We start from the raw sequence: 143,587 nt of genomic DNA, 5'->3' as shown, positions 1-143,587 counted from the left end.
CACAATGTACTTTGTGAAGTACCTTAAGCGCAGATGTTTTGCATTTAGATTTGAATAAATAATATTCTTTCTGACGAGCCCTAAAATGAGCATCACAGTGATAATACAGTTTAAAAATGTCTTTCCTTCTTTTATAGAAGTTAGGATCATTTTTGCATCGGTTTGTGTAATGGTCCTTTTGCCTTTGCCTAAAAATTGGATCTTTTAAATATCTGTCAACAAGACTTTGCTTAAGTTGTTCCTTATACTTAACATTGTCCCTGTAATTCTGAATGACATAATTCTTTTGTCTCTCCCTGAATTGTTCCCGATTCCTGTAATTCTGAATGATATAATTTTTTTGTCTCTCCCTGTATTGTTTATCATTTTTGTAATTTAAGGTTATTTTACACTTTTTATTTTGTCTGTATTTTTCATTATTTTTATAGTTGTTTTTCATTGCTTGTTTGCGTTCTTCTCTATAAGTAATATTATTCCAATAGTTGTTCTTCATGGCTTGGTTATGTCTTTGTCTGTATTCACTACTAGTTTTATAATCATAGACTTCACGTACAGCCTGTTTTTTGTCATAAACACCTTGCCTCTGAACCATTTCTTTATGCCATTTTTTATAGTATGACTTTCTTTTTCGAGTCTTGTTCAGTTTTTCTTTCTGCTTGACTGTGAATTGTGAATTCTGGTGATTTGGAGCTGACAATGCCAATTGATTCTGTGACAGTAGGTTATGAGAGGGTTCACTCAATGGTAAATTTTTAGATTTATCTGGATTCTGAGTGACAGTAATTTTAACTTCCATTTTATCTTGATAAATCAAATGGACTTGTTCATCAGTTGATGTGGCTCTGTTAATAGCAGTCTCAGATAGTTGTTGAACTGAATCTTGGATTTGAACATACTGTTGTGAGACATCAGCAGATGAGCATTGTTCATCATTTGACAGAGCTTTGTTCTCTTTGTTCTCAAATGAGAGGGATGGTTGCACATCATGTTCAAGATCACAGCAGTTCAGGGAGACTTCAGTCAAGGGGGCTTGTTCATCAGTTGATGTGGCTCTGTTAACACCAGTCTCAGAGAGTTGTTGAACTGGATCTTGGACTTGAACATACTGTTGTGGGACATCAGCAGATGTGCATTGTTCATTGTTTGACAGATATTTTTTCTCAAACGAGATGGATGGTTGCACATCATGTTCAAGATCACAGCAGTTCAGGGAGACTACAGTACGTACACAGCTTTCAGTCATCATGCTAATGAATGATACAGGCAGCAGCTCAAACTCTTCCTGGTCTCTCAAATCGAAACACCCTTGATACAATATTAAAAGCCTGTCCACAAGATCCTGTAATTGATGAAACGTCAGGAATATAGCTGTACCTGTGCCTTCTTCAACAGGTATTCCATATATTGATCTGCAGTGAGAATCAAAATAACCAAACCTCCCTGATCGATCTCTGAATACAGCGATACATGAGCCTCCACACAACAGCAAAGCATCACTCACATCAGCTCTGAGACACTGCAGAGTATTCTCAAGATTTTCATAGTTGCCTAGAGCAGGTGTATCTCTCAGAAATCCAAACCTCTGGGGATGTTTCAGGATGTTGTAGCAGCGGGAGTTTGTCTCAACTGTCTTTGGTAGCTCGTCAAAATTTAAAAAATTACCCACAAATTTTCCTTTGCTTTGCAGAGCTCGTTTGACACTAGTGTAAACTGCATCTCCTTTCTGTAAAATGGCATCTAAATCGAAACTCTGTAGCTCATTTCGTTCATTATGGACTGCTAGGAACATTAAGGAATTACAAGTACACTGACGGCCTCTGGAGTACACACTGTACCTCGCATCGGTCTGACAGTGAGATGCTATAACAGACAGCACGTACGGGTTTTCCTCACTCATACCTGATACAGAGTTGGTACTGTTACTGGTGCCCAATGAAGACTGTAGCTTTCTGCGCTGTTTCTGTGATTCACTTCTCTTTCCTTTTCTTGGCATGGCAATGTTTCAGTACTGGAAATCAAGCAAATGTGTCTGAGTAATGGATAAATATATTTATGTCCAATTAAACTTGAAATAGAACACAGATAATGCTTTTATGTAGATGTACAGAAGTTAAATATTTGATATATAACAAGACAACAGTAAATTAATGTGAAGTTAATCAAAAAATGATTGTGTACTTTAAAGAGTTGATATTCCAACGTTGTGAAATCTGGAAATTTCTTCACACTTTCTGAATGTGTAGTTCACTATTCTCACCTGGGTTTGATGTTCAAGTTTTTCACAGTCAGGTTTTTCAAAGAGTTTTTGGTTTTCAAAGAGTTTTTGTGGTTTCAAGTATTTTCGGGTGGCTTTATTTTTCAAGTTGCGTTAGCAAGCTTGCATTTGCGTTTGGGTTCATGCGTTTTGGGTTTTGCATTTTGGGTAAGATTGCGTTTGGGTCGCAAGCAAGCGAAGCAGCAAGCAGTGCAGCAGCGTTTGGGTGTTTAGCAGCCAGCAGGTTGTTTTTTGGTTTGTAAGAGAAAGAATAGAATGGGCGAGAGGTAGAGATTGAAGCAAGATAAAAGTTTGAGTGAAAAATGGATATCAAGGTATGGATAGGACAGGACAGGACAGGACAGTAAAGGACACACACACACAGAGACACACACACGCAGAAAAGAACAAGTTAATAACATTCTTTAAACAGGAATACAAAATTGCACTTTAAAAAAAATAAATTGACTAAGCAGTTAAATAAACTGTAATGAAACAATAATGAAAATTCTAATATAATAATTTCTAAAATGGTTATTTACTGTACAGAGGGGGACAATGTAATAACAAATAAATACAAAATGCATATGACTGAATTACATTTGTATGAAATTAACTGCATTTTTTGTTGATGATGCTATCCCAATAAATTTAAAAATAGTTCTTACATTGATGGAAATAAAGATGCCCAATCTACTGTAGGAAAAAAGACAGCAGTTTTGTTCACATCTCAAGCTGTTCATTTAAGCTATGAAACCTTTTACTCAACACATTTACATGAACTTTCAAATGCCTCTCAAAATAAACTTTTTGACTAATTTTGACTAATAGCTAAATGTGTCATATCTCATTATATTATATACATTAAACGCTAAGACAGCTATGTCTATGTAAAAGCTACAGAACATGTAGAATTGTACATGTCAAAATAAAGATATGTCTGATTAACATGTTGTGCGTATGTTACTTGCATAGACAGCCAATGCAGCCTCAACCCTGTAAATAAATGAAAAGAAATAAAAAGCTACTAGGGCTGGGTATTGTTCAGAAATTTTCGATATCAATACCTTGACTTCGATACTGGTTCCTGAACGATACTTTTTTCGATACCTTTTTAATTAAATCAATTTTTATCATTCATATGTCTTTTTGAAGGTATTTTAATTGAGAATGTGAAAATAAAAATAACTTTTTTTTTTTAAACTTGCTCATTGTGACTCATTGCTCATTTTGACTCATATATATGTGTGTGTATGTGAATTACCTTTAAAAGAAGATTCTGATGACCACTTGGCAGTAGGGAGGAGGAAGGAGGACAACACAACCTAAAAAATAATAAGTAAACATTAAGATCTTCTGCACACAAATGTTATTCTAATGTTAAGTACTTAACCCTTAAATCACTGTTTGGGGTCATTCTGACCCCACTGGACTTTTCCTTCATTTTTTAAAAGTGTTACCTTCATCTCAGGCGCATGAAACTCTGTGACTTTTCCTAAATAATCTATCTTAACATGCACAAAAAAAACTGGGCTTGATTTGGTTGTTCTAAAGGTGTGTAAAAAAAAAAAATTACCATTTAAGGTGTTTGGGGTCAAAATGACCCCACATTGAAAATGAATGAGAAAATGAAAAAAATGACTTTTTAAAATTTTGTAAATCCACTATAAATCTGAAATTTTCTACATATAAACCAAGGCCTGGTCCTAGAGCATAAACACAAAGTGGAACGAGCTTTCTATCTCATACACATACACACACACACACACACACACACTAAACTGGCATAAATCTGAAAAATGTCACATATGCAACAATGGAACAAGCATGTTCCATAATTGCTGATAAATAATTTTCTGAAATAAATAATGTGTGATTACAGTCATGTCATAGTGGTGACTTGTAATGTTTCTGCAAATGTATAATAATTTGCAAAAGCATATAATTCAAAATATATCAGACAACAACAAACTCTAACTTTGACAAAAATACAGATTTTTTTTATCTATTTAAAAATGTTTAAATGTATATTCACAAAATATATATCAAAGTTGTGAGGAGAAGTTGAAGCATCAAGAAAAATGACGTGAAAATGAATGAGTCTCTATGGACCTCTATTGGATACATGTGGTCATTGCACTTTAATTCCTTAACTAGAAGAAAAAAAGTTTTTCGACTAACCTCCAGATGGCAGTATTCTATCCCTAACACATAGAGCAATCTCCAAAAACTATTTAGATTTAATTAAGATCAATATTTAAGTGTTTTTTTCTTAAAAAAAAAAAAAAATCATATTCCATGTGCCAGTTTATGGCCTAGTTATGTAATTGTGCAGTAAATAGGTAAAAAACTTCAAAATTTCCACAAAAACACAGCTTAAATGTATAGTTGAGAAGTAAATAAAAAAAATGATATATGGTTTTCCATATAAAAAAATGTATATTTCCTTCTTATGCAATCGCTCCTTAAAAGTTTGGGGTCAATCTGACCCCAAACATCTTAAGCGTTATCCTTTTTAAAAAATGAAGGGTTAATAAAAGTGAGTATTACATTTTGAGAAATGGATGCAAAACCTAAGTCAGTTAATGCCAGACAGTTAAAAAGATAACTTACCACAGAAGATGCAATGATCTGGCAACCAAAGATGCAGAGACAACAGATTTACAGTCAAGCAAAAGGGAGAAAAAGAAGAAATCACTTATATGATTCATTAATATGAGGATCAAATATTACATAGATTTGTTTGTACTGACATGTATTAGAATAACTTATTAAACGTAAATTGACTGATCAGAATCTTACGAAAATCTAAATTCTAAATATATAAATAAATTATTGATTTACCACAAACTACAAAACAGCAACAAATTACGGTAAATGCAAGCAAAAACACATCACAATATATGTCCATGTTCTTCATCTCTGCAAATCATTCTGTTGTTATACAATTTGAAACTAGTGAGGGTAGGTTTTTGCAATGATAATTAAGTGCAAATACGAAGAATCTGTTAGGCTGTCCATCAAATACTTATACAGCAGGAGCAACAGTTTGTTTGCACATAAGGAAAAGGGAGAAATAGGTCAAATAATACAGGTATGGACGGATGGACATAAGCTTCTATTCATAAGAATAACTAAGTGGCATTAACTTGTGGACTTGCTGCGCGAGGGCGCCCTTCAGGCGTCGAGTATGAATGATACAGACATTGAGAGTGTTTAGCGCTTCATAATGCTCACATCACCTTGCTTTTGGTAAAATTTCAAAATGAATGTTAAGTAAACATATGACAATCCATCAATATTTGTCCAGTTGTGCCCACTTTTGAGCTAAAAGTCCTGAGGGACATCGTTTATTCACGACTGTACGGGAGGTAACTTATTTTTTCCTCAGTGTATACATCTGAGGCTCATTTCATAGTAAAGTTGGCGTTTTGTTCCTGATTATCCATCAAATATCGTACATTGGGCACATCAGTTAATGTTTTTGACAAGAGGAACAAATTAGACGCAAGACAGAAACCGTTACACAATCTCCTTACGAATTATCATAATACTTAACGGAAATTAACATATTATTCGTGTTTTAGCAGTAACAAAACATTTATATTTAAATAAATAAGTTTAACTACTTAAAATTCATTGACCAACACCTATTTTGATAATCTTTAATTAAAAAATTACCTCAGAAATCTTTCAGGACACACCTGAAGGAAAGACCGCGGGACCGGTTGAATCCAGAATGATTGACAGCTCATTAGTTATGCAGATTTCCAGTGTCTCATTGGCCAGCTTTTATATTTGTTTACACTAAAACATAATACCCTCATAATCAAATAATTAATAACAGCATGGAGTAAATAATCACAAATAATTTATTCACAAGTATCTGACCAAATGTAATAATAATAAAAAAAAAACACTTCAGAAGTTTGGCAGCTAATTAGACATTAGAATATCTGTACCACTTTCAGTGCGCTTATTGTTTTAATGTATTATTATGAGCTATACACTGTAGCCATCCAGTACAGTTTATTGACAAAAATAGACATTATAATTGAAATATATTATATCATCTATTTCTATCATCTGACTATTTCTATCTATCTGTCTGTCTGTCTATCTGTCTGTCTGTCTGTCTGTCTGTCTATCTATCTATCTATCTATCTATCTATCTATCTATCTATCTATCTATCTATCTATCTATCTATCAACACTCTAGCAACTATCCAAACCAACCTAGAAACCGCACAACACCCTAGTAACCGCCCAGAGTAAGTTAGGTTTTATTGGGAAAAAGTAAATTTTAATACATACATTATTATAATAAAGTTAATTCATCAAAAACAACTTCATTTAGAAATAAAGTAAATTCATAAACAAGTTCATTATAAAAATGTTCATTTTACAAATTTAAATACATGCATTATTATAATAGAAATATTTCATAAGTAATAAATTAATTTACAAATAAATAAATTCATTAAGTTATTTAAATAATACATTATAATATGTCATAAAAAATAATAAATGCATCAAATTAATAAAAAAAATTAAAAAAAATTCCGGGAGGCATCCAATGTACTGTAGAAAAACAAACAAAGGACAAATTAGCTTTGTTAGCTGCATGACCACATTAATATCAAGTTAAAAGTATGATGTACCTACCCAACATGTGCAAAACACTAGATTTGAATTAAAACATTATATGCCTTTCTAACTAGTGAGGACCAGTACAATGTTCTCACTTGTTGGTTGCCATGATATTTCTCTATATGAGCAAGAACACTTGACCCTCACAAACAATTACAGTGTTATGGTCCCTACAAAGGTCTAGGAGTTTAAAGGATGTGCTCACCTGCCCAATGTGCACCTGGCTCATCACCCCTCTATCACAATCAGAGACCTGTACGATCATGTACATATAAAGAAGGACAAAGTCAATATGTTTGCAAACATTGTCAAATCAGAAACACAGAGATCCAAATAATGCAGAGATCCGCCGTTTTTACTATGAAACACAAACAATACGAACATACACTTAGGACCAAAAACAGCACAATACAACTGACAATAACTGAGAAGTCAGTGAACACAAACCAATTTTGGGATAATTGGAACAATCTGAAAAAAAAAAAAAAAAAAAAAAAAAAAAAAACTGATCATGACCAATTGGCAATCCAAAATGGAGAAATATGGGAAAGTAATTTCCAAACATTGTTTAATAAAGTACAAACAGACACAAATTTTCTTTATTAACTATTTAATGCTCCTGTAACTTTCATTAGATTGGAAAAAAAAAAAACGGAGGACATATATTTACTATTTTTACACACCAGAGGCTTTTAAATTAATTGTGAATCTAAAATATCCATGTTACAGAATGTACAAATGGTTAGCATTGTGTCATATCAGTCAGAAAAGCAGTTCTGGGCTTTTTTTTTTTTTAGCTAACTTAGTTGCTATCAAAAGCCCTTTAAAATAAAATAAGGACACAGTTTGGGTTAAATGAAAGTATAGTCCATTTTTTTTAATTAGCATGTTTTTGTGTTTTACATTGGTACCGAGAACCTTGGATTTTCACTGGTATTGGTACCGAAAACTGAAATTTTGGCACCATGCCAACACTAGTCTGGAGCGATCTGCAGCCCCTGGCCTCACTCTACAAAACTCACAGATCAAATGCCTGCTGTATACTGATGATCTGGTTCTGCTGTCTCCCACTCAACATGGTTTACAGCAGAACCTGGACCTGCTAGAACAATACTGCCAGACCTGGGCCCTGACAGTAGGGGAGAGGGGTGGGGGGGAGGGGAGAGGGGTAGGGGGAGAGGGGTGGGGAGAGGGGTAGGGGGAGAGGGAGGGGTAGGAGAGAGCGGTGGGGGGGAGAGGGAGGGGTAGAGGGAAGGGGGAGGGGTAGGGGTAGGGGAAGGGGAAGGGGAGAGGGAGAAAATTTACCTTCTTGATCATGTGCCTTGGCGACGTCACCTGATTGGACTGCTGCCAAGTTTAAGACCACTCACCCACTTACCCCCTTTCACTTGACCCACTGACTACTCTGCAGCAGCAACAACCTATTTTCTGAGGTAAGTCACTTTTTACTTTCTACAAACAATGTTTAAAAGTTATTATAACTTTACAACTACAAAATAAATTCTTCCAATAAAATTAAAGTGACGGGGGCCTAACTTCATATGACACGATAGGCTGACAACAGAGATTGTAATATAATAAAACCTATTCTGACAGGATTTGGTCTGAGAAAAGGGTTTCTGGCTGGAAAAAGTATTTTCTGAACTAATTTCAAATTGCATTAATGATTTTTAAAAGATTATGAAGACAATCATTTTCTGAGGTAAATCGTCACAAGAAATGTTATCAATAAATTTCAATAAATTTAATTACATGAATGAATAAATAAATTCAAATTACCCAAAACTCAAATTAAAGTTTTTTTTGTTTGTTTTTTTTTTAAAGAGGGGGAAAAAAGGAATCCCTGACAGGAAATCTAATTTTCTCTGAGAGGTAAATCTTGGCTTCACAAGAAATTTCCTGTCAGAAACAGCACTTTTCCCACTCTCTGACAGGTAAGTTTATTTTCTGAGGTAAATCTAAAAAAAAAAAGACTTGTTATTGACTTGTTCATTGAAAGTTCTTGATAAAATTTCCTGTGAAGTAAAGATTTACCTTGAGGGCCGTCTGTAGGGTAAGGGTTAGGTTCATTTGAGGTAAATCTTTACTTCACATGAAATGTTATCAAAAACTTTCAATAAATAACTTAATTACATGAACGAATGAATAAATTAATGTGAAGCATGAAGTAAAAAAAAAAGAGAAAATCCTGTCAAAGTAAAAAAAGTATAAGTTTTAAAAAAAAAAGAGGCGGGAAAAGGAATCTCAGACAGGAAATCTCATTTACTAAGGTAAATCTTTACTTCACAAGAAATATTATCAGTAACTTTCAATAAATACATCAATTACATGAACGAATAAATAACGCTACATATCTGTGAAGTATGAAGTTAAAAAAAAAAGAGAGAAAATCCTGTCAAAGTAAAAAAATAAATAAAAAGACAGCAAGAGACAAGATCCTATGGAGATGAAAAGTGCTATCCTGTCAGGCAGTATGCTATCAACTGTCATTACTGCCATCATATCTTCATAACCTTTTAACAGTCACTGATACAATTTGATGTCCACTGACAACTTATGAAATTAAATAAATGAAATAACATTATCCAGTCAAAATAATCCAAATATCTGGTCACACTATTTTTCATTGTCATGAAACCCTTACAGCCTTTAAATCAGTGGTTTTCAATCCTGTTCCTCGGGACCTACTGCTCTGCACATTTTGCATGTCCCCCTCCCTTTTTATATCACGGTATTTCAGAAGGAAACAGACTGTTTTCAGAACATTTTCGATGTAATTTTCATTTAATCTTGCCTGTAATGCCTGATAAAGCAGCGTTTGTGGATTAGTGCTGCTTTGTATACAGCCATTACCGGAGAAACCTTTATCTCTCCCGCGCTTAAAGCGCCCTCTGCTGGCAGAAATTTAATTCGCATATATACTATTATTTATATATATATGGGGGCGGGGAGTGCCGCCACAAATAGAATGTAAGGCTGTGGGAAACACTGTATATATATATATATATATATATATATATATATATATATATATATATATATATATATATATATATATATATATTATATATATATATATATATATATATATTATTATATATATATATATTTATATATATATATATATATATATATATATATATATATATATATATATATATATATATATAATATATATATATATATGTGTTATATATTATATAGAAATTTAAATAATTCCTTTTTGCTTTTTTTGTATCTTTCTTAGGATGACAACCCCATACAGTCGCCCAGCACCACTTCGTGTAAGGTGTGTTGCCACCTGCAGAAGTCAAAAGGCTTTGACATTTGTGAGGAACAATAATAAAATACATGTCGGCACGTATAAGATCACCACTTTTTGTGCACTCACTGATGGGGAGACAGTTTATCTTTCGGTTAGAAATGGTAGTAACCCAGAGTTCGAAGAGGGGCAGTCATATGTGGTAAAGAACTTCACCCTCTCACACAAATACGGGCGGCCATGCTTGTTTGTCAATCAAACAACAATAAAATTTAAAACTACTCCACTGGCCATAACGGAGGAGGCCAAGAAAGCAGCAAAGGAGGCCCTCTGTCCACCTTCCCCACTAAAGACTGGTGAAGAAGGTGACATTTTTAACAACAGGAGCTACCTGAGTCTCCAGGGGCAAATAGAAAAAGTGAGTGACTTTAAGAGCAGTTATCCTGATTTACTTAATATAAGCAACTATAAGCTATAAGGGGCATTTCCACTGGAGGAACATTTTCATAATTCCTTGAACTACTGTACTGGCGGGCATACTTACTTTTTGGCATGTGCACCCCACAGGAACTGGGAATGATTTCAGGGTCAGAATAGGGTCTAAACTTATTGCATGCCATAAGAAACTACTACACGGTATTTTAAAGTGTTACAAGACATAAACGTACAAAAATGCTAATGTGAATAACATTTAGCTGTCACCTTTGTGTTGTGTTCTTTTCTCAGCCTCAGTTATATGTAGCCCTTCTTTTTCTATTTCAATTTATATGCCTACATTCCATCTCCGAAACCTAGTTCCTATAACTGAGTTCCTATAACTACCCAGTGCAAAAGCCCCTATTGTACTTGTGTTCTTGGAGACCGCCAACATGCTTTTCTGACATACACAATTTAGGTGAATTAAGCTTGATTGGGAATACATTATAAGGAATATACTTAAAATATTCAGTGTTGAAGGACTCCTGGACCAGCACTGAGAAACAAACTTCACCTGTATTGTCCTCGACTGTGTGTCATTTTCCAGGTTGAAGTCGCCAGGATGACCAGAGGACAGGTGCCCATCCTGGATCTGCGGATTAAATGTGGTTCCACAGTACACGATTTTTCACTGTGGAGAGAAGAGGCACTAAGTGAGCTGTATGTTGGGGACATGGTAGAGCTCACTCACCTAAAGGCAACAATAACACCAGATGGAAAGGGCAAATTTGCCTCTTCCAACTACACAACTGTGAAGGTAAACATTATATGCTGCACATGCACAACACTCATCCATAGGCCTGTTGCAATAATCAATATAGCGACTTATTGTGCAAACTACAACTGCTAAAGTGTAGCAGTGTTCTTATAGCACTGGTAAAATCGTTGAGGCGACTACTATTTTCACCAGATAAAAAAAAAGTTATGCTGAGTACACACCACAAGATAATTGGGCTGATTTCTCCCCTTCTGACAATCGTAGGTAATGTCCCGATTATCTTGGTGGCTGTAAAGATTACCTTATCAGATTTTCCTGTGGTGTGAGGTGTGTTAAGAGTGACTGAATTGGTTTGGAAGATCGTCAGAGGTGCCCTGACCACGAATCGTAAATATTCAACATGTTGAATATATACGATCAGAAATCCTGATGTGCGGGGGGAACCCTGAGGACACTATAGGAGTAAAACCTTAAAAATTTTAAAAATCTTTTAGTGTGTACCCAACATTAGTAATCAGCTCATCAGGAGAGAGATCCATGAACTGAATTAATGAGCTGATGATCTCAATCAAGTGTGTTAAATAAGGGAGACATGCAAAATGTGGGTCCCCCAGGACTGGAATTGAAAACCGTTGATGTAGTGTGTCAGTAGGAAATAACAGTTAACATTTCCAAACATTCATTTAGCCATTAAATGTATTAATCTAGTGAGATTTTTGTTTCCTCGACACAAAGATCTGATCATCATCAGTCTGTCTGGAATGACATGAAGAAACAGAACAAACTGAGACACTCAATCCAGAAGAATTGTGTCTCTGAGACGCTTCAAGAAACCTTCCTGCAAAGCTCCTGAGAAACTCTGCTCAAGTGCACAGATGGCAAAAGCTGCTTTAAACACAAAGGATGCTCACATCAAATGTTGATTTAAATTATTTAATAGAAGATAATTAATAAAGAAATTTTATTTATTTATGACAGCATCCTCGTTTTACATCATTTTTACACAAGTGCCTAAAACTTTGAACAGTACTATAGCTTTGCAGCTTGGTTTCTTGAAGCATCTTGAAAACTGTTTCTTCATGTCGTTCCAGAGAGATTTAGAAATGTAAAAAGACATTTACTACTGACACACTAAAGCAAAAGATACAAATAATAACTGATTTTAAACAATTTTTAGATGGTGAAAATACTAGTGGCCAAAGACTACATTATTACCAAAACACTAACCTTTAGCCTACACGTGAATTGTTTTTATTTTTTTCCAGATTACTGACCGGCAGATCCAGGAGGAAGAACTTGAGATAATTGGGGTGTCAGAAAAAAATGACAAGCTCATCCTTCTCGACAGTAGGCTGGACGACTATGCTGTCCCAGCCCATTTTTATGCAGGCGACCCTGATGACCTAGTAAACCAACTACCAATAAAAATGAAAGTCAGGCACATACAAAGACATGTTCTTAACATAGAATGCATGGATTCACCTAAAAGTGAGGGATCGCTGAATCTACTGCAGAATGGGGCATCCCTAGATCCTGGCCAGAGTGGGGAATCACTTGATCCAATTCAAGCTGCAGCATCCCTAGATCCTGGCCAGAGTGGGGAATCACCTGATGGAGACATGGCATCCCTGGACCCAGCTGAGAGCATGGAATCACTTGATCCATTCGACTGTTGATCCAACTGAATGTTGAAGACATTGGTTAAAGTGATAGTTCACCCAAAAATGAAAATTTGATGTTTATCTGCTTTCACCAAAGGTATCCAAGACGTAGGTGACTTTGTTTCTTCAGCAGAACACAAACTGAGATGTTTAACTACTGAAGAAACAAAGTGACCTACATCTTGGATTTCCTGGGGGTAAGCATCAAATTTTCATTTTTGGGTGAACTATCCCTTTAAGGTTTTTTTTTACTCTTTTCTTTTCTTTTTTTTTTTTTTTTACTTTTCTGTAATTTAATCTAAATAATTTAAATTCACTAAATAATTAAATTTAATCTGTAAGTAATGTTCAACCTAATATTGTGTAATGTTCAATCATTTTGTTTATAGTTTTTAAATGTTTAATTTCTTATTTGTTCTTCTTAGTAACACTTTAATAATTTGAATGATTGCAGATGATTTATTTGTGTAATTCCTAGTTCTAAATGATAAATTCCTAATTGCATTGCACAATAACGGAGTCTGATCATTTCATACCTCCCAACCACTCATACATTTATAGATAAACCCTTAATGCTGTAGAAACTTAAAGTATTATGAGTTAAAGTATTAAAGCTAACAGACAAAAATAACAATGAATGCTATGGTCGATGTGATTTACCTTGGAAACCAGATGTCCAGGCTGGGAATAACATCACATCCAAGTGGGCCGCGTTCCACTAGAGAAATCAGAAAAATGGCAATACGTTGTAATTGATACAAACTATTTGAAGCTTTAAAACTTTAAAAAGGTGTAATCTATTTTGATCAGTTCTGTAGTGTTTATATCCGAACTACTTTGGTTTTATTTCAGTACTTCTGTGTTTATTTGAATGTCTGTAACAGAAATAACAATACAATTCTTCAAATACTTCGTAAAGATGTTTCATGTACGTAAACTGCTCTCTCTGGTCAGCAGCAGCAGAACTGAATGTTACAGTGTGATCAGGGCTTTAATAGACATATGAATCCTGTCATTTATGAACAACATTACGTGGCTGATTTTATCTGTTCGCGGTCTGGTTAATTATTTAAATATCCAACAGTATAGAACAGTAAACATACGACGTGACAATATACGGTTTATATTTGTTCTTCAAGCCATCTCTGGTATTTTCCAAATAATAACGCTTATTTATATTCTAATGCTAATCAACATAGCCTTTATTACTGTATAAAATATATTATCTCTGCCTCGTTCTGTGATGACAACCAATTCCAAGGTAAATCCGTTCTACTTGCTCCTCTTCTCCATCAACATCCTCTGGCTTTAAACTGCAATAAAATTGATTACATATTGACGTAATATTTACTCTGGTGCATGCTATGATTATCACTTGCAGAGTCGCGGGCGGCTATGGTAAGTGCGTGTGCCACGTGTGCTAGCGGTAGCACGTTTAACCGAAAAAGGACACGAAAGACCTCATTAACTTTCCATTGTAATGTAATATGCAATTGAAAAAACTTACTAACTTAATAAAACAAACTGTTTTTGAAACATACTTAATTACTTACCTCTCTCAAAATATAGCCAGGAGTCAACGTTGCGTTGCATCTGCCATGCTTCTTTTTCTTCTTTCGTGTTTAATGGCGGTTGGCAAACTAGCTTATGGTACATTTCCGCCACCTACTGGAATGGAGTGTGGACACTATGTCATATATAGGTCAGTGAGCGTGGAGCACTGACCATAAGGGAAAACTAATTACATATGCATCTCAAAAAAATTGAATATCATGGAAAAGACTCTTCCCTTCTATGTACTATTTCTAACTCATTCAAACTCAATTTAATATTTCTTATCTATCTATCTATCACAGATCACAGTAATAGAATGGAATATTATAACATTTTAGAAGTATTAAACTAACAAATTATAACATGTGAATGTTTGATACCACAGTCTTTAACTTACATAGAAACACACAAACATACTAAGGATCACTGTGGTGGACAGTAGGGTAACACACTGAGGTCAGACACAACACACACATTCACCTGCTGTCTCACTCACACACACACACACACACACACACACACACACACACACACACACACACACACACACACACACACACACACACACACACACTCACCTGCTGCCTCTCAGGCTATCTTTATTTGTTCTGTTTCACTAATGTCTGTAAAGTTCTTTATTAAGTTGGTGAATCTATCTATCTATCTATCTATCTATCTATCTATCATCTATCTATCTATCTATCTATCTATCTATCTATCTATCTATCTATCTATCTATCATCTATCTATCTATAATCTATCTATCTATCTATCTATCTATAATCTATCTATCTATCTATAATCTATCTATCTATCTATCTATCTATCTATCTATCTATCTATAATCTGACTATCTATCTATCTATCTATCTATCTATCTATCTATCTATCTATCTATCTATAGCCTGTATTGCCTTCAAAACATTCAAATTTGAAGCTTTCAAAACTCATTTAAACTTCAAACTATTTGATACTGAAAACCATCAGAACTTAAAACTTTTTAAACTTTTTAAACTTTTTTAAACTTTTCAAACTTTTTTAAACTTTCTGGTCCGGCTTTCTCAAGCCAACTTAAAGTTTGTCTTGACGAACTTTTTTATCTAGTTATTGTTTGAGCTTTAACTAGGTTGTTACATGGGTGACTGTAGGGGGCTAAACAGAACCACTATTTAAAGAATGATAAGCATGAGGTCGGTCTGTTAAATAGTTAGTCATAACCTCTGAGTAATGATCAGACTGGAGAGTTTGTGATCGTGGGGTCCATGTAAAACGGCTGGCGCGATACACCCTGAGCAATATAGATTCCTAATGAACGAGTAAATATAAAGTAAAGTTTTACAGAAAACTATGTGTTAGCATGTCATGGATATTTAAGACGTAAGGTACACTGTTAGTTCTTTCTTCATCAATGTGTCTTTCTTTTTTCTAATTAATGCAATAAATTATTTTAAAAGTAATTTTGTGATGTGTTCATCTTTATTGTATGCTGTGTAGTGGGACAAAAGGTCTGATGTGGGTCATCATGCATCTCACTGTTCTGATCTGCTGTGATGTCCCGGGTCCAATCTCAACAGCCATTTATGAGCATTATGTTTTTATCGTACATTAGTCTAATTTAAATTTTAACAATTAGTCTAAGCTTTTAAAAACTACAGTCTCAGGCCTCACAGTGTCCTGTACACCATTATTTTTACTATTCAGTACTAAGTTGAATGCTGGAACTTGTTTAGCTTCTTCTCTTTCCTTCCACTAATATAGCTAATGTAACACTGGTGCAACTCGGATGTACACTTTTAACCACCATTGGCTTATATATTTTTCTTTTTACACTTTTACAGAAATAAATATAAATTGTACATTTTTCCCAGATAACTCTAAAATCACCAGTTACATACAGTAACAAATCACAAAAAAGGGAGAATGGAATAACAGAATAAATTGACCACTTCTCAAAAATTAATTAAATAATATGAAAAGTTCAGAGATTCCCTATATATTCCCTAATATATATATATATATATATATATATATATATATATAAACTCACCGGCCACTTTATTAGGTATGCCTGTTCAATTGCTTGGTAACACAGATTGTTAATCAGCCAATCACATGGCAGCAACTCAATGCATTTAGGCATTCAAACCGAGCATCAGAATGAGGAAGAAAGGGGATTTAAGTGACTTTGAACGTGGAATGGTTGCTGGTCTCAGTATTTCAAAAACTGCTGATGTACTGGGATTTTCACACACATCCATCTCTAGGGTTTACACAGAATGGTCCGAAAAAAAGAAAATATCCAGTGAGTGGCAGTTGTGTGGATGAAAATGCCTTGTTGATGTCAGAGGTGAGAGGAGAATGGGCAGACTGGTTAGAGATGATAGAAAGGCAACAGTAACTCAAATAAGCATTCATTACAACCAAGGTATGCAGAATAACATCTCTCAACACACAACACGCCGAACCCTGAAGCAGCAGAAGACCACATCGGGTGCCGCTCCTGTCAGCTAAGAACAGGAGACGGAGGCTGCGATTCACACAGGCTCACCAAAATTGGACAATAGAAGATTGGAAAAACGTTGCCTGCTCTGATGAGTCTCGAGTCACATGACACTGGGAAGAGAAAAAGGCTAATTGGGCCCAATTTGGACATTTTCACTTAGGGGTGTACTCACTTTTGTGGCCAGCGGTTTAGACATTAATGGCTGTGTGTTGAGTTATTTTGAGGGGACAGTAAATTTACACTGTTATACAAGCTGTACACTCACTACTTTACATTGTAGCAAAGTGTCATTACTTCAGTGCTGTCACATGAAAAGATATAAGTGAAAGTGTTTTATTTGTTTATTAGTATTCAATTAGACAAACTGCCTAACTAGTGAAAAGGTGCTCTGCATTTAACCCATCCAAGTGCACACACACAGCAGTGAACACGAACACACCGTGAACACACACCCGGAGCAGTGGGCAGCTATATCCAGCGCCCGGGGAGCAACTGGGGGTTCAGTGCCTTGCTCAAGGGCACTTCAGTCGTGAGTATTGAGGGTGGAAGAGAGCACTGTTCATTAACTCCCTCCCACCTACAACTCCTGCCAGCACCGAGACTCGAACCTGAGACCTTCTGGTTACAAGTCCAACTCTCTAACCATTAGGCCACAATATATGTAAATAATATATTATTTACAAAAATGTGAGGGGTGTACTCACTTCTGTGAGATACTGTATATATTAGATTCAACTTTATTGTCATTGTACATGTAAGGTACAAGGCAACAAAATGCAGTGTGTGTGTATACACACATATATACACACACACACACACAAACAAGTAGCTAAAATAGAAAGCTATTTGTGGTGTATTTAATATTAAGAAACATATCAAAAGTATGTTTTTGGGATTATTGAGTTGTATAAGTGCCATATGGCATAGATTATTGTTCAGGAAGCTTGTATGACAATCTGTTACGCATGTGTTAATCAAAGTAGAGCATTAGTGCCCCCTGCTGGTTGAGTTTTACTTTTGAGCTGGCTACCTTGATGTTTGGGTGCATATCCACAAAGACGGCTATTAAACTTTGGCTTTTAGTCGTGGATATTTGCATCTTACTATGTGAACAGTAGACTGAGGCCATCAATCAGAGGCGACCTGGTCATTGTCATTTGCTGAAGTCACCAGTGGTTTCTTTCTTTTTCAAGACATTCCAAACTGTTGATTTAACTATACGTTTGTTCTATAGCTCTAACTGAGATCCTCTTTTCTTTTAGCATCCAAATTGCTTGCTTTTCTCTAACAGCCAGCATATTTTTCCTCATATTCATCTAGAGATGTCTTGACTCCACAGCAAACAGACCAGTTTTGATTTTACGGCTCCTCAGTTTGATGTTCCTTTGGCATGTTCCCACCAGACATGAATAATACACTACTTCCATGATCTAGTCGTGAAATATGTACAGTTGTGATCAGAATTATTATTTTGTGAATTAAAATTCATAAAAACTCCAACCATTTATTGCAGTAAAACAATTGAAAATGGGGTAAAAATCACATTATGCTATAAATGTTTTCTTCAATACGCATTGACCACAATTATTGGCTCCTTTTTATCCGGTACCTTTTGCAACCTTCATTTGCCAAAATAACAGCTCAGAATCTTCTGCTGTAATGACTGATGAGGTTGGAGAACACATGGTAGGAGATCAGAGACCTTTCTTCCATACAGATCTCTCCAGAGAAGGTTGATTTTGATGTTTGTCCTGATGGAAGATCCAACCACAGCCCATAATGTGATTTTTTTGAAGTGCAGACTTTAAGCTTTAATTCAAGTGATTGAATAAAAATATAACATTAAAAAACTTAGGAATTACCACCATTTTTATACACACTCCTCCCATTTTCAGGGGCTCAAATGTAATTGGACAAATAAATATGATCATCAATAAAATGTTGATTTTTAATATTTTGTTGAGAATCCTTTGCAGGCGATGACTGTGTTAAGTCTGGATCTCATGGACATCAGCAGAGACTGGGTTTCTTCTTTGTGATGTTTGCAGGTCTTTACTGCAGCTGTCTTCAGTTGTTGTGTGTTTGTTTTCCCAAATGTTATCTCTTTTGTACTGCTCTCTCTCTCTCTGATGGATCTGTTTAGTTTCTGAAGCCTGACAATCATCTGTTTCACTCGTTTGTGTTGATGTTTTATCTCTTGTTGTTTTTTTTTGTTTTGTTGTTTGGAGTGATATTTTTAGAGTCAACTCCAGACCTTCAACCTGCTTAACTGATGTAGAAATAATGAAGGAATAATCCCACATCTGTCCAAGAAACAGCTTTTGAGTCAACTGTCCAATAAATTATGGTCCCTTGAAAAAGGGGGGAGGTACATATTAAAGAGCTGTAATTCCTAAAGGATGAGTCCACTTCCAGAATAAAAAAATCCTGATCACTTACTCACCCCCATGTCATCCAAGATGTTCATGTCTTTCTTTCTTCAGTTGCAAAGAAATTAAGTTTTTTGAGGAAAACATCCCAGAATCTTTCTCCATATATTGGACTTCAGTGGTGGCCAATGATATAAAGGTCCAAAATGCAGCTTTAAAGAGCTCTACACGACCCCAGCCGGGAAATAAGGACCTTATCTGGTGAAACGATCGGACCAACTCACTGTTTACAATGCCCTTTCCTGATGTCGGATGATTTTAAAGTTGGAGGAAAAAATAAGATGGAGTTTTTAAATGAAGTACAGAGATGAAGAACTAACCACACATGACTTTTCCAACAGGATTATGTGACGTGTGAAAACATCACAGAGCAGAGCTAGAGCAAGCCCAGCATTTGTGGTTAAAACGTGGATAAATATTATTTTTTTTAATAACCAATAGTTTGGCTAGAAACTGCATTTTTGACCTTGGAATCGTTGGCCACCACTGAAGTCCAATATATGGACAAAAATCCTGGAATGTTTTCCTCCAAAAAATTTAATTTCTTTGCAACTTAAGAAAGAAAGACATGTTCAGCAAGCTAATTTTTACAGCCAAGGTATTCCACATCTTCAAGCTTGGATGTAAAGAGGTCCATAACCCACGAATCATTGGATAATGCACCAACATCCACAAAGCGGGACTTTAATTCCTCTTTAAGTGAAGTCATATGATGGCAAACTATGATGGCGCACAGGTGCACTCATGGTGCCCCCCGAATACTGAAACAGCAGTGGAAAGTAGGGATGTCCCAATAAGTTTTTTTTTTTTTTTTTCTGCAATCCGATCCAAGTCATTGAATATTATGTATCTGCTGATACAGAGTCCTGGTCCAATACTTGTAATGTCCTAGTGCTTGATGCACAATTCAAGTACATTACAGTTATTAAAATCAATCCATTGTATAGAGAGTTGTGCAGAGAGTAAAATAAATAGGTATATATAATGTATGTGTATCTATTTACAGTATCTCACAGAAATGAGTACACCCCTTTTTGTAAATATTTTATTATATCTTTTCATGTGACAGCACTGAAGAAATGACACTTTGCTACAGTGTAAAGTAGTGAGTGTACAGCTTGTATAACAGTGTAAATTTACTGCCCCCTCAAAATAACTCAACACACAGCCATTAATGTCTAAACCGCTGGCCGCAGCACTCATGCAGCCCCAGACCATGACTCTCCCACCACCAGGCTTGACTGTAGGCAAGACACACTTGTCTTTGTACTCCTCACTTGGTTGCTGCCACACACGCTTAACACCATCTGAACCAGATAAGTTTATCTTGGTCTCATCAGACCACAGGACATATGTGGTCTGATGAAACCAAGATAAGTGGCAACCTGTGAAGCTCTGGTGAACTACAGTATTATAAAACACACTCACTCTCTCTACTGTATGTGTTTATATGCCAATCTGTCAGTCAAGTCCAAACAAGATGCAACCCTTAACAATGTGTTATAGCAACAACGTCTCAGACGGCAGATTAAAGTAAACGATAAATGAATGAGTGATCGTTACAAGCGTGTGCATCAAATACACTGAACACAGAAGCTCAGATGTGTGTGACACGCTAAAACAGACCTCACCTCACTGTTTCTCAAGCGTCTTTTTCTCCTTTTAATGGTGGTTGGCAAACCCTCTTAAAGGTGCATACCGCCAGTATCTGCACGACCCTGACACAACAGAAGATGTAAAACAAGGCTCGGCTTACGAGAGCCAATACGGAGCGGTTAAAAAATGCTTGATCGGCCATAGAACAAAGATTATTGGAGTACGTTTTACAAAAAATATATTAGTCTAGGTACTTTAAAATGTTATGTTTAATTCACTGTTTATTATTTTTGCCCATTCCTTTGTAAATTTACTAGCAATTTCTGAGCAAAATTTGTTCCACTTCCGAACTGCAACTGGATTCTGAAAAATTTGTTCACTACAGGCCGATTCCAAATCTCTCTTTTCTATTAAAAATACTAGAAAAACTGGTATCTCCACAACTTTGTTCCTTCTTGGAAAGATATCTGCGAGGGATTCCAGTCAGGGTTCAGTCCACTTCATTCTGATCATGGGTTAGTGTTACTGGACCTTAGAGCTGCCTCTGATGCAGCATTCAAACGAGTGATGTCCATCCACTCACAGATCTGATTCATTCTGCAGCCTGTAATCATAAATCACTGTGTTTGTTCATTTGATCAGAAGACAACTGGTGCCCGACTGAATCTGGTTTCTTCCAAAGATGAATCTGTTTTTTGTTTTGTTTTCTGTCATCCGATGGAGTTTATCTTTCTTCTTAACGTTGCCTTTGGATAGCTTAGTTGTGGCACAGAACACAATTAATATTCGGTAATATTATTAATTTGACAGCACTGGCTTTGTATGAGAACAAAACTTGAACAGATTTGAATAAATGTTTGCAACAGAAACAGTTACTTTCCTGTTTATTACTGAAGCTGCTTTGAAAGATTCTGTATTGTATAAAGTGCTTTATAAATAAATGTGACATTCTAAAAGTATTGATTAATGAAAATATCTAATTCTAAAAAGATGCATACATCTAATAAGGTTAAAAAATGTGTCCATATAAAGTTAAATTGCAGCTGGAAATCAGTCTATGGGGCAAATATCAGCTCTTATTTATATTCTGCTGCTTTCGGCAAGAGCCACACAGAATATGAAGAATGTGAAAGCTTCAGAAGTCAGCGCATACAAACCTCACTCCAGAGTCCTGGGGGTCTGCTTCCGGACGGCACGCAGCGGAAGTGGAGCAGAGATCCGCCCTGTAACAGTAACTGCAAGCTTGTTATAGTGTTCGTGCGCGCTGCGAGTCTGCAGCAGCACACACCATCAGCTCTGCGAATATCGAGCGAAACATGCAGGTACTGACGCGTGTCATGTGTTTCTAGATTCTGCTGAATCAAGAGCGTAATATGGTTTACACACTGAACGCTTCGCAGTTTATGTCAAATATAGCATTTTGTCTTCCATTGTGGTTATACCAGATGGGTTTATTAAACACCGTTTCTTTTATATTTTGCATTCGGAAAAAGAGCTTGTGATCATTATGTTGTAAGTGTGTGTGATACGTCTGAGGAGGAGGAAGAGTGATAAACGTGACTAAACGATTTAAGAAGCGATAAGCTGCATCCTGCATGCATGCGCTTTTCTTACAAAAACTATTTTGGTGTTAATGTTACTTGGGCAAACACCTTGTAGACTGCTAAAGATTATATTACTGTGTCATGCTATTTAATTCTATATTTGTTGTTATTATAGTATGCATTCAAAACATGGTAATGCAGTAGTATTTTTTTTTTTTACTTTTCTATCAATTAAAGGGCAGTGTTGGGGAGTAACTAGTTACATGTAACGGCGTTACGTAATTTAATTACAAAATCAATATTACTCTAATCAATTACAATTACTAAGAAGAAGTGTAATTAAATTACAGTTACTTATGAAAATGTTAACGATTACAAAGGGGATTACATTTGAATATTTACACACATCCACATATAGATTTAATTGATTTCTTTCCCAAATTGACTACTCTGAGACATACGCTCTGTAATTTGGTTCAGAATCCTGTCATAAAAGCGGACTTCCTGTACACTGTTAAAAATCGCTGTAAAAAAACAGCCAAATTTTGACAGTAACACACTGTTTTTCATTAAAACAATGCATTCTGGGTATTCATCTTTTTCGAGAAGGTACTTGAATTTTGAACTTTAAGTTCTGTTTGATTGCTGTATTTGTGTCTCAGTGATACATCTGTTATAGCTGTGTTTATTTGGATGGTCAAGTGATTACGGCTGTTTCTGTCAGCAATGATCAACTAGACTGACTTAAAATGTTGCTAGAAAAATTTGGTGTTGGAACATATGTGTGAATTTTTTATTTTTATTTTTTTACTTTATAAAATTGAACAATAATATAACAACCAGAACATATGGATATGACAACAGCTCAGATTTTAAATATTTTGAGCTTCGTTGTCAGAAAAAGACATCAACAATCAGCATATGAATCTCAACAATGGTGACAATCAAAAGGTTCATGATGCAATGCATGCTGGGTACCAGCACAGGATAAAACTCATCCATGACTCCCAGCATGCATTGCGGCATGAATAAATTATGCCCCTATATCAGGGATAGGCAACTCCGGTCCTGGAGGGCCACTATCCTGCAGAGTTTAGCTTCAGCCCTCATAAAAACTCACCTGCCTGTATCTATCTAGTAATCCCGAAAACACTGATTGCCTTGTTCAGGTGTGTTTAATTAGGGCTGGAGCTAAACTCTGCAGGACAGTGGCCCTCCAGGACCGAAGTTGCCTATCCCTGTTCTATATTGTCCACTTATTTTCTTGAATTCTCATGTGCTTATATTTTTGCTTTTGTCTTAAGTTTTAGTATCATGTTTTGTGATGTTCAGAACTTATCTGTTTATTTATTTTGTGGATTGTCACCATTGCTGTGATTCATACGCTGATTCTTGATGTGTCCGTCTTAATTACAACAAAGACTCTTTTTTTAAATGAGTGATATTTTCTTAGTAGTCTTTCATAACTTAGAGCTCAGCAGTGTTCTTCTTTTGTTGTAGTATCAATATTCGATGAGAGAACAGACACGGGATTGGATGAGAAATAAGAGAATGTTTAATTTACAGGAAACAAACTGTAGAAAAACACTTTTTTGCTGGCAACCATTAATTTACGGCAACAAACTGTAGAAAAACAGTTATTTACTGGCAACCGTGCTGCACCCCTGCTGCCAGTAAATAACTGTTTTTCTACAGTTTGTTGCCGTAAATTAATGGTTGCCAGCAAAAAAGTGTTTTTCTACAGTTTGTTGCCGTTAAGTCAAGGAAAAAACGACAATATACTCTAAAACGTAAAAGTCAGATTTACCAAATGAAAAAAAAGTTAATTTGACTAAAATATTTGTGAACATCCATAGAAAAAAAGTTAAGCAAAGTCATACACTGATGATGAGAGTAAATACTGAACTCAGTCGTATTAATGTGTGATTGCACAAGAGAGATCTGTTAGTTTAATGTAGTTTTGTGGTTCACCATTGTGCTGGAGAGTAGAGCCTGTGCTTCACTCAATGATGAGCCGCAAACACTGATGTTCTGCTGTTTTATATAGAGACAGTAAATGTGGAGTTGTTGATACAGTGATGATCTCTGTGTTAAGTACTTCAGCACATACATGTGTGCTATAGCTGACAATGAACTGCAGTGATTTGAGTAAAAGTCATGCATTTAGTTACTTTATTACTACACATTAAGTGTTTGCAGTTTTATATTAAGAAATCTTCCTTCTCACTGGACTCAAATGAAATAAATTCATAGTACTAACATTGTAGGAATGATAGTTTTTAATCTCGAACTGTTTGAAGCAGTGGGAGTAGAGTTAGTTTCCATGGTAGAATTTACGGTAAAATACTGTAAAAAAATGAAGAGTTGTAAATTAATGGTTGAGAGCTGTAAATTAACAGTACTTTACTGACACCCCTGCTGCCAGTAAATTACTGTTATTTAACGGCAAAAAATTTTACAGTGTTGACTAACGCAGACAGAATACGCCACATTATGGACGAATAAATCAAATGTAGGTCAGAACACTTGAATCAAAATGCGATATGGACTAGTGTCTGTGAATATTAAGGCGCAAAAAAGACAATATATGAATCCTGCACTTTCTGCGTGTCTGTGGAAATCAGGTGTGGACTGACCATCAGGAGAACTGGGACAATCCCCGCTGGACTGGAAGCCGATTTGGCCCGCTATTTTAATATCACTGTTGTAAAAAAAAAACCTGGTTACTGTACTTTTACTATAATAAAACTCATGTTCAGTATTAGGATTTTTCTGTAAAGATTTTGTAGTGATGTCCTAATTTGGCAACCTGTGCCAAACACCTGTAGGCGATTTAGAAAGTATAGTTTTGTTAAATCTAGAGTATTAAAGTCATGAGAGAGATGGATATCAGGGCAAAATAAAGAGACTGAAAAGAAATATGGAAGTGAAGGTACAATTCAGGAGAAACTTTTCATTATTTTAAATCTCCCCAACCTAAGGATTAAACCTTTTTTATGTCAGGTCCATGTTTCAGAATTTGTATGTGTGAGTGTGAGATTTTCCGGTCTGAAATTATTTCCCAGTGTGCCCCTCGTGGAAATGAATGGCGCAGACATGCGGTTTCATTTACTACACATAGGCCTACTGATGCTAGCAGTGTTTTCAGCCTCTGCCGCCTCAATATATGAGTACATGAACACACAAACATAATCTCTAGAACTGCTCTGAGTCACTTCATGAGCATTTGACTTATTCTGAGAAACTATCTTCATATCATATACAAAGAGACAGCAATGTTTCAGGAGTCTAGAACACAGAATAGGACGCATGCTTATCAGATAACCATATTTGAGTTGATGTATATGCTTTTATTTATTATTATTTTTTAATTAAATCCAAACCATTGTTAGATGCAGTGTTTCTTGTAGTTATGCAAAGATTTGGTTTCAAAAACAGTATCAGTAAACTATTTCTTCTGATTTCGAATCTGCATTGAACTTCAGATCAATCTCAAAGTAAAAGACAGTACTAAAGTCTGATTTTGTGGCGGATGTGTTCAGATTTGATCATTTTAATTCAAGTGAGGAAGGATTGTGAAAGTCTGACCGTGCTGAACACTACTGTAAGGTTAACCCTGCGTGGTGTAAATGTGTGAAAATGATTAGCGGTTGAAAATAAACATTCATTAGAAATTTTGAAAAGTAATCAAAAAGTAATCAGTTGCATTAATAAAGTAATTGAAAATGTTAGACTGCTATTACATTTTAAATAGGGTAACTTGTACATTTCCAAAGTAACCTTCCCAAATCTGTTAAAGGGTCTATATACAGTACTTGTAATGTGAGGAATTAGGAGCATCTCCTGCTTAAATTTTTGTATTTGTTCACACTGTGGTGTGTGAATGGATGCCAGCATTGATAAAGCAGAACTCCTCTTCTCACACCTTCATCACCGATACATGCCTATAGAAGAGCTTTAATACCACTGAAGCTCACTGTGGGAACCAGACACTTCTCACGGTAGCCTTCTCCTCCTCTAGAAATGCCAGAAGTCTAAATTTTGTTAAAAATGGACCTTGGAAAAAGTCTCAGTTCAAAGTGCTTTGGCTGCAGTAGGTGGTTTTTGTGAGAAGACTTGTGTGTGAAAGTCTCACTAATGACACTGATTTACGACGTGGATGGATAAGAGCGCTCTCATCCCGGTTGCGGGGACTCTTATTTTGACGGAACGCAGCTCATACGGTGGGGGGTGCTTCAGAGTGTCGCGCGCGCGCACCGCGATCCAGTCTTGCATCAGCCGTCATCTTCAGAGAGAACGAGCCATGAAATTCCCTGACTAAATTCAGTTTTGATCTTCGTTATGTTCCTATGAGTGTTTAAAGTTGTGTGCGTCCAGAGAGAAAGTGAGTACTATAGATTCCACTGTTACTCAAGCCGAGTTGATTGCAGTTTGCTGAGATAGAGATGTGGAGAGAGTTATGACACAAAGTGGATGCTAATGTGAAGTATAGAAGTATTTGAGTTTCATCCAGTACAGTGTAATTATGTGTAATTATGTATAATTTATTATACATGTAAGCTGTGGATTATGTTTCATGTTCTGCTGTATTCAACGGCAACATTGTGTTGATGTTTGGGGAAGCCAATAGTTGTAATGCCATTTATGTTGTTATGAGTGTGATTGTGATAAGAAAGAAGCATTGTTTGTTAGAGCATATCTTTTATTTGTTTGTTACAGACCACACACTCATATGCTGACACTCCTCAGGACATACAGCAAAGACGATACCACTTAGTACCCATATACATGCTTATCTTCGATCTGTGCACAGAGAGCACTGTTTAATACAGCTCATTAGGATCTGGCTCCCCCTCTTCATATGCTTGTATAAATAAATCTGTTAAACTGGATTCCTTCTTCGACTTTGGTGTTCTTACCGACACACCCGGACCAGCTTCACCTCATTAGCAACAGCTAGCACCTTACAGTCCTTAGCCCCTCAGCTACATTTTGGTCCTTCGAGCCGGATACAAGCTGCTCCGGGAACATGCAACTAAATGGTGAAGCATCCTGGGTTCTATCGACTCGACCTAAGAGGCAGCGGAGACCGCCACAGTATCTTGAGGACTATGAGGTTGGTCCAGTGAGACAACAGACAGTCTCATCTCGTACAAGTTTGTTACAGCATATGCATGGTCTAGAGGGGTGGAGCTCTCACCATGAGGGAGCGGCTATGATGATGCCCGCTGAAAGAACACATGTCACAAGGTCCCCTCGTCAGGTTCAGTGGGAGTCCGATATTAGTGAGCATGATGAAGACTACTCTCCCAGCTATGATACACGTTCAACTGGCCGACGTGCAGAGTAGACAGACACTCCGACACCCTTTGCAAGACACGAAAATGAGCTGTATGAGATGCGTAGAGAGAACACATCATTATCCCGATCAGAAGAGAAAAGGCAGAGCGGCCATGCACATCTTTGGAGTATTCAGAGGGAAATGCATTCTCCGGTAGCCTCAGTTAGGACAGAGCAGGGGGCATGACAAGAATCGTGGCCAGTACCACCCCCTCCTATAAAGGATCACTTTCCGACCCGAAGGGAAGAAGAGGAGTATGACGACTGGCTGGCCCCCGCCTCCACCATGGCCCTTTGCTGAACCACCATCAATGCCTCCAGAGGGTGAGGAGACCCAGATGGTCACAATGATAGATAGAATGATGAAGGAACTCCAGCTAATCAGAGATAGTGCTGTATCTAACTCAGCAACTAAAAGTTATCTGTCTTCAACCCCTAAGAGACCACCAGCTAGGAAGTTTCATGATACTCAGCCTCTGACTCACGGGTCGCATTTTTACTCACCAGGCATCAGCTCTCCTCCTGTTATGGACTCGGCTAAATCTGGGCCTTTACCTAAACCCGTACCAGGACCTCACATAACTCATCGTACCCCCTCTCAAGACATACCATACCAGGCTTTATCAGCTATGGTGAAGGAAAAAGAATACCATGGGCCAACGCCGAAAATTCCCCTCTTCATCCATAGGGACCCCATGGAATTCTCCCGCCTGAAGCTTGCCCTAATGAATCTGTTGCCAAGGGATGCCACTGAGCTCTTCAAATATCAGGTACTCGTGGACCATCTGAGGTTGGAGGAGGCTTGCCTTATAGCTGACTCATACATCAATTCGCATATGCCGTACTCAGACACAATGGCCGCATTGAATGAGAAGTTCGGGCAGCCACATCAAGTCGCCTTAAAGAGGATTGCTGCTGTCATGGACTCACCAGAGATAAGGCGGGGTGATACAGCAGCCTTTGAGAAGTTTGCTTTGCATGTTCAGTCATTAGTGGGCATGTTAAAGACCCTGGGCTCTGATGGAGAAGTTGAGCTGAGATGCGGCTCACACGTTGCACGGCTGCTCACGAAACTTCCGCCTGAGTTGAGGGCAAATTTCAGACATCAGATGTTCCATCGACCTGGCTCTACTCATACCCTGCTTGACTTAGCAGAGTGGCTCCAGTATGAGTCGTGGTGTCAAAGTTATGACACCCTATCTGACACCTGAGTCCAAGGGTCACTGAGCCACAAAGCTGAGAAGCGACACAGTAGATCAGCGGCTACCGTGCTACATGGGGCAGAGAGCTCTGGAGGTAGTAAGGCCACAAAGCAAGATGGTCAGAGTTCCTCAGATTTCAAAAGGAGAGGCAAAATAAAGCCGTACTGCCCATATTGTGAGAGTTCAGAACATTTTCTGAATAAGTGCCCAGCCATTCAGAAGTTCACAAGGGAGGAAGTCATAGAGTGGATCAAGGTGAATAAAAGATGCTGGAGATGTGGGAGGGCCCACCTAGCTGCACAGTGCGACCTCAAAAGACTCTGTGACCTGTGCCAAGGAAAGCACTTGAGAGTTCTCCACAGTGTGAACACCCGTCCCACTGCAGAGCCACCCAAAGTAGAGAGTTGTCTAGTGAACAACGGTACCGAGGTTCTTTACCTGGATCGGCCATCAACTTCCACTCATGTCCTATTAAAGGTTGTGAGAGTGCTTCTTCGGAACAAGGACCGAACTCTTGACACCTATGCGGTATTGGATGATGGATCGGAACACACAATGCTCCTTCCAGAAGCTGTTGACCGACTTGGTTTGCAAGGTAGACAAGAGGATCTTGTCCTTCGCATAATATGACAGGATGTCCAAACCTTGAAGGGATCATCCATCTCATTCTGCATATCACCCCTTGCACATCCCAGAAGAAGTTTTCAGGTAGCCGAGGCGTTCACTTCACAGCGCCTCAGTCTTGCTGATCACTCATATTCCATCTCCATGTTGAAGAGGAAATATAAGCATCTGGCAGACCTCCCTATTGAACCATTCGAGCATGTCAAGCCACTTGTATTGATAGGTGCGGATCACCCCCATCTGCTCACTCCAGTCGAGCCAGTGAGGTTAGGCCCTCCAGGGGGACCGCCAGCTATCTGTACAAGACTGGGTTGGATGCTTCAGGGACCGACTCACCTCATCCAGTCGATAGCATGCGCAGAACAGTGCCTCCTTACCAGTGTTTCACCGCAGACAACAGAGTTTATGAGAAATGTTGAGAAACTCTGGCAGATGGATGTGCTGCCTTTTCAGAGGGACAAGATGGCAGTGAGATCGAAGCAAGACAAGGAGGCAATAGAGCACCTGGAGGCAAAGACAAGGAGGGTTGAAGTTGCTGGCATCTTTCGGTATGCTACTCCGTTGCTACGGAAACAAGATATGCCCCTGTTCCGTGCATCCAAAGAGGCGGTTCTACCGAGCTTGAGGAGTACAGAGAAAAGATTGGCTAAGGATCCTCAACGTGCCAAAGCTTACTGTGAGGCAGTCAATCAGCTGGTACAATCAGGAGCTGTTAAGAAGTTGGGCCCAGATGAGATCTCAATGACTGGCCAATCATGGTACATACCTCATCACCTAGTTAGCCATAATGGGAAGAATCGGCTTGTTTTCAACTGTTCCTACCAGTTTCGTGGACTGAATCTGAATGATGCCCTTCTTCCAGGACCGACCTTGGGCACATCTCTTCTTGGGGTCCTGCTGCGCTTTAGGCAACAAGCAGTAGCAATTAGTGGAGATATCAGGGGTATGTTCCACCAAGTCCAGCTTCTGCCAGAAGACCGGCCACTTCTCAGGTTTGTGTGGAGAGATATGAAGCGTGAGGATCCCCCTGATACCTTCGAATGGCAAGTTCTGCCTTTTGGCACCACCTGCTCACCTTGTTGTGCCACCTTTGCTCTTCAACGGCATGCTAGAGATCACAGTGTTCCAGGGGATGGTGTCAGAGACTCTGTAGAGCGCTGTTTCTACGTTGATAATTGCCTTCAGAGCGTGCCAACTGCAGCTGAAGCCAGAGGATTGGTCGACAAACTCAGGGAGACTCTGGCATCGGGTGGATTTGAGATCCGTCAGTGGGCATGTAACATCCTGAGTGCCATCGGACATCTGCCAAAGAAAGCAAGGTCGGACAGTATGGAGCGCTGGCTCTCACATGATGACACAGGTCTGTCTGAATCAACTCTTGGACTTAGTTGGCATTGGGAATCAGACATCTTGGGGTATAAGAGCCGCCCACTGGACTATGGCATACTGACTATGCGCAATGTGTATAAAATTCTAGCTCGGCAGTATGACCCTCTGGTATGACCCTCAGTATGACCCTCAAGGCCAAGTCTACCTGTCCTTCCTGGCAGCGAGATCAAGAGTCGCTCCCCGGCGACGACACTCCATTCCACGTCTTGAGCTCTGCGGTGCTCTAACAGCAGCCCAACTGGCAAAGATGTTGGAAGGGGAGCTGACCTTGAAGATTGATAAGACTATACTTTGGAGTGATTCAACTACGGTGCTTACCTGGCTGCAGTCGGAGTCGTGCCGTTTCAAGGTATTTGTGGGCACACGTGTAGCTGAAATACAGGAGCTCACGGAACCCAGTGCCTGGCGGTATGTGGACTCCTCACTGAATCCAGCCGATGATGTCACGCGGGGTAAGACTCTTGGGGAGCTCGCCGTGCCTAATCACTGGAGTCAAGGGCCCCCTTTCCTCCTCAAGGGACCCCACGAATGGCCATCTCAATTACCTAGGCTGCCTGATTCAGATTTGTCAGAGTACAGGAAGTCAGTTTCCTGTGGTATTGTGACTAACGGTGACTGGCCATGTTCTCTACAGGGTGGCCAACACACTTGGAAGGATCTGGTTGAGGCTACGGTGTGTGAGCTTCACGGGGCGGCAGGACTGGGTAGTGCGGTTACTGCTTCAGACTATCATCAAGCAGAAATTATCATCTACCAGAGAATCCAGCAGGACTGCTTCCCAGAAGAACTGTTCCACCTCAAGAAGGGCAAGTCAGTACCAAATAGTAGTCGACTACTTACCTTGTCCCCAGAGTTAGACCCTGAGGATGCGATCATACGTGTTGGTGGTAGATTGCGGCGGGCTGAAGCTCTCGATTCTGCTTTTAAACACCCGATCGTCTTGGATCCCAGTCATCCAGCCACCAAGCTCCTTATACAGGACTATGACACTCGTCTCTGTCACCCTGGATCTGAATGGGTTTACGCAGAAATGCGTCGCACTTTCTGGATACTGCGCGGGAGTGAGGCAATTCGTCATATACAACATCTCTGTAAGGAGTGTAGAAGATGGAAGGCCAAGCCATCGGTGCCCAAGATGTCAGACTTACCAGTGGCCCGTCTGCGTTTATATAAGCCAGCCTTCTATTCCACGGGTGTGGACTGTTTTGGGCCTTTCCAGGTGAAGTTGGGACGCCGCTCTGAAAAGAGATGGGGCATTATTTACAAATGTCTCACCACACGAGCGGGGCACCTGGACCTCTTACACAGCTTGGATTCAGAATCGTTTCTAATGAGCCTCAGGAGATTCATTGCCCGTAGGGGTACGCCAGCTGAACTCTACTCGGATCAGGGCACAAATTTCAAGGCAGGAGAGAAAGAGCTTCGTGAGACATTTGATGGTCTATCCTCAGAGCTTCAGCAACTTCTAGCGAAGCAGAAGATTACTTTCCACCTCAACCCCCCAGCAGCACCCCATTTTGGTGGGGCATGGGAGCGAGAGATAAGATCAGTCAAATCTGCTTTGTATACCGTTATAGGAGCTCAGCCAGTCTTTGAAGAAGTACTCCGTACTGTCTTGTTGGAAGTCGAGGCGATACTGAACACAAAGCCACTGGGATATACCTCAGCCAATATAGCAGATCTGGATGCAATCACTCCGAACGTCCTCTTGATGGGGCGGCTAGATGGTGCTTTGCCCCAGGTGGTATACAACAAGAGTGAAGGCTTGAGTAGGAGAAGATGGAGGCACTGTCAGGTCTTGGCAGACCACTTCTGGTCTAGGTTTATCAGGTACTACTTACACACCCTGCAGCCTCGACAGAAGTGGCATACCCCCAATGTGGATCTTGCAGTCAACTCTGTTGTTCTGATGATGGACCCACAGCTTCCCAGGGCTCTTTGGCCAGTCGGCAGAGTGACTAAGGTACATCAGAGTGTTGATGGTTGTGTAAGGTCAGCCGATGTCCGGATCAAGGACAAAGTCTACACCAGACCAGTTGCCCGTCTCATTGCCCTTCCAGCTATCCCAGATTCATAATGGATTCCATCGTAGTGCCTATGGAAGCGACTGAGCAGTGAGCCTTTCTCAGGAGCAAACTGCATGCAATTTGGGGGCGGCTGTGTGAAAGTCTCACTAATGACACTGATTTACGACGTGGATGGATAAGAGCGCTCTCGTCCCGGTTGCGGGGACTCTTATTTTGACGGAATGCAGCTCATACGGTGGGGTGCTTCAGAGTGCGCGCGCACCGCGATCCAGTCTTGCATCAGCCGTCATCTTCAGAGAGAACGAGCCGTGAAATTCCCTGACTAAATTCAGTTTTGATCTTCGTTATGTTCCTATGAGTGTTTAAAGTTGTGTGCGTCCAGAGAGAAAGTGAGTACTATAGATTCCACTGTTACTCAAGCCGAGTTGATTGCAGTTTGCTGAGATAGAGATGTGGAGAGAGTTATGACACAAAGTGGATGCTAATGTGAAGTATAGAAGTATTTGAGTTTCATCCAGTACAGTGTAATTATGTGTAATTATGTATAATTATTATACATGTAAGCTGTGGATTATGTTTCATGTTCTGCTGTATTCAACGGCAACATTGTGTTGATGTTTGGGGAAGCCAATAGTTGTAATGCCATTTATGTTGTTATGAGTGTGATTGTGATAAGAAAGAAGCATTGTTTGTTAGAGCATATCTTTTATTTGTTTGTTACAGACCACACACTCATATGCTGACACTCCTCAGGACATACAGCAAAGACGATACCACTTAGTACCCATATACATGCTCATCTTCGATCTGTGCACAGAGAGCACTGTTTAATACAGCTCATTAGGATCTGGCTCCCCCTCTTCATATGCTTGTATAAATAAATCTGTTAAACTGGATTCCTTCTTCGACTTTGGTGTTCTTACCGACACACCCGGACCAGCTTCACCTCATTAGCAACAGCTAGCACCTTACAGTCCTTAGCCCCTCAGCTACAACTGTGGACACAAATCGCGTGTGTTGCCAATAAAGACACGACGCTGTGGTGGTGATTAAACGATTAAAACTAATTAAAACTCTGATGTCACTAGTGGAAGCGCAAGTGTCTGAGAGTGCAAGTGCAAGTCTGCAGTCAGACCCTTGGGGTTTGCGGTAGATAAATAACCGTGCATGTGACTTCTTTATTTATAGAGGCCTTCTAACAATGCAGACAGTGTCAAAGCAGCTTTACAGTATTAAATAGGAAAATAGATTTGCTTCTTATTCTGTGAGATAAACCGTCACTCTTTCCACAGCTTTTGCCGGTTCTGCTTGGTATTTCTCCTTGGTGTTCTTTCTGTACCTGCATAAGCTCACAAACCGTACAGAATGGTGTATGACTGCAATAAAGGTATGAGAATTATTCCTTTATGAATAATTCTTTCATTGAGTAAAATTGGTCATGTAAATGACCAATAGATTGTGCAACATTTAAATTATTTTTAAAATGTGTATATTATATTATATTATATTATATTATATTATATTATATTATATTATATTATATTATATTATATTATATTATAATTTTCCTGGTTCAGTAACATACTCTTGTAAGAAAATAGCAGTGGCTGGGACAGAATAATTTCAGTATCACTTAAAATGATACCATCTAATCTTGTTTGTATAAAATAAACTGCTGCTCAACAGTTTTGAGCTAACGGACCTGTTGCTATGAAAGCAGCTCCAGGATGAGCTTCAAAGATCCTAACAGTCCTGGATCGTGTCAAATCAATGGCAACACTGAAATCCAGCTAACTGAGTGTTCCACGTTATTTCAGAGACCTTGCTTTTTGACACTGGATCATATCACAACTCTGTTGTTTTTGTATTTCTGTGCTGTATATTTTCACACTTTTCAACAGTGATCCAGTATTCGGCTGTCCTGTTGTATGCAAAGAAGTAAGACTCTTGATGATTCTCTATCAAGTGGTTGTCAGCATCAAGTCTAAACATGATTCAGTGGGCTCTATAACACTTCTAGCCCTCGGCTAATTTTCAAGAAATCACTTCGCTTTAAATGTTTTAACATGCTTACCTGTTGATCAAAAATGCCCTTAAACTTGCACCAGAAAATTTGTTTAGTTTTATTTCATAACTTTCAGGAGAGTGTTCTCATTTTTGCAACCCAGTATACTTATCACGTTGATCACCTTGATTTTCCTGAATATTTTTGAAATGCTTCTTTGGCAACTGATCAAGCAGACTTGCTCTAAAGAACCCTAACATGTTTTCTGAGTAAAGAGGAATTGCTGAATTGAACAGATTTGCAAACAGGACTGAGAGAATGCATCCTTGGTGGTTTCAGTACTGCATTGTGTGCTATTTTAAGTAAACGGCATTGGGTTTTTTTCTGTTTTACAGTGCAGTCGAGCACATACGGAAGTGCACACCTCTTGTTGAAGTCAGCAGCAGTGAAGAGAGGATTCAGCGTTTAGCTATCATGAGGAGAGCCATCAGACAGTGGCAGTGTGAACCCAGGTAAACTGAGGACAGGATAATACTGGGATGCTTCCTTACCTGGAGGAATCCCCCCGAGAGTGTCATGCACTGATGCTGTAAGTTTGAGCACATTTAGGTAACGGACCCTTTTTTACTCCAGCAGAAGGCTGTTTATTCCTCTTGTGGGCTTGGTGTTGATTTTGCTGGCTCTTTTGAAACTGCCTGCCTGTCACTTGGACCCGAAGCCTGTGGAGGTGCCAGTGGACCCCGTCTATAGAAAGGTGCGTCTGTCTGTCTGTCTTTTACATCATCTTTACATCAGATTCAGGAAGTATCTGCACCATGTCCGTGATCAACTCAAATGAACTTAGCTTCTATTGACTTCTGTGTGGCATTGATTCACAAACATAGGTCTGGTGATGTGGATGGTATTCGTGGGGCCAAATTCTGATTCTGTTTGCTGGCACATAAAAGCAGAACACTATGGTTTCAGGTTCTGTTGTTGCTAAGAGAGTTCAGCAGAACTTGTGACCATACTCGTCTAACGATGCTTCTGAGAAACGCAGATCTGATCCGTCTGTACCTCTGATGTGATACGAGTCATGAACACTGTCCTAAAACTGTGTTTCCTCTCGACTGTTGGAGTTCAGATAGCTTCCATAGATTGTAGTTGTGCCTGTACGTGAGTTTGATTATGAATTGATAGGAGGGATATTTTATAGTTTTTATGACTTTATTCTTCAATGTGGAAAATGACGACGTCACATTGAGTAACATAACGCAATCTACCAAAAATCTACCAAAATCTAAAAATCCCTAAATTAACTGCTTTTTCCTGTTGACTTCTTTTGTCCTTTTTATTGTCTTGATAAACGTTGATGGTGAGGTTGAGTGAACTGAAGGATGTGACCAGGAGCTCATCGTCATGAATGTAGGCTGTCAGTTCCTGTTTGAAGGGTGTGAGAACGAGTGCTCTCTGAGCCTGTTCCTCTGCTAACAGCATTGTGTTATTCTTGAGCTCACATAGTGAAAGTTGTGAACAGTGCTGGCTTTGGTGACGAGGTCAGAAATTCAGCGTTAGAAGTGCACACTACTGTATGAAAAATTATAGAAATAAGAAAACGGAGTGTGGAAAAAAAATTTGATTCCTGGCTATTTCCCTTTGCTGTTTTCAAAAATATAACACTGAGAATTTCTGAAAATGATTTTTTTGTGATGTTTTATTTCCCAGTTCTAATTTATTTATTTTTTGTTCTAAAAACATTCTAAGAACATTTCCATGCATTGTCCTAGCAATGTTTTTTTTCTTTCTATGACGGATTTCCGTCAACTTCCGGGAAAAGAAACATTTATAATCAATCATCATCCCTGCCACGGCTGCAGCTTCTCAGTGACAGTGATGCCGCTCGGGATTGGGCTATTAATAACAGTTCTGCTCATTCACGCAGGTTCTGTGTTTATAACGCGATGACAGATGAAGGAATGTATCATTTGCACGTGCTTTTGAGTCATGAGAACTCACTCGCGCGCTCTCATTTTCTGTCTGCCCACAGATCATGATAAGGAGAGTGACATCTTTTAATAGTTAAAAGTGTTTGCAAATTAATGCAACAGTTCAATAAACAAGTACTGCCTGATTTTGCTCTGTTTCTTTAAGGAAAATAGTTCCAAATCTAGTAACAGCTCAGCCTCTTCGCATCTATAAAAGCAAACACAGCCGAGTTTCATTCATTCAATGAAAGAGCATTTTTGAACGAATCTAGTGAGTCAGTGATTCATGATCACCCATTCATAAAGACAGTCACTTGCTTCACTCCTGAATGAATCACCCGGTCAAATGATTCAGTTGAATGAATGATTCGGTGATAAAATCAGTGAACTTGCCGCCACCTGCTTGTGGATTTAGTTTAATTTATGGCGTATAATTTCAGTGATTTAAATCATTTAATATTTCTGTATTCAAAATTTTATATTAAAAAAATTAATCTCCACATGAATGTATGAATTTAATTGCACTCTGCCGCCTCTGAGCATCATTAAACGTCTGAAAATGTACCTACAAACCACTTTTGTGTTCTTCTGTGCACCCTCTGTTGTACTAATTATTTTTTTTATTAATACTAATTTCATATGATTGGTAACGTATTTGTCTTATTCTACTTCTTATTCTACTTAACATTTTTTAATTTGACAGATGAAAATGATGCCATTACAAAGGTAAAAAGAAAATACCTCTGTAAATCACTTTAGTCACAAGTCACCTCGTATTACTAATTTTTTATCAGAATATTTGATCATTGATCAGAAGGTGATCCGAAATTTTTTTTTAATTAGGAGGACAAGTGCTTCTAAAAACAGTAAGTGTAGAGCCATGTGTAACAGTATATTGATCCGTGCATTAGGTCTTAAAGAGACAGCAGCCTAAATAAACCTCCTGCTGTCTGTCATTACACAGTGAAGACTGCCCAGTGTTATTTTACAGCTGAATAGATTATAGTTAGACCTAACTGGAAAAAAAAAGTTCATTTAATTTATATCTTGTTATTGTTTTTGTTTGTGCTATTGATTGTCATTAATTTATTTGTTCTTTATATATTATGTACTATTTACTTGTCTTTTTTAGTTAAAATAAATTCAGTTCTGAGTGCACGTGATGCTTGGGTGGCGTGGTCCATGGGAAATAATCCTGCCACCACAGCTGGAAAAAATCCTAGGAAACACTGCATACATTTAATAAAATAATAAAAATGCTATTACAGATGTACAAAGAAAATTCCCCTGTAAATCACTTTGAGCCGAATTAGGAAGGATAATTGTTGCTCCAATTTTATTTTTTATTTTTTTGTTAAATTACGAAGACAAGCGCTTCTAATTACATTAAGAAAGAACTGTTCTTAAACTGGGTTTGTGACAGGCATGGCTGTGGAATAGGGTTTGGCCAAGGAAACTTTGCTTTAATCCATCTGTTTTAAGCGGGTAGTTTTATTTTTGTTCCCGGGATGTTCTCCTAAGATAGGATAACATCCTCTTCAAACATTCTAAAAATGTTTAGTGATGTTTCTTTAAAGTGTAGCTTTGTAAACACAAGAACATTCCAAAATGTTTTATAAAAAATCATTACACCACCTCAGGCCTCAGTGATGTCTCATAGCGTTTTCCTAATGTGGCTGTGAGAGTGTTCTTCCTTTGTTATCTTGAAACATTGAGCCAGTGTTTTATTGACAATACTGTATAAACTGTTACCTCAACAACATACTCAAAATATCCTCAAAATGTTGCAGAAAAAGTGTTCTAGCTTTGTTAATGCATCACATTATAAAAACATTTTATAAAAAACAATCCATCACCTCCGGCCTCAATGACATCCTTACAGTGCATCTGAAACGTTTCCACAGCTCTTCAGTTTATCAAGATTTTATATTACAGCCTTATTCCAAAATGGATTAAATTCATAATTTTCCTCAACATTCTACAAACATACCCCATAATGACAACGTGAAAGAAGTTTGTTTGAAATCTTTGCAAATTAAAAAAAAAAAAAAAAAAAAAAAAAAAAAAAAAAAAAAACAAAGAACAAAAATCACATGTACATAAGTAACACATTGTACAAATGTACAATATTTGTGTAAGGTGCATCATTTTTGCTCTGGTGATTCTTGTTTAGTTTGTTCATCTTGGATGGAGTCTTCCTGTGGCAAATTCAGTTGATTGGTCATGATTTGGAAAGGCACACACCGGTCTATATAAGGTCTCACAGTTAACTGTATGTCAGAGCACAAATCATGCCATGAAGTCCAGGGGATTGTCTGTAGGCCTCCGAGACAGGATTGCTAGAGCGGGCCACTCGCCCAAACTGAAAGATCAGGGGAGAAGGGACATAGTCAGAGAGGTGGTCAGCTCCAGCGTTTCTCTGTGAAGAGATGAGAACCTTCCAGAAGAACAACCATCTCTACAGTACTCCACCAATCAGGCCTGTATGGTAGATGGAAGCGTCTTCTCAGTGAAGGGCACATGACCCTGTATCAGAGTAAAATATTACACAGGCCTATAATAATAATAATAAATGCTCATGATGTCACATAACAAAATAGTTGTTTCAAACACTGAATGTTATTGAGTGAATCCGAGTAAAACACGTCATTAAATAATCTCTTTTGCTGGAAAACAGGTATTTAAATACTTCTCATTAAAGTAAAATATACTGAAAATGTATTAGGGTCGTGTTTCTATTAAATGCACATTAAAGGTGGCAACTGAGCTTGCAACAATAGACCGTGCAGCATTACGCGTCATGCACCTGATCTCAGTAAACCTGCTGTATTTTACAAATAATATGAGCAAATAATTACTTAATTTTAATTTTATTTTATTTTTTTAATTGCGCCATCCCAGATCTCAGCATATGTTCAAATTGGTTTAAACATGCAGCGCTAGTCTGCTAGATTATCGTAAACCAAGCGCTTTGTATTAAATGTGTGTGAATAACCTTGCAAAAAGATAAATTCTACGCCCAACTGCCACGAGAGCATAAAACATTATGAATACTTATCATGGTGTAAGCTGATGTAGTGATGAAGACGGAATACTGGAGGAGACTAGCAGCTGTAGTTTTGATAGTGGGCCCGGAGTCTTAATGAAAGTTTACGTGAGCGTTCAGGTGAAAATATTACGGTGGCCTTGAAGTGCAAAACAGATTACAATTAAGAAAACAAAATAACAAATTACAAACGCAAATGCAAATCTAAAAAACAAAATAACAATTCAGAAAACACAACAACAATCCAGAAAACAAAATAACAAGTCATAAAACACAACGTCAAATCAGACAAACCGGAAGAGGTAGGTATAGTTTGAGACAGCGCCATTGGTTTGGGATTACTCACCGCTGACTGGACAAGACATCTGTCAACAAAAGTATACAGAAATTTGAAAAGGGAGAAAAAAACTTCAGCAAAAGATGGGATCAAACCCGGGTCGATCGTGTCAAAAAGCCAAGAGCACACACTTAACCACCTGCACAAAATAGGTGACAAAATACCAATGCCAAAATATTAATAAGACAGGTTATTTGCAGAAAGTGTAAATAGACGCTCCGTATGTTTTATTCCATAGTTAGCACAATTCATACAATACATTTAAACCAAGCTACTTTAAGACCATCTCTGAACTTTCTACCACGACTCTGCTGTTTTTCGGCTTGTTACAGGTGCTGGTCATATAATTAGAATATCATCAAAAAGTTGATTTATTTTATTAATTCCATTCAAAAAGTGAAACTTGTATATTATATTCATTCATTACACACAGACTGATATATCTCAAATGTTTATTTCTTTTAATTTTGATGATTATAACTGACAACTAAGGAAAATCCCAAATTCAGTATCTCAGAAAATTTGAATATAACTTAATACCAATACAAAGAAAGGATTTTTAGAAATCTTGGCCAACTAAAAAGTATAAAAATGAAAAGTATGAGCATGTACAGCACTCAATACTTTTGCCTGAATTACTGCAGCAATGCTCTAAAACTTCCTGGTATACGGCTGTGTTGACCTTGGACCTCAGAAAACACAGTGGACCAACACCAGCAGATGACATGGCACCGCAAACCATCACTGACTGTGGAAACTTTACACTGGACCTCAAGCAACGTGGATTGTGTGCCTCTCCTCTCTTCCTCCAGACTCTGGGACCCTTATATCCAAAGGAAATGCAAAATTTACTTTCATCAGAGAACATAACTTTGGACCACTCAGCAGCAGTCCAGTCCTTTTTGAAGCGAGACGCTTCTGACGCTGTCTGTTGTTCAAGAGTGGCTTGACACAAGGAATGCTCAGCTGAAACCATGTCTTGCATACGTCTGTGTGTAGTGGTTCTTGAAGCACTGACTCCAGCTGCAGTCCACTCTTTGTGAATCTCCCCCACATTTTTGAATGGGTTTTGTTTCACAATCCTCTCCAGGGTGCGGTTATCTCTATTGCTTGTACACTTTTTTCTACCACATCTTTTCCTTCCCTTCGCTTCTCTATTAATGTGCTTGGACACAGAGCTCTGTGAACAGCCAGCCTCTTTTGCAATGACCTTTTGTGTCTTGCCCTCCTTGTGCAAGGTGTCAAGGTGTTTAAGGACCATGTATCCCTGTTCTTAATTGGCCAGCAAACTCACCTGACCTTAACCCCACAGAAAATCTATGGGGTATTGTGAAGAGGAAGATGCGATATGCCAGACCCAAGAATGCAGAAGAGCTGAAGGCCACTATCAGAGCAACCTGGGCTCTCATGACACCTGAGCAGTGCCAGACTGATCGACTCCATGCCACGCCGCATTGCTGCAGTAATTCAGACAAAAGGAGCCCCAACTAAGTATTGAGTGCTGTACATGCTCATACTTTTCATGTTCATACTTTTCAGTTGGCCAAGATTTCTAAAAATCCTTTGGTCTTAAGTTATATTCTAATATTCTGAGATACTGAATTTGGGATTTTCCTTTAGTTGTCAGTTATAATCATCAAAATTAAAAGAAATAAACATTTGAGATATATCAGTCTGTGTGTAATAAATAAATATAATATACAAGTTTCACGTTTTGAATGGAATTAATAAAATAAATCAACTTTTTGATGATATTCTAATTATATGACCAGCACCTGTATTTCTGTATATGTTGATTGACTGATGTCTCGTCCAGTCAGCGGTGAGTAATCCCAAACCAATGGAGTTGTCTCAAACTATACCTACCTCTTCCGGTTTGTCTGATTTGTCGTTGTGTTTTCTGACTTGTTATAATGTTTCCTCAATTGTTGTTGTGTTTTCAGGTAACGTCGGCGACATGAACTGCGAAAATGAAACACAGTTCAGTTCTTATATACTCCAGGTGTCAAGCAGTGATTGGTCAGACCTGTTAGTGTGAATGAATGATGTGGCATTGGAGTCTTCCTGAAAGAATTTCCACTGACGCTTTCATGTCCATGCATTACCTCCAACATCATTCAATCTCACGTGTCAGGACTTAAAGTTTTTAAAAACTTCCCGAAAGCACAAGGCCAGGCTGAATAACTTTTGTAACATTAATAATGATTAATCTATATTTAATTTATACAGTTAAAACTATGCAGTGTCCTTTTACATTTGATTATTACATTTCTCTACCTGAAAATGTATTTTAGGCCTACCGGAAAAACCTGAAAAGCACTGTTTATCTAATTTGTCCTTGTTCTATTGTATTTTCTGCTATTGCTTGTAATTTGGTTATCTTCAGAAAAGATTTTTAGCACTGAGCCCATAGTAGCAGCCAAATAAAGGTCTCAAAGTTTTAACAGCTTAATTTTTGTATTTTTATATATAATTAGACCAATATATGTTTAGACACAGGCACAATTTTTATTATTTTATCTGTTGACCAAAACCTATTCTATCTAAAGTTATATAATCAATATGGGCTTAAAGTCCTCACTCTGAGCTTAAAAAAAACATTAGTGTCAAATGATACCTACCTTTTGACTCTCCTTGCTATGGTCCTGGAGTTATGAGTCATTATTTTTGTGTATGGCACTCAGAAAACAACAGTTTTTAAAATTCCTTCAGGGAGTCAAGAGCTAAACAAAAAGGCCTATTTTGTTACAAAATACTGTAACTTTTGGATACTTAATGCTATCACCACAAACAGAGATGGCTAACATGCTGGGGAACATCATCAAAAAAGAATTTTCCTCCAACCTTATTTCTGTCCTGAGATATAGTATGTCAAATAAGACAGATATGTAAAATTTCTTTGCACGGCCATTATTTTCTGAACTGACAAACAGCTGTTCTGTCTTCCTTAAAGTCTTATCTCTGAAATGTTTTATATGTTCTGGTGTTTGTCCTATGTTTTTTACAAAGCAAAACATAAAAGTTTTAGTGGTTTACAAGTCTTGGAGAACATTCCAATTGTAGTTGAATAAATAATCTTCCTATATGTATCTTTTTGGAAAGATCTTTTAATTGCATCAAGAATGCTTATCTGAAAGTACTAAAAGCAAAAATTACTTCTGCCTAGGACTGCACGATAAATTGCAATAAAATCACAATTGCGATAAGGCAAAAGTTGCGATTGTCATGCATTTCTTTCAGTGAAGCACGCTTCTGTTAAATAAACAAATATAAATGTAAATTTAAATTCACGCTCTGACAGTCGCTGTCGCTTAGAGAAAAGCAGAAGTGCCCTGAGAGCAGTGCTATGCAACTTTTGTTTCTGACACTTGTTTGTTGCAGAGAACTGAAAAGAAGTCAAGTGATGTGGTGGGGGAATAATAATAATAAAAAAATAACAGTCCAAAGGCAATTCTGGCAAGGAATGAAAACATCCATTAATAGAGCTGTGTTGTCTGCATATTTGTGAATGCAAATGCTATGCTTCCTAATATCAGCTAATGCAGTTCTTCTCAGCTCCTGTCCTGGGCACAGAACTGCATTCTACATTTCTTCTTTATTTACACGACTGATTCATACATAGAAATCCCGTGGGTCCCCACAACCAGAGTTATGAACCACTGTCCTAAAATGAGCATGTTAAAATATCAAAGGGCCTAGGACTGAGCCCTGTGGCACAACATACTTCACTTTTTTGGGAGGTCAGATATTTAAGCAATGTCAGGTAGGATCTAAACCAGACTAGTGCCTGTCCATGATTGCCAAAGCATGAAATTAATTTTCTATGTTTGGTGATGCCCTTTTTACCAGGAGGTAAATTGCACAAAATAAATGTTTTCAGTTGGGTTAACGTGTGTATGCATTAAGCAGTGTATTTTCACTTACAGCATGTCCAGTCCTATGTCCGAGACATACTGGCCCAAGAATGCAAACCTTCTTTTGCCCGACAGAGGATGGAGGCTGGACACTACAGCTCCACACCAGTGCTAGAGCCCTTCTTGGACAAGAACACTCATCTGAATGAACAAATATTCCAATATCCCTCACCGTTTGGTTTCCTGGATATGAAGAACAAGCTTCAGGAGATCCTGGACATCCTACCAGCCTCCTCTGAGGAGAGACGTGGAGGGAGGGACTGTCGTCGATGTCTAGTGATTGGAAATGGAGGAATACTGAAAGGACTAGGACTCGGACCTCTTTTTAACCAGTTTGATACCATCATCAGGTGAGAGTCTGCTCTGCTTAATTTGTCTGATTTTACCTAAAGGATGTGCATGTGGGTTTGCGCGTATATATACAGGACTGTTGTTTGTATGCAGATTGAACAGTGGTCCTGTGCGAGGTTTCAGTGCAGATGTTGGGAACCGCACCTCCATCAGGATGAGTTATCCTGAGGGCTCCCCGAAGGTCTGGGAAGACATGGATTCAGATCTTAGATTTGTGGCTGTGATCTATAAGCCTGTCGACTTCCACTGGCTTCGTGCGATGATAACCAAGACGTCCGTTGTGAGTGACTGTGTGTGCATCGGGCAGATGATTGTCTTTATCAGTGCAGTATGTCTGAATGTCACATTTAACATGTCACCTTTCAGTCGCTGTGGGACTGGCTGTATTTCTGGCAGAATGTGCCGGTGAGTCTCCCGCTCAAGGCCTCCCAGTTCCGTCTGCTGAATCCAGAGATTATTAGAGAGACTGCTTTGGATCTGCTTCACTATCCCAGTGTTAAGGACTGGGACAAGGTGGGCTGCTTTTCATTGCTTTTATAGGGGGAAATGTTTAGGTTTTATGTGTTCAAATCATCATCTTACAGTGTCTGATGAACATGATGCAGGACGACTGACTGCATGATGGAATCTGTTAGAATGCAGTTATAGGAGTCTAGCATTCTAGAAATGAAGACAAAAAAAATCACCCTCTTATATTAATCATATAATATAAGTTAGCAATATCACACCAGCAAGAGTGCTGTTATATTGATTTTATACAACAGTCTGATAAACAGTTCAGTGATATTGTTCAGTTTTAGACACATTGTTGTCAGTATTGTCTATTTTTGCTCAATTTTACAACTGAAAATAGTTCCAGTCATAGGATGACCATACGTCCTCTTTTCCCCGGATATTTCCTCTTTTTGGACCTACGTTCAGCTGGTATTTCTTAATTGCCCAAAATGTCTGGGATTCGGCTGTTTTCTTAATCCCCCTCCCGCTGAATCTCTGACCACTGACCACTCCTTTAAACATTCTAATATTGTATTTAATTTTGGCAAATCAGGGAGCCACTTTCAGGATGCGGTGTATTTAAATATTTTTTAATGACTGTTTGCGCTGTTTACTTTCACTTTCAATTTCACTGATCACACATACTCTGTGCACTGTAAAAAATGATTCACTTTATTTACTCAATAAAATTGTTTAAAATTGTATATCCTATATTATTAAGTAAATTTAACACACTAGAATTAATTAGAAATAATCAAATTAGATGCTTACAAGCAACCATTCAAAATGATTAGAAGAACATGAAAAAATTAAGTAAACTTTACACAAAAATATTGATTTCATTGAGAAAGAAAAAACGGAAAAAACACTATGCTAAAGAATACTATGTTATACATGCCAGGCCAGTAGTTGGCGATCATGAAACACCCTGTGAAAACATTATATGTATGCACATGACGTCAACTTTTTTACAAATTCACATTTTTGTTGCTTACATAGATATGATACAGGCATAATGTTCAGAAGTTTGTGTCTTCAGTCCCTCAAAACATAGTTATTGAAGACACCTAAAGTTCAAAAACAGAATCACTGAAGGAGAAAAGGGTAAATTTATAGAGTTACCATTATAGTGGTCAGTGTTTGCTTTAGTTGTTCTCTTGACCCTTGACTTTTTAATATTACATTTTGTATGGTTGTTGTAACTGAATTATAACAGCTAGATATGCCAAGAGTAAAGCTGTTCAGGTGGTGTTGGTTATGATTTTGCATAATCATTGTTTGGCCTGAGTGTTATAAATACAGCCTGTTCTCTGAGTTAAATTAACGTTCAATATAGCAGCCCCTGTAATTCAACAATAGAAAACCTGAAATATCCTGTTCAATCCAGAGTTTAAGAATTCTGATTAAGAAAAAAAAATTGTAGTGGGGAAGGGAAGCCTTCTTTTAGACACACAGTGACATCAAGAACCAGCGTATGAATCTCAAGAATGGTGACGAACAGCATATTCAGATAAACAGATGAACTGTAAGCATCACAAAACAAGCTACTAAAAATTGCATAAAAAAGTAAAAATAAGAGAAAATATTAAGAATAAATCTTAATACAATTAATCTCATAATTTATTCATGCCGCAAAGCATGATGGGAGCCATAAATGAGTTTTGATTGGTGGCACCCAGAATGCAGTGCAACATGCTTTTTGATATTCACCATTGTTGAGGTTCTCAGCCTGATTCTTGATCTCTGTTGCCTAAATGAAATAAATTTTCTCTTTTTTTTAAATGTTTTGAAACATTTGCTTCTTAGAATCTCTCTGATTATGCTGAAAATACCAGACCTTATACTGTACAGACAAAGGACGTCTGTTGTTGATAAGACACAACCAACTCAGAAATCCAGATCAAACAATGTCAAAACAAACAACACCAGATGATCTTATTCCTTATTGGCTTGTCTAACTGCTGTATCACAATTACAGCAATCAAAAAAAATTGTTTAAAAGTTTAAGGGTCAAGAGCCCAACTAAAGCAAACACTTACCACTGTAATGGTAACCAAAATGTAGATTATGCTCCTTCAGTGATTCTGTTTGTTAACATCAGGTGTCTTCAATAACTCTGTTTTGGGGGCTTGAAAACACAAGCTTTTGAACACTATGCCTGTATCATCTCCATGTAAGCAACAAAAACATGAATTTGTGAATTACATTTTTGCGCTGTGTTTGTTTCTTAATCGCTAACTACTGGCCTGGTATGCATAACATAGTATTCCTTAGCATAGTGATTTGTTTTTCTTTCTCAAAGAAATGTTTTTTGTTTTGTTTTGTTTTGTTTAAACTTTACTTATTTTTTTTTGTGCTATTTGACTCATTTTGAATGGTTAATTTCTAAGCATCTCATTTGATTAATTCTAATGAATTCTTATGTGTTAAATTTAATTAATAATATTGCTTGTAATCTGTTGCAACAATTTTATTAAGTAAATATAGTGTATTATTTTTTAACAGTGTACACCAACTACGCACACATTTCCTATCATGTATGCCTATGAAAGACGATCGAACCAATCAGAGTAGGTATGGGGCGGGTTAACATGTGCAACCCCGCCTCTATATGCAGGCTGCAGCCAGGTGCTTCTTGTTTTTTGTCCAACAAAACCAATATTTTTGTATACTTTTTACTTATTTTTTTCATGTTATTTTACTCATTTTGAATGATTGCTTGTAAGCATCTCATTTGATTAATTCTAATTAATTCTAATGTGTTAAATATAATTAATAATATTGCTTGTAATCTGTTGCCACAATTTTATTGAGTAAATATAGAGTATCACTTTTTACAGTGTGTAAAGAGAGCACATCTTACAAGATCAGATATTAGTTTATGAGTTCAGGATCTTTTGAGCAGCAAATACTCCAGCATGGTCTTGTCAGTTATCTCTCCTTATTCTCAACCTGAGATCAGTCAAATCTGAGTCCGGCAGCTCTTGTTACATGCCAAGTCCGCGTTTTTTTCTACAAAATTGGGCTACTTTTCAACTGTTACCATTGGTTGATTTTCTCAAGTGGGTTAAAGGTTTGAAATATTGCATAAATTACATTTGACTGAAATGCTTGTATTGAATCTTTTGCATTCTACCTATGATAAAACTTTCATGGATTTCTACTTGAACTGTTCCCTCCTGCTGGAATGACCTGCCCAACTCAATCCAAGCAGCTAAGTCCTTAATATTTTCAAGAAACGGCTGAAAATACATCTCTTTCATCTTCATTTGACCCTTTGACTCTAGCACTCTCTATTCTAATGCTACTTTTAATTTTATCTCCTTGTTGTTGTTTTTTTAATGAAAGAACCTGACGCTCTACCAATAGCACTCTCTATTCTATTTCTATTCTAACTACTTTTTTTATAAAGAAAGAAGAGCCTCTAACACCAGCATCCCCTATTCTTTTTTCTATTCTTTCTAATTGTTTTCTTTTCATTTATTATAAAAAGAAAATAAGCAAACAAACAAAACAACAACAACAACAACAAATTCTATGTATACTGTTAGGTGAAGCCCCACCCTTGTCCCCGCCTTTTTGAAAAACTAAAATATGGCCACCCTATCCAATCAGAGCCACAGCAGAACTGTTAAGCAGGGCTCTGAACCGGTTCAAGGAACGAAAACGAAAACCGGAAACGAACAAAATTTTGTCAGGAACAGAACCAGAAACTAAATCAAATTTTATAGTTCTGAACAGAACCAAAAAATTTAAATAGCCATTAACCGACAAATAACATTATTTAATCATTCCATTTAATATTTGAAATTTGCTGTCAGCCAAGCACAAATTCCAGTATGCAAATGTGAGCTGATGCATCCAGCGAGTGAAATGTCTGCTCAGCTGTGAACTCATCATAGGTAAGATGAATTCAACAGATCACACGCACCTGCAGCGCTTGTGAAAGGAGAAAAAAGAATAAAACTATAGGCTTACATAAAAAGGAATATACACGAAAAAATATATTTTACTGAAATCATTGACAGGTTAACCAAATGAAAGAAAAAAAAATGTTGAGTTTCAGTTTATTGTGATTCGATCCAAAGTTCACGGAATGGAAAATGAGACTGCAGAAAATTGTTTCATTTATTTTGCAAAAGCTTTACAGTTTTGTTTATTTTTCAAAATCTTGACAGTTTTGAATGATGTTTTGCTTCTATCTGTTAAACCATTCAGTGTTTGTATGACCATATCACGCCGGCGCCTCACGCGCCGCACAGACACAACAGATTTTGTGACATTGCAGCCTGTTCATTATCAAAATAAAATACAGTTAAAGAAACATAAAAGTTACACTGCTCCGTTGTTCAGTCTGTTGTGTTCAGCGTGACCAGTGCCTCGCTGTGCTGATATCGACCGTTTCAATGGCAACAACATAAACAAACGTTACTGCACATGCATGCTTTTGTGGCCCTAACTTAACTTCCGGTCGACTTCCAAATAGAATCAATAACAACAGCTAAGTAGTGCCTCTAGAGCAGATTATATTTTGATAAAAAGCTAAATATGTTTGCTGTGTAAATCAGATGGACTTATTGAAAATGCAAATTGATTCTCTGCCAGCAGGGGGTGCTTTAAAGCGGGAGAAGCAGAGGTTTCCCCAGTAACTGCTGTACACAGAGCTGCGCTGAGCTCACAAACACTGCTTTATCAGACATATAACGTGCAAGATGAAATGAAAATGACATCGGAAATTTAGACTTAGTCTGAAGATAGTCTTTCTTAAGAAATACAGTGATATAAAAACACCCGCACTTCGTTTTGATTTTTAAACGTGCCGTACGTGCTCATGTTTATTTAACGAAGCCTTTTAGAAAATCGGTCAGTTTTGATATTGTGTAGAGTGCCACAAATAAATAAATGTATGGGAAACACATCCCACACCTGAGCCCAACTTCAGTCTACACATCACCTTAACTTAAACTCTTGCGTTTGTAGCCGGCGCCATAGCAGACTGATAAACAAACACAGACCGGAAGTTAACGTCGGGCCAGGAGCCAGTTTTGGCCCGCGGGCCGCCTGTTGCCGACCACTGTCCTACACTACTTCTGAATGTAATAATAAAATGTGACGTGAGCCTACTTCACTTGTTTTTTTTGTTTGTTTGTTTTTTCTCTTTCAAAACAAAATCTTATACAAGTAGCATTTTTTTTTATTTAACAATGCAACAAACATTTTTAAATATCTTAAAAAATATTTTAATGTCTTTAAAGTGTTAATAGATTTTTTCTTTTGTTTAGTAGCCTACATTTGGCCAAAATCTAGAAAAGATGATGCTGTATTGGCTGTGAGTGACTATGCAGCGGGTTAACATACAAGATCTCTTGCTGTTTTTTCTTCTTTTTGAGTAAAGAAAATGCTGCTGTTCTTTATTATTATTATTATTATTATAGGCAAAGAAAATTGTTTAAAAAAAATAATGTTATTAACCGGTATTTCTTCTACTCAAACTGGTTTCGGAACGGTAATAATACAGAGGAACGCAGGAACAGAATAGTAAAAATTTCAATTCTGCTCGGAGTGAACCGATTAAAAAAAAAAATGTGTTTGTTTTTCGTTTTCAAGCCCTGCTGTTAAGCATCTCTGATCAACAAACAGCGATCATTCATTACTGAATAAATCCACAGTTTTGAACAAATCAAGTGATTCAGTGACTCGTTCATAAAGAGAGTCACTTGCTTCATTTCTGAATGAATCAGCTGTTAAATAATGAATCTAGTAAATCAGTGATTTGGAGATTAATTCGTAAACTATGTTTCCAAATGAATCAGCTGTTAGTTTAATGAATTACTGAAAAGTTGTCGCCATCTAGTGGTTTTAGTTTTGACAGAGTTTAAATTCTTTATTCTTTTCTTTTTTATATATATATATATATTTCAATGTTCAATTATTAAGTTTTTTTCCATATGAAATATTTCATAGCATCTAGTGTGTGTGTGTGTGTGTGTGTGTTTAAAATCAATTCTTAAAATGCGTTTCCTCTCCAGAATGTCCCTACGTTAGGGGTGTCTGCGCTCAATCTGGCAACGTACCTGTGTGACGAGGTGAGCTTAGCAGGCTTTGGCTACAACCTCAGCCAGAAGGACGCTCCTCTGCATTACTACGACCACAAACTCATGACATCCATGCTAAAGGAAGCCACGCATGACGTCCAGACTGAGACAGCTTTCCTCAAGCGTCTGGTAACGTCTGGCAGTATAACTGACCTCACGGGAGGAATCCACTGCCGCTTCTGTTCAAGATGACCGTCTTCTGTTGAGGGACAGACTCTCACAGTGGCACGTGTGAGGAAGACTTCAGGAAAGTGAGGGAATAACTGAAAACAGTCACTGACGCACTGTGAATGAAGTACTGCTGAGCATTTTTGTTTAAAGCTATGATACTGATGCTCTGGCTGTTCTGTTTTTATCATATCAAAACAAATATCACAAAAAGAATAAGGTTTTAGATTCAACTTTTCATTTTCATTTTTACTGTCTTTTGTTTTAAAAAGCTATTTTGCCAAAGTAAAATATTTTATTTAAAGCAGTTTAGTGGGAAATCAATTTTTGTTTGTGAATGTTTATATTAATAATTATAAGATTTTAGTTGTCTGAACATGCAAAATAATTTAATTTGTAATTTTCATTATGCATATTTTTTTGTTGATGTTATCTGTATTATCTTTATTTTGTGCAATAACTGTACTTTTCAAATAGACGGAGCCGTTGTTGTAGAAACCACACTGAACAGTCTGAAGAGAAACAACATTCATGTTTGCTGTATACTTCACATGAAGTCACAAAATTGCAGCAAACTGTCTTCAAGACAAATGTGTTTGGGTCATTTTCAGTTTTTCTTGTCTTAAGTAATGAAGAAATATTACTCCCTGATACAACTGTAAGACGGTATTGAGATTTTCACACTTCATTCTGCAGTACAACCATTTTCACAAGCAGCTCTACAGAAAACCATGTGTTGCCATGTCTTTTATATTTAAGATGATGCGAGGCACATTGTTAGCTTGTGCTTCATCAGTTTTTTAATGCTGTACATACTAATTAATAAAATATTTTTTAAAGTCATTTTGTGATGTTTATAAAGCATTTAATATTTGGCAGAGAGCATGGATATCAGTTGTTAATGATATCTATATCGATAATATTTCTCATAGCTTTTCTCAGTCAACACAAAAAATCTCCTTTTCTAGTGTTCTTTTTTTTCAGGTGGATGTGATTTTCCTGATATTGTGGAACACTGCTGATGGTGAGGTTCTCAGCATTTTTGTCAATCACATGGTTTCATTTATACCTTGAAGCCCTGTGCTGGAACTGAGCCACATATATGAATGGGGTCACATGTTTACATTTCTGTGTTTTTTAATGCTTTACTTTCCTTTAGCTGATAAGACAAATCGTTAAAAAAAAAAAATGTCCTTTGGTTTATTTCATCTCTGTCCTGTTTCTCAGAAAACATCTTTTGGAATAAGACTGATCCAGTAGCTTGTGAATGTGTGTGAGATCTTCATGTTATACAGAGGTGCCAGCTGGATGATATTCAGTTTTTCTGTTTAAATCTGTTTTAGATCTTGAGGCAGGTCTCCTCAAATGTTGGAGACAGAGATGGACATTCACCACCTTTTAGAAAGTCTGTGGTAACAGTATGAAGACCTGTTTGTGTAAAAGAGTTGGCCTTTATATGAAAATTATTAATTATTGGTAAAGAAAATTACAATATAAACTGCATAATGAAACAAAAACAGAGTTGTTATTGTTGTGGTGTAATTGTACACCAACTGGAGGTTTAGAGAAGCAAACCTCTTGTTAAAGGAGACCTATTATGCACCTTTTTACGAGATGTTATATGTCTCAGGTGTCCCCAGAATGTTTCTGTGAAGTTTCAGCTCAAAATACCCCACAGATCATTCATTCTATCATTCTGAAAATGCCTATTTTGAGTGGAAGCAGAAACAGCTGTTTTAGTGCATGTCTCTTTAAATGCAAATGAGCTGCTGCTCCCCGCCCCCTTTTCCAGAACAGAGCTGTGCCTTTAAAGCTCCTACCTCAGATACTCCACTAAAAACACATCTGTTTATGGCTCATGTTTTCACCAACTTGCAGAAAAAGGCTTACCAAAAATTTACTGGGTTCTGTTTCACACTTTCTGGGTTGGTAGATGCACCAAGATCGATGATAGCACTTTAACATGGAAAAAGTCAGATTTTCATGATATGTCACCTTTAAAGGAAATCTGCACAGCACAGGACATGTAAAAAGACATTAGCAAATTGTGCTCTTTAGGAAAAATTCTCAAAAAGTCACTTTAGGAAATGTGCAGGTTTTTCAGACTTATACTCCCGTGAGATGTAAGCAGACTATCTGTGGTGAGTTCAGACAGAAGGAATGACGTATTCAGAAACTGCAATGTGAGATCTTGACGTGGTGGACAGATGGTCTGAGAAGGGAATTCAAGTATGTGAATTTTGAACAGCCAACTCTGAACAGGGAAAGCATGTTTACAGCACCGCTTAAAACAGTCTCTCTCTCTCTCTCTCTCTCTCTCTCTCTCTCTCTCTCTCTCTCTCTTCCTGGCAGAATCAGCTGACCATGGTAAGACAGTATGATCACAGAAGATGATTTATGAGGCATACAGCATCATGTGAGATTAACTGCTAGAATTCTGGACACATTCAGAGAGGAACACAGTTTACCTTGTACATAAAATGTTTTATTTTAATATATAATATATGTTAATATTTAATATATATATATATATATATATATATATATATATATATATATATATATATATATATTATTACAGATGGCTCATCTTCACATAAACTAAATAAATTGTAGCTTTTTCTATGGACTAATTCTTTGTTATATCATGTGATAATAGACACTCAAATAGAAGTAGCTGTCTGATTTCATGACTAATAATCTGACTCCACTGCTCCATGCTATTACAGATCATTGTAATGGACATTTTTGATGTTTTCACTAAAAGGAGTTGAATTTATTACAGCCTAACAACAAAATGAAAGTGTCTAGTAGGTTTGGCCTTGATGAGCAAATACAAAGACTTGTCACTGCGCACAGACGTGTGTGAGCTCACACACACTCACAGCACCAAACAACTGATGAGCTGACAGCCTCAAAAATCATCACGTACCCTGTCCAAAAATATGATCTTCTGCCACTTACAACCTTAAAATATGAACTAAATCATAATCCAAACTAAATGCTTCTAAACACATTTATAAAGCAGTAATCACTCAATGATTGAAGTTGTTTATTTACTATTTGTACTACATGCATATACAGGTCCTTCTCAAAAAATTAGCATATTGTGAAAAAGTTCATTATTTTCCATAATGTAATGATAAAAATTAAACTTTCATATATTTTAGATTCATTGCACACCAACTGAAATATTTCAGGTCTTTTATTGTTTTAATACTGATGATTTTGGCATACAGCTCATGAAAACCCAAAATTCCTATCTCAAAAAATTAGCATATCATGAAAAGGTTCTCTAAACGAGCTATTAACCTAATCATCTGAATCAACTAATTAACTCTAAACACCTGCAAAAGATTCCCGAGGCTTTTAAAAACTCCCAGCCTGGTTCATTACTCAAAACCGCAATCATGGGTAAGACTGCCGACCTGACTGCTGTCCAGAAGGCCATCACTGACACCCTCAAGCGAGAGGGTAAGACACAGAAAGAAATTTCTGAACGAATAGGCTGTTCCCAGAGTGCTGTATCAAGGCACCTCAGTGGGAAGTCTGTGGGAAGGAAAAGGTGTGGTAAAAAACGCTGCACAACGAGAAGAGGTGACCGGACCCTGAGGAAGATTGTGGAGAAGGACCGATTCCAGACCTTGGGGGACCTGCGGAAGCAGTGGACTGAGTCTGGAGTAGAAACATCCAGAGCCACCGTGCACAGGCGTGTGCTTTTGAACCAGAAACAGCGGCAGAAGCGCCTGACCTGGGCTACAGAGAAGCAGCACTGGACTGTTGCTCAGTGGTACAAAGTACTTTTTTAGGATGAAAGACAAATTTTGCATGTCATTCGGAAATCAAGGTGCCAGAGTCTGGAGGAAGACTGGGGAGAAGGAAATGCCAAAATGCCTGAAGTCCAGTGTCAAGTACCCACAGTCAGTGATGGTCTGGGGTGCCATGTCAGCTGCTGGTGTTGGTCCACTGTGTTTTATCAAGGGCAGGGTCAATGCAGCTAGCTATCAGGAGATTTTGGAGCACTTCATGCTTCCATCTGCTGAAAAGCTTTATGGAGATGAAGATTTCGTTTTTCAGCACGACCTGGCACCTGCTCACAGTGCCAAAACCACTGGTAAATGGTTTACTGACCATTGTATTACTGTGCTCTCCTGACCTGAACCCCATAGAGAATCTGTGGGATATTGTGAAGAGAAAGTTGAGAGACGCAAGACCCAACACTCTGGATGAGCTTAAGGCCGCTATCGAAGCATCCTGGGCCTCCATAACACCTCAGCAGTGCCACAGGCTGATTGCCTCCATGCCACGCCGCATTGAAGCAGTCATTTCTGCAAAAGGATTCCCGACCAAGTATTGAGTGCATAACTGAACATAATTATTTGAAGGTTGACTTTTTTTTTGTATTAAAAACACTTTTCTTTTATTGGTCGGATGAAATATGCTAATTTTTTGAGATAGGAATTTTGGGTTTTCATGAGCTGTATGCCAAAATCATCAGTATTAAAACAATAAAAGACCTGAAATATTTCAGTTGGTGTGCAATGAATCTAAAATATATGAAAGTTTAATTTTTATCATTACATTATGGAAAATAATGAACTTTTTCACAATATGCTAATTTTTTGAGAAGGACCTGTATAAATGAGTGTATGTGTGTGTGTGTGTGTGTGTGTGTGTGTGTGTGTGTGTGTGTGTGTGTGTGTGTGTGTGTGTGTGTGTGTGTGTGTGTGCGTGTTTTGTGTGTGTGTGTGTGTGTGTGTGTGTGTGTGTGTGTGTGTGTGTGCGTGTTTTAGGTCTCTTCGGCCCCAACTGTGTATAATGTCATGGGTATGACACAGGTATTACAAGGAGAGGGTGACTTATGTGGACATAACCCATGTCCCCATTTTTCAAAACGCTTATAAACCATACAGTATTAGTTTTTTTGAGGAAGTAAAATTGCACAAAGTTTCCTGTAAGGGGTAGGGTTAGGTGTAGGGTGATAGAATATACAGTTCGTACAGTATAAAAACCATTACGCCTATGGGATGTCCCCACTTTTCACAAAAACAAACGTGTGTGTGTGTGTGTGTGTGTGTGTGTGTGTGTGTGTGTGTGTGTGTGTGTGTGTGTGTGTGTGTGCGTGCGTGAAGATCAACAGATAATATTGGCTTTAACACAAATGAATGAATGACTTGTGTCAATGATAGAGGCTTGTTTGTGAATGCCACGTGGGTCAGAATGTTGAGATCTGCTTCCTCCTAGCGTCTGATGTTTTGGCAGGTCACCAACAACTGCCTAATGCCTTAGAAAAATCAGTTCTTCAGTCATGAAGATACATTCTTGGACTACGTTTAATTACAACAAAGTATTTTAACAGTAAATACAGTTATAAAATACAGTCAGCTACTGGCTGACAGAGCCACACAGACTCCTGTGTAAGAACGAGAGCGACTGTTAATACAAACCCAATGGAAGACGAGAGATGAGTGGTGAATTTATTACATGCATTTTCATTTATATGATCTTTTATGATGTATTTCATGAAATAAGGAATAACATTTATATGGATTACAAAAAAAGTGCACTTTCTTGCACATGGCAGGACATTTTTGGCAGAATTTGTACGTGAACTTGTAGTTGCGTTTGATTTTTTAAACTGTATAAGAACACTGCAAAACAAACTAAAATAAATAACCAGTCTGCTGCAACAATGGAAAGTGAACTGATTTCACTTCATCTGTGTTTCTGCTGTGCAAAAAGTTGCAGAACAGCATATAATTCAGAGCCTGGAGTGGTTTAGTTTTCGACTGGGTTCGCTGTGGTAAAGTCAATAGTGCAGTGTAAAATCACTTTACACTTTCATCAAGGCTTTTCCCCCACGGGGAGAGTGTCTTCATGTTGGTGGACTGAGGTCCTTCTTTCTCCACCTTCACTTTCTTCATTTTATTCCTGTTGTGAAAAACAACAACAGAATCAATGTTAGCTGTCAAAAACAAACAACAAAAGCATGCTATTCTGACTATGAAGTGGTCTATTAGTTTTGAAAGGGACATTCATGCACATTTCCGTGTTCTCTCAGTGCTCTGCTGTGCCAAAACATTTTTCCCCTCAGACTCACTGGCTCTACTTGACAAAGGGATTTCTTTCTTGGCCGGCGCCCCCCTCCTCCTCCCGTTTCCCCTCGCCTCTGTAACAGCTGCTCCGTGAGAGAGTGATGAGCGCTGCGTTTTTATTTCAAAGTGTTTTTTGGAACAGATGGCCAAGAGAGAGCTGGGGAATGTTGCAGTTCCTGCAGGAGTGTGTTCTCTGGGCTGGGCTCGCGTGCCTTCCCCCTGCCCTCTGCCCCGAGTGGCGCCAGCAGGACTTCCCAAGCAGCGCTGAGAACATCTGGTGTCTGGCTCTGACGGGACGGGACGGGGGGAGTGCATGAGCTCACATGCCTGCTGGCTTCTCATGTGTGCAGCTCTGTCACAGCTGCTCCACTACTGCTAATAATCTCATTACAAACGTTCTGAGCTCTCCTATCAGAAGAAAAACGCAGCACGTGAGAGTCATGAGCGACAGCGCTGCAGCAAAGCAGGACTACATAGATGACCGTGTCATAAAACCCCTCCAAAAACACATCAATCACTCCATTTATTGGGCTGCGGAGGAAAAAGCTGGCGGAACACCCAGGCAGCCCTGCCTCTGACCAAAGCTGATGATCACTTCATTTAATGGGATGGTTATCAGCCGAGGGGAAATTCCCTCTAATTGGCACAAATACGCACCAATGGCTTGGTTACTGTTATCACTTGCAGAAAATATAACTAGAGGATGGCAGAATTATGTCTAAGAATGCAGATCGAATACTTACACTTTATACTGATCGCTCAGGATTTCTGTGAGCCGTCAGTAACTCTGTCTGCTTAATATCTGCTCACACTTTAATTTAATTGACGTTCTATTGACTGACAGTTCAGTGCTGGGAAGTGATTGATCACATGTAAGCAGATTCCAAACATTTAGTATATGTGCTACTTAATTAGAGTATATTATACATAATTATAATTTGTACTGAGCAGAGTATATTACATATTTTTTAAATGCTTGAAATCAGATTATAGTTACTTTTTATGGATTACATGATTACATGTTATTTACACAACGGCAGTGAATTATTGATATATTGTATTGATTCTGGAAGTCTGGACAAAAATCTTTGAAACCTGGAAGACTCTGGGTGTGTTGTCATTGTTTTCATGTTTATTAATGTGAGTTTAATGCAGGGATGACCAAACATTTTCGTCACCCCTTAAAACTAAATATTTGTTGAAATATCGCAGAGGAAGTTAATATTTCAATAATTTAACAACACAGTTGCACGTTTACAGTTCTGATTTCAGTTAATGGTCACACTGACAAAAACATGTATTTATATTTTTAGTGTTCAAGTCTTTAAACTGATTTTATTTAACATTTTAATGATTTAAATAATTTTTTGGTTTTTATGAACTCACTATTCACTATCAGCTCATGCATTTTATGTTTACATCAAAACATGGGATACATTTTCTTTCTCTTTGCTTTTTTGTATCAATATGGTACGTTTAAAACAAGTTTGATAAAAAAGTCATCTAAAAAAGTAGTCAGATTACATTACCCAGGTCACCTAAATTAGTAAATGAGTAATTACCTACAATTTGTAAGTAATCTACCCAGCTTTGCAAGTAACATGTCATCTTATTCTACTAACCAAACCCTAACCTAACAGTTTACTAATACTCTAACCAGAGTTAGCTGACGTGTGCAGTCGTTGCAAATTTATAGTCAGCTGAATGTCTGTTGGGGGAATCAAAATAAGGTGTTAACAGATATTAAACTACTAATTCTAATACCAACTCTAATGACTGCTAGACGACATGTAGTCGCGAAGTTACTTACAGTAAACAGAAGACTAACGTGGACTATCACAATGAAGTGTGACTGAATGCAGTTGAGTCTTGAGCTTCTAGTCAGCGGTCTATAATTATTCACAGTATGTGGGTCAGTGTTGTGGTTCACATTGTATTTCTAGAGGCACAGACAGAAATGCACACATTGTTTTCTTGTCTACAATCATACAGTAACACAGACTGGTTACCTTCCTCTTCTTGGAGCATCCCTCGGCCTGCAGCGTCCGGGTGCACTGCTCCACACACTCCCTGAAGCTCAGCTGGTGCTGGTCCGGAGAGTAGTCCAGGTCTGCCAGCTGGGCCAGCGACAGAATGTAGTTGCAAGCGATTCTTAATATAGCCAGCTTGGAGAGCTTCTGGCCGTACGAGTAGCAGGGCACCTGTGAAAGCAGACGAGGGTCAGCGTGTGAGGAAATGCAGGCCATCAATGTAATTATCAGCGTGATGATTAAGAGGTCTAGAGAAACAAACAATCAGAATGTATTAATGATTCATCAGAAGTCTTCCTCACAGACAGGTTAGTCTGTCAAAGGGATAGTTCATCCAAAAATGAAAATTACCCCATGGTTTACTCACCCTCAGTGAATCCTAGGTGTATAAGACTTTCTTCTTCCAGACGAATATAATCAGAGTTATATTTAAAAACGTATGAATGGGTGTTATTTTTTCAATATCAATGTTACAATATACTTCTGCCTCATCATTCGACCAAAACCCACTCTGGATTTCAGTCAGTTATGATTACATGGTTATATTTCATGATGTATTTGATCAAAATAAGGCACATAAGTTTGTAAGAAAAGGTTTTTAATTCTAGTAATAGAGTTTATATCGGGATCAGAGGGACGAGGGCAAGCCGTGTAACAGCAGAGTAAAGTTATGCCACTTACACATCAGTGTTCAGATCATCTTTTCTCCTCACTAAATCAACGTAATTATTGGATTGTTGGGCTTCAAGTAAGAAGGGGTTGATGCATCGAAAGTAACGAGCTGTTTTATGGATGGTGACTGTAATATCATTACTGAAATCTTATTAGTAATGAATTACACTACTAGTTACTGCACAAAGTAGCCTAAGATTATTACTGTAACTAGATTATAAGGTAACACTTTATTTTTAGGTGTCCTTGTTGCATGTACTAACTATTATAATAACAATAAATTATGCATAACTACATGCAAGTAACCCCAAGCCAAACCCTAACCATATAGTAAGTGCATGTAGTTAATTAATACTCAGTACTTAAGTGTATAATTACATTGTAAGGACATCTTAATAAAGTGTAACCACTAGTTTCTACCCGCCCAACACTGATTAAGTGTTTAAAATGACTTTTTGATAAGCCTTCATGGTAACACTTTATTTTGATGATCACTTTTGAATATTCTGTTGACACTAAGTAACTTTGCACCTACAAGACATCTAACTCTCATTAGAGTTTTAGTAGACTGTCTGATTGATATTTACTAGCTCTTTACTGTGACAGCATCTCAGCAGACATGCTACTGACTATAAGTCTCTGTTCTAACCCTAACCGGTCCGTGTATCTTTTGGTCATTTGATTTTTTGTTTAATTTTGTAAGTAGAAAAATGAAAAACGGCTCCTTTTTCGTTTTTTAATTTTTTGCAAAAAACGAAAAACAAGAATTCGGCTTAATTTGTAGTTTTTCTTTCAGGGGTAGAAAAATGAATAAACAGCTTGAATATTCGATTTCTACACGTGGGTGGGAATTAAACGCCCCTTTCTGCTGATTGGTCAGACAAAAAAAAAAAAAAAAAAAAGATCAAACTGTCATCAGTTCTTCTGCAGTTGCTCGCGGCAGAATACTAGTCCTCTGCTGCTGCTGGGGGGGATTTCATAGCCTACCATATTTTCCAAACTGTAAAGTCACTTTTTATCATGATATATACTGTGATTTATTCTAAAATGACTTAAATCATGCATTTAACGTCAAATAACCTTAATGTAGACTTTTAAAAATAGGCGCATCAAGCAGCCTACTAGCTGTGTATTGGTTCATGTTTTGCGCTAAAGCAGTGCATTCTGTTGTTTTATTTATTTTTCAACGGGACGACATTTTGTAGTCATTTTGAATGTACACAAATAAAAATATGCATTTTACCATATGACTATAAATGACAACTTATTAAATTATTTCCCCTCTTCAGGAACAAATCCAGGTGAACATCAACTAATTCTCAATATTAATTAAATAAACTGTTTAGATTGCTGCATATTTCCTGTGCACTTCAATACTGGTCTGTGCTTGACAGTAGTCGCGTTTTTCTGTTTTATTTAACTAGGGTAACTAGTCAGATGTTGTTCTAAAGGCTTATTAGGTCTACCTTCTTTTTTTCCGAAACAGACACACAAAAATGTCCTGCTCGCACTTACCCATTTAATGGCAGAGAACGTTGACTTTCACTTTTCATTCTTTAAGCGGATGCAAATCTGTCATAAAATAATATGCATCTCGTGGCGTATGCTATATTCCAAACGTTCTGAAGGTATACAGTAAGGTTTGGTGAGAAACAAACCAAATGGCAATTAATTACATTTATGTAAATCTTGTGTTACTTTCCTGTGTGCGAGTGCACAAGTGTCAGACTAAATCAGACTACAGTTACTTTTTTTATAGATTACATATTATTCACACAATAGGAATAAATGATTCATCGTTTATTGATTCTCTCTAATTCCTCTTTTTTTTTTTTTTTAAATGTTCCTTTCTAAAATAGTCTACCGCTTATATACACTCAGAAAGTATTCCAGTTTGTGGACATTCACACAGTTATCAGTCATTAATCCGGTGGCTATACAGCATTTAACCAATGGGTTTACAATTACAATTTGTAAGTAATCTACCCAGCTCTGAATATACCCAAGTCAAAGCATTATTCTGCCGCGCGGAACTGCAGAAGGACTGATGACAGCATGGTTTGATCTTTTTTTTTGTCTGACCAATCAGCAGAAAGGGGTGTTTAATTCCCGCCCACGTGTAGAAATCGAATATTCAAGCTGTTTATTTATTTTTCTAACCCTGAAAGAAAAACTAAAAATTAAGCCGAATTCTTGTTTTTCGTTTTTTGCAAAAAATTTAAAAACGAAAAAGGAGCTGTTTTTAATTTTTCTACTCACAAAATTAAACAAAAAATCGAATGACCAAAAGATACACGGACCCTAACCCCACCAGTCTACTGATACTCTACTAATACTCTACTAATACTCTAATGAGAGTCAGTAGACATGTAGACCAGACCAGTCAGAATAAAGTGAGACCGCTTTCACAATAGCACAACAGTCATTTGCTGAAACATCTTCTTGTGAAGAAAAAATAAAAGGTTTCTTTGCAGCTTAGGGTTCTTAGTTTCACTCTAACTTTGTACCTGTTTTCGCAGCGCCTCGAAGGCTGCGCTGATGGTGTGCACGCGCGTCCTCTCGCGCGCGTTCGCGAGCAGTCGGCGCGTCTGCTGGATGGCTTTGATAGTAGGCTCCCCGGCGCGTTCCCGAGGCCATTCCGATTCCGCGCTCTCGCCAGGCGCCTGAGAGGCGGCGCGCTGAGGCGACGCTCGCTCCTGCGCCGGGGCGCTTCTGCGGCTGACAGGCTTCTCTCTGAGTCTGGAGTCAGGCACGGTGTTGATCCTCAGGTCCACCGCGGCACTCGAGCCGCGCGTCTCTGTCTCTGCCGCGAGGCGCGCGTGTTTGCACAGTGTAAAGTAAGGCAGGCGCTCGTCGCTGCCGCGCATCACCGGCTCCCTCGCTCTGCGCCTGAGTCTCTTGTCTCCCGAGGACAGGATCTCGTGCAGATGAGGGTTCTTCATCGCTGAAGGTCCAGCGTCAGCTCTGTTCTGAGCATGCCTTCTTCTTCTGCTCAGAGCTCATGTCAGCGTGCGTTTGCGAGGGACGCGCCGCTCCTGCGCTGTCCAGACTCTTGTGCAGTCAGGCGGACACTGCCAGGACATTTCTGTGAATGTGCTCGACAGTTCATCTGTGTTTATTTAGCCTCAGTTAACACAGAATCCCCTGCTGCTGAGAGAGAGAGGGACCGCCCAGAATAAACCCTTCAGCGGGGTCCACACTTCTCCAGACAGCGCTTCTAGCATTTATGACGCTGTTGTCACCTAATATAATGAGCCTCTGTCAGAAAGTCATGGAGAGGTTTGAGGTAGTAGTTAATAACCAGAAGGTTGCACTAATCCTTCTAATAAACTCGAAATATTTCTATAATATAATAACAGTCGGGAGCTGGATGAGGTTGTACACCTACTGTTTACAATATAAACCCTGTATTAAATATAAACACAATACAGCTGTCTCAAAATAATAAAAAGAGAGTCTATGTTTATAGTTTATTGTTCACTACAAATTATTACTAAAATAATCAAGTGGTCATATTTAAGCATTGCATGAATTGTCATGAAATCAAATACCGTTAAACTTCTGTAATTTCTACAGTATACACATAAATTGAAGATTGTAAATCTACTTGTTTTAGGTGAGTGATCGCACACAGTAAAATCATCTGGATTTAGATATTTATTTTTAGTTTAAGCTGCTGTTTGTTTTTTCTTAAATATATTCCTTGAAAGTTATTCATACTTGTAGACATAGAGTCTTACACTCAGCTTGGGTTCAGGAGGACACTGGACGAGTCGCTGGAGACGCTGACAGAAGCAGCACACGTTCATCTGAACTCAGCTCTTTGCTGTTTTAGAATAAGAATAGTGTTGTGTAGTTGCTTTAAAGAAGGAGATGGAATCAAAATAATTTAGAACAAGATTTAACCAACAAAATGAAATTTACACTGATGTCTGTTTTCTACATAGTACACAGTGTTTCTACACTACACTTCCTGTTACAACAAACATATACATCAGGACAAGAGTATTTTTCATAAAGCTACATAAGAAATTATTAGTGTATTTCCCAGAAATGTTGAGCCTCATTTCTCCCAAGTGCTCCTGGTGGAGTTTTTTTATGTCATGCTCAGTGGGGCTTAGTGATAATTAATATTGATCAAAAGGCACTGATTTATTTGTACAGGAAACTACAGCATGAGGTCACTGAATAATTGAATTGAATAATGCCACTATATTCTCTTCTGGACCATTTATAGCTGAAACTGAATGTGATTTTAACTGAAATGACTGATTTCTGACTGAAACTATTTGCATCGCTGATGCTTTCCTCGTTTATTACATAAAGCTGCTTTGAAGCAAACTTCCGTGGAAGTCTGAGTCAGTAGACTGTGGAGTATATGTAAACATCTGTGAAATAACTATAAAAACACTTAGCGAGGTTCATGTAAACTTATGAACACAGCTCTGTGTGTGTCTTTGAAATCTACAATAAATTTAGCTCATTTATCCAGTTGTTGATCTGGCTGGAGCTGAATCCTTCTGTAGTCTGTTACTCATCTGTTTATTACTGCTTTGAAACAATCTTTGTTGTATGACATGCCATGAAAATAAAGGTGACTATAGACTAGAGAGTCTGTCTCTGAATGTGATCAAGTCTGTTTCTAGACACAAGCAGACTTTAGTCCATTTAGCTGTCCATTCATACTCTAGTAGCGTGTCTGTTTCTGTGTCAGATGCAGATACAGATGAGATGGATTTATCAGAATGCATTAGTCAAGTTGTCAGTTTATTTGTATCACAATACATTGTTTAAAGCAGCTCAACAGAAATGCATGATGTTAGTGTTTATGAAAGTGAAAGTGACGTGACATACAGCCAAGTATGGTGACCATACTCAGAATTGGTGCTCTGCATTTAACCCATCCAAAGTGCACACACACACCGTGAACACACCTTGCTCAAGGGCACTTCAGTCGTGGTATTGCCGGCCCGAGACTCAAACCCACAACCTTAGGGTTAGGAGTCAAACTCTCTAACCACTATATTATTTATTTAGGTGAGATAAAGCAGCCATATTTCACTATTATGCCAAATGATAGGGCTTATAATATTTTTAGTAAACAGTTAAATTGTTAGATTTTTAGTAAATTATAAATGTCTTACCAGAACGAGGAAATGTACATGCAATACGTTTCTATTTCTGAATTTCAAAATACACAATTATGATGATCTTTATTAAATCTATGCCTGAGAAACTCGAGGGCTCACGATATATAAGCCGATCACTGAAAATCTTACATTGATTTTCCTTGGTTTTCGGTGGTGTATAAACATATGATCAATTTTCTAATTGTCCTTTAGACCATTAGAACAACAGACTTTGGAACACATTTAAGAACTTTGTCAGATTGTTTATAATCACACTGAAAGTTATAACCTCTCCATAAAATAAATAAATATGTGTTGACACAGTCGTTAGTAAATAACTGTGCAGGAGGAAAAAACAAAAAACAAATAAAAAAAGTGAAGATTTAGGTGGAAATTTAAATAATCATCCTAAAAAAAATATGTAAATAATATAATTATTTTACATTGAAGTCTTTACAGTGATTTGCTGTTAGATACATTTACAATATCAGTCTCATCAGCTGTCAGACTCTTGATTCTCAAACTAAAACTTGTAAAAACGTTTAAAGAAAACTTTATATTCAAGGTTAACAAAGGTTATATTGATAAATGAATCTCATTCTCCCGTTATAATCAAAGCTGTCCGTATTACACAATAAATCTCTTATTTACACCATGTTTATGTTGATTAAAATGGGAGGTTTTAGTTTGGTCACTCAGCATTACTTGTCTGCAGTGTGTATTGAGTGTTACAGCATCTACATTGTAGTCAATATCTAGTGAATCACTCAGTTTCAGAGTCATTACCTATAAACCAAGAGAGTGAAAGACGTCACACATGACAGTGTGATGCTGTGTGTCTCTGTGTCTTCAGTCTCTGCTGATTGTGTGACTGTGACGTCTCTTATTCACCATCAGCTGATCCTGAGGAAACTGGACTGACGTCTCAATACTGAGCGTCCTACAATAAAACACACAGACAGACACATATGAGTATGAGACATTACTGCTGTCACATCACATCAGCAGATCCAGTTCAGAAAATACACAGTATATTCATATTACAGCCGGAGATATGAATGAACACCTGATCATAGATTAATAACAGTGAATGATCAACAACTCTCTCTTCATCACTTACACACAGACACACTGGAAGAGATGAAGATATGCATATATTCATAGATCAGTTACATTACAGAATTTTAAACTCTTATTAAACAGTTTAACAGAAACTAAAGTGGAGCTGAATTATTATCTTATATTCTCCAATTACACACATATGAGGCCTGTTACTGAACTTTAAAGATTCAAGTAAAAATACACTCACAATAGTCGAATGTCTCCAGTTTATAATGTGGATCATTCTTCAGATCAGAGAGTAACTTCACTCCAGAGTCTCCTAGTTTATTCCCAGACAGATCCAGATCTCTCAGGTGTGAGGGGTTTGATCTCAGAGCTGAAGACAGCAGCACAACCTTCATCTGTGACGCCACAATCATACAACCTGTAGAGAACAATAACACACTCTTCACTCTCTCAGATCAGATCAGATCAGATCAGTTTAACAGTGAATCCATTACTACAGTATTAAATTGCTTACACACAATAATCACTTTACACACTAAACCAGAGGAGGAGCTGGGGAGGAGGAGGGATGCTGGAAGAATTGTTGCAGGGACGGTGCACTGACTGCTGCTTATATAGGCTCGTAATGATGATTGACAGAACTGGATGATTAGCCTCCTCCTGAACCAACGTTTGGACCTTCGTTAATATTTATCGTTCCTTCCCTTTCCTGCACTGCATAATAATGTGTTCAGCTGTTTCCATCACTCCACACTAACAGCATTGAGCTTATGATGAGTTGTGTTTACCCATCAGAAACAATAATGCATCATTAAGAGCTGAATGTCTCAATCTGGATATCAACACCTCCTCTTTCCTAAATCTCCAGATTATCAGCACTTCATTCACAGATGGTTGAATAAAATGTACACTGATGCACTAAAAACACTCTTATGACTGAAATATTGATTGTTGGTTCGTAATGAAAGGGTGGGAGTGTTTCGTTCTAGGATGACATTTATTCTTGTTTTTGACTTTGTGAAGTTGTTGCCAAGTCTGATCTTTTCTTGTTTGCTTTGTGAATATTGTTGTGTGTGCCTATACTTAACCATATTTTGAGAGATTTTTGAGAGATTTATTTAAACCTAGAAAGGAGATAAACTTAACAAAACCTAATATCAAAATATGGAAACTGAAGCATTTTTTAGTAAAAAAAAAAAAAAAAAATAGAAGAAGAAGAAGAAAATTAAAAATGTAATAAGTTTTCTTTGGGGGTTTAGGTTTGGTTATAGTATTTATAACTCGCTGTTTATAAGAATAGACATCTATAGAATGTCCCAGTTTAAACAGAGAAGTCACTACAGAAAAAAAAAGTGACATGACATACAGCCAAGTATGGTGACCCATACTCAAAATTGGTGCTCTGCATTTAACCCATCCAAAGTGCACACACACAGCAGTGAACACACACACACACACACACACACACACACACACACACACACACACACACACACACCCGGAGCAGTGGGTATCATTTATGCTGCAGCACAGTTGGGGGTTCAGCGTCTTGCTCAAGGACACCTCAGTCGTGGTACTGCTGGCCGGAGACTCGAACCCACAACCTTAGGGTTAGGAATCAAACTCTCTAACCACTAGGCCACGACTTCCCCAAAATGAATGTGATGAACAGTAAGAATGAATCCAGCATCTTCATTTCTCAGTTCTGATTGTGTTGAGCTTGAGTCTGTTTAAAGTCAAGAGATTGAAGTGTTGATGGTGTGTGAAAGTGTGTATTTCAGTCTGACTCTCAGTCCTGCAGCATCATGTTACTGAAGAGCAGATCATGTGTTCAATCATTTACAGCTCAATCAGCTGAACTCACAGCAGCAGAAAGAGACTCAACACTTCAAACATACTGTACTTTACACTGTGTTTCATCTGTGAGAGTCAAATATGATCTTACCACAGTTCCTCCAGTTTACAGTGAGGATCCTCCAGTACAGCAGACAGCAGTGTGACTCCAGGATCTTCTAGTTTATTCAGAGACAGACTCAGTTCTCTCAGGTGAGAGGGGTTTGATCTCAGAGCTGAAGACAGAGCAGCACAACCTTCATCTGTGATGCCACAATCTCTCAACCTGTAGAGAACAATAACACACTCTTCACTCTCTCAGATCAGATCAGATTAACAGTGAATCCATTACTACAGTATTAAATTGCTTACACACAATAATCACTTTACACACAAAACCAGAGGAGGAGCTGGGGAGGAGGAGGGATGCTGGAAGAATTGTTGCAGGGACGGTGCACTGACTGCTGCTTATATAGGCTCGTAATGATGATTGACAGAACTGGATGATTAGCCTCCTCCTGAACCAACGTTTGGACCTTCATTAACCCTCTGGAGTCTAAGGGTATTTTTGGGGCCTGGAGAAGTTTTGTCATGCCCTGACATTTGTGCTTTTTTTCAGTTTCTTATAAATATCTAAATGGCTAAAGTCAAATCTCACTGTAATCAGCACAAACTGGGCTATAATAATATGTGAGCAGCATGTATGTACATGATTGTGTTTTTGAGAAAAAAAATGTTATGCGTGGTTAGTGAAAAACTAAAAATGTTAAATCACTTGAATATCCCATGAGATTTCTGTTTGTTGCTGTCGTATGCCTCTAGTTTGAGCTCCGTCACGTTATTTCTCTATCGTCTATTTTTTATTGTTGAAATCTATTTTATACACAATCAATTTCGTTTCTATAACGTGTGAATATATCATCTTTTGTGTTTGGTTGTGTGGGCAGTGAGTTGAAATTGTTTTGGATAGTTTTATTTTGATTTCCAGAGTCCGCTAGTAGCTTATAGCCCATTAGCATTACCAGCGTGGGTTTCGCTAAACCCGCGTGCATCGCTAATACTCTATTCACACACATTACAATTGCTGTACTCACTGTAACTTGCTTTAATGACGAATGTTTGTCTACCTTTGAGTGCAGGTGACGACACGTTGCAGCTCGAGCTGGAGGCCGTGGAGAAGCAGATTCGGGTCCTGGAGCAGAGGCAGGCCCAGCTAAGAGAGCGGAGAGCCGCGCTGGAAACCTCCCGGGCTGACGCTCACAAGTCCAGGGTAAGTATACAGCGCGCTGCTAACAGTCCCACCACCTCCCCCCGTGTGTTTCTCTGCACAGGCCCGGTGCACCCAGGACGCGATCTGCCCAGATGTCCTTCACGCCGGTGCCGGGACACCACGGACCCTGGGTGCATCCGCAGCGGAGGACGCGAGCCAGGCCCCGGGCGACGACTTCTCCCCCTCCGGTCTTCGTGATCTCCCTACACGGAACCGCTTCTCTCCCCTCCGCGAGACGGAACGCGACGCTGTGATCGTCGGAGACTCCATCGTCCGACACGTCCGTGCTACGTTAGCCGAAGGTAAAGTGCACACTCACTGTCTCCCTGGTGCTCGTGTTCTCGATGTTTCTGCGCAGATACCCGCGATCCTGAAGGCCGACGAGAGCCCCAGAGCGGGTCGTGCTTCACGCCGGGGTTTAACGACACCACGCAGCGGGCAGACGGAGACGCTGAAGATGGACTTCAGGAGCCTGATCGAGACGGTTCGCAGCACGACGCCCGCGGCGACGATCATCGTGTCAGGACCGCTGCCCACGTATCGACGAGGACACGAAAGGTTCAGTAGACTATTTGCTCCTAAATGAATGGTTATTGTCATGGTGTAAAGAACAGAAACTGCTCTTTGTTAATAATTGGAATCTTTTCTGGGAGCGACCTAGGCTTTTTCGCGCTGATGGCCTGCACCCCAGCAGAGTCGGAGCGGAGCTGCTCTCGGACAACATCTCCAGGACTCTACGCTCCATTTTGACTAGTAAGCCAATTCTCAAATAACTGCTATGATGGCTTTTGTTCTACCCGCTTAAATGTTAGAAGTGCTTGCGCTGTCCAATCTATTAAGACTGTGTCTGTTCCCCGAATAGTGAGGTCAAAAAAATATAAATTTAATGTAGGATCTAGAAAAAAATCTTATCGTGATTAAACCAGAAAAAAAATAAAATAAATGAACAAAAACAATTTCTAAAGTTTGGGCTCATAAACATTAGATCACTAACAGCCAAAGCAGTTATTGTAAATGAAATGATCACAGATAATAGTTTTGATGTACTCTGCTTGACTGAAACCTGGCTAAAACCAAATGATTATATTGGTCTAAATTAGTCTACTCCACCAAACTACTGTTATAAACATGAGCCCCGTCAGACTGGTCGAGGTGGAGGTGTTGCAACAATATATAGTGATATTCTCAGTGTTACCCAGAAAACAGGTTTAAATCATTTGAAATACTTATGCTTAATGTTACACTGTCAGATATGCAAAAGAAATCTATCGTATCTCTTTCTCTGGCTACTGTGTATAGACCACCAGGGCCATATACAGAATTCCTAAAAGAATTTGGAGATTTCCTCTGAGACCTGTTGGTTACCGCTGATAAAGTGCTAATTTTCGGAGATTTTAACATTCATGTTGATAATACAAATGATGCATTAGGACTTGCGTTTACTAACTTATTAAACTGTTTTGGAGTAAAGCAAAAATGTCACCTGGCCCACTCATCGTTTTAATCATACGCTAGATTTAATTATATCGCATGGAATCGATCTTACTGACATAGATATCGTACCTCAAAGTGATGATGTTACTGACCATTTCCTTGTATCGTGCATTTTGCGTATTGATGACAGTAACTATATAGCTTCACGTTATCGTCCGGGCAGAACTATTGTTCCAGCCACCAAAGACAGATTCACAAATAACCTGCCTGATTTATCTCAACTGCTCTGTGTTCCCATAAATATACATGAACTAGACGAAATGACTGGAAATATGGGCACTATCTTCTCTAATACATTAGAAGCTGTTGCCCCCATCAAATTGAAAAAAGGTTAGAGAAAAAACGTACTGTGCCATGGTACAACAGTAATACCCACGCTCTCAAGAAAGAAACTCGTAGTCTTGAGCGCAAATGGAGAAAACTAACTTGGAAGTTTTTAGAATTGCGTGGAAAAACAGTATGTCCAGCTATAGACAGGCTCTAAAAACTGCCAGGGCCAAGCATATCCACAAACTCATAGAAAACAACCAAAAACAATCCAAGGTTTTATTTTAGCACAGTGGCTAGATTAACAAATAACCAGACGCCACCCGATCTAAATATTCCCTCACAGTTAAATAGTAATGACTTTATGAATTTCTTCACTGATAAAATAGATAACATCAGAAATACAATAACAAATGTAGATTCCACAGGATCTGATACTTTAGTTTTATCCATCGCACTCAAAGATAAACTGCAGTGCTTTACAACTATAGGACAGGAAGAGCTAAATAAACTTATCACTGCATCTAAACCAACACATGTTTATTACATCCTGTACCCACTAAATTACTGAAAGAGTTGTTACCTGTAGCAGAAAAACCGCTTCTCAATATTATTAACTCGTCGTTATCTTTAGGTCACGTCCCAAAACCATTCAAGCTGGCGGTTATTAAGCCTCTTATTAAGAAACCACAACTAGATCCTAGTGAACTGGCAAATTACAGACCCATTTCAAATCTTCCATTTATGTCTAAAATTTTTAGAAAAAGTTGTGTCTGCTCAATTGTGCTCCTACCTGCAAAAAAATGATCTCTATGAAGAATTTCAGTCGGGTTTCAGGGCCCATCATAGCACAGAAACTGCACTTGTTAAAATTACAAATGACTTGCTTCTTGCTTCAGATCAAGGCTGCATCTCATTGCTAGTTTTACTTGATCTTAGTGCTGCGTTTGACACCATAGATCACGATATACTCATAGATAGATTACAAAACTATACAGGTATCCAAGGGCAGGCTTTAAGATGGTTTAGATCCTACCTGTCTGATCGCTACCACTTTGTTTATCTAAATTGGGGAGTCATCTCATTTATCACCAGTAAAATATGGAGTGCCACAAGGATCTGTCCTAGGTCCTCTGCTATTTTCAATATACATGTTGCCCCTTGGTAATATCATTAGAAAATACGGGATTAGTTTCCACTGTTATGCTGATGATACTCAACTATATATCTCAACAAGACCAGGTGAAACTTCAAAACTATCTAAGCTAACAGAGTGTGTTAAAAATGTAAAAGATTGGATGACCAATAATTTTCTCCTATTAAATTCAGATAAGACAGAGATATTACTTATTGGACCAGAAAACATTACACAGAATATTCGTAGATTACAATTTGCAATTAGACGGATGTACTGTTACTTCCTCTACTGTCAAAAATCTGGGTGTTATATTAGACAGTAACTTGTCTTTTGAAAATCATATTTCCCATGTTACAAAAACAGCATTCTTCCATCTTAGAAACATTGCCAAGCTACGAAACATGTTACTTGTTTCTGATGCAGAAAAGCTAGTTCATGCATTCATGACCTCTAGACTGGACTATTGTAATGCACTGCTAGCTGGTTGTCCTGCATCCTCAATAAACAAGCTACAGGTAGTCCAAAATGCAGCGGCTAGAGTCATTACCAGGTCAAGAAAATATGATCATATTACCCCAATACTACAGTCTCTGCACTGGCTACCTATTAATTTCCGTATCAGTTACAAAAATATTATTACTTACTTATAAGGCCCTTAATGGCTTAGCTCCTGTGTACCTAACTAGTCTTCTACCACGCTACAATCCATCACGCTCCCTAAGGTCACAAAACGCTGGACTTTTGATAGTACCTATGATAGCAAAGTCCACTAAAGGAGGTAGAGCTTTTTCACATTTGGCTCCCAAACTCTGGAACTGCCTTCCTGATAAAATTCGGGGTTCAGACACACTTTCTCTGTTTAAATCTAGATTAAAAACACACCTCTTTGGCCAAGCATTCAAATAATGCATCTCATAATTTTGGACTGAAGTTACATCTGATCAAATGCGCATTATTATTCTTTAGCTTGGGTTAAACTAATTAATTTTACTTGGCTGGAACAGCAGCTACGCTAATTATGTCTCTATTTGTTTCTCTGTTTTGCCACAAGCTCCAGTCTGGATCCAGAACACCTGAGAAGAGATGATGCCAGCCCCTCAAAGGACCTCAGATGATGCTAACCCAGAGACAACATACAGAACTACCACATTTTGCTATAAGTTTAATTGCATAATTGCTGTTAATAGTGTTAATCGTCTGTTTGTTTACGTCTTTTATTGATTTTTCTGAACATTTCTGCCGTATACACATAAACTGACTGTCATGAGTCCGGACCCGGTGTTCCTCCCTGTCACCACCCAGAGGGCGCCACTTCCATTCTCCCGGACTCATTAACTTCACTCCGCTCAGCTGTGTCACCCACTCACACACTTACACTCACACCTGGACACTAGTTCGACACACCTGTCACATACTCATACACAGCTGTCCCCCATTTGTTCACTAGTATATATTCTCCACACTCCCACCTCTCGGCCTTCCTGAATTAATGTTATTTGCTATGTTTGTTGTCTTGACGTGTCTCTAGTGTTTGCATTTCCGGCTTGTTCCTGTGATTCGTTTCTGTTTTGTTTTTGCCGTGTTGGCCTTTTGTTTATTAAAAAGTAAGTTTTCCCCTGCGTTTGGACCCAGACCCGGTTTCTTCCACGGCGCCCTTTACCGCGCCGTGACAGAATTCAGGCAGCCCGATATGGGTCCAGCAGGGATGTTCCTCGATGTCCGCCAGGGAGATCGGAGCATAGAGGATTATGCCTGGGACTTCGTCGGGGCGGCTCGGTTTTCGGCGACAGAGAAGACCTGTCTTATGGTCTTCTTTTGGGGAGGACTGGCCGAGCCCTTTAAAACTTTAATGCCATACTGGCACCCCCCGACGAGACGCTGGAGGACTACGTTAACCTGGCTCTGCAGCTGAGTGGCTCAGCCGTCAGGGTGGGGGGGGCCAACCCAGGAAGTTCCCGGTGAGGCGGCGGGGCTCGCTTCCGGCTTTCACGAAGCGGCCGAGCCCGCAGATGTTCCCTGCGAGGCAGTGGGGCTCGCCTCCGGCTTTCATGAAGCGGCTGAACCCGTGGATGTTCCCTGCGAGGCGGCGGGTGCCGCTCACAATTCTCCCGAGTTCCCCGAGGCGGCGGCGGTGGCCGCTCTCGACTCTCCTGAGTCTCCCGAGTTCCCCGAGGCGGCGGCGGTGGCCGCTCACGACTCTCCCGAGTCTCCCGAGTTCCCCGAGGCGGCGGCGGTGGCCGCTCACGACTCTCCCGAGTCTCCCGAGTTCCCAGAGGCGGCGGCGGTGGCCGCTCACGACTCTCCCGAGTTCCCCGAGGCGGCGGTGGCCGCTCACGACTCTCCCGAGTTCCCCGAGGCGGCGGTGGCCGCTCACGACTCTCCCGAGTTCCCCGAGGTGGCGGCGGGTGCCGCTCACGACTCTCCCGAGTCTCCCGAAGTCTCCGAGGCGGCGGCGGGTGCCGCTCACGACTCTCCCGAAGTCTCCGAGGCGGCGGCGGGTGCCGCTCACGACTCTCCCGAGTCTCCCGAAGTCCCCGGCGCGGCGGCGGGTGCCGCTCACGAGTCTCCCGAGTCTCCCGAAGTGCCCGAGGCGGCGGCGGTGGCCGCTCACGACTCTCCCGAGTCTCCCGAGTTCCCCGAGGCGGCGGCGGTGGCCGCTCACGACTCTCCCGACTCTCCCGAGTTCCCCGAGGCAGCGGCGGCCGCTCACGACTCTCTCGAGTTCCCCGAGGCGGCGGTGGCCGCTCACGAGTCCCCCGAGGCGGCGGCGGGTGCCGCTCACGAGTCCCCCGAGGAGCAGGCGGGTGCCACTCATGATTCACCGAGGCGGCGGTGTCTGCTCACGATCCTGGTACTGCCCTGGGTTCCCAGAATATATTTAATTATCCCACAGCATAATTTAATATTCACTTGTGAGTGCAGTTAAACAGTTTATTAGGAACAATCAAAGCTGACTTTCAAACTGAATTTTTTGCATCATTACTCCAGTCACACAATCCTTCAGAAATCCTTTTAACAATCTTATTTTCTACAAAAAAAAATTGTATTGTATTGTTATTATTATCATTATTATTATTATTATTATTAATGTTGAAAAGAGCTGAGAATATTTTTTTAGGTTTTTTAGGGGGGATAAATTGAAAGAACCGCATTGTTTTATACATTTATTACAGTTACATTTATTTGTTACATTTATATTATTTACATCAAGCTTTTGAATGGTATAGTAGTGTATATTGTTATTGAAACTTCATAATATTTCACTTGATTATACATTTAGTCAGGAATTATAGTTTGGAAAAAGTCTTTGGAAAAAAGTCTAACTAGTAATATGTTTACACGTTATGTAAAAAACTAGTACAAGTATATAAATAAATAAAAAGAGACTTACTCATGTTTATGATCTCTGCTGAATAAAGTGCTTCATTCTTTTTTCTGAGGAAATCCAAATCTCAAATCCTCAACCACATCACATCTTTTTGGGGTGAATTATGTCTTATTCCTCTCATCGCGAAGCAAACAGTAAAAATAAAAAAACTTGAAGAACAATCTCGTTGCGTTGTCTTCTGGTGTGTGGGCGTATTCAAAAGTCGCGCGCTTCAGTGAAACATTTGAATCTCAAAAGCGCGCTCGGCGCGGGGGCGTGGTCGCATTAGAAGATAATGAAGGGAGACGTGAAAAACGGACATCGCGTTGTTTTGATATGGATTACTTTATCACAGAATATTTGTTTTCGGCAGCACTTGTTTAAAAGTAGACATGTCAGGCTTTCTATAGATATCTCTCTCATGTCTCTGTGTTGAGTATTCACGGAGTTACAGTTCATTTTAATGACGCATTTGTAACTGAAGATCAGCGCAGACAAAGGCTGCAGACAGCACTCCTTGTTTTGTTATCTTTATTTTATAAGTGCACAAAGTTTTGTTGTTATTATGTCTGTATACAAAAAAAAAGTAGACCCTTTACAGATTCGATTGATGTATTGCTCCTTATCTGTACGATCAAAACTGAAAGTGTAATTTAAGTTCTTTTCGGGGTTATCAGGAGAAAATACCCCAAAACGCGTATACACGTTAATCGACTTCAGAGGGTTAATATTTATCATTCCTTCCCTTTCCTGCACTGCATAATAATGTGTTCAGCTGTTTCCATCACTCCACACTAACAGCATTGAGCTTATGATGAGTTGTGCACTTCATTCACAGATGGTTGAATAAAATGCACACTGATGCACTAAAAACACTCTTATGACTGAAATATTGATTGTTGGTTCGTAATGAAAGGGTGGGAGTGTTTCGTTCTAGGATGACATTTATTCTTGTTTTTGACTTTGTGAAGTTGTTGCCCAAGTCTGATCTTTTCTTGTTTGCTTTGTGAATATTGTTGTGTGTGCCTATACTTAACCATATTTTGAGAGATTTTTGAGAGATTTATTTAAACCTAGAAAGGAGATAAACTTAACAAAACCTAATATCAAAATATGGAAACTGAAGCTTTTTTTAGTAAAAAAAAAAAAAAAGAAGAAGAAGAAAATTAAAAATGTAATAAGTTTTCTTTGGGGGTTTAGGTTTGATTATAGTATTATAACTCGCTGTATATAAGAATAGACATCTATAGAATGTCCCAGTTTAAACAGAGAAGTCACTACAGAAAAATGAATGTGATGAACAGTAAGAATGAATCCAGCATCTTCATTTCTCAGTTCTGATTGTGTTGAGCTTGAGTCTGTTTAAAGTCAAGAGATTGAAGTGTTGATGGTGTGTGAAAGTGTGTATTTCAGTCTGACTCTCAGTCCTGCAGCATCATGTTACTGAAGAGCAGATCATGTGTTCAATCATTTACAGCTCAATCAGCTGAACTCACAGCAGCAGAAAGAGACTCAACACTTCAAACATACTGTACTTTACACTGTGTTTCATCTGTGAGAGTCAAATATGATCTTACCTCAGTGTCTCCAGTTTACAGTGAGGATCCTCCAGTACAGCAGACAGCAGTGTGACTCCAGGATCTTCTAGTTTATTCAGAGACAGACTCAGTTCTCTCAGGTGTGAGGGGTTTGATCTCAGAGCTGAAGACAGAGCAGAACAACCTTCATCTGTGACGCCACAATCTCTCAACCTGTAGAGAACAATAACACACTCTTCACCCTCTCAGATCAGATCAGATTAACAGTGAATCCATTACTACAGTATTAAATTGCTTACACACAATAATCACTTTACACACAAAACCAGAGGAGGAGCTGGGGAGGTGGAGGGGTGCTGGAAGAATTGTTGCAGGGACGGTGCACTGACTGCTGCTTATATAGGCTCGTAATGATGATTGACAGAACTGGATGATTAGCCTCCTCCTGAACCAACGTTTGGACCTTCGTTAATATTTATCATTCCTTCCCTTTCCTGCACTGCATAATAATGTGTTCAGCTGTTTCCATCACTCCACACTAACAGCACTGAGCTTATGATGAGTTGTGTTTACCCATCAGAAACAATTATGCATCATTAAGAGCTGAATGTCTCAATCTGGATATTAACACCTCCTCTTTCCTAAATCTCCAGATTATCAGCACTTCATTCACAGATGGTTGAATAAAATGCAGACTGATGGACTAAAAACACTCTTATGACTGAAATATTGATTGCTGGTTCGTAATGAAAGGGTGGGAGTATATTTCGTTCTAGGATGACATTTATTCTTGTTTTTGACTTTGTGAAGTTGTTGCCAAGTCTGATCTTTTTCTTGTTTGCTTTGTGAATATTGTTGTGTGTGCCTATACTTAACCATATTTTGAGAGATTTTTTGAGAGATTTATTTAAACCCTAGAAAGGAGATAAACTTAACAAAACCTAATATCAAAATATGGAAACTGAAGCTTTTTTTAGTAAAAAAAAAAAAAAAATTAGAAGAAGAAGAAGAAAATTAAAAATGTAATAAGTTTTCTTTGGGGGTTTAGGTTTGGTTATAGTATTTATAACTCGCTGTTTATAAGAATAGACATCTATAGAATGTCCCGATTTAAATAGAGAAGTCACTACAGAAAAAAAAAGTGACATGACATACAGCCAAGTATGGTGACCCATACTCAAAATTGGTGCTCTGCATTTAACCCATCCAAAGTGCACACGCACACGCTGTGAACACACACACACACACACACACACACACACACCTGGAGCAGTGGGTATCATTTATGCTGCAGCACAGTTGGGGGTTCAGCGTCTTGCTCAAGGACACCTCAGTCGTGGTACTGCTGGCTGGAGACTCGAACCCACAACCTTAGGGTTAGGAATCAAACTCTCTAACCACTAGGCCACGACTTCCCCAAAATGAATGTGATGAACAGTAAGAATGAATCCAGCATCTTCATTTCTCAGTTCTGATTGTGTTGAGCTTGAGTCTGTTTAAAGTCAAGAGATTGAAGTGTTGATGGTGTGTGAAAGTGTGTATTTCAGTCTGACTCTCAGTCCTGCAGCATCATGTTACTGAAGAGCAGATCATGTGTTCAATCATTTACAGCTCAATCAGCTGAACTCACAGCAGCAGAAAGAGACTCAACACTTCAAACATACTGTACTTTACACTGTGTTTCATCTGTGAGAGTCAAATATGATCTTACCTCAGTGTCTCCAGTTTACAGTGAGGATCCTCCAGTACAGCAGACAGCAGTGTGACTCCAGGATCTTCTAGTTTATTCAGAGACAGACTCAGTTCTCTCAGGTGTGAGGGGTTTGATCTCAGAGCTGAAGACAGAGCAGAACAACCTTCATCTGTGACGCCACAATCTCTTGTGATGTAGAGATTTTTGTGAAATTATTCTTTTTCTAAGTTCAGAGAACAATAACACACTCTTCACTCTCTCAGTTTAGTTCACATTCAAATGGCAATGCACTTTACACACTAAACCAGAGGAGGAGCTGGGGAGGAGGAGGGGATGCTGGAAGAATTGTTGCAGGGACGGTGCACTGACTGCTGCTTATATAGGCTCGTAATGATGATTGACAGAACTGGATGATTAGCCTCCTCCTGAACCAACGTTTGGACCTTCGTTAATATTTATCATTCCTTCCCTTTCCTGCACTGCATAATAATGTGTTCAGCTGTTTCCATCACTCCACACTAACAGCATTGAGCTTATGAGGAGTTGTGTTTACCCATCAGAAACAATAATGCATCATTAAGAGCTGAATGTCTCAATCTGGATATCAACACCTCCTCTTTCCTAAATCTCCAGATTATCAGCACTTCATTCACAGATGGTTGAATAAAATGCACACAGAGGCACTAAAAATGATGAAATATGACTGAAATATTGATTTCTGGTTTGTAATGTAAGGGTGGGAGTGTTTCGTTCTGGGATGTAGGGCTGCCCTCTAATAGTCGACTAACTGTTATTTGATGAGAAGAGGCTTGGTCGACCAAAATTTTATTAGTCACAGAAAATAAATTCCACAGGTGATGTCATGCAGTCCATGACAGACAGATCGTTAACGGCTGGTCTTTGTGGTAATACAGTACATCAGGCAGGACATCCAAACACTCCTTTATCATTCATCAACCTCAAATATGGCTTATCATCTGAAATATGTAAGTATTATCAACTTTACATGGCCGCTCAATCTAATGTTAACTCAGAAATAGTCTGTGTGGAGTAATCTGAACAGTAGCTCACTGCTGGACAGATGGAGACGCTGGAGCACTCGCTCTTAAAATAATCAGTCATTTCATTTCATTTCTGGTCATACAGATAAGAGTAATACGTCAAATCTGTAAAGACCCTATGTTTATTTGTGTGCACTCAAAATAACAACGAAAACTTTTGTAAAATAATGAAAACAAAATGTTTTCTGTCGTCTCGGTCTTTGTGAACTTGAGCAAGAAACTCTGAAACTCAGTGTATAGTTGACTTATATGAAAAAAAAAATCCATAGAGAGCGAAATGTCTTCTTTCAAATGAACCAATTCAAAAGAAAAACAAATATTCTCAGATTATCTAATCCAAACATCCTCTACTGCAGAGATGACGAGTCAGTGTCACAGACTTCATCTCTTGAACTGAAAACAAAGAAAGCACTAGTTTTTTTAAAAAAATATAAATTATTAAAGTTAGGGTTAGGGTTTTTTATGTTGTTTATTTTTCTATGGGATGTTTTTAATTTGCTTTTAGACAAACCATGTGCCAAACCATTAATCAACACCATTGCTGAGTATTTTCTTCTTAGAACTGTAGTTTCCCAAAGGCAGTCACAGAAACATGGTGTGGTGTGAAACAGCCCTCGGTTTGCTACAATACAAAATTGAATAACCAATCATGTCAAGGGATAGATTCCTATCATTAGCATATTGTTCTCTTCATTTATACAAACAAGCGGACGCTCTTCACACGCATTGCTCACGCAAACTGAGAATCACAAACTTGACTGCATTCGAGTCTTCAGAGCATTTTAGGACACAACATCGTCAAGTAAGTAACTCTAATGAATGTTACAGTGTCCACTATAGATGTGCGCTAGTAAAAACATAGTTTTATCAGTCATTATCCGTGAATCAGGAGGCGCTGGCTGCTATGACTGAAGCAAGGGTGCAGATTTTCATTCAAGCTGTTATAAGGCATGAGAAAAAAATTCTCACAAGAAAGAAACATTTAAATGTGTAATTTTGATGATCAAAGATGAGTTTTAAGGGATACAACTTTTGACTACGGGGGATTTTAAAATGTTAATGCAGTCTCCTTACTGTCTTTCCCAACACATTCATAATCTTTACTTCTGCTGCGGTGTGTTGTGGCAAGATTTATGCTTGTGCACTTATTAGGCCATGTAGGCAATTAAAGACTCATTATAAAGATTTAAATGGTTTATTAATAAATGTGCAATTAGTCGTCTAATGCTTAAAATAAAGGAATACTAGTCTACCAGAAAAATCTTTAGTCGAGGGCAGCCCTATTAGGATGTCATTAGGGGCCAAGCACCTATTGAAATCGTTGGCGTTATTCTTCTTCTTCTTCTTTTTCTTCTTCTTCTTCTTCTTCGTCAGTTATTCTTCTTCAGTTATAAGTTATTTATGCTAATAACTTTTGAACCGTAAGCCACAGAAGGAAAATTATTTTGAATGGACCCCAAAATTAAAAAATCGCAAGGTTTAGTTTTTTGATACTGACACCAAACTTTGTGTCTGCCATTGTCACCTCACACAGAACACACCAAAATGATTTGATTACAGCGCCACCTGTTGGTCAAAAGTGATAAGCCTTTTAATCATAATACTAGTGCTTGTATTTATGATTTTCCTGCCATTTCAATTACAATCATCCTAAAATTAATGCTCCATGCCATGCTTAGCTCCTCAATTTGCCGGTGGAGTGCTTGGCCCCATAATTGCTGCTTGCAGCTATATTTTATTCTTGTTTTTGACTTTGTGAAGTTGTTGTCAACGCTTATATATAGTATAATTTGGGAGTTTTAGGGAGTGTGTGTGTGTGTGTGTGTGTGTGTGTGTGTGTGTGTGTGTGTGTGTGTGTGTGCCTACTTAACCATATTTTGAGAGATTTTTTTCAACCTAGAAGGGAGATAAACCTGACAAAACCTGATATCAAAATAAGGAAATTGAAGCTTTTTTGTTGTTGTTGTTGTTTTAGTAAAAAAGGGGTTTAGTATTATAACTCGCTGTATATAAGAATAGACATCTATAGAATGTTATTATACTCAGCTATTTTCAACATAATAATAATAATAATAATAATAATAATAATAATAAATGTTTTTTGACCAGCAAATCAGAATATTTGAATGATTTCTGAAGGATCATGTGACTAATGTAATGATGTTAAGAATTCAGCTTTGAAATCGCAGGAATAAATTACATTTTAAAATATATTCAAATATTTATTTTAAATAGAAAAAATGTTTCACAATATTACTGGATCAAATATTATTAATATTATTTTGGATCAAATAAATGCAGGCTTGGTGAGCAGAAGAGAATTCTTTAAAAAACATTAAAATCTTACTGTTCAAAAACTTTTGACTGGTATAGTGTGTACGTGTGTGTGTGTGTATAAATATATATATATATATATATATATATATATATATATATATATATATATATATATATATATATACAGTATATATACATACAGTAGTCAACATTTGAAGTGGATCAAAACCTTTCATCAAAGTTGTCCTAAAACATTCTTTTAAGGATAACTTAGTTCTTAGAACAACTTTGTCAAACTTTTTTGATCCACTTCAAATGTTGACTACTATATATATATATCCAAATGGTGGTGGGCTGCCCGGACCAATAGATGCCAGGGCCGATTTTTTGTCCCAGTCCAGCCCTGGATATAGCACATTAAGTCAGGACAGTATGAAGGTCTTCTGCCTGTTGTCTTCAAGGAGACCATGTTGTTATTGTTAAAATCACATGATCAGGGACTAGTTATATGAATATGTTTAATGCATTTTAGTTTTGCCATCTTTGGATGAACTGTATTACTGATCATTATGAAATTAAATCTTTTGCATTTGTTCAGAGGGACTTTATTAATTTATGCTGAGTACTCTAAACGCTATCATGTCTAAAACATCAGCCAAGAGGGAAGAAGACTTCCAGCAGCTGGACATGACATTTTTATGATTTATATATTCATCATCATTAGTCAGAGTCAAACAAACTAAAATTACTGAATATGTATGAACTGAAATACTGTTATATTAAAGGATATTAAAAACTGTAATAATGAACACTGGTACCAGACCATATTTTTATATATACCAGTCATTGTGTATTTATAAAATTTTATTTTACAAGCTGATTTTAAACAATTTTACATCCAACTATACAACTTACTGAGAATAAAGACACGTGACATGCGCCCTCTAGCGGTGGAACATTTGAAATTGTGCCTTTAAAGCCCTCATTATCTTTTGGGTTTTTATTGGTTTTTGTTATTAAATTAAATTGTATTATGTAATATTGTCACATGCCTTATTCATGCTTCATCTTCAGTTATCAGAATCATTTTTTGTGTGTGTGTGCGTGCTGAGATATAGTCAATAACGCGTGACTATCTGAGAGATGATCTTACCACAGTTTCTCCAGTTTACAGTGAGGATCCTCCAGTACAGCAGACAGCAGTGTGACTCCAGAGTCTTCTAGTTTATTCTCAGACAGATTCAGTTCTCTCAGGTGTGAGGGGTTTGATCTCAGAGCTGAAGACAGAGCAGCACAACCTTCATCTGTGACGCCACAATCACTCAACCTGTAGAGAACAATAACACACTCTTCACTCTCTCAGATCAGATCAGATCAACAGGTACAGATCACAATCCTAAACAGACTAGTAAATATGTCTACATTTCCACTGGAGTTTTATCACATTAGTGAAAATGATAAAAAAAAATATATATATATATTAAAAAAGCTTTCAACACCCATGCTTCACAAATCTCTATTTATATTGGAAGTTTAATAATAACAGAGGCACAGAGGAAAGATTATCTTCATTAGTCATGTTTGTTAATCACTGTATAAACTGATAGTGTGTTACAGGAGGAAACTAAATCACCTTTAATAATAGTAGTAGTAATAATAATAATAATAATGATAAAAACATGCTGATTTTGATTTTAGAACAAAAATAAGTAAAAAGAATAGCCAGAAAATGAATATTAATCCTAAAATCCTACAAAATTAAGTACCAGAAGTAACTAAACTTCCACTAAATGGCTGTTGGGTCAAAAACAGGAGAAACAGGTCAGATTTTATATTATAATTAGGTAATAATTGTGTAAATGTAATTAGTTACACAATGTGCTAATTAATTAATCACAAATTAATCACACATCAAATTTGGCTAAGAAATTACTCCAAAAGATCCTTTAAAGTCATTATTGTGTCAAATAAGTCTCCTACAAACACAGAACGGCTCGAACATTTAGCTCACTGCAGTTTAAAGCCCTCATTATCTGTTTGGTTTTTTTTTATCAGTTTTTATCATTAAATTAAATTGTATGATGTAAATTATCACATGCCTTATTCAAGCTTCATCTTCAGTTATCAGAAACATTTTTTATGCTGAGATATAGTAAAAAGCTGATTTTCTAAATTGTAGTTCTAAAATTTACATTAAGGGATTAGGACTTAAAGAAGTCAATAATGCGTGACTGTGAGAGAGATGATCTTACCACAGTGTCTCTAGTTTACATCGAGGATCCTCCAGTACAACAGAGAGAAGCTTCACTCCTGAATCTCTGATTGCTTTATTATTCAGATCCAGATCTCTCAGCTGTGAGGGGTTTGATCTCAGAACTGAAGTCAGAGCAGCACAACCTTTATCTGTGACGCCACAATCACTCAAACTGAAGAGAGATGAAAACACTTATTAAACAAAAACTTAAATAAAAAGAGGTGAAAAAAGACAAGTGGGACATGATACAGATTCAGGATAGCAAACTCTCAGTGTGCAACAGAGAAAACATTAATTTTATTAATAATAAAAAAGGTAATAAACAAATTTGCATTAAAGAGCTTTACCGTGGATCAAATCCACATAATTTAAGTACTAACTCATTTATAATATTAAACTTGTTGGTTTCAAACTAATCCACATTAAAGATATTGACTGGCAGGTGCTTTAGAGTCCAGCGTGTCTCTAAAAATCTGCTAAATACTAGTAATGAATTAATTTCAGAAATTAAAAATAATAATATTAATCAGGGAAGATTTATAATGTTGTCATTAAAGTCTGTGTTTCAAGTATGCTTGCATATTGCTCCATTAACTGATACTATTATTATGAGATTGTGCTTTTCTTTTCTTTAACAGTAAAGTGATACAGAGATACTCTCAGAGATACTTACTGAACTTTAATCACAGGCAGCAGATACTGAAGAACATTCAGTTTTTCAGCTTTATTATTTACTCCAACAAATTCATTAATATCAAACGTGTCCAGTTTGTTCTCTGATGTCAACAACACAAAACCTACAGCTGACCACTGAGATGAAGAGAGTTTGGCTTCCTTTATTGTTCCAGATTTCAGATACTGTTGTATTTCCTCCACTAGTGAATGATCACCCAGTTCATTCAGACAGTGGAACAGATTGATGGATTTCTCTGGAGAGTTGATGAACCTGATCCTTGTCTTGATGTACTCAACTGTTTTCTCATTGCTGTCAGATCTGCTTCTTTTCTGTTTCATTATTTGTTGTAGAAGAATATGATGAGACTCCACTGACAAACCCAGAAGGAACCGCAGGAAAAGATCCAAATGTCCATTTTTACTCTGTAGAGCCTCATCCACAGCTCTCTGATGCAGCTCAGATAATGAAACAAGTTGAAACCAGTCTTTAACTTTAGACCACAAACTCTGGTCAAACACATTTCTGTTGTTGTTTGTACAGGAGAGGTGCACATATAGAGCTGCTAGATGTTCCTGAACGCTTAGATGAACAAAGCAGAAGACTTTCCCCTTATACAAGCCCAACTCCTCTCTGAAGATCTGAGTGCACAATCCTGAGTACACTGATGCTTCTGTCACATCAATGCCACACTCTCTCAGGTCTTCCTCATAGAAGATCAGGTTTCCTTTCACAAGCTGCTGGAAAGCCACTTTCCCCAGTTTGAGGATCATGTCTTCATCTGTCACCTTCTTCTCATAGTCCTTCTCATGTTTGATGTTGGTCTGAAGGATCAGGAAGTGTGTGTACATCTGAGTGAGAGTCTTGGGAATCTCTCCACTCTCTGCTGGACTCAACATCTTCTCCAGAACAGCGGCTGAGATCCATCAGAACACTGGGATGTGGCACATTATGTAGAGGCTCCTTGATGACTTCAGGTGTGAGATGATCCTGTCGGCTAGACTCTGATCACTGATTCTCTTCCTGAAGTATTCCTCCTTCTGTGGCTCATTGAAGCCTCGTACCTCTGTCACTCGATGGACACACTCAGAGGGGACGAGATCAGCTGCTGCTGGTCTGGAGGTGATCCAGATGAGAGCAGAGGGAAGCAGATTCCCCACAATGAGGTTCACCAGCAGCACATCCACTGAGGCTGATTCAGATATATTACACAGTTTCACTTTGCTCTTAAAGTCCAGAAACAGACGACACTCATCCAGACCATCAAAGATAAACAACACTTTATATTCATCACTGGATATTTCCATTTCTTTAGTTTCAGGGAAGAAGACATGAAGAAGATCTGAAAGACTGAGTGTTTTGTCCTTCATCAGGTTGATTTCTCTGAAAGGAAGTGGAAATATGAGCTGGACGTCCTGATTCTCTTTCCCTTCAGCCCAGTCCAGGATCAACTTCTGCACAGAGACTGTTTTTCCAATGCCAGCGACTCCCTTTGTCAGCACAGTTCTGATGGCTTTATCTTGTCCAGGTAAAGGTCTAAAGATGTCACTGCATTTGATGGCTGTGTCCTCTGTTGCTGCTCTCCTGGATTGTGTCTCAATCTGTCTCACCTCATGCTCATTACTGATCTCTCCACTCTCACTCTCTGTGATGTAGAGCTCTGTGTAGATCTCATTCAGGAGTGTTGGGTTTCTCTGCGTCACTGTGCCCTCATACAGACGCTCAAACTTCTTCAGCAGATTTGATCTAAACGTCTTGAGGACTTCATGGCTGGAAAATTTAAATACTGCATTATTAAATAAGCTAATGATAACAACGTCTTTTCTGTATTCTGTATCATATTCAAATAATCTTTTACAGAAATATTAGACCTGGGATCAGTCTTTGTTTCTTCACTCTTATAATCTAATGACTGATTCATAGATGTGTCACTCCTCATAGACACACAGCTGGACTCTGATCTCTTCTGATGAACTGAACTATAACAGAGAGATTAAAGTGAATCATCTGAATTACTATATTTAACAAAGTACATACATTATTCAAACAATCAAGAGCACTTCATGATCATTTCATTTATTCCAAAAATGTTTAATTGAACTGAGTGTTTTCACAAATATGCGTGACCAACATTACATACTGTATCTTAACATTTCAGATAAAGATGAAGAAATGCCAATAAACACTATACAAAAAGAATTTTCTCAAACTTTAGAAAATACTATGAACACTGTTCTGATACTATAAAATGCCATAATATTTGTATAGAAATATCATACCTGAGATCAGTCTGTGTATCTTCACTCTTAAAATGCATTGGATGACCCATAGACGCATCACTCCTCAGAGACACACAGCTGGACTCTGCTTCTGATCTCTTCTTATCAACTAAACTATAACAGATGGAGATTAAAGTAAATAATTTGAATTACCATATTTAAGTACACACACATACATACATACACACACTAGGGATGTGCATCTCATGACTCAGGCTGATACGATATGCATCTCGATGCATAGCCAACGATACTTTACATCAAAGATGCATATGAAGCAGCTACAGATGCGATGCGGTATGATTTCAGTTCGATTTGATTCAACACAATGCAATATGATGCAATGGAGAAAATATGATCACTTTTAATGCCTCAAGGCCTGTTACATAAAACAAGTTTACCAAACAAGCCAGGCTTATTGCAGTTACTCTGACTTATTTATATTGACAATAAGTCAGGCTAACTGAAATAAACCTGACTTATCTGGTAAACTTGTTTTATGAAACAGGTCCCAGGTCTAAAGCAAGTTAACTGTCAGACTAAGCTGAGTTCCTCTAACACTGACCAATAGGATCAAAATGATATTACCACTCTCTCACATACTATTATTTGACCCTTTTTTTTTTATTTTTTATTTATTTATTTTTTTACAGTTTCTAGCCATGCAGCCTTTCTCTCTATTTTATGACAGCTGTACCTCTTATAGTTTGCAGAACAGGTAGCAGATCATTACAATCTAAAATTGCTCTTTAAAGCATTAAAATAACTAAATTAAAAGTTCAAATCACTGAATTAAAAATGAAAATAAATAATAAAGAAAATGACTATTTTAACTGCTATATGAAACACACTCATATTACTATTAGAACTATTACACAACATAGAACTATTACACAACTATCACAAAAATACACTTATATGTAGGTTTAAAATTCTACAAAAGACACATTTAATGTCCAACAAAAAATACTTCATCAAAATGTACATTTTACTCTGAATTATTGCGCTATTTGATTGCGCTCCGTCTGTTTAGTGCGCATGCGTGCAGCAGCGCTCGTTCGCTCGCGTGAGCCTCGCCCACTCCTGACAATGTAATGAATATGTTTGCATGACTTTCTAACATTTACAGATGAAAAATATACCTGTGACATGTCAGTTATGCACTGAGGAAAACACAACACCTCAGATGCCTTAAACGGCACAAATATATTCGCTGTTTGCCATGGTAGATCGATTTGATCCATGATCGACATTAAGGTCTGCTTAAGAATAAGTGTACACAAATGAGTGAGATTGTGTGAACTTAATTTTTCGTTTATGGAATCGTTTTAGCCCCGACTGATTTGTTAGGTTATTTCAAGTCATGTTTTGGACTTTAATCCCCATTTTTCCGTGGGTCTCCATAGTGTTGTGATTCATCATATTCACGCAGCAGCAGCGGTGATGAGAGAACACGCTTGAGAAACAGTTTAGAGAGGGGAAATCAATCTACATATAAAATATTGGTCACGGATGATTGGTCACTTTCTATATAATAAAAGTATAGCGCATCCACTAGTAATTATATATAAATTAATCGGTTTTTACCGATGCAAATATGTTAGAAACGATGCATTGCGATATAAATGACAACTTGCCAACACACACACATACACACATACACACACACACACACACACACACACACACACATATATATATATATATATATATATATATATATTAGTGGTGGGCATAGATTAATTTTTTTAATCTAGATTAATCTCACTGTAATCTTGGATTTAGATTAATCTAGATTAAAATGGCTCATTTGAATTCTGCCGAAGGCATTCAAATTATGTTCAATAAGATGTACTTGTTAGTACTGATAAAGCTGTGCTGCACTCAAACATAGTAGTTTGACGACGACTCTTCCCCTGCGCTACATTGCTTGGCCCAGCATCTTCCGCATTAGCTAAAGGATGCTTTGCGTTTAGGTGGTACTTGAGACTGGAAGAACTCCTACAGTAAACTAATTCCGCATTGCACAAGTTGCAAACAACCTTACACCTGTTTCACACATACTCCGTCTGCAATGCGTATGCATTGCATTTTTTTTTTTTACGCACCCATGTTAACGGATTCCAGCGTTCACGTGGTTGTGGTCCGTCAGTGCGTTCCAGGAGCGGTGCGTCTGCAGCAGTGCAGCGATCGTTTACGTACCGAGTCTATTTTTGCTGAATTAAAATGACAGCGCATTGTTCGCGGTAAAAATTTACATGGATTGACACGGAAATGCAGTAATTTCACAATAAATGTATACTAATTAAAGCCTACTGTGTTTCACATGCAACACATGGGTTTTTAGCTAGGTTTAAAACAAGAAAAAGAGCACCTTTAGATAAACGATGCAACATGATATAGGCCTATGCACTTTTATGGAAGCAGAAAGACAAAGTTCATTAAGAACCGTGCGATTGCTTGTAATAAAGATTTAAATGCAAAAGGCACGAGAGTCGACTGTTTCTGTCAGTGGTGCTTTAATTTTAAATATTTACGATATCCCAACAAGAAATGTAGGCTAATTGTTGTGTTTAAATGTTTTGTCGCTTGCTTGAGCAGCTTATTATACAAACCTAGAAGTCAAATGCATGAATAATATGTTGTTTATATTTATTAAGTTTAAACTAATGTCTATGATTAGGAAAGATTGTTACTGGCCTGTGATAAGTGTCACATTTTTTTATTTATTTTTTTATTTTTTTATACATGGTTTGAAATATAGAATAATGAACAAATGTTGTGTTTGTGGACTAAACAGCCGCGGATCAGTAGCGGACTGCAAACGCGTCCTGAGTGAAAGCACAATGAGTCCGTGCTGCTTCTGCACCACACACGTAACACACACGGACTGCATACGCACTGCAGACGGAGTATGTGTGAAACAGGCGTTAGTCTTGTCGAGGTTTTTTTTGGGAAGCTTGGTAATTTCACAGTAGGCATACACACAGGTTCGAAGACTCGTTCTCGCCCCCTACAGTGCAATTCGTCTAGGTATACATCCGCGCTAAACTATCACGGTGAAAGTCATCAAAGCTTGCGTAGTATAGACCCAGCTCCCAACCCAACCTTGAGAATAGATTAACGGCGATATTTTTTTTATCGCCCGATAAGAGTCTCACGTTAACGCAGCACATTAACGCCAATAACGGCCCACCACTAATCTATATATATATATATATATATATATATATATATATATATATATATATATATACATATAATAGGGCTTTCAATCAAATAAAAATTTTAATCTAATTAATTACACCCTTTTTCTGTGATTAATCACGATTAATCGTGCACTTCATGAAATTAAGCATAGACCATTTATTTGGATTCAAATGTTTCTTTTTTTTTTTTATTATTGTCGTTGTTAAAGATTGTCTGAACGAATTCGCTTACTGGATCATTGGACTGAAAACTTTCCCGGAGAAGCAAAATTGTGTTAAAGGGTTAGAATTTAAATTGTGCTTCAGTAATTGTGCATTAACTGCGTTAAATTATTTTAATGTGTTAAGGATTGTAAAATTAATCACATGCGTTAACGCATTTATATATATATATATATATATATATATATATATATATATATATATATATATATATATAAGGGGAAAGTGGGGCAAGATGAGCCACTTTTTACTTATGTGGTCCTCAAGATAAGGGAAGATGACACAGAAGTACAGTCAAAGTATCCAATGTTACTTCAGGATGTTTCCTATCATTTTAAATGATCAGAATGTATGTCTTCTTATAAAAAAAAAAAAAAGTGTTCCTGTGGTAGGGCTTGCATGGACTAGTCGAGTAGTCAAGTGATTGACTACTTCAACCACTAGTCGGCGCTGTCGGAAACAATCGACTACTCGAGCATGCATTAACCATAATGCATGCACAGAGTTTGCAAGTACGACGTGAATTTTAGGATTACAATATTGCGTGTAGCTGTTACTTTCTATGACTTTATCTAGGCCTATGTTGCATTTAAAATTAAAATATATAATGTAGTAATTAGGGGTGTGCCCGAAGCCAAATACCTTAGGCTTCAAAAATGAATAACGGATCACCAATCAAACAGCCGCGTTGTGCGTCTCAGTCTCTCAAAAACCAAATATATTATATTCTGAACTAGATGCTGATGAACACAGATGAGCAGTGAGCTGCTAAAGCTGCTAAGCGTATATATCTCTCAGAGGTAATTTTAAGTAACACTACTAGGCCTAAAGCCTTATTCACAATTATTGCTTCTGCTCTCAATCCCACTATTAATCATTTTCCTGTGACATCTGTTTCTCTTTGTGACGATTTTGCAAGATATTTTAATGATAAAATCTCACGGATAAAATCTCTATTGCCTTTGTCAGCCTATACACCACTTGATGTTCCTCTCTGCTCTTCTACATGGTCTGTCTTTGAGCCTATCACCTTGGACTCTCTTAATGAGATTGTTGCTGGTTTAAAACCTGCTAGCTGCCCTCAGGATGTGATTCCCACACATTTTCTTAAGCAAGTTTTTCAAGCTATTGGCCCTGATTTGTTGTTTGTCATCAACAAATGTCTTTCTACTGGGACTGTACCTGACTGCCTTAAACATGCCTCTGTTCTGCCTCATCTTAAAAAAAAAAACAAATTTGAATCCTACTCTTTTTAGTAATTTTCACCCAATCTCAAATTTACCTTTCCTCTCAAAAATTTTAGAAAAAGTGGTCCTGAGCCAATTTTTGCCTTTTTTGAATGATAACAATATACAGGTGCTGGTCATATAATTAGAATATCATCAAAAAGTTGATTTATTTCACTAATTCCATTCAAAAAGTGAAACTTGTATATTATATTCATTCATTACACACAGACCGATATATTTCAAATGTTTATTTCTTTTAATTTTGTTGATTATAACTGACAACTAAGGAAAATCACCCAAATTCATTATCTCAGAAAATTAGAATATTGTGAAAAGGTTCAATATTGAAGACACCTGGTGCCACATTCTAATCAGCTAATTAACTCAAAACACCTGCAAAGGCCTTTAAATGGTCTCTCAGTCTAGTTCTGTAGGCTACACAATCATGGGGAAGACTGCTGACTTGACAGTTGTCCAAAAGACGACCATTGACACCTTGCACAAGGAGGGCAAGACACAAAAGATCATTGCAAAAGAGGCTGGCTGTTCACAGAGCTCTGTGTCCAAGCACATTAATAGAGAGGCGAAGGGAAGGAAAAGATGTGGTAGAAAAAGAAGTGTACAAGCAATAGTGATAACTGCACCCTGGAGAGGATTGTGAAACAAAACCCATTCAAAAATGTGGGGGAGATTCACAAAGAGTGGACTGCAGCTGGAGTCAGTGCTTCAAGAACCACTACACACAGACGTATGCAAGACATGGGTTTCAGCTGTCGCATTCCTTGTGTCAAGACACTCTTGAACAACAGACAGCGTAAGAGGCGTCTAAAGACAAAAAGGACTGGACTGCTGCTGAGTGGTCCAAAGTTATGTTCTCTGATGAAAGTAAATTTTGCGTTTCCTTTGGAAATCAGGGTCCCAGAGTCTGGAGGAAGAGAGGAGAGGCACACAATCCACGTTGCTTGAGGTCCAGTGTAAAGTTTCCACAGTCAGTGATGGTTTGGGGTGCCATGTCATCTGCTGGTGTTGGTCCACTGTGTTTTCTGAGGTCCAAGGTCAATGCAGCCGTATACCAGGAAGTTTTAGAGCACTTCATGCTTCTTGCTGCTGACCAACTTTATGGAGATGCAGATTTCATTTTCCAACAGGACTTGGCACCTGCACACAGTGTCAAAGCTACCAGTACCTGGTTTAAGGACCACGGTATCCCTGTTCTTAATTGGCCAGCAAACTTGCCTGCCCTTAACCCCATAGAAAATCTATGGGGTATTGTGAAGAGGAAGATGCGATATGCCAGACCCAAGAATGCAGAAGAGCTGAAGGCCACTATAAGAGCAACTTGGGCTCTCATAACACCTGAGCAGTGCCACAGACTGATCGACTCCATGCCATGCCAAATTGCTGCAGTAATTCAGGCAAAAGGAGCCCCAACCAAGTATTGAGTGCTGTACATGCTCATACTTTTCATGTTCATACTCTTCAGTTGGCCAAGATTTCTAAAAATCCTTTCTTTGTATTGCTCTTAATTAATATTCTAATTTTCTGAGATACTGAATTTGGGATTTTCCTTAGTTGTCAGTTATAATCATCAAAATTAAAAGAAATAAACATTTGAAATATATCAGGCTGTGTGTAATGAATGAATATAATATATAAGTTTCACTTTTTGAATGGAATTAGTGAAATAAATCAACTTTTTGATGATATTCTAATTATATGACCAGCACCTGTACACAAGAAATTTCAATCTGGTTTTAAAGCCCGTCACAGCACTGAATCGGCCCTCTTAAGAGTTATGAATGATGTAATGCTTACAACTGATACTGGGCAGTCTGCTGCTTTGGTCTTGCTAGACCGTAGCTCTGCATTTGACCTGGTCGATCACAACATTCTCTTATCACGTCTAGAAAAATGTGTGGGTCTTTGGGGTACGGTGCTCCAATGGTTTCGCTCATATTTAACAAATAGGAGTTACTCTGTCTGCCTTGGGCACCATTCTTCCTCTAATAAACAGCTACGTTCTGGTGTCCCTCAGGGCTCTATTCTTGGCCCGGTACTGTTTAATCTCTACATGTTACCTTTGGGTTCTATTTTATCTAAATATGGTGTATCTTTTCATCTGTACGCTGACGACACACAAATTTATCTGCCTATAAAGTGTGATGATAAGCTTGCCTTTAAGCCTATATTTGACTGCTTAGACAAACTGAAACTCTGGCTTGCTAGTAATTTCTTAAGTCTTAATGAGAGCAAGACTGAAATTATCTTGTTTGGTTCAAATGATTGTTGCTCTGATTGAGTTGGGCAGGTCATTCCACCAGGAGGGAACATTTAATTTAAAAGTCTGTAAAAGTGATTAATCTTGCTACCACATTCTGGGTTAATTGTAAAGGTTTGATAGAACTGGCTAGAAGACCTGCCAAGAGAGCGTTGCAATAGTCCAGCCTGGACAGAACAAGAGCTTGAACAAGGAGTTGTGCAGCATGTTCTGAAAGAAAGGGCCTGATCTTCTTGATGTTGAATAAAGCAAATCTGCAGGACCGGACAGTTTTAGCAATGTGGTCTGAGAAAGTTAGCATCAATAATAACTCCTAGGTTTCTGGCTGTTTTTGAAGGAGTTATGGTTGATGTGCCTAACTGGATGGTGAACTTGTGATGAAACGATGGGTTTGCTGCAACCACAAGTAGTTCTCTATTGGCAAGGTTGAGTTGAATGTGATGGTCCTTCATCCAGCAAGAAATGTCTGTTAGACAAGCTGAGATGTGAGCAGCTACCGTCGGATCATCAGGATGGAATGAGAGGTAGAGTTGAGTGTCATTAGCACAGCAGTGATGACATTTATATGCATCATAAATATTTTTAGACCTGGATAAATTTACTACATTTACTACATATGTTATGCTAAAATTTTACTTTGACAAGCCAAAAACTGTTTGTAAAGTAATTGGGTGCCTTCCACTCCCCCCATGTATTTCTTCTTTTCACAGTCTGGCAGAAACTATGGGTGGTTCCAAAGTATGTGGTCATATGACAATAAAAGTGTACAGTTGGCAAGATACAGGGCATGGATCATCTTACCCCTCTCTCCCCACTTTAAAGAGCACTTCATGATCATTTCATTTGTAAACACTGTTATAACAACAACAACAAAAAAAAATTGAACTGAGTGTTTTCACAATATAAAATGCCATACTATAATCATATTTTATAGAAATATCATACCTGAGATCAGTCTGTGTATCTCCACTCTTAAAATGCATTGGTTTATCCATAGACCAGTCACTCCTCAGAGACACACAGCTGGACTCTGCTTCTGATCTCTTCTGATCAACTGAACTATAACAAACACATTTAATCCTTCATGATGATAATCATAAATTAGGTATTTTCATCAAAGAGCACTTCATGATGAGGCTTTACGGTCTTTTTGTTTAAATAACTTTTTATCTAAAAAATATAGAGACATAAAAACACAATGGAGACTCCCATTTACTATCATTAAAATAGTGATTTAATTCAGTGTTTATTCAAAGTACCTGCATCCTGGAGAAAACTCTTCATCTCTGGATGTTTGTGCGTCCTCCATGATGGACCAGAATCTGATGTCCAGCACTGACTCTGAATGAAATGATGAACAAACACAATAATTCAGCTGAACTGATCCTGAGAGAAACAGGTTCATGAGACGCAGAGTTCACTCAGATACACAATAGTGTTAGTCGTGTTAACAACTGATAAAATAAACCACAGACAGCACCAAACACCAATGAAGCCACGTTCATTTGCTTAAATTAAAATATCAAACACATATCACAGAACTACTTCGTCCTTCAGAGAAAATATGAAAGCGCAAGTCACATTTAAAGCAGAGACCTGCACTTTCATTAATGTTCACAAACTCCACCGGCTTCTACGCGTACATTCTTGGCTTATCTTTTTATAAAGCTTCCTATGAAAGACTTTTAGAATCTGTATAAAATTCCGTATAGAATCGATTCTGGATGTTTAAAATGGCGAAACTTCAAATGTACTTTTACTTTCGTTTTTTATTTGTGTCACGAGCGCTGACGCAAGGAAGCGTCTTTAAACTCCACAGAGTGAAAAACGTTAACAATGTCAAATTATTTATTCAACAGAACGAAGTTGTAGAAAAAATAAATCATTTAAAAATGTTATGTCTTCATGTAGACAAGATGCACAAGACTGTGTATTTATCTTAGTAAACTTTAATTACTATCATGAACAAGCAGGATAACATGCATGCACATGCTCAGCATTCTTTCTTACTCTTCTCACTTACTTCCCATGCATATATCTAAATCAAGAAGCTTGAGTGCCATCTAGTGGTGCATTAATGTAAGGACATCACATATTCCCCTCTCAGTTAAATGAATTCTTTCTGTAACTAACAATTGGCATGAAACAAAAAATAAAGAACATCAGATCTGTAATGTATCAACAATTTCACATGTATACGAATTATTAAAACACATTAACTGAATGCAAACAAGCATTAACAATAATGAGCAACATGAACCAAACTACTCAACTACTATTCAGTACTTTCCATGTGAGTGTGTGTAATGTATGTTGCAAAAGTCCATGTCAGTTTCTGTGACTAACATACATAGTCCTTTAGCCAACCTGGCTCACGTCTTTGACGTTTCTCCCGTGGACAAGCATCAGAAGACACTGAATTTCCAGACAATGGAACATGAGAGGGAATTCAAGTTTTTCAGCATTGTTGGTCAGTCCATTATCCAGCGCATTAGTCGGCACGGGTGCGAGACACGATGCATGCCACTTCCTTCCATCATCCAAGAGGTAGGTGTAAGGGCCAACTTTTTTCCTAACCTCAACTGGAGGAGTGAATTTTGGATGGGCTTTTGGTACATGTGCAGACTTTTTAACGGGCACTTTATCCCCTTTTTCGGAAAGAAAAGTGATGCACACGATGCTTGTGGTCAAAGCGAGATTTCATGACATCCTGATGTGATGAAACACGCTTCTGCAATTGTTTAGGCTCATGACCAGAAGGTGAGGGTTTCAGGACATTGAGGCGGGTATGCATTTTCCTTCCATGAAGTAATTCGAAGGGGGAAAACACCTGTCACAGCATGAGGTGTAGCACGATAGATCTGCAGGAAGTCAGTCACTGTTGTTTTCCATGGTGCTGATTGTAGGATTGCTGATTGAATTGTACTTTTAAGAACTCTATGGAAGCGTTCAATAGCTCCATTTGCAGCCGGATGATACACTGATGTGCGAATGTGCTTAATGTTTCTTTCTTTCAGGAACGCAGCAAACTCTGGGGAAGTGAACTGAGGCCCATTATCACTGACCAGAGTGGTCGGGTTGCCGTGTCTACTGAAGACAGAGGTAAGAAATGCAGTCACCTGTTTTGTTGCAACAGACGCAGTAAAGGCTACCTCGGGCCATTTACTATAATAATCAGTGAGTGTCAGAGCATATCGACAGTCCCAAACGGCAGTCTCGAAAGGGCCCACGATGTCTATCGCCAGTTTTTCCCAAGGTGCAGAAGGTAAAGGAACAGGCTGGAGTGGAACAGCAGAGGCTTTCGCAGTTTTATCCAGAGAAAGGCATAACTGACAGGCAGTAATTTTCTCTGCCACGAGTGTGTCCATTTTGGGCCACCAATACATTTCACGCAGGCGTTGCTTTGTTCTTACAATCCCCTGATGGCCCTCATGTGCAATGCGTACCAATGGCTCACGCAGTTCCCCAGGTACCACTAATCGAGACCCTCTAAACACAAAATCAGCTTGCACACTGAGCTCATGTCTGAGTTTGTAGTACGGACGAAGAACAGGATCCAAAGCAGCAGCAGATGGAGGCCATCCAATCGCAATTTGTGTGCGCTGTGCAGAGAGTTCAGAACAGTGAGCAGAGGCAGCAGCAAACTCATCCTGAGATATAGCAGTCGGACCAGTGGACAGTAAAGCAACAAACTCAGGCTCTGTATCCGACTCAGTATCCGAAGTAAGAGGCAGGGGCAAGCGGGACAAACAATCTGCAGTGTGGTTTTCAGATCCAGCACGATACTCAACCGTATAGTTGAAACAGAGCAACCGAGCAGCCCACCGGGCTATGCGCATACCAGCTCTATCAGTCCCTTTTGTGGTCAGCAGCGTTGTTAAGGCTTGATGGTCAGTACGCAGAGTAAATCTGCGGCCCCACAAGTATGTCCTCCATCTTTCCACTGCCCAAACGCATGCCAGAGCCTCCTTTTCAACAGTGGAATATTTCTGTTCAGCTGAGGTGAGTGTTCTGGATGCGAAAGCGACAGTACGTTCTTGACCATCTGTGCATATTTGTGCGAAGACAGCACCTAGTCCGTAAGCAGATGCGTCAGTAGAAATGACCACTGGCAGCCCCGGGTCAAATAGTGCAAGTGCAGGACTGTGTACCAGTAGCTTTTTTACATCAGCTAAGCTTTGTTGAGCTTCATCAGACCAGCGAAATCCACTCTCATCTCTCAGGCATGCACGCAGAGGCATCAGTACGGAAGCAGAATTGGGAATAAATTTGTTGTACCATGAGAGGAGGCCTAGCAGAGAACGCAACTGAACAGCATCCGATGGTGCAGGTGCATCGATTATTGCAGAGAGATGTTCCTGATCCAGCTGAATACCCTGTGACGTCACCATGTGTCCTAAAAACTTCAAGCTCTGCTTTCTGAATTGACATTTAGACTCATTCAGCACCAACCCAGCATCTTTGAGACGTTGCAGCACATTCTGTAGTGCTTGATCATGCTCTTGTAGCGTGCGTCCCCACACAATGATGTCGTCCAGATAATTTGCTACATTCTGGAGTCCTTTTAGAATGACAACCATCATCTTTTGGAATGCAGATGGAGCAGATGCCAAGCCATAAGGTACCCTGCAAAACCTGAAGAGGCCTTCGTGTATAATGAATGCAGTTAGGTCTTCATGAAGAGGTACCTGATGGTATGCACTTTCCAAGTCAATAGTTTGAAAATACAGTTGCACCTTTCAATAATGTCATCATCTCCTCCATGTGTGGCAATGGGTAGCTATCTACTATAACTGCCTTGTTGGGCCCTCGCAGATCCAAACACATGCGGATCCCCCCTGTTTTCTTTTGGACCACAACAATTGGAGAAACCCATGGAGAGGAGTCAATCCTTTCAATTACACCTGCATGCAAGAGTCGTTCCAGTTCTGCGGAAACAGCATCTCTCACAGAGAAAGGTAAGCGACGCAGTTTGTGTCTGACAGGAGGTACAGAGTCAGAAATGTTAACCTTGTGTGTAAAATTTTTCACACAGCCCAATGTAGTACGCTGTGATGGAGGAGTGGAGAGTTCACAGACTGAAGCAGATTGTGGTGGCGGCAGCAAAGTGTTTCCATCAAATCGAAGCTGGAGTCCCTTAATCAGGTCCATGCCTAGCAAAGCTGTGCCATTGTCAACGATGAAGAAGTGTGCAGGACAGGTAAGGCCATATTTAGATACCGTTGCAGGTAAACATCCTAGTACTGAAATTGGCTCTTGTAAGTAAGTAACTAAACGAGCAGTAGGAGCATGTAACGGCACAGTGTGAAAATGCTGCTCATATAATTGTTTTGGCAGGATGGACACTGATGAACCAGAGTCCACTGTGAGTTGAAGAGACACAGGGATGGCAGCAGGTGTGGCATTTATGATCACATCACACATCAAACGGTCCGTTGCTCCAGGTAGATAGAGAATGCAGACCTCTGGTAATTCAACTGAATGCACTGAATGAGTAGGAGCAGAACGACAGACTCGTGCAAAATGTCCAGTCTTATTGCAATTCTTACATTTAGCAGATGCTGCGGGGCAGTTCTGTGCGTTTGCAAGATGTCCAGCAGAGCCACAGCGAAAGCATGTCCGAGCTGACAGAGCAGAAGCAGAGGGTTTTGATGAGGTACGTGCTTTGAATTTGGCTTTAGGACGCTGTCGTCCAGAAGTAGGAGTGGAATGTACAGCATGTACTGGAGCAGGGTTGCTTGTAGCCATTGATTTTGCCTGAGCATCAGCGGCCTCTAGCTGTGTGGCAATTGTAATTGCAATCTCCAGTGTCAATTTAGATTCCACTAATAATCTTTCACGAATGCGAGGGTTAGCAATGTTTTCTACAAGCTGGTCACGCAGCATATCATCAAGATTGTCAGCAAATTCACAAGTAGTCGCCAAATCTCTTAATGCAGCAATATATTGCACTACCGTTTCATCTGTCCTCTGCACTCGTTTCCTGAAGGCATGTCTTTCCACGACCACATTTCTTTTTGGAGTGAAGTGCTCTTCCAAAGCTTTAATAGCATCTGCCAGATTGTCACCGGTATTGGGCAATGTATAAAACAGTCTCTGACCTTCAGTTCCGAGGCAGTGAAGAAGCAAAGCCCGTTTTCTGGCTTCTGGCCAGGAATCTCCAGTAGCATTGATGACGAGCATGTAGTTCTGAAACATCTTCAGCCATGTTACTAGTGGTATAGCAGGCTCACCGGGACAAGGCAAAAAAGGACTGGGAAATGGTGCACTTACTGATGCCATCCTCAGGAAATCTTGTTAAAAAAATCGCCAATTCGTCGCCAATTTTGTTATGTCTTCATGTAGACAAGATGCACAAGACTGTGTATTTATCTTAGTAAACTTTAATTACTATCATGAACAAGCAGGATAACATGCATGCACATGCTCAGCATTCTTTCTTACTCTTCTCACTTACTTCCCATGCATATATCTAAATCAAGAAGCTTGAGTGCCATCTAGTGGTGCATTAATGTAAGGACATCACAAAAAACACTTCTGCATTTTTAACATTTCTACATTCTAAATGTTTAGGCTCACAGTGAGATCCTAGATTTATTACAGAATCAGAATCAGAAAGAGCTTTATTGCCAAGTATAAGTTTGAAAGTATTAAAGTTTGGTGGAGTGTGTCACTGCCACAGGTGATTAAATGACAAAGTTTAAGACTGTGTTTATATGGTCCACGTGTAAGCAGTTTACCTGAAAGGTTCATAGAAAACATTCATGGTGTAATGTTTGTAGAATTTTGAGGAAAATAATCAAGTTAATCCATTTTGGAATAAGACCGTAACATAACAAAATGTGTTGAAAGTGAAGCGCTGTGAATACTTTCCAGATGCACTGTAAGATCAGGTTGTGGGAATCTTGGAGGTCCATCCAGTGTTGAAGAGTGGAATCCTGGTAGATGAAGAGCTGTCTCAGATTTTCTAAGAGGTAATGCTTTCAAACACGTGCACAACTCCATTGCTCTCCCGGAGATACAAACTGCATCCACTGTTCCCTTAACGCTAGACACGCAGCTTTTTGCGGAATTATCTTGAATCTAATGTTTTGAGGTGAATGTGTGTGTGTGTGTGTGTGTGGATATTTACTGTGCTTAGCAATCACAGATTCTAGTCTATGTCTTGGAATTTATTACCCAAATAAGATTTTTCACCGTATATTGTCATCTGAACGAGTAAGTAACCAGTCTGCCACGTTTGTTCTGACCAACTGAGGAAAAAACATCACAATGAATCACGCCACAATGGTGATTTAATCGAATGATTGATTAGCTCCTATCACATCAAACCGTGCAAATGATTATTATTGTCAAGTCAAGTCAAGTCTGCTTTATTGTCAATTCTTCCACATGTACAGTACATACATACAGAGAATTGAAATTGTGTTACTCTCAGACCCTTGGTGCGTACAGATAACACTAACAGTAGAACATTAAATACAGATAATAAAATATAAAGTACAACTACACAAATATACAAATAGGTCATGTAAAAAGAAAGATAAGTAAAGCAGCACAAGGCACATGGCACATAGAGAGCAAACCAGTGAAGTAAACAGTGCAGATATAATGATTGTAGTGCAAAAGAGCTTATTCAGTCTGATTAAAGTGACAAAAAGCTCAGAGAGCAGTTGTTATGCTTTATTCTCAAATGATTAATGTTAACAACACCAGCATTGCATTGTGAGTATAAGTGTGTAGATTTCAATTTCTGTACAGTCTAATCTCTAATTGTCATACCATTCAAATTTCATATTAATAAATTCTTTTAACCCCAAAAGCAAACTATGCTCCCTTTGAACAGGTTTTCTTTCAAATATCAAATCACAAATCTTGTGTAATCCCAGGCTATCTGTAATCAGATGCACATTTAAAACTGGAATGTAATTTAATTTCATTAACATGTGTTTCATAAACACATAATCCTTTCTGGATTACAATCCTTCATCAAAATGATGTTTAATTATTCAGCTGCTGTGAGAAAAGGCTATAACCGATCCTCCTCCTGCAGGATCCTCACTTCTTCATGTTTACAGTCGTGATGTAATGATGCTGAGGTATGCTCGAATCTCCCTCCAGTTCCTACCAGAACACTCAAACTACAAAACATTATTATAAGATAACTGTTGTGAATCAGGCTAAAGGTAGCACATAGTTTTGAACACTGGCTGGTTATGTACTTGTTCACATATTGATTGTCTAGTGTGTGTGTTTTCCCCATCTGTTCCCGGACAGTAGGGCTGGGAATCGATTCCGAGGCGTTGGGAATCAAGAATCAAGAGGAATCGACTCCTCATTCAGAGCCTTTTTCAGTTCAAAGCATATCTATGCGAGTCTCTCAAACGTACTGATCATCTGAATGTTAGGATGCAGCCTTCCGTTTGAGATGCTCACTAAAAGCCGTAATTACGAGAGTTGTGAGATAAAAGATTATTTTCATTTTAAAATTTGTATTACCATTCACCTCCCTCATGCTCGCTAAAAGTGATTAGAAGCCTGATTAGTTTCCTGATTCGGATAGATAGTTTTAACAAACCAGTTAAAAAAATAATTCAGAGGTTATTTTACAGTGAAACTGGTCTACAATTTTGAGATCTGCACGACAGAATTGATCATGACGTCATCGAGGGGTTCGATCTTATTACCATCTAAAATGCTATTTTTTTAAAAACATTTCTATCAGCCAATGACAATTATAAAAGAAAAAGTCATGAGCATTGATCAGTGGCCCAGAGTCCATCTATCAGTTATTAATGATCTGCTTATTTTGTTTCAGTTTGTTAATAAAGCACACAGTCAGAGTAAACTTCATAATTCAGCTAAACTGTGCACATTTATTTTAGACACTTCATGTCATGTTTAATTCATGTGATAAATGCATGTCCCTGCTGAGCTGTGGGCTTTGACTAATTTCATGGGCAAACCAGACAAAATTACAATTCATGTATCGTCAATTTATTATTTTTTTTTTTTACAAATAAAGCTTCATATTATGAGAAGAATACATTCTACGACCGATCCTGCAGTCATCATGGTGAGATTAGGTTCCTTCAATCGAAAACAACAGAGATAAATCGATTCTTGGATATATGTATATATCAATATTTTCACAAATACGTAATATAATTAGACTTATAAATAGAATTTACAGGTCAAGAACAGATTTTATGGTAAATTGTAACAACACTCTTGGTGTGCAAGTACAAGTTCGTACTTGGCACTAATTAACATCATTTATGCATAAATTGTTTTTTTTTAAACAGCTAATTTCTTACAGACACACAGGTAAACATTTGAGACACTGAAATGGTAGATGTTACAACTGACATCTTGTTCTTCCCTATGTATATGTATAATGTATATGAAAGGCTTGGTAGTTCTTCAGTTTTCAGCTGTTTTTAGGCTGAACTCTATAGTGTTCCACACAGCGCTCTACAGACATCTAGTGGTGAAGATGAATACCACATGAATATGATGTTAATTCAATTATCAGAGCCTGATAAACGATCAATATCAGTAATTATGTCAGAATTTAACATAGTCTTGCTTTTTTTGAGCTGTTAAGTTTTTCAAGATGTTGTTAAAAGCAATAAATTTACTGCATCATAAATCAAAATTGTTACTATTTTTATTATTTAAAACAGCTGTTTTCTCTGTGAATGTGTTAAATTGCTATTTATTTCTGTGATTCACAGCTGTATTTTCAGCATCATTACTCCAGTCTTCAGTGTCACATGATCTTCAGAAATCATTCTAATATGATGATTTGCTGCTCAAGAAACATTTCTGATTATTATCAATGTTGAAAACAGTTGAGTATATACACTGAACAAAATTATAAACGCAGCACTTTTGTTTTTGCCCCCATTTTTCATGAGCTGATCTCAAAGATCTAAGACATTTTCTATGTACACAAAAGGCCTATTTCTCTCAAATATTGTTCACAAATCTGTCTAAATCTGTGTTAGTAATCACTTCTCCTTTGCTGAGATAATCCATCCACCTCACAGGTGTGGCATATCAAGATGCTGATTAGACAGCATGATTATTGCACAGGTGTGCTTTAGGCTGGCCACAATAAAAGGCCACTCTAAAACGTGCAGTTTTACTGTATTGGGGGTCCGGGTGGGTGGGGGGGGGGGGGTGCTGGGGGGTCCGAAAACCAGTCAGTACCTGGTGTGACCACCATTTGCCTCACGCAGTGCAACACATCTTCTTCACATAGAATTGATCAGGTTGTTAATTGTGGCCTGTGGGATGTTGGTCCACTCCTCTTCAATCTTCAACTAAGTTTCACTTAAAGTGGGAACTAAATGTCTTTTCCAACTTTACAGTCACAAAGAATTGTTCATTATCTGTACCAGTATCATGGAGCATAAGCATCACTTGGCCACTGAGTGTAGTTTGGGCTCCTCCTCAGTGCATCCTATAAATGTTGTCATACACTCTTAAAAATAAAGGTGCTTCACGATGCCATAGAAGAACATTTTTTTGTCTAAATGGTTTCATAAAGAACCTTTAACATCTGAAGAACCTTTACATTTCACAAAATGTTCTTTGTGGTAAAAGAAGGTTCTTCAGATTATAAAAAGTTGAGAAAGGGATGGTTATTTAAAGAACCTTTGACTGAATGGTTCTTTGTGGAACCAAAAATGGCTCTGTGAAGAACCTTTTAAGCACCTTTATTTTTAAGAGTGTATGTCTTTCACACTTTAGTCTGTATTTCGTAATTAGTAAAATGCAATTTTATAGGAGGAGTTGAATAATGACAACAGGTTAAGTAAAAAATATAAAATTCAATAGCACATTAATATATCAAAATGCTCCTCTTTATAGTTATTTTTCTAGCTGACTGATGAGCTTATGGACACCGAAGGGTTATTCTGAGGTAAATGTATATTACGTTGCAATGTTTACAAGCTTTACACATATTCGGCAGTTTGAAACACTAAATGAGCGTTAACATGAGACATTTCAGTATAACATAGGCTACCATTTAGTGTTAATTCATGTTCATTATGTATTATTGTAGTAAAGAGAAAGATTAAATGGGTTACTTGCCGCTTGAACTGAGGTGCTAAAGCGATCGCGCCTGCCGATCGCTTGTAAACTGTAAACTGCGACAGAGTGGCAAATGTAAACTGTGACAGAGTGCCAAAAACAAAACTGTATTTCCCTTTCAGTCGGTCACGTTCTACGTTACGTCAGAAAGAGACTGACGAATGGGGTCTTGCCCGAGAGCCCAATCACCTTCGAGTGGTAACAAAACGAGCCAATGGTACACAATGTACCTTGGTCTGCGGGATTTGCTTCGCGAGCTCCGCCCTGCTGTGTGGGTATATAAGGAGCAGCGCAAGCAACTCGCATTCAAGCTTTCGCTTCGGAGCCGAGCACATCACTTGCTGCTTTCACCGGAGTGTTTACAAGCGAGTCAGCTGGTGTTGGTGTGGTGGCGCGATTCAGCAGTTCGTCTGAGCTTCCTGCATTCAGCTCCCGCGTTCCCCTGTGCGCTTCAGCATCACTGAAAGAGCTATTACCTATTTCTTAAAGAGTAAACGGGTTGAGTTTGCATCTTTTTAAAGATGTTATTCCGCCCGTGTGTTTCTGGGTGCAGTCAATATATGGCTCCTCATGATGGCCACGATCGCTGTGTCACGTGTTTGGGCTTTCAGCACGCTGAGACTGCGTTCATGGATGACTCATGTTCTCATTGCGGGGACATGACCATCTCGGCGTTAAGATCGAGACTCGATTACCTTAAAAGGTATAGAGTCCCCTCTGCCACACCCCGTTCTAGCTCCTCTTCTCGTAAGAGGGCTACTTCGACTGGTGGCCAGGGTGATCTGAGGGTTACCGTGTGGGCTTCCCCGACGAGCCAGCCTCCCCGGGCCACACACCCTCATAAACGCCACAGCCAGTTGAGTTTCCAGATGAATTTGCTGGACCCTCTCAGGATCCTGACATCTCATTTGGGGCTCAGGAGGAAGACCAAATGTCAATCGCCGCATCACAAGGCGGGTCAGAGCACCTCCGCATGGCGTGGTGGTCCCAAGCCTTCCTCCAAGGCCTGTAAGTTCTCATCCACGCTTGTGGCCAAGGCTTACAAAGCTGCGGGTCAGGCCGCTTCTGCCCTGCACGCCATGGCCACCCTTCAGGTCTACCAGGCCAAGGTGCTCAAAGAGCTGCACGGGGGCAGTGCTGACCCAGGGGTTTTGCAGGAGGCGCGCACTGCTACCGACCTTGCTCTCCGGGCGACGAAGATTACTGCGCGCTCCTTGGGTCAGGTGATGTCCACCTTGGTGGTCCAGGAGCACCACCTATGGCTAAACCTGGCAGACATGAGGGAGTCTGATCGGACTCAGCTCCTCAACTACCTGACCTTCCAGGTTGGCGTCTTCGTCGACGCGGTGGAGAATTTTGCCCAGCAGTTTTCTGCCACCCAGAAGCAGTCTGAGGCCATTAAACATATCCCGGCCCGGCAGCCCGCTGCTGCCTCCCCACTGCTGCTGGCGCAGCCTGCTCATCGTCGAGGGTGCCCCCCTGTGGTCTCCTCCACTCCCGCTCGGCCACAGCAGCTCGACCACAGCAGCAGCCTTCACCCTGGCGAGGAGATGGCTGCAGAAGGGCAGCGTGTTCCTGAGATGGGCGACCTGGAGTTGGGGATGTCAGCTCATCAGGAGATGGTAGCAGGACCACTCCTTCCCCCGGAGGAGGGCCGGGGGAGAATCCTTTGTTCTCGTTTTCTTTTTGTACCCAAACCTTCATTAAAAGAGCGGTTTTCTCTACCTCCGGTTCCCAAGAGGCCGCGGACGACAGTTGGCGACGTGCTTCCTTGCCGCTCTCGTTCCCCTCTCCCCTTGCCAGTTTCCACGCAGAGCCGGCTCGAGAACGCATTGCCTTCTCATGCCCTCTTTGCCACTTGGAATCAGACGAGTGCTCGCACTCTGCCCCCGCTAAGGGACGCTATGCCTCCCATGCCGGGGCTGTCTGTTCTGACTCGCTGCCCCACTGTGGGTACGCCTGTAGTTCCCTTGACCCCGCTGGATCGGTTTCTGGGAGCCTGGCTAGAACTCCCCAGCCTGTCCCGCTGGCTCATCCGAACGATCAGGCTCTGCTACGCGATTCAGTTCGCCCCGCATCCCCCCAGGTTCCGGGGTGTTCGCGCGATGATGGTGGGCAAGGAGGCTCTTGTCATCTGACTTCAGTGGCATGTCAATTGCCTCAAGTTGCTAGAAGTATGGCTTGCTCTGCACTGCTTCAGGGCCCTGCTGAAGGATAAGCACGTTCTGGTCCGTACGGACAACACTGCGACCGTAGCGTACATCAACCATCAGGGTGATCTATGCTCCCGCTGCATGTCGCAACTCGCTCGCCATCTCCTCTTGTGGAGTCAGAAGCATCTGAGGTTGCTTCGTGCCATTCACATTCCAGGCAGGCTCAATCGTGCAGCCGACAAGCTTTCACATCAGCAGTCTCACCCCGGGGAATGGAGACTTCACCCCCAGTCAGTTCAGCTGATTTGGGAACGCTTCGGAGACGCTCAGGTAGACCTGTTTGCCTCTCCAGAAAATTCCCACTGCCAGTTGTTTTACTCCCTGACCGAGGGCACCCTTGGCACGGATACTCTGGCGCACAGCTGGCCGCTGGGCCTGCGCAAGTATGTGTTTCCCCCAGTGAGCCTTCTTGCACAGACGTTGTGCAAGATCAGGGAGGACGAGGAGCAGGTCCTCATGGTTGCGCCTTTTTGGCCCGGCCGGACCTGGCTCCCCGAACTTGTACTCCTCGCTACAGCCCCTCCCTGGCCAATTCCTCTGAGGAAAGACCTGCTTTCTCAGAGACGGGGCACCCTCTGGCACCCGCGTCCTGATCTTTGGAACCTACATGTGTGGGTTCTGGATGGGTCACGGAAGGTTTAGGTACCTTGCCACCTCAGGTGGTAGCTACCATCACCTCGGCTAGAGCCTTGTCTACCAGACATGCCTATAATTTGAAGTGGAACCTCTTCGTCACCTGGTGTTCTTCACGTTGTGAAGTCCCCTGGAGATGCCCGATCAGGTCAGTGCTTTCCTTTCTTCAGGAAGGGTTGGAACGAAGGCTGTCTCCTTCCACCCTGAAGGTCTATGTGGCCACCATTTCGGCTCACCATGACCCTGTTGATGGTAAGTCTCTTGGGAAGCATGATCTGGACATCAGGTTCCTGAGAGGGGCCAGGAGGCTCAATCCGCCTCGCCCTCATCAAGTTCCCTCTTGGGACCTCGTTGTTGTTTTATCAGCACTGCAGAGGGCTCCCTCCGAACCCTTGCTCTCAGTAGAGCTAAAGTTTCTTTCACTGAAAACTGCATTCCTGATGGCTTTGGCTTTGGTTAAGAGGGTCGGGGACCTGTAGGCATTTTCAGTTGACGAAGCGTGCCTGGAATTCGGGCCGGGCAACTCTCATGTTGAGATCCCAGCCTGGATACATGCCCAAAGTTCCCACCACTCCTTTTAGAGATCAGGTGGTGAACTTGCAAGCGCTGCCCCCGGAGGAGGCAGACCCAGCCCTGGCGTTGCTCTGTCCAGTACATGCGCTTTGCACTTAAGTAGACAGAACTCAGTGCTTCAGGACCTCAGACCAGCTCTTTGTTTGTTACGGAGGTCAGCAGAAGGGAAAGGCTGTCTCCAAGCAGAGGTTATCCCACTGGATAGTGGATGCTATTGTCCTGGCTTATCAGGCTCAAGACCTGCCATGCTCCCTAGGGGTGAGAGCTCACTCAACTAGGAGTGTAGCCTCCTCCTGGGCGCTGGCGCATGGCGCCTCGCTAAAAGACATTTGTAGAGCTGCGGGCTGGGCGACACCTAACACGTTTGCTATTTTACAATCTCCGTGTAGAGCCCGTGTCCTCCTGGGTTCTCGCCACTTCGGGCCAGTAAGGACCTGCTCGGTGTCAATCCGCTTGCTGCGCCATTTCACTCCATGGACTGGATGCGTGCGCTATTCGTTTCAGGTGAGTTTCTCAGTTCAGAACCCTGGGTTCCTCCAGCACTGTTGATGTCCAGCACTTGCGTACATGCCCCTTCGGTCAGCCCTGTGTGGGACTAGGTGCCTCCATGTGTTGTGATTCCCCTTTTCTGGGCAATCCCACGTGTGTATTTCCACAGTAAGTCTCTTCGTAGCATGTGTCTTTCCCTTGGCAAGCACCTTGCCAGCTCTGTCGTTGAAACTTCCACCCTGCAGACTGGGTACCTCAGAATTAATGTGTATCACCACCTCTCGGTTGATACCTGCCTTTGTAAGTCCTCCTATGAGCAGGCAGCCTGCTAGCATACGTCCAGTTGGAATATGCTACCCAGTGTATTCTGTGTCAGGTATAGGCCCTCACTTGTGCTGGCCTTATGACAGGGTGCTATCACTCACACGGGTCACTGGAAGACAGCCATGTGGCGTTTTGTAAGGGACCCCATTCATCAGTCTCTTTCTGACGTAACGTAGAACGTGACCGACTGAAAGGGAACATCTAGGTTACGTATGTAACCCTCGTTCCCTGAAGGAGGAAACGGAGACGATATGTCCCTTTGCTACATCGCTGTTCCGCTGAACGGCAGGGTCACTGGGCTCAGCTCCTCAGCAAAGACTTGAACGTGAGTTGCTTGTGCTGCTCCTTATATACCCACACAGCGGGGCGGAGCTCGCGATGCAAATACATACGTAACCTAGACGTTATTGCTTGTATTTCGTTATGAATTTTGAATAATTTTAAAGCTGATACTTTGTTTATTAAGAAGTAACAAAGCTTTTTGCGATTATTTGACGACAAGTGCCGTTAATTAACAGAACACAGCATAGACTAAGATCTTGTTAAGAAGAAGCCATATTATTAATGATTATAAACGAGAATTGTTAAAGATATTGCCAATATCCACACAACTGACAGCTTTACCTGTTGTAGTTTGTTCAAGTTGTGCATGAAACAGACACTGCTTTTCCTCACTTTCACTTCACAGGTCTTCGTCATTACGATCTCTCTCGCGGTGCACAACTGAGCTGCGTTTATCAGGCGTGTGTCAGAGATGAGGACTGTTTGAAATGCTTTTTTGTGCTAAAACTTTGATGTGCATCGTCTCAGTTTAATACGTGAACATAGCAAATAATGCGATCCCAAAACAATCAGGAAAAAAGTCATTACATGGAATTTTTTTAAGTTATAACATGTAAATACATAGGCCTAATCTCTGCAAAACTTCACTTGCAATTTAACATTTTTGGTCACAAATGCAACCGTTTTAGTCACAGTTTGGAGCCCTGAAAAGGAAGACCCTATCTAGGATTAACCCACGCAAGGCTGCAGGACCTGACAACATACCTGGCTGTGTACTGAGAGACTGTGCTGCACAGCTGACAGATGTCCTAACAGATATCTTCAACACCTCATCCCTACATGTCTCAAATCCACATCCATCATACCGGTACCAAAGAAATCATGCTCTGCTCTTCACGCTGCTGACCCATGACTGCACTGCCAAGTTCAGCTCCAACCACATCATCAAGTTTGTGGATGACACAACAGTGGTAGGTCTCATCAGCAACAGCGATGAAACACACTACAAATAGGAAGTGGCACAACTGGCTGAATGGTGTGGCACTTACAACCTGCCCCTCAATGTGAGTAAGACAAAGGAGGCTGTGATGAACTTAAAGAGAAACTCCGTTGACCACCTCCCCACTGACCATTGACAGCTCGACTGTGGAGAGAGACAGCAACACTAAATTCCTGGGGGTGCACATCACAGAGGATCTCACCTGGACCACCAACACCATGTCAAAAAAATAAATAAAAAAAAAGTGAGGTGAAGTGACATACTCAGAATTCGTGCTCTGCATTTAACCCATCCAAAGTGCACACACATAGCAGTGAACACACACACACACCGTGAACACACACCCGGAGCAGTGGGCATCATTTATGCTGCGGCACCCGGGAAGCAGTTGGGGATTCAGTGCCTTGCTCAAGGGCACCTCAGTCGTGATATTGCCAGCCCGAGACTCTAATCCACAACCTTAGGTTTAGGAGTCAAACTCTCAAACCACTAGGCCACGACTCCCCCATGAAGGCACAACAGCGAAGTCACTCTCCAAGAAGGCACAACAGCGCCTACACTTTCTCCACCGGCTGAAAAGAGCAAGTCTCCCTCCACCCATCCTCACCACATTCTACAGGGGACCCATTGAGAGCATGCTGACCAGCTGCATCACTGTCTGGTACGGGAACTGTAGTGCAACAGAGCACAAGACCCTCCAGCGGACAGTGAACACAGCTGCTAAGATCATTGGTGCCCCTCTCCCCTCCATCCTGGACATTTTTCTTACACAGTGCTCCAGCAAAGCCAACAGTATCGTGAAGGGGACCCCACCCATTTCTCCCACAGTCTCTTCCAGCTCCTTCCATCAGGAAGACGGTACCGGAGCTTCAGAGCCAGCTCCGCCAGACTGCTCAACAGCTTTTTCCCCCAAGCTGTGAAAGACCTGAACTCAAATCACCACGCCCTCCTCTGAAACCCCACAAAAACCCCCCTACCTCCTGAAACATGGACTATCTCACCTCCTCCACCCCCTCATCCCCCAACCTTACCACATCACAGAAAAAACTGTCTGAAACTTTTTTTGTGCAATTTGAGGTGTGTTACACACAGGTGAGTGAGGATGTACAAACCACCTGTGGTAACACACTCTCCTCTATGCACATTAGACACTCTTCACACACACTGCTGTGTGTACATAATCCCACAAAAGACTCAGTAATATGTGTATGTTTACATGCTCATGCACTACAAATAATCTTGCACTGTTCCCAAGCCAGCTGCTTGACTTACAATGTTTCTTTTTGCACATGTACAGTATTATGTGAAACATTCGTATAGTTAGTATTTTTTTAGTTTGTTTTTAGTTAAACATTTATGTATAGTTTATTTATAGTTAAAATCTGTCAGTAGGTTAGTTGTGTTTAGGTACAGTATTTATATGAAGCATTCATATATTCTGTATTTTTTTAGTTTATGTATAGGTAAACATTTATATAAAGTATATTTATATTCAAAATCTTTCAGTACCACAACTTCCATTGGGGGGTAAAAAAAAAAAAACTCAGTTTACCCAGAATCATGCAGTTCTATTTTGCACACAAACAACTCTTAAAGAGTGCAGTTTTCATGTAGCCTGTTGAATTTTGTTCACGGTATTCTGCTCCAATAAATGGTTTGCAAAAAAGAGACAGGATAAATGTTTGATATCATTATTTAATCACATTGGAATCGAAACAGGTAATAGAAAATAATCAAAGTCAATAAGCAGAATCTGAATCAGAATTGATAAAATTCAAACGATACCCAACCATAATTACATTACGTGTGTACTTAGTAATGCTAACAACACCCTGTTTTGGCAAAAAATGGAAAAGAGAATACTTTTCTCTAAAGTAACAGGATTTTTTTTTTTTTTTTTTTTGTCATGGATGCATATAATCCCCTGAATTATCATCGCTGATATCATTATCACAATAAATATCAGAAATTATTGTGATATATTTTTAAACCCATATCGCCCATCCCTATTATACATGGTTAAAATATGTTTACTATAATGTTGTCAAAAGTACAGACCGCGATACCATTTGCTACAGAATATGGAAATGTATATTTCCCACTAAGATTTGAGGGCTGTTTAGCAGATTCTTAAAACAGCACGTGAACACAATGGCCAATCTGCGCCATTTCAGAATCTGCCCAACATCTTGGCGGGAAATGGACTTTTTAAAACTTTAGTACTGAATGGTATCACGCTCAGTACTTTTGACAACACTAGTTTACAGTAGTTAAAACTCTACAGATACTATAATTGAACAAACAAAAACACAGGTAAATAAAACACACCTTAGTAGCGATATTTTTAATTTGAGCATCAATACTTCAGATATTTGCATCAATATCGATACTTTAGGATTGATACGGCCATCCCTAGTTATCACTACCTTTAACATCTCAGTCCAGGGCTGCTGAATGTGAACTCTGAGAGAGCGTCAGGATGAAGAGTGCATGTGAGGGGTTGAGGTCTATGTGTGATTCAGGATTCAGGACTGCTGCTCTGCAGGGCTGACGTCTGGGGATGGGGACAGGACGGGGGCAGGAGGCTCCTCAAGCCCGCGAACAGCTGGTTGACCAAAGCCTCCATGGATCGGGTGTGTTCTGCCAGCACTTGTGCCACCAGACGCTCCTCTCGGATGTGACTCTGCTCCAGCTGCTGCTCCAGCCAGGCGTTCTGCGTCTGCTGCAGTCTCTCCAGAAAGCCCTGATACTGACTGTGCAGCCCAGCGCAACACGAGCGTCTGCGCTTCAGCACGCCTGAGGACACAGCAGCACACCACATGACTGCCATCAGCTGCACGCTTCATATGATCACTGTACAGCGACAGACAGCACACTGATATCAGTGAAACGTTCACCCATTCACAAATACTGGGGTTGTGATTATCATGTGCATCTCGTCTTATTTTATGTTTATTTTATCATTTGTATGTTTTTTTAATTTTTTTTTAGTAGGGGTGGAATTTTATTCGAAGGTGTTACTGACAAGCTATGCTATATTGCGCTCATTATCGCAGACAAAAGAACACAATATTGTGTAGCATGCCAGTGGCTTTACTGGCTTTACTGACGAGACACACATGATTATCGCATTCGATTATTTGTACAGCCCTAGTTACAACGCAAGGCTATATTCATCTCATTCATAGTTAATAAAAGTGAGATTAGTTGTGAATTTGCCATTGTACTATTTTATGGCTGCATAAGCATTTGTTTAAAGTAAGGGAAAAACCCAAAAACATTTCATTTATTTGTGTTACAACATGGGTACATCAGTCTAAAGATCAAAATAAGTGCTACAGATGTGAGAATGTGTGATTTGTTGCTGCGGAGGTCAATGATCTCGCTCTTTCTCTGGATGCACCGAAATAAAAATTGTTGGCAGAAGACGAACAAAATGAAACACTGGGCCGAATACCGAACACATTTTTTTTGCGCCATGTATTTTGCCAGTTTGTTTCACCATTGCATAAATTAAATACCCACATTTAGCATTTTACAGTTTTGTCTTGCTTTTCAAATAAAAAAATCTGTTCAGTTACCAGACAACAATTTAAAAATATTTACTTAACACTGAACATTTCTTAACATTCTAGCAGACATTATACCAACACAGCACAATTTCACTTAAAATTAAGAAGTTACTTAAATATTTGTGTTTTTGGTCATTTTTGAGACCCCTTCTTGAAACAGGCATGTATTTTTTTACTGTACAAATAAATGCAGCCTTGCTTCAGATTCCACAGATACAAGTGTATTACAGATTTGAACACTCTGTGTGAATATTATAATAAGTGTATTAATACAGCTGTTGTAATTATTATCATCATTATTATGGTCCTACTTTGTTATTTTACAGAACAACAGTAAAAATAATACTAACGTTTAAGAATGTTGATAAAGCTTTTATTTTGGCAGAAACCCACAGGAAGACCTCAGTGCTTCTTTTTGTTGACAACAGCAGATTTATAAATGACTCTCATTAAGAATTTGGGAAGATGTTTGTTGCACGTATCACATCGTCACATCCATGCGTAGTAGGCACGGGCCGATTACCGGTTTCAAGGTATACCGCGATTTCAAAATATTAGTGGTTCTGAAACCGTGACGTTTTCAAACCGCGGTATACCTTGAAACCGGTAATCGGCCCGTGCCTATTCACAGCCAATACAGCAGAATCTTCTCCAGATTTTGATCAAATGTATTAGACAAAAGAAAAAACTGTCAACGCTTTAAAGACCTTAGAGTAATTTTTCAAGATATTAAAAATGTTTTGCAGCAGTATGTTGTATGTGCGTGTGAGTCGCCGAGCTGATTCAAAACTGTAAAGCTATTGCAAAATAAAGAAAAAGTCTTTCTGCCGTCTCGGTTTCTTCTGTGAACTCATTACATGATCCAAACTCAGCACTATTTTTTCTTTCGTTTTGGTCATCTGTTAATGATAAGTGAAATATATTTTGTGTATAGGCCTGTATATTCCCTTTTATTTAGCCTAGTTCAATTCTGTTTTCTCCGTTCACAGAAGCGCCGCAGGTGCGTGATGTGAATCCGTGTTCTACACGATCCTGCCATTTCTGCTGGTTTCAAACACACAAAAAGCTGCATTACCGTCCATCCATCTTCACTTAAATGTAGGCCTAATGTTTGGTGGTTCGTGACATCCTCAGATAAACTCTGACGCCGGGACACTGTCATTGTGACTGACCTGTGATGAAGTACAGCTGAGGGGCGTTTCACTCGTTAGATGCGACAGCGTCACATTTGCATATGGCTGTACTATGCTGTCTGACAAACTATATTTTGTACAGATTTTATTTTGTTTTGGCAAGTTTTTAATTATTTTGCCCAGAGAAAAACGTTGGATTATGCAACAGACATTCAACTCATGTGTCACTGCATCAGTGTCTCATCAATGGATGCTCTGCAGTGAATGGGTGCCGTCAGAATGAGAGTCCAAACAGCTGATAAAAACATCACAATAATCCACAAGTAATCCACAGCACTCCAGTCCATCAGTGAACATCTGGAGAAGAAGAAAAAGATGAAACACATCCAGCATTAAGATGTTTTTTAACTCAAATACATAGAGTCTATAATCCATAATAACACTTCCTCCAGTGAAAAAGTGTTCTGGTGTGAATCAGGAGAGAAATCTGCACAGATCAAGCAGCGTTCAAACAGCTCTAAACAAATATGTGTCTGGATTTTGATGTGAGAGACAACAGGAGATGCACTTTTTCACTGGAGGAAGTGTTATTATGGATTATAGACTCTATGTATTTTAGATAAATACATCTTAATGCTGGATGTGTTTCATCTTTTGTCTTCTCCAGATGTTAACTGATGGACTGGAGTGCTGTGGATTACTTGTGGATTATTGTGATGTTTTTATCAGCTGTTTGGACTCTCATTCTGACGGCACCCATTCACTGCAGAGCATCCATTGATGAGACACTGATGCAGTGACACATTTCTCCAGATCTAAAGACACACTTCTCCTGATCAGGGATGTGCTGAGGGCTGGTGTGGGATGCGGAGCGTGTGTCAGACCTGGAGCGGCGCTCGGCTGCGTGGAGCTGGAGGTGGAGGTCTCTGTGGACGCGCTGGAGCTCTCTTGTGACGCTTGTGTGAGGATCAGGGGCTCGTTCTCCATCTTCACTGACTGGATTTCCTGGATTCCACCTTCCACATCATCCTCTACATTATCTGTAACAGACAAACACACGAGAAGCTTTTAACCACACACTGCTTCTTCTGTGCTGCACTTCACTGATACGATTGCACTGCATTATTCTATGTTCTACATTAGTCTAGTTTAAAAATTAAGATCAAAAATTATTTAAATTGGTTTTATATGTATGTTTACTTATTTCTGCATTAGACTACATATATACCAATGAATAAGTAGATAAAAAGTTGTGTCTGAATCAGTTTTGAACACTTTAAGATTTTTTTTTGTTTAACAGGAACTATAAGACAGCTGTGTGTCAGTTTCTGATCGTAATATCCAGAGTCGGGAAGGTAACTCTGGAAATGTAACAGGTTACGGATTACAAGTTACTCTATTTAAAATGTATCAAGTAGTGTAACTATTTCAGTTACTTTATTAATGTAACTGATTACTTTTGATTACTTTTCTAAATTTCTAACAAATGTTTTCAACAGTTTTAAACATTTCTTCACTTAATAAGATTATTAAAAAAATAATAATCATCATTTTAAAGCACGGCCATCTCATATTTTTATTTCGAGACCGTTCTGAGGGTTATTACAGATTTAAAATCATAACAAGACATAGTTTAATAACTATGATACTGTTTTTGAAATCAAATATTTATTATAATATAATAATAATAATAATTTATTATTTATTTATTTAATATTCCTCCTGTTTCTCACCCTCACCCTCCTCCTCTTCCTCCTCACCCTCACCTTCCTCCTCTTCACCCTCACCTTCCTCCTCCTCACCCTCCTCACCCTCCTCCTCCTCCTCCTCCTCTTCATCATCTCTGCTGTCGCGAGCGGATCCGTCTCTGTGGTCGCTGCGGGGGCTCGTGACGAGCACCAGAGGCCTGTGTCCGAAGATCTCCTCCATCGTGTCGAAGTGCTTGAAGCTGGAGCTGCTGCTCTGCCTCTTGGCTTTGTAGTAGATGGCCTTGAGCGTCTTCCAGCGGTGCTTGACCTGGTCGCAGGAGCGCGCGAAGCCGGCCTCCCGGTGCCGCGCGCACACCTTCCGGAAGATCAGGCTGTTGCGGTGCTTCCGTCCGTCGGTGTAGCGGTCGATGTTCATCTGCTTCAGCGTCTGCAGCAGCAGATCCGTCTCCTCCTCGCTCCAGAAGTGCCTGCTCTTTCGACTGCGTGACATCTCCGTCTGGATCCCGCAGATACAAGAGAATGCTGCGTTAGAGTTGTGAGGAATTCAGAATAAGAAACTCAATTCAGAATAACGCCATTTGTTCGATTCGGATTTCAGGAAAGGATGGGACGGAAAGTTGGCTGCGAGGCTGCGCGCTTCAGCCAATCACAGAGCTGCGTCCCGCCCCCTGGCTGCTGACACCCCCGCTCTGATTGGTCGTGCGCTGTTGGGTCGCAGTGTCATAGGTCAGGGAGGCTGTCAGTCAATGCTAGGCCCCGCCCCTCCAATGGCAATCGGATCACAGCGCTCACGTGACGCGTCTATAATCCGACACACAATGTTGTTCAAGCATTGATAAGAATAAACAAGAGAGGGGAAAATGCTCATAACTGTTATGTTTAATAGCATAATAAACCTGTTATGAGAAGGAAGTGATAGAATAGAATAGGTAAGTGTTATAAAATGAACCATGGTTTTATTATAGTAAAAGTGTAGTAACCATGTTTTTATTTATTACTATTTGTATAACCATAGTTTTAATACAAAAACCAAGGCTAAACTATGGTTATTGTAGCATAATCATGGTTAATTTATGGGTTCCATAGTTTAACTACAGTAACCATGTTGTTGTTGTTTTTGGTTTTATTTGTAGTAAAACCATGGTTATTTTTTGTAAGGGATAGGATTAATTGGTCAGGTGCTCTTGGTGATCTTTCTGTGCACATCTACAAATAAATATTGTAATATGTGTCCCTGCAGCACAGAAGCAGTCATAAGTAGCACAGGTATATTTGTAGCAATAGACAACAATACATTGTATGGATCACAATTATGCATTTCTCTTTTATGCCAAAAATCATTAGGATATTAAAAGTAATGCATAACCATATTGCGTTTTTCCCTAAAAAGTAACTTATGTTACTTAGTAACTTTTTATTGAAAGTAATGCGTTACTGACTGTCTGAGTTTGATTATTGTGAATGTGGATGTGAATATTAGTGTTGGAACATTGTCAGTGTGGTTGTACATATTAGTATGAGTGAGTTATTCATGGATGCGTATGTGACGATGACCGCGGTTTACAGGTGTCCGAGTGGACAGGTGAGCACTGAAACCATCGGGAAACAGCACCAGTGCTTCACAGAATCCTTCACTGGAAACCTCAGCCAAAAGAAGAAACATTCAGGGCAACACAGACAGCCACAGAGATTCAAAACTCTGTACCAACTCGTTTTTTGGCATGAACTGCTCATCCAGTGAAGCACTGTGAATGATGTAACACTTTAGGTTAGATGAATTAATACGCATCATGGACTATCAAAGAACATAACATAACAGAATTTATTCATGTAGCACTCTTCATTCATAAAATTCAACTCTTAAGTGCTTCACAAGCAAAAAAATAAATACAAAAATACAATATCAATATGAAATAATCAAAGCACAAAATGATTCAACAAGTAATCAAATATAAACAAATTTAGAAAAAAGAAAGAATGCAAATGCAGAATTACACGCACAGTTATACTCATAAGCACACTAAAAAGAAAAGTCTTAACTCACCTTTTAAAAATATGAATACTAGTGGACTCTCTCACTTCTTTTGGTAGACTTTTCCAGATTTTTGGAGCATAATGGCTAACAGAGGTTCAGATCAATTCAGATTTACTGTGTAGTGTGCCAAAAGCTCAGCGCTAGAGGAGCGTAACATTCTGTTAGGAATATATTTAGACAAACAGTCAGAAATGTTAGATGGTGCCAGATTATGCAATGTTTTATAGACTAATAAAAGATTCTTAAAATCAATCCTTTGATGAGCTGGTAACCATGTAATTCGAGTAAAACCGGTGTAATATGTTCTCGCTTCTTTAAATTCATTAATACTCTGAATGCTGCATTTTTTATATCAAATGTAATTTAATGATAGAAATTTTTGATAAGCCAGTATACACAGCATTACAGTAATCAAGTCGAGAGAAGATACATGCATGGATTCGTTTCTTAGCATTATTCAAAGATAAAAAAGGAAGAATAATGGTAGTGTTTCTCAGGTGATAGAAACAAGTTTTTGTTACTTGATGAAACTCAAATCACAATCCAAAATAACACACAGGGTTTTTTTCTTTCTTAGATTGTAATGTTAAGGAACCCAGACCAGCTTTTATCCTCTTTCTCTCATGTTTATTGATTCAGCTTATATTTTCTGTTTTTTATTTTTTGAGTTTTGCTTATTTTGTATTAATCTATTTTACAATACTAGAAGTAAGGTTTTAAGACCTTTCTATTTTCTCAACCTTCTACTCCTATATATAATTGAATGTCATTAGCATAAAGATCATAATTTATGTTGAATTTCTGAATGAAGCTGCCTAGAGGAAGCATATATAATTAAAATAAAACTGGGCCAAGAATTGATCCTTGTGGAACACCATATACTATGTCATAGTTTGTTGATGTACAAATCCATATGTTCACCAAAAAAGTTCCTTTCTGTAATATATATTTCAAATCCATTTAAAACATTACCAGAGAGACATGCAATGATCAACCGTGTCAAATGCTGCACTTAGATTTAAAAGGATTAAAACTGATGCATTACTTGTCTATTTAATCTCAGATCATTTATTAGCTTTAATAAGGCTGTTTCAGTATTATGACCTTGTCTGAAACCTGACTGATATTTCTCCTGAACACTATTTTCACCCAAAATGAAGGCTATATTTTACCTTTATTTATTAATGTTCAACATAAACATTTAAATGGAATAAAAAATGGATGCTCTGCAGTGAATGGGTGCCGTCAGAATGAGAGTCCAAACAGCTGATAAAAACACTCCAGTCCATCAGTTAACATCTGGAGAAGACAAAAGATGAAACACATCCAGCATTAAGATGTTTTTAACTCAAATACATAGAGTTCTTAATCCATAATAACACTTCCTCCAGTGAAAAAGTGCAAGCTACTGTATCATATTTGATGTGAATTTGTGAGGCCTAAATGATAAAACTCTGCTGTTAAAGCTGTTTCACACTCAGTCGTCTGATCGATAGTTTAGAGTGTTTTATCCAGTAAAAGCTCTCCAGATGAACTCTTTCTGGACTGAAGCAGCTCAGCTTTACTTGATTCTCCATCAATCATGTTTTAGAGTCTCAAATCTGATCCTCAGGATCTTTTGAGGAGCGTTTGTTTCCAGAAGCTTTACTTTCACTGTTCCTCAGCGGAGGAATGATCTTCACAAGCCTCCAGAACATCTCACATCTTCTGAGGAGCCTTTATTTCTTCATCTCTCAATCACTGCATTATATGTTTGGATCATTTACATCTCAACTTACTGAAACATATTATTGGAGATTTAGGGCGATGACTGATCTTTACAAAAGGGTCTGGCTGCAGGCTTGCACTTGCACTCTCAGACTTGCACTTCCGCTTTATTTTTTATTTTTTTCCACTTTATTTTTTATTTTGTTGAATTTTTTATTACTTTTTGTTTGAATTTCCCAACATTTTATAACAGTAGCCAGGTGGCGAAGACAAGAAAAAAGAAACTAAATTACAATGTCACTTGCAATCGACACAAATCATGCGTGTTGCCAATGGAGACAAGACGCTGTGGTGGTGATTAAACGATTAAAACTAATTTAGTACTATAACATACAGGGTCCTGCAAGAAAAAGACAAGACCGGCAAATCCGTGGCCAGAACAAAAGTGTATTTTCTTTTTATCAAAGTCTCTCGGTAAGCATTTTCCTCCCGTAGAAAAACATAAACACTTAACATGGCTTAATGTATTTAGATGCTATTAAAATATCAAATTAAATATACAGTTTATTAATATAATGAATATGTATATAGTATTTCCTCACATACCGCAAAATGTGGCACAATGGACTAAGATGATAAAGGCCAAACTCAATATGCTTCTCTACATTATTAAAATACATAACTAATATGTACCGGCAAGCAGGTGAGCCCAGAATAAACGCAACACGCATAGTTTCGCGTTAAGCATTTTTTCATATAGAATAAACTGTCTACGACTCGTTTATATCACTGTCTTTGTCCATTAAGCTAGTATGTGTTTTATTTATAATGATTTTCTATAGGAGGAAAACGTTCAATGTACAGTTTAACGCACTGCGTTCTGTACTCGTCTGCTTGCCTTTTAAAATCACTTAATGGATTTCATAATGCACGTTCATATTTGCTGGTCTGATACGTTGAGTCAACTTAATGTATCTTAATACATTACACCATATTAAGTGTTTGTTTTTTCTACAGGAAGAAAATGCTTAACAAAAGACTTTGTGCATTGCGTTCATATTCTGCTGTTCTGTGGCCATGGATTTGCCGATCTTGTCTTTTTCTTGCAGGACCCTGTATGTTATAGTCGTAGGCCTACTAATTTAGTTTTAATCGTTTAATCACCACCACAGCGTCTTGTCTCCATTGGCAACATGCACGATTTGTGTTGATTGCAAGTGACGTCACAGGTAGCGGAGAGTGCAAGTGGAGATTGCAAGTGACATTGTAATTTAGTTTCTTTTTTCTTGTCTTCACCACCTGGCTACTGTTATAAAATGTTGAGAGATTCAAACAAAAAGTTATCAATAAATAGAACAAAATAAAAAAAATAAAGACTGCAAGTGACGTCACTAGCGGAAGTGTCTGAGAGTGCAAGTCTGAGAGTGCAAGTGCAAGTCTGCAGCCAGACCCTTCTCGATATTTAACTCATTTGCTGTCCTATTCTGAACTTCCACTGCTAAAGCTGCAGGCGGCGACAGAGGAAAGTAGAGAAAAAGCGAGAAAGCACAAACCAACACTTCTGTGAGCGTCACAAGCTGAAACAGCTGCTTCACCGAGCCGCCTGATGAGCAGACCCTTTACGGAAGAGCGCTGGCATATAGAGTGCATCAGGAAAGTGTTCACAGCGCTTCACTTTTTCCACATTTTAGCCGTGTCCCAAAGTGAAGTGCGCGGACTCCGAAGTGCTCGAGACGCTCCTAACTGCGCCAGCAGGTGTTCCCGATTAGCGCTCTGTCGCGTAGCAACGGCGCGAGAGAGCTGAGGTGGAGAACTGCTTATTTCTGTTTTTAGGTTTTATATCACAGTTCAAATGCTGACTGATATCTTATAAAGGTGCGATTTTATATAGTTTATTGTCTTGACCATGGTGATTATATGTAGACAGGTTTGCAAAAATAAAACTGTGAATTAATAGAGAGAGAGAGAGCATTGTACAGCTCGATGTTCAGTGACAGCTGAACAGTGCTCTGCTTGACCAGTCCGAGTGCTTCAGATGCAGCCTTTGATATAGTTAGCAACATTTTGTTAATATTCTGACAAAATATTGATACTTTCATTTTCAAAATAATTAACCTACCCAACAGTATATTTAGTAAATGTAATAACCATGAACATATTCAGAAGTAAAATGCAACATACACATCAGTGCAGCAGTAATATTAATGCAAAACCATCCTGACAAATTATTTTTTCAGAACAATACATACCTTTACTTTTACTCTCAATACCTTAAATATATTAGAGTATGCAAGATAATACTTTTACTTAAAGGATAGTTCAGAATCCTGAACAAATCCTGCAAAATTCTGTAATCATTTATTCACCCTGAAGTTGTTCCAGGTTTGGAATTTTCACTTTTGGGTGAACTATCCCTTTAGTTAAGGTTTTAAATATGACTTGTAGTTTTTCCCCAATGTGGTATTAGTCACTAAAAGTAGTTTACTAAAGTATCTCAAAATTTCTTCTACTAATTACTTTGTAATTGCTCTAAACAGTTTCTCTTTTCCTTCTTTCCCTAAATCAGACCAGACCCCTGTACAGTAGTACTTCTCTTTTATTTACACATGTGAATATGCAAAACAAAAATACAAAATGTACAGAAAGTACTCAGGCTCATTTACAAATAAATTACACTATAAAAATGAATAATTTATACAACTTATTCATTTCATTTTGAACTTACATCACAAAAATAAACTACAGAAATTAGGTTGTTTCATTGACAATGTGACATTTAAAAAAAAGATATTGAAAAATTGTAATGTAACCATTTTTTCCACTGCTTTCTCTTGCCTAATAGACAATGGCTAATAAATAATGTATTTGTTAAGAAGAGAAAACAGTCCCTCCATACTCTCCCATGCTCTCCTCTCCTCTGTCTCTCTCTCTGGAGTTTGATATCCTCCTTGAGCAGCTCCACCAGCTTCCACTCACTCCCTCACCTGTCCCAGGACACTCACTCCCTCACCTGTCCCAGGACACTCACTCCCTCACCTGTCCCAGGACACTTAGCAAATGAACCATGCCTGTTTACAACAACAGCACAATGAATTTCAGCAAAAACATGTCTATTAACTTTTTGTTAAATATTGCCTCAGACGTGCAATCTGAGGTCCCAAGATGGTGGCACGTCCACACGCAGCAGCTTCTTTCTCCCGTCAGAAAGGTGTTTTTTTTTTATCCTGTGAGTCGCAGTGTTTTTGTACATCTTCATCGCCTCTACCTGTCTTTAAGCGCACATACAGTTGTGAGTTTCTGCTTGATGTCAACAAAACCACTTTTTTATAGTTAAACTCCACGCACACGGAACAGCTGCAGGACTTTGGTCTGCTCCGGAGGCCTACACCATCACCGACCCTCACTACTGCATCTCGCCCACAGCGGAGGCGCCACAAGCGGCGTGAGAGGAAGCAGAAGAGGGGTAAGCATGGAGGTATCCGGGCATAAAGTGTATTGATGATTTAACAGTCACAAAGACCATCACTGTCCGGGCCAACCAGAAGCCGTGGATGACAGGGGAGATCTACAGACTCCTGAAGACGCGGAACGCTGCATTCAGAGCTGGAGATGAGGTGGGCCTGAGGACAGCTAGGGCCAACCTATCCCACGGCATCAGACAGGCAAAGAGACAGTACTCCAGGAGGATAACCCATCGATTCAGTGACAGCAGAGACACTCAGAGCCTGTGGCATGGGATACAGACCATTACAGAATACAAGCCCCCACCGCGGACCTGTGACAGCACCATCTCCCTGCTGAACGAGCTGAACGCCTTCTTCACTTGCTTTGAAGAACAAAACAGCACCACTGCACAGAAGAATCCACCTCCTCCTGGCGACCAGGTGATGATGCTGTCCCCGGACAGCATGAGGAGATCCCTTAGCAGGATCAACGCACGCAAAGCTCCGGGTCCTTACAACATTCCTGGGCGTGTACTGAGAGACTGTGCAGCAGAACTCACTGATGTCTTCACAGACATTTTCAACACTTCGCTTAGTCAGGCTGTTGTTCCCACATGCTTCAAAGCTACCACCATCATTCCAGTCCCGAAAAAGCCATCTCCATCCTGCTTCAGTGACTACTGTCCAGTTGCACTTACCCCTATTCTCATAAAGTGCTTTGAATGGCTAGTCATGCACCACATCAAGTCTGCCCCCACCCCCCCGGACCCCTTCCAGTTTGCATATCGGATGGCTGTTGGACATCTCAGGCAGTACGGGTCAGCAGCAACACATCCAGCACCATCACACTGAACAATGGGGCCCCCCAAGGATGTGTGCTGAGCCCCCTCCTCTTCACTCTGCTGACCTACGACTGCACACCGTCACACAACTCCAACCTCTTTATTAAGTTTGCGGATGACACGACTCTGGTGGGTCTCATTAGCAACAGAGATGAGACAAACTACAGAAGCGAGGTGAGCCGCCTGGCCGGGTGGTGCAGTGACAACAGTCTTTCTCTGAACGTGGAGAAGACGAAGGAAATTGTTGTTGACTTCAGGAGAGTGGAGACTCAGCATGCTCCTCTGACCATCAACGGTGCGTCTTTGGAGAGAGTGAGCAGCACCAAGTTCCTGGGTGTGCACATCACAGAGGACCTCTCCTGGACTGAAAACACTGCAGCACTGGCCAAGAAAGCACAGCAGCGTCTCTACTTCCTCTGCAAATTGAGAAGAGCCAGAGCCCCGGCCGCCATTATGTGCACCTTCTACAGAGGCACCATCGAGAGCATCCTGACTAGCTGCATTACTGTGTGGTATGACGCCTGCAACGCGTCCTGCCAGAAGACCCTTCAACGCATAGTGAGAGCAGCTGAGAAGATCGTTGGTGTCTCCCACCCCTCCCTCCTGGACATTTATGGATCCATCTCACCTGTAAAGCCTTCTGCATCGCAGGTGATCTCACCCACCCATCACACAGCTTCTTCAGTCTGCTGCCATCAGGGAGGAGACTGCAAAGTCTCCTGGCCAGGACCAGCAGACTGAAGGACAGCTTCATTCATAAGCCTGTCAGGAAGCTGAACTCCCTCTCGACCTTGCCCCCACTCCCCTTTTCCCCCCCATGCACCACTGAACTCTGAACCTCAGTCCACCCCCCCCCCCACCAGCTCCCACTAACACACTGTGAACTGCATCAGACACTTTGTACAGCATTGGTCTGCTCACTACCTCACTCAGCAGTTAACTGATCTCATTCAACTACCTCTTCTGTCAGTTTAAATAAAGAACTGCTCTCTGAGATTTTTGACACTTTAATCAGACTGAATAAGCTCTTTGTACTACAATCATTATATCTGCACTGTTTGTTTACTTCACTGGTTTGCACTATATCTGCCATGTGCCTTGTGCTGCTTTACTTATCTTTCTTTTTATATGACCTATTTGTATATTTGTATAGTTGTACTTTATATTTTATCTGTATTTTACACTTTTGCTAGGCATTTGAGTAAATGAAAACACAATACTTACATTTCAATGTGAATTCCCTAATGAATTCATTCTTCTAATAAAAACCAGTATATCTGAAGCACAACAAGACAACAGTTTATTTGTGTATTTGTGCACTTTCATTCAGATTATTATTTCTTATAATGATGTTTTGTACACCCCTCTTGTAGTGTTTTTCTTTGCAGAACAAGCTCTGAACTGTGTAGAATCTCTTCCTCAGTAAATGCACAGCAGATCTGTAGTATCGAGCTGATCATTGAATAGAGTTTATAAAAAAATATGATAAGAGTTTGAATAAAACGACTGGTATCTTTCATGATTCATAACCCTGAGCTTTTATTTCTGCAAATCAAGTGTCAAGTCAAGTCACCTTTTTTTATATAGCACTTTTAATGGGATACTCCACCCCACTTACCCCCATGTTGTTCCAAACCCTTAAAAGCTTCCTTCATCTTCGGAAATTTAAGATATTTTGGATGAAAACCTGGAGGCTTGAGACTGTCCCATAGACTGCCAAATAAATAACAGTGTCAAGGTCCATAAAAGGTATGAAAGTTGTGGTCAGAATACTCCATCTGCCATCAGACGTGCAATCTGGGTTATATGAAGCAACAGGAAAAGTTTTGTAAGCGAAGAAAACAAAAATAATGACTTTATTCAATAATTCCTTTGTCAACAGTCTCCTCTGTGTCTCTCCATATCACCGTATGCTGCGTATGCTCTTCTGCGTAATCCACGCCACAAGGATGCACTGTTTCTATGTGTATTTAGCTTTGATTTGAAATTAACCAGTGCATCCTTGTTGTGCGGATTATACAGAAGAGCATACACAGCATATAACCCAGATAGCACATCTGATGGCAGATGGTGTGGCGCATGCGCGAGCGGCGACACGGTCTCTTTGCGCGTCCTTAGCTGTGTTTGTTTGTTTTTATTAATTGTTTTACAGTCCATCAATATTGACGGTTAAAGTAAGTCTTTTTCTTTTTTTTTTTAGATGAATGTTCAGGGCTCAGAATGAAGACGAACTCAGTTATCTTGCTGGTGATTTTGATCACTTATGCTGCCGGTTACAATCACTGCATGCATAGTGACCAGGGAGCGCGAATCACCTACACACGAGACTTTCTGCTAAATTTTAAATCCCCTGCAACGCGATTTCATCCCTATGACACATCGTTGTTACCACCGGAATGTGTCAGGGGTAGCAAGAACGCCAAAGCAAGAAAACGTGGCAGGAAAGGAGGAATCCGGGAACGAGTGAAAAGACAGCCCTAAAGACAATCACTTCCAACTGTCATGTTCGGCAATGTCCAAAGCCTAAGGAATAAGGCAGATGAGTTGCGGGCCTGCACTCAGTATCTCACAGAATACCGGCAATCCTGCCTTATCTGCCTGACAGAAAGCTGGCTCACTGAGACAGACTCCGACTCATCGGTCGAACTAGAGGGCTACACGCTGGTGAGGATGGACCGTACCCAGAACTCCGGGAAAAGGAAAGGTGGAGGTGTGTGCGTGTTTGTTAACAATACATATTGTAACCCTGGTAATAATACGATGAAGCATCAGATCTGTACGAAGGACATTGAACTTTTAGCGCTTTCCTTAAGGCCTTATTATTTGCCTAGAGAAATACACCAAATCAGACTGTTTGTTGTGTATATTGCGCCCTCCGCCGACACATTGGCCGCTGCCACTACGATTCATGAACTTGTAACTAAAGCGGAGGAAGAGGCCCCCGATGCAGCTAATTTTTTGTTGGGTGACTTTAATTCATGCAGTTTAAAGGAACATTTACCTACGTACCAACAATATGTTACCTGTTCAACTCGCAATAAAGCTTGCCTTGACCATTGTTATGGAAATATCCAGGATGCGTTTTATTCTAAGGCCCTGCCCGGTTTAGGGAATTCGGACCTACGGCGTGAAAAATCAAAAAAGGTGGAGGTTAAATGCTGGACTGCTGTTGCGACTGAGGCACTTCAGGATTGCCTGGAGTGCACAGATTGGAATGTAGTGACCGATGGGACTGACAATGTCAATGAAGCAGTGTTTGCTATATCGGGGTATGTACAATTCTGTGAGGACGCAATCATCCCCCGCAAGACTATTAAGATGTATCCTAATAATAAGCCCTGGGTTACCCCAGAGTTAAAGCAACTCCTTAATGAGAAAAAGCGAGTGTTTAAATCAGGAGGAAGTAGAGAAGAGAAAAAGACAGTGCAGAAAAAGATTAAAAGCAAAATCAATGAGTGCAAAGCAACATATAAACATAAGTTAGAAAACTTTTTTAAAGGTGACGCTAGGAGAGCTTGGCAGGGAGTCCAATCTATCACAGGATATAAGTCCAAGAAGCATCCGTTGGTAGCAGAGAATAATTTTAATATGGCAAATGAATTAAATGATTTTTATTGTAGATTTGATATACATGATTTTAAAGTTGAACAGAATGAGATCATTACAGCAGTAAGAGACATGAAGGGTATAGATTTTGATATCCCCATGGATGAGGTCAAATTCTATTTTAGACGTGTAAATCCTCGTAAAGCATGTGGACCTGATGGTATTAGCTGCAGGACATTAAAGGTGTGTGCTGATCAGTTGGCACAGCCCTTCCATAGGTTGTTTCAGCTGTCATTAAATACAGGCGTTATTCCCAGCCTATGGAAACAATCCTTAATAGTGCCTGTGCCTAAAAACAATAGACCTAAGGAATTTAATGATCTGCGCCCTGTTGCCCTTACCTCTGCAGTTATGAAATGTTTTGAAAAAATAATTTTAAAACAACTTCTCCAAGAGGTTTCACCCCTTTTAGACCCGAATCAATTTGCTTATCGTGCAGAGAGAGGTGTTGAGGATGCACTATTATCTTTGATTAACAGCACTCATGAGCACCTTGAACATGCTCAAAGCCTGGTCAAGATTGTGTTCATTGATTTCAGTAGTGCTTTTAATACGATCCAACCCCACCTGCTGGTGAGAAAATTAGTGCATTTGGGAGTAAATCCCCAAATTATTTTATGGATCTATGACTTCTTGACAGATCGTGGTCAGCAGGTCAGATTTAATTCAAACATATCATCCTCAAAAATTATAAATACAGGGGCACCACAAGGGTGTGTTCTGTCGCCTATCCTATATACATTATACACTAATAATTGTCAAGCTTGCTCTTCAGCTCACATTTATTTTAAATATGCTGACGACACAGCATTGGTTGGTTTTTTTAAAGTCGGACATATCTTCTGTGAGTGGTTTTCAGAGGGAATTGCAGGGTTTCACTCAGTGGTGTACTGAACATTTTCTGGAAATCAATGTGAAGAAAACAAAAGAGATGGTTATAAATTTTAGCAAAAATAGAATGATAGTTCCCCCCTCTAATATTAATGGTGAATTAGTGGAGAGGGTCTCAACGTATAAATACTTGGGAGTTGAAATTGATTCTAAATTAACTTTTAATGAATGTGCACTGAACAAAATTAAGAAAATGCACCAGCGGATGTACTTCCTTGGGAAATTATATAATTTTTGATTAGAAAAACACATTCTTGTAATGTTTTATAAAAGCCTACTTCAGAGTGTTTTGTCCTTTGGCCTCATCTGTGTGTTTGGTAACATGCATGTTAAGGACCAAAAGAAACTGCAGCGCAGGATTAAGATGGCCAGCAGGATCATCGGAATTGACCAGGTGTCGGTAGCTCAGCTGTACAATGATCTTATTTAAAAAAAGACTGACCAAATCCTTAATGACCCTACTCACCCTCTATATCATAAATTTATTAGAAGTAATAGGTCAACTGGTAGAATTTTACAACAGATAATTAGAACAGAAAGGTATAATAAATCATTTTTGTCCCCATAGCGATCAGATTGTATAATGATCATGCACATCGCAAGCTATCATAGTTTTAGTTATTTGATAATATTATAAATTTTTAACGTTAAATGTTGGATTGTAATTTTCATTCTTGTAGTACTGTTATTTTTTGTATAGATTGTGTTTTATGTGTTGTGTTTGTTTTTTGGAGAATATGTTGTGATAAGGGCGTGTAATGAATGAATGACCATATGAATTTCCCCTTGTGGGACAATAAAGTTCACCTTGACCTTGACCTTGGAGTATTCTGACGATGAGATTCATACCTTTTCTGGACCTTGACACTGTTATTTACTTGGCAGTCTATGAGACAGTCTAAAGCCTCCAGGTTTTCATCCAAAATATCTTAAATTGTGTTCCAAAGACGAACAGAGCTTTTAAGGGATTGGACAAACATGGGGGTATGTGATTAATGACAATATTTTCATTTTAGGGTGGAGTATCCCTTTAACAATACAGATTGTGTCAAAGCAACTGTATAGCATTAATTAGGAAAATAGTGTGTCAATAATGCAAAATGACAATAGTGAACACTCATTTTTCAGGCAGTTCACCATTGAATTCAGTGATGTCATCATCCAGCTCAGTTCAGTTGAAATAGTATCTGTGCAATCAAGTCGATGATATCACTGGAAATCAAGTGTTGAAAGCTAAGCAAACCAGAGGCGACAGCGTCAAGGAATAAGAAATCCATAGGTGACAGAGTGGAGGAAAATAATTTGGAGATTGGGGGCTCAGTCAGGGGCCAGTTCTCCTCTGGCCAGACGAAACCAGCAGTTCAATTCCAGGCTGCAGAAGTCACACTGTGCAGAGGACTCATCTTGTTCCTGTGGTCTTGTCCCGGTAGCCGTCTAGGAGACAAGGTCTTCACTGGGGATCTTTATCTGGGGCTCATCTAGTTGTCCTGGTCTCTGCTGTTTTTCAGGGCTGTAGAGGACCTCTCTAGGTGCTGATCCACCATCTGGGCTGGATACGTACTGGATCCAGGTGACTGCAGTGACCATCTGACCTGGATACAGACTGGATCTGGTGGCTAAGATGACCTCGGAATAAGAGCGAAACAGACTAATATAAGCGTAGATGCCATTCTTCTAACGATGTAGCAAGTACATTAGGTGTTATGGGAAGTGTTCCCGGTTCCAGTTGACCTAATTAATGCAGCCTAAAAATTCTTTAACGAATTTGAATATTAGAAGCGTATTAGTGTGTTATGTGTAAGCCAGGTTAAAGAGAGGGGTCCTTAATCCTCATTTAAACTGTGTCTGCCTCCCGAAGGGTAGGTTATTCCAGAGTTTGGGTGCTAAACAAGAAAAGGATCTGCCGCCCGCAGTTGATTTTGATATTCTAGGTATGATCAAATTGACAGAGTTTTGAGAACACAGCGGACATGGAGGACTATAATGCAATAAGAGCTCGTTCAAATACTGAGGTGCTAAACCATTCAGGGCTTTATAAGTAATAAGTAAGATTTTAAAATCTATACGATGTTTAAAAGGGAGCCAGTGCAGTGTTGACAGGACTGGGCTAATATGGTCATACTTCCTGGTTCTAGTAAGAACTCTAGCTGCTGCATTTTGGACTAACTGGAGTTTGTTTATTAAGCGTGCAGAACAACCACCAAATAAACCATTACAATAATCTAACCTTGAGGTCATGAATGCATGAATTAACATTTCTGCATTTGACATTGAGAGCATAGGTCATAATTTTTATATATTTTTGAGATGGAAAAATGCAGTTTTACAAATGCTAGAAATGTGGCTTTCAAAGGAAAGATTGCTATCAAATAGCACATCTAGGTTCCTAACTGATGACGAAGAATTGTCAGAGCAGCCATCAAGTTTTAGACAGTGTTCTAGGTTACTACATGCAGAATTTTTAGGTCCTATAATTAACACCTCTGTTTCTTTCAGAATTTAGTAGTAAGAAATTACTCATCATCCAGTTTTTTATATCGACTATGCATTCTGTTAGTTTTTCAAATTGGTATGTTTCGCCGGGCCGCGAAGAAATATAGAGCTGAGTATCACCAGCATAACAGTGAAAGCTAACACCGTGTTTCCTGTTGATATCTCCCAAGGGCAACATGTAAAGTGTGAAGAGAAACGGCCCTAGTACTGAGCCTTGAGGTACTCCATACTGCACTTGTGATTGATATGATACCTCTTCATTCACTGCTACGAATTGATGGCGTTCATACAGTCGTGGCCAAAAGTTTTGAGAATTACATAAATATTAGTTTTCAAAAAGTTTGCTGCTAAACTGCTTTTAGATTTTTGTTTCAGTTGTTTCTGTGATGTACTGAAATATAATTACAAGCACTTCATACGTTTCAAAGGCTTTTATCGACAATTACATGACATTTATGCAAAGAGTCAGTATTTGCAGTGTTGGCCCTTCTTTTTCAGGACCTCTGCAATTCGACTGGGCATGCTCTAAATCAACTTCTGGGCCAAATCCTGACTGATAGCAACCCATTCTTTCATAATAACTTCTTGGAGTTTGTCAGAATTAGTGGGTTTTTGTTTGTCCACCCGCCTCTTGAGGATTGACCACAAGTTCTCATTGGGATTAAGATCTGGGGAGTTTCCAGGCCATGGACCCAAAATTTCAACATTTTGGTCCCTGAGCCACTTAGTTATCACTTTTGCCTTATGGCACGGTGCTCCATCATGCTGGAAAATGCATTGTTCTTCACCAAACTGTTGTTGGGTTGTTGGAAGAAGTTGCTGTTGGAGGGTGTTTTGGTACCATTCTTTATTCATGGCTGTGTTTTTTGGGCAGAATTGTGAGTGAGCCCACTCCCTTGGATGAGAAGCAACCCCACACATGAATGGTGTCAGGATGCTTTACTGTTGGCATGACACAGGACTGATGGTAGCGCTCACCTTTTCTTCTCCGGACAAGCCTTTTTCCAGATGCCCCAAACAATCGGAAAGGTACAATATACTTTCTGCAGAAGATCAATCTGTCCCTGATGTTTTTTTTGGAGAGAAGTGGCTTCTTTGCTGCCCTTCTTGACACCAGGCCATCTTCCAAAAGTCTTCGCCTCACTGTGCGTGCAGATGCGCTCACACCTGCCTGCTGCCATTCCTGAGCAAGCTCTGTACTGGTGGCACTCCGATCCCGCAGCTGAATCCTCTTTAGGAGACGATCCTGGCGCTGTTGCTGGACTTTCTTGGACGCCCTGAAGCCTTCTTTACAAGAATTGAACCTCTTTCCTTGAAGTTCTTGATGAACCTATAAATTGTTGATTTAGGTGCAATCTTAGTAGCCACAATATCCTTGCCTGTGAAGCCATTTTTATGCAACGCAATGATGGCTGCACGCGTTTCTTTGCAGGTAACCATGGTTAACAATGGAAGAACAATGATTTCAAGCATCACCCTCCTTTTAACATGTCAAGTCTGCCATTCTAACCCAATCAGCCTGACATAATGATCTCCAGCCTTGTGCTCGTCAACATTCTCACCTGAGTTAACAAGATGATTACTGAAATGATCTCAGCAGGTCCTTTAATGACAGCAATGAAATGCAGTGGAAAGGTTTTTTTTTTTTGGGATTAAGTTAATTTTCATGGCAAAGAAGGACTATGCAATTCATCTGATCACTCTTCATAACATTCTGGAGTATATGCCAATTGCTATTATAAAAACTTAAGCAGCAACTTTTCAAATTTCCAATATTTATGTAATTCTCTGTAATTCTCCACCTGTAGAAGGTGTACTACTCAAATGCAATAGAAAATACAACTATAAGTGAATTATGAAACAAAAAAAAAAAAATAATAATAAAAATAAATAAATAAATAAAATAAACTCAAATGCGGCTCCTACACACCGGCCCCTAATTGTTCTCTATAGAATCAATTATTGATTGATACAAAAAAGGAGCCAGAAATCAATAATCTCTTAATGCTTTAGAAAAATATGTATATATGTATACATTACATCCCTTATTGGTGATCTTTAGGAGGCACCGGACACTCTTCAGTCTCCAGAATTCGGCACAGCTTGGTAATGGGCCTATCAAGGATTGAAGTCTGTGTCTGGAGCTTCACGGATCGGACCAGCCGCTTTCGAACAGGCTTGGTCTCTAGAACTCTTCCTAATGGCCATGATCCTCTAGGAGCAGTGGGGTCAACCACCAGAACAAGATCTCCAACATTCAGGTTCTTCTTTACTACAGTCCATTTATGCCTTTCCTGGAGTAGAAGAAGGTATTCTTTGTCCCATCTATGCCAGAAGAGATCTGCCATGTACTGGACCTGTTTCCAGTGGCGTCTAGCATAAAGGTCTGATTTTAGGAAGATTCCAGGAGGCATAATGGGCTGGGTTTTCAGCAGGAGGATGTGGTTTGGGGTCAGCGGTTCTAGGTCATATGGGTCTGAGGACACTGTGGAGAGAGGACGGTTGTTTAGAATAGCCTTTACCTCACAAAATGCTGCTGGTGGGTTGAAACTCCACTCGATTCCATCAGGAAGCAGGGCATCCTGGATCTTCGACTTGTCCAGCGTCATCAGAGCTTTCTTGAGCTCCACCTGAGCACCCACCAGGTTCGTTCCATTGTCAGATCTGATGTGCTTAACCTGCCCCCTTCTGCAAACAAATCTCAAAGCGTGAATGCATGAGTCAGTGTCTAATGAGAAGGCTACTTCCAAATGAACAGCTCTGCTGGACATACATGTAAACAGAACTCCATTCCCTTTTAATGGTGCTTCTTCCTCGCCTCACTTCAATTGGGCCAAAGTAGTCCAATCCTACATTGGTAAAGGGAGGGAGGTCAGGTAGGATTCTTTCTAGCGGCAAATCTGCCATTTTCTGTTCACCTGCTTTGCCTCCACATGTCGACACAAGACACATCTTGAGAGCACCTTTCTTGCTAAGGAGTTGGCCTTACTAATCCAATATTTTTTACGGAGTTCTGAGAGCATGTGGTTCCTGCCACTGTGACCACAGCGTTCATGAATGTGTCTTAAAAGAAGAATTGAAATGTGTGAATCTTTGGGCAAGATACAGGGGTGTTTAGTTTCATCAGGCATGGCAGATTTATGCATCCGGCCACCTACTCTTAAGATGCCTTCATCTAGCACAGGATCAAGCCTACAGATCCTGCTGCTCCTTTTCACTTTAGGTGGGGTCATTTGCAGTGTTGTAATTTCACCTGGGAATGCTTGCCTCTGAACATAAGAGATAACTGACCTTTCTGCTTGTAAGAGATCTTCCACTGTGAGGAGCTGTCCACCGGGTTTGGTCCTGAAAACCTCACGTTTTGGGCTCACCTTTTGGCTGTGGGAGCAGGTAAAGACTTGATACGATGGAAAGCCCTTTTGTTTTTTGATTCTCAGTATCAAGGCCTTTTTTAGTTTGATGTACCATGCCACTGCTTTAAGTAGCCTAATCCAATTTGAAAAGTATGAAATAAGCTGGTCTGTGGGTGTTTCAGTGTTCACCACTGTTGTAAACACAGTAGTGTTTCTCCTGACCTCTGGATCATCCTGTAACACTGAGTCCAATGCCTTCACCTCTAACCAACCTTCCTCAGGTTTCCATAGGAACTCTGGGCCATGCATCCACCTCCTTTGCTCCATGAATTTTCCTGCACTCAATCCTCTCGAGGAATCATCAGCTGGATTGTCTTTACTTCTTACGTATCTCCATTGAGACAGCTCTGAGTTATCTCGAATCAGCGAGACCCTGTTTGCTACATACCGCTTGCGCTTGGGTTTTTTTTACTTTTTGGGTATTCTAGCTTACTGCTCTGCGCTTTGCTTCTTATTTCTTATTTCTGTACTTTTCTCAGATTTTTCTAAGATTTTTACTTCAGCAGATCAGCACAGTGCTCAAACAACAGATTTTTGGCACAAACACTAAAACTAAAAACTATTTGGGACTGAAATTATACTACAAAAAGAAGACTTTGCCTCCCACTGCCAGCAGCTTACATTCCGGAGACGGGAAAACAACTGCCTACATTCAAACAGAAGAGAGAGAAAGTGCCTCCTGTTGAATATACTTGTTGCATGAACTGCTGCAAACTTCTACAAAGGATTGTGGTTCTTGAAACAGGCGGAACACTCAGCAGACCATCGTCATGGACCCTCTCAGCATACAGCCGGTGAGTCCCATGAATCTTCTGAATCTCAACAGTTTATACCAAATGTAGAGGAACAAGCCGAAACTGATTGCCACACTAATCGATGGCACAAACAGGGAGCGAGACCCAAAGGAACACGAGACATCAGATTGTCACGAGTTTCTTGTATTGCTGCTGTAGCATCCTCTACCCCAGATTCGACTATGACAAGGCTTGTGAATACTGGTATTCTGCCACCCCCTATACATCTTGAGAACAGATTTGAAGCATTAATGAATGCGGGTGAGGAATCCCCAAATGTGATTAAACATGTATCGGATCAGCCAGCAGCTAACACTGCTACTAACAGGCGCTCAAGGTTGAGCAGACAGCGGCATTCAGCTCAGAGCGCAGCCGAGCCCAGGACTCTGATAGTGGGTGACTCTATTATCAGAAACATCAGTAGCAGGACTACAACAACATGCTGCCTTCCTCAAGCAACGGTTTCTGATGTGAACAAGGAACTTCAGAACATTCTGATGAAGCACAAGACTGCAAATCGAATAATCATCCATGTGGGGAAGAATGATATTCGGAAAGAGCAGTCAGAACTCCTTAAGAAGGACTTCAGTGAACTCTTTGAAACACTTCAAAGACTCAAAGTTCAGTCGTTAATCATTGGACCACTTCCAGCAAGGGGAACAAATATGTTTTCACGGTTGCTTGGGCTGAACACATGGCTACAAAGATCTTGGAATATAAAAGGAGTGAATTTCATCGACAACTTCAATCTGTTCTGGGGCCATAGACAACTGTTTAAACCGGATGGCCTCCACCCTAACAACTTGGAGCTAGAGTGCTTAAGGACAATATCTACTTCTGCTTACACCATCCTTCAGCAGAGTATGTCAATTCATTCAGCACACACACACCAGGTCAGAGTCATCATGTGGTTGACATATCCCACAAGGACACTGATAACACCATCCAGCCACAACAAGCACTGCTGATGGACACTATCCTAGCTGAGCCCTGCCCACAGAGCTCCTCACAGACAGACTGTGATATATCAAAACAGATACAAGACTCAGCACCCAAGGACGACCTTCTGGAAAACAGCCAGGGAAGCCAGGACAACATATCACAGTCACTGGAAACACCAGAGACACAGCCCCTCTCACCGGACACATTATCCCTCTCTCCAGCATCTCCACTTTTATGCTTCTCACAGAAAATGGAGGAATTGGTGTATGCTGGGACTAAACTCTCTCACTCATTCGCTGCAAGCCCGCAAATATCACCAAAAAAAACGGCGGGCCCCCCAACCACCAAAGCCTGTGGGACCTGCTCCTGTGAGAGCTCTCCGACCACTGCCACAACGCCAGGGCCCAAAACCCTCCATCTGCTGTAGGTGAACCAAAAACAACTGATAGCAGCTCTAAGTGATATGTGTCGGGTCCCCGCTATAATAGCAGCAACATTCACAAATGTTTACAGAACAAGCGGGAACCCAGTGTGCCTGTAGCTTTCTCTATTTCAGTTTTATCACGTGATAGAAAGTCGGTGATTTTCAAGCTCAAGGGCAAACTCATCTAATCTGCGGCCTATAATGCATCAAACTAAGATTGATGTGAAGACACAAAGTACTGCCATCAAGTTAGCATTTTTAAACATTCGCTCACTAAAAAATAAATCATTTCTTATCAATGATTTTATAACCACAAACAATCTGGATTTTTATGTTTCTAAATGAAACATGGCTAGAAGACAGCTGCAGTTCAACAGTCCTCAATGAAGCAGCCCCTCCTAACTTTACTTTCATGAGTGTCTGCAGGACTGTTAGGAGAGGTGGAGGTGTAGCTGCTCTATTTAAAGATGTCTATCAATGCAAGCAAATGTCATTTGGTCAGTACTTGTCTTTTGAATATCTAGGGATTGTGCTGAAAGGTGCTCCACGCATTCTCTTTATCATTATTTACAGGCCTCCAAAATACTCTCCAACCTTTGTAGAAGAGGTCACAGAAATGTTATCAATGATTTCCTCAGAGTTTGACTGTTTTGCTATTGCAGGGGATTTTAATATCATATAGATAATGCAGAAAACAAAATTACAAAAGAAATGATAACGGTTCTAACTAAACACTTTTTTTGACCTGATTCAGCATGTGCATGGACCCACACACAAAGGTGGACACACTCTAGATTTAATCATCAGTAGGGGTCTAAACATTTCATCCATTGTTATTAAGGACATAGCGCTATCTGATCACTTCTATATTTTCTTTGATATATTGATCTCTGCCTACCACTGAATCTAGATCTGTCTCTGTCAGAAGGAGATGCATTAACGAGAACACTAGTGTGCGGTTTATGGAGGCTATATCTCTAACACCAAGCATTTCTGCAGACTCTGTTGATATTCTCCTGGATTCCTTTAACTCAAAAGTTAAGAATGTTTTTGATGATATTGCTCCAATAATAGTCAGTAAGAAAACAAACAGACAGAAATCAGTTTGGAGAAGATCAACAGCAGTTCAGACTATGTAAAGACAATGCAGAAAAGCCGAGCGGATGTGGCGGAAGACGAAATTTGAAATTCACTATAGCATCTATAAAGACAGCCTTCATGCTATTAATGTGAAACTAGCCACAGCTAGACAGAATTTCTTCTCAAACCTTATAAACAGTAACTTAAACAACACTCGTACTCTTTTTGCCACTGTTGAGAGACTGACAAACCCCCCAACCCAGATTCCCAGTGAAATGCTCTCAGTTAGCAAATGCAATGAGTTTGCTTCCTTCTTTTCTGAGAAGATCATTAATATCAGGAAGGCGATTAGCACATCCTCAAGTAATGCAGAGGTCAGACAGATCTGGACGCAATATCAAAAAGATACTATGTCTATTTTTGAAGCAATTGATAGCAAAAATTTTGGAAGAAATAGTGCAGCACCTAAAATCGTCAACCTGCTATTTTGACACACTTCCCACATCTTTTTTCAAAAGTGTGCTTAACTGTTTTAGAAGCAGATCTCTTAGAAGTGGTGAACGCCTCACTTCTTTCTGGGACATTTCCAAACTCCCTGAAAACTGCAGTTGTAAAGCCCCTCCTGAAAAAGAGCAATCTTGATAACAGCATTTTGGGCAATTATAGACCAATATCTAATCTTCCTTTTATAGGTAAAATTATAGAAAAGGGTAGTTTTTAATCAGCTGAACAAATACTTAAACTCAAATGGATACCTGGACAATTTTCAATCTGGTTTCCGACTGCATCACAGCACAGAGACAGCGCTCATTAAGATAATAAATGATATTCGCTTAAATTCTGACTCTGGCAAAATATCAGTGTTGGTATTGCTAGATCTCAGTGCTGCGTTTGACACTGTCAATCATAACATACTACTAGAGAGACTGGAAAACTGGGTCGGGCTTTCTGGGATGGTACTCAAATGGTTCAGGTCATACTTAGAAGGGAGAGGTTATTATGTGAGTCTAGGAGAGCATAAATCTAAGTGGACGTCCATGACATGCGGAGTCCCACAAGGCTCAATTCTGGCACCGCTCTTGTTTAGCCTGTATATGCTCCCACTAAGTCAGATAATGAGAAAGAACCAAATTGCCTATCACAGCTATGCTGATGATACCCAGATTTACCTAGCCTTATCGCCAAATGACTACAGCCCCATTGACTCCCTCTGCCAATGTATTGATGAAATTAACAGTTGGATGTGCCAGAACTTTCTTCAGTTAAACAAGGAAAAAACTGAAGTTATTGCATTTGGAAACAAAGATGAAGTTTTCCAAGTGAATGTATACCTTGACTCCAGGGGACAAACACCTAAAAATCAAGTCAGGAATCTTGGTGTGATTCTGGAGACAGACCTTAGTTTCAGTAGTCATGTCAAAGCAGTAACTAAATCAGCATACTATCATCTAAAAAACATTGCAAGAATTAGATGTTTTGTTTCCAGTCAAGACTTAGAGAAACTTGTTCATGCCTTTATCACCAGCAGGGTGGACTACTGTAATGGTCTCCTCACCGGCCTTCCCAAAAAGCCCATTAGACAGCTGCAGCTCATCCAGAAGACTGCTGCCAGGATTCTGACTAGAACCAGAAAATCTGAGCATATCACACCAGTCCTCAGGTCCTTACACTGGCTTCCAGTTACATTTAGGATTGATTTTAAAGTACTTTTACTCGTTTATAAATCACTCAATGACCTAGGACCAAAATATATTGCAAGATATGTTCACTGAATATAAACCTAACAGACCACTTAGATCATTAGGATCGAGTCAGTTAGAAATACCAAGGGTTCACACAAAACAAGGGGAGTCCGCCTTTAGTTACTATGCCGCCCGCAGTTTGGAATCAGCTTCCAGAAGAAATCAGATGTGCTAAAACATTAGTCACATTTAAATCTAGACTCAAAACTCATCTGTTTAGCTGTGCATTTGTTGAATGAGCACTGTGCGATGTCCGAATTGATTGCACTGTATTTTACATATTCACTGTATTCTATGTAAAATCATTTTCTATTTTTAACTGTTTTAAATTCATTTTAAATAAGTCAATTTTTAAATCATTTCCAATGTTTTAAGATTGCTTGTTTTATGTTTTTAAAATTGCCTGTTTTATTTTTGTTATTATTTTTCTTAATGATTATTTTACCTTCTTTTATGTAAAGCACTTTGAATTACCATTGTGTACGAAATGTGCTATATAAATAAACTTGCCTTGCCTTGCCTTGCCTTACATACGTTTTAAATCTTGCAGTGTCACTTTTAATGTACTTAAGTACGGTTTAGCTGTCAGTCCAGAAAACGGAGGGTTTTAAGGGTAGATGTAGTTCTCTCCTTAACATTTTGTCCACCTTTACCAACAATGCTGCAGCGGCCAGCTCCAGACATGGTACTGTGATGTTCTTTAAAGGAAGGACTCTTGACTTTCCCATGAGAAAAGTGACATGTATAATGTCCTGTTCATTAGCTTGTCTTATGTAGCTCACTGAGCCATAGCCATTCTCACTGGCGTCAGCAAAGTGGTGTAGTTCTGCACACATTGTTGTCCCATAGCCTTTTGGTTTCAAACAACGTGCAACACTGAAGCTTTTTATTCTTTCTAAATTGTTTGTCCATTCTTCCCACCTGTCTACTACAGCCTGGGGCAAAGGTTTGTCCCATCCAAAGCCTCTCTGGCAGAGCTCTTGTAGCAACTGCTTGGCTGGAAGAATGAGAGGAGCAAGAAAACAGAGGGGATCAAAAATGGAACTTACAACAGAAAGTATGCCTCTGCGGGTATGTGGCTTCTGGCTTAAATTGAGGTTAAACTGGAAATGGTCAGAGTCCACGCACCACTGCAGTCCCAGGGCTCTTTCCATTGGCAGGCTGTCTTTGTCAAGATCCAGTATTTTGATTTCTTTTGCCATTTTTCTTTTGGAATCGATGCTAGAACTGCCCGATTATTGCTGACCCATTGAGAGCTGGAATCCACCTTTGTAGCATAGTGCAGTGAGGTCTTTTACTAGCTGGATGGCTTCAGACTCTTCAGCCACAGATTTAACACAATCATCCACATAAAAGTTGTGCCTGACACTTCCAAAAATCACAGAAAGTATTTATCTTGCTTCATTTAATGCAAAGGTCCCCAAATGTAGAAAACAGTTTGTATTCTTTTCAAAAATCAACATATCGTTGCACTTCATTCGTTCCAATTAGGCTGCGATTTCACCACTCTTAATAATTTGGCCTCGCTTGGAAACTCAAAAAAATAAAAATAAAAATCACAGTTCATCAACTCAAAAAAATCTGCGGTGAAATTCTTTTCTATCCTTCAAATAATATTCACTTTGAAAGCACATACCTCCATCGAAGTGTTTCTTTATTTGGTTTGCCACGCTTAGACCGACGTTTCCTTCATCTTCATATCGCGTAGTTCCAACATAAATCCGTCTTTGACGCATTCACAGCAAGTCTTTGACGCAATGTAATGGCAAAAAACAATGTTGGGTTTTTCCTATAACCCCATATTATTGTTTCCAACCACCTGGAGAATGCGAGTACAGGGTCAGACTCACAGCCCGAATCCAAGAAAATCCAAGAGTGTTGTCGTGGAATGTTTGTCGGTATTTATTGCAAATAAATATAAAGTACAAAACAAAAAATGCAAACTGGTTTAAATGTCTTTAAATATTCCTTTGTAGCGCTTGGTGTTTAGCTTTCTCCTACAAGCCAAAGCTCCGGCAACTCTGATCCAGGCTGAGGTCAAAGACTGTATCTGCTGGCACGCCTTCTCCACGTCATGCGCTACACGCTCCAATGGAAGTTTGCACAAAACTAAATAATGATCTGAGATATCATCACTTGGCTGCATAATTTTAACACTATCAACATCAATTCCATGTGACAGTATTAAATCTAGAGTATGATTTCAACAATGAGTACTGTAGGTCCTGAGACGTGTGTCTAACCCCAATAGAGTTCAGAATGTCTATAAATGCTGATCCCAATACATCTTTTTCATTGTCAACATGAATATTATAATCACCAACAATTAAAACTTTATCTGCAGCCAGCACTAACTCGGATGTAAAATCAGCAAACTCTTTAATAAAGTCTGTATGGTGCCCTGGTGGCCTGTATACAGTAGCCAGCACAAACATCACAGGGAATTTATCATTAACACTTGTT

The 143,587-nt window shown here is 39.4% G+C and overlaps 5 protein-coding genes and 1 long non-coding RNA gene across 12 annotated transcripts; 2 read left to right on the top strand and 4 right to left on the bottom strand.

Moving 5' to 3' along the window:
- Positions 1–6,809: 6,809 nt before the first annotated feature.
- Positions 6,810–14,689, bottom strand: LOC109078516. 2 transcript variants are annotated; one of them, XR_006156388.1, is made up of 7 exons: positions 14,576–14,689; positions 13,683–13,740; positions 12,844–13,042; positions 12,636–12,776; positions 11,158–11,274; positions 7,110–7,157; positions 6,810–6,835 (listed from the first exon to the last, which is right to left on the bottom strand). It is a non-coding gene; the product is annotated as an uncharacterized LOC109078516 (long non-coding RNA). The 2 variants fall into 2 exon arrangements; XR_006156389.1 differs by lacking the exon at positions 12,636–12,776.
- A 7,486-nt stretch (positions 14,690–22,175) lies between these two features.
- Positions 22,176–52,448, top strand: LOC109047824 (lactosylceramide alpha-2,3-sialyltransferase-like). 2 transcript variants are annotated; one of them, XM_042737741.1, is made up of 7 exons: positions 22,176–22,426; positions 35,631–35,747; positions 35,872–35,989; positions 44,509–44,846; positions 44,941–45,127; positions 45,214–45,360; positions 51,372–52,448. In XM_042737741.1, exons 2-7 carry the CDS (start codon positions 35,710–35,712, stop codon positions 51,627–51,629), a joined length of 1,086 nt encoding a protein of 361 aa, XP_042593675.1. In that variant the 5' UTR covers positions 22,176–22,426; positions 35,631–35,709; the 3' UTR covers positions 51,630–52,448. The 2 variants fall into 2 exon arrangements, with proteins under 2 accessions (XP_042593675.1, XP_042593674.1); XM_042737740.1 differs by having other exon boundaries at positions 35,869–35,989.
- Positions 31,279–34,206, top strand: LOC122139568. The gene is made up of 2 exons (XM_042737739.1): positions 31,279–33,619; positions 33,954–34,206. The coding sequence occupies exon 1, from the start codon at positions 31,301–31,303 to the stop codon at positions 33,278–33,280; it is 1,980 nt and encodes a 659-aa protein (XP_042593673.1). The 5' UTR covers positions 31,279–31,300; the 3' UTR covers positions 33,281–33,619; positions 33,954–34,206.
- Positions 52,449–56,920: 4,472 nt separating the features above from the next.
- atoh8 (atonal bHLH transcription factor 8) lies at positions 56,921–63,593 on the bottom strand. Of its 2 annotated transcripts, none has more exons than XM_019065522.2 (3): positions 62,910–63,586; positions 59,710–59,901; positions 56,921–57,536 (listed from the first exon to the last, which is right to left on the bottom strand). In XM_019065522.2, exons 1-3 carry the CDS (start codon positions 63,342–63,344, stop codon positions 57,531–57,533), a joined length of 633 nt encoding a protein of 210 aa, XP_018921067.1. In that variant the 5' UTR covers positions 63,345–63,586; the 3' UTR covers positions 56,921–57,530. The 2 variants fall into 2 exon arrangements, with proteins under 2 accessions (XP_018921067.1, XP_018921065.1); XM_019065520.2 differs by lacking the exon at positions 56,921–57,536 and adding an exon at positions 57,771–58,108 and having other exon boundaries at positions 62,910–63,593.
- A 3,320-nt stretch (positions 63,594–66,913) lies between these two features.
- Positions 66,914–96,441, bottom strand: LOC109045254 (NLR family CARD domain-containing protein 3-like). The gene is given in 9 exon segments (XM_042737737.1): positions 66,914–67,017; positions 68,545–68,718; positions 77,546–77,719; positions 84,790–84,963; positions 85,465–87,234; positions 87,336–87,443; positions 87,744–87,857; positions 95,627–95,740; positions 95,941–96,441. Coding segments are annotated over 9 exon segments (2,874 nt in total). The 5' UTR covers positions 96,087–96,441; the 3' UTR covers positions 66,914–66,917.
- A 16,532-nt stretch (positions 96,442–112,973) lies between these two features.
- On the bottom strand, positions 112,974–118,343 carry LOC122139567 (pheromone receptor transcription factor). Of its 4 annotated transcripts, none has more exons than XM_042737733.1 (3): positions 117,791–118,343; positions 116,888–117,043; positions 112,974–114,094 (listed from the first exon to the last, which is right to left on the bottom strand). In XM_042737733.1, the coding sequence occupies exons 1-3, from the start codon at positions 118,200–118,202 to the stop codon at positions 113,817–113,819; spliced, it is 846 nt and encodes a 281-aa protein (XP_042593667.1). In that variant the 5' UTR covers positions 118,203–118,343; the 3' UTR covers positions 112,974–113,816. The 4 variants fall into 4 exon arrangements, with proteins under 4 accessions (XP_042593667.1, XP_042593668.1, XP_042593669.1 ...); XM_042737734.1 differs by having other exon boundaries at positions 117,806–118,342; XM_042737735.1 differs by having other exon boundaries at positions 117,815–118,342.
- Positions 118,344–143,587: the final 25,244 nt, after the last annotated feature.

The sequence above is a fragment of the Cyprinus carpio genome, chromosome B14 (genome assembly GCF_018340385.1).
Source record: "Cyprinus carpio isolate SPL01 chromosome B14, ASM1834038v1, whole genome shotgun sequence".
NCBI classification, from domain to species: Eukaryota; Metazoa; Chordata; class Actinopteri; order Cypriniformes; family Cyprinidae; genus Cyprinus; species Cyprinus carpio.
The sequence above is the reverse complement of the archived record's forward strand: the minus strand, read 5'-3'. Positions and strand labels throughout refer to the sequence as shown.

What these genes read in the sequence shown, in the direction of transcription:
- LOC122139568 (XM_042737739.1), top strand. Translation starts at nt 31,301, where the DNA reads ATGACCCTCTGGTATGACCCTCAGTATGACCCTCAAGGCCAAGTCTAC.
- atoh8 (XM_019065520.2), bottom strand. Translation starts at nt 63,344, where the DNA reads ATGAAGAACCCTCATCTGCACGAGATCCTGTCCTCGGGAGACAAGAGA. An exon ending in TCGAGGCGCTGCGAAAACAG is followed by an intron (nt 59,902 to 62,909) that starts GTACAAAGTTAG and finishes CTGCTTTCACAG; the next exon opens with GTGCCCTGCTACTCGTACGG. An exon ending in GATGCTCCAAGAAGAGGAAG is followed by an intron (nt 58,109 to 59,709) that starts GTAACCAGTCTG and finishes TTCTTCTGATAG; the next exon opens with GAGAGCTCAGAACGTTTGTA.
- LOC109047824 (XM_042737740.1), top strand. Translation starts at nt 35,710, where the DNA reads ATGAGGAGAGCCATCAGACAGTGGCAGTGTGAACCCAG. An exon ending in CAGTGGCAGTGTGAACCCAG is followed by an intron (nt 35,748 to 35,868) that starts GTAAACTGAGGA and finishes TTTTTACTCCAG; the next exon opens with CAGAAGGCTGTTTATTCCTC. An exon ending in CAGTTTGATACCATCATCAG is followed by an intron (nt 44,847 to 44,940) that starts GTGAGAGTCTGC and finishes GTTTGTATGCAG; the next exon opens with ATTGAACAGTGGTCCTGTGC.
- LOC122139567 (XM_042737733.1), bottom strand. Translation starts at nt 118,202, where the DNA reads ATGTCACGCAGTCGAAAGAGCAGGCACTTCTGGAGCGAGGAGGAGACG. An exon ending in GGAGGGTGAGGAGGAGGAAG is followed by an intron (nt 117,044 to 117,790) that starts GTGAGGGTGAAG and finishes TGTCTGTTACAG; the next exon opens with ATAATGTAGAGGATGATGTG. An exon ending in GCAGCCGAGCGCCGCTCCAG is followed by an intron (nt 114,095 to 116,887) that starts GTCTGACACACG and finishes CTGTGTCCTCAG; the next exon opens with GCGTGCTGAAGCGCAGACGC.